Source organism: Phalacrocorax carbo, chromosome Z (assembly GCF_963921805.1).
Source record: "Phalacrocorax carbo chromosome Z, bPhaCar2.1, whole genome shotgun sequence".
Classification (NCBI taxonomy): Eukaryota; Metazoa; Chordata; class Aves; order Suliformes; family Phalacrocoracidae; genus Phalacrocorax; species Phalacrocorax carbo.
Window position 1 is genome coordinate 54,703,390 of NC_087548.1, and position 115,278 is coordinate 54,818,667.

Here is a 115,278-nt window from a genome sequence, read left to right on the forward strand (position 1 = left end):
GCAGAGAAACAGGAACCTGGGGGAGAGGGGAGATGGCAAACAGTGCTCAGTTACTTGTACACGCGGTAACCTGCCAGGGAGCTCCCCAACTTTTTCCTTCTCTGTGCACTGCAAGGTAAATTCAGGGATGCCTCTGTCCTATGGCTACCTCTCTGGTTTTCAAAGGCAGTGCTACTTTGTTCAGTGTTTTCTCCATGGCTTTATCTAACTTAATCATCAGATAGGGTTTGATCAAAGGAGCTGTTAGGCTATTTTTTTCTGCTTGATATATCTTCCTTCTTATAAAAACTTCTGCTTTTAAACTCTCCTGCAAGTTCTGAGGCTGTCTTATAAGGGCACCAATCTTGTTCCTTCTGCCTTTCTTATTTGTGAGACTTCACAAGTCTTTTTCACTCTTTTCTGTGGCTTTGCCAGCAGCTGAGAATCAACACATCCAGCTGCCAAAACCTGCTTTACCACCTCTCTGCTATACCTTCTTGGAGCATTAGGGCCCTTGGACTTCATGTGAGGTATGGGCTGTGAAACAGCACCGGTTTCCTACAAGGGAGTTCACACGCAGCCACGGACATTGTGCCCGTGGGGTGTGTTGTTGCCTATGTGTGTGTGGGGAATTATACTCAGACCCAAAGCAATGTATTCCAGCATTAAGACAAAGCTGTTTTTGATTCTGCATGTTTTAGAATTGTGGCTTTCAAATTAAATTCTCTGTGAACTTTCTAAAGGGAAAGTGAAAGAGCTGGGAGCTGGGGTCTCTGCAGAGACTCTTATGTGTCAGGAGATTGGACCACTGAGGATGTGGGTAGTGAAGGGAGAGAAATATGTTCTTTCTCTTCCTTTGTTTGCGAATGCAATGCCTGTGCGGCAAGTTTGGGCATGCAATCCAGTTTTCTAGGACAGATCCCAGATTCTGTCCCCCATTTGCTGTGGTGGAGCTATGGTTAGCCCTGGCATGAGAATAAACCCTGGAGCAAACAGAAGGGGCACTTGTGGTTCCCAGTTGGTAACAGCAGACCTTAAAGGCTTGTGACAAAGTGACAAGACATAGGATGTCCTCAGAGGCTGCTATAAACTGTATTGACAGCTGCATGAGCCCATCCCTGGCTGTGGTGCAGAGCAGGTGGAAAGGAGTGTGAAAGCTCCCTCTGACCAGCTGGCCTCCACCTCCCCAGGGTTTGGTAACCCCACCACAACTGCACGCCCAGCAACAGAAGACCAGCACAGCTTGTGCTAGAGCACCTGACAGTAAAGTAATTGTTACCCTGTGAGTGGCAATCATTAGGCTTCAGAGTTTACAGCTTCTCGAAGAGGAATGGGCATTTGCTGTGGCTGGAAGTGGGGGATGACAGTGCTGCTTGGACCTTGTGCTATCCTGAGAGAATCCAGACTGCATTAAGGAACGATTTTGTCCAATACGAAGCACTGGCATGGGAGCAGCTTTTTACTTCAGGTTGTCCTTCAGCTATGCTGCTTCCTGCCAGGTCTTCCCCTGCCCACAGCCTCAAATAGACCCCAAGGAGGGAGAGGTGACTGCATGGCCTGTCTCACCCAGGAGATGGGCAGCAGCTTCTGGGTGAAGAGGACACAGACTCCTGTCCCCTGGTCTGTGCTCACACCTCCTCCTCCATGCACGTAGCAGAGAATTACCATCTGCCTCCAGTTTTCTCTCTGGAGGGGTTGCTGGGCTTGGATGCCCTTCCGTCTCTCCCCATAGCACAGGGACCCTGCCGGGGACTGCCTTACCTCTGATGCTTGCTGCACATCGTGTATGAGCCCCTCAGCTGAGCCTGCCGGCCAGGACTCTCACAATGCCCCGTCCTTGCACTGTCCCTGAGCCACGACCCTCTGCCTGCAGACCCTTCCTGCACCTAATGGCTGGCAATCCAGGCACAGGTGTCCTGCTCACACTGGGGCTGGCAGGGCATGGGTGGTGAGGGGACAATGTGGGCCCTGGGCAGCACCCTGTGAGGTTCCCTTTGACTGCTGGCAGAGCACTATTGGCTGTGGCTCCCATGGCAGAGGACAGATTAGCACAAGCTCCTTTTTCCTCCGTGGTGCCTTTGAAGAGAGGTGAAATCCTTGTCATTCTTGGGTGCTGTGTGTTTGCACAAGGGAAGAGGTGGAGGTCGTGTCAGGACCTCAGCGTTACGGAGAATGGGGCTGGCATTTTGGAGAGGATGGAAAGTCTGAACTGCCCTTCCCCTTTCATGGTAGCAGAGGGAAGGGGGAGCATGATGGCAGGTACCTGGAGAGTCCCAAGTCTTGCTGGTACTGACCATGATGATCCATGCTTGGTTGTTGGGAGACCTGGCTCTGGCTACATCATCCAGCTTGTCCTGCTGCCAGATGAGCTCCTTTTGCTTTTTGCTCTGCCAATGATATTGCTCACTCCACCCACCCCCCAAGTGGGAGAACTGAGCTTTCTCAACTGTTTGCTGCTATCCCCTGATTAACCCCAGAAGGAGGATTAATTTCCAGGTGCTGCATGAAGCTTCCTCAGGTCTGGCTTACAGGCCCTGTATGTTCTAGCGAGGAAATCCCACCACCCTGATCCTTGTGCAGAGCAGCATCCAACTCAGAGAGGCCGTAGAAACCAGGTGCAAGTGAAAACCCTGGGCCCTGAAATGCCCACAGTGTATTGCTGCTGTTTCTAGCTGCAAGCTAGCGAGGCAGGGGTTGCCCCACAATGACCAGATTTCCCCTGTGGCCCCACCTCGCTGTGGTGCACCACAGGTATCTGAAAAACCAGAACAGTTTCTCAGGGTGGCATTTATCAGGCTGGATATTTATCACTCAAGAGTGAAAGACAGCACCTGATGCTCTGAGCCTGCAGATCTTCTAAAGAATAATAAAAAAGAAGGAATGGGCAAGAATGTTGACTAAAGACAAAAAGGCCACAGAAAACAAAAACCTAATTCAAAGTCATCACTGCTCTGATCTGATGATTTTTTTTACTGATCTGGGCTTGGGCTGCCTTGCCTTCACCTCCTCTCACCCTGACTCTGCTGAGAGTCTGTGCATCTGAATTACTACAGATTTTACTGACAAAAGCTGCCCAGAGGCAAATCTGTCTCCAATCATCACTCTGCCTCACTTCTTCAGGTCACACTGTTCTCCACGTCTGGTTTCCGGCACACTCCCACGCTCTGTTGCTCTCTTCCAGATGTGGCTGCCTTCAGTTCAATTGCTGAAAATGAGGACGCACTCCTCAAGCACTTATTTCAGGGCTATCAGAAATGGGTCCGCCCAGTGGAAAACTCCAATGACACCATCAAAGTCCTTTTTGGATTAAAGATATCACAGCTTGTGGATGTGGTAAGCGTTGTGTTGGTCTTGGTAAAACATCCCTTCTTTTATAGACTGTTGTGCATCCACCTGGCAGGGCTAGAGGTTCTGTTGGCTTTTGCCTCCTGACACATGAAATGCAAAGTGATGGTCAGGCAATGAAACACTGAGTGTGATGTGGTGCTGGTGATATGACTTCCTGCACCATGCACACCATGGGCTGTAAGACTCATTTGTTTTGCAGCAAACCTGAAGGTCTTTTTTCCCCTGCTGTTGTCAGGGAATAAGGCCTTGTTGCATGAGTTGTTAATCAAACAGCCCATGCCAGATGGTCCCTGGTGCTTACATATGTAATTTAATGACAAGGCAGCTGCAGGATGGGGGTGAGGAAGGGTAAACTTTTTTGGATATTGCTCGCTCTAAGCAAGCCTGTAACTAGACCAAAATTTCCTTCCCTTTCCCCTCCGTCACTGCAATGCACAGTGGAATTTGCACAGGGCCCAGAGGTGCCCACACAACAGTGTGCTCCTCACATCCCCTGGCCCCTGGCAGTGTCCCCTTGTGCTGTGGAAGGCAGACTCTAATTTTGTGCTTTATTTACATAGTCAGTACAATATTTCAGCTTGTATCTTCCCAAACTCACTCCAGGCTGAGCAGTGGTCAACATGAGCCACCCTGTGAGCCCACACCATGTTTGTCCTGACCTCACTTGATGGCTGAGCCCTGCTGCCTCCTTGCTCTTTTGCTTCAGATTCCTTTGGGCTGCTGTGAAATGCCAGGCCTCCATTTTCCAGCCTCAGGAGCTCCCAGCAAGAATGAGGACAGCACCTAGAAAGTCTGTTCACTTCCCCTAACAGTGACTGAAGATCGCAGGCCCATGGGAAAACAGGACCATAGGGATCTCCCCTGCTTGGCACAGGGTTGGACTTAGCAGGGACAGGGGCTGTTTCTGCTGGCTGTTTTGGTATTGTAATCCTCTCTACCTTGTGTCACCCTAGGATGAGAAGAATCAGCTGATGACAACCAATGTGTGGCTGAAGCAGGTAAATTATAGCAAATCAGACCTCTCCTTTCAGTGTGGGGCTTCTGAGCTGAGTGGCCATCCCAGCCTGCTGCCCACCACGCCATCCATCCCCTTCCATCACACAGAGTGGACAGACAAAAGCAGCACCATGTTACCTTGCCTGATTTTTTTACTTTATTCCTCTTACTTCAGCAAATTTGTAAAGGGACAGAAACACAGGCAGCTGGGCTTTTAGGAAATAGGATACCCTCTTCTCCTGGCCTGCACCGCAGCTGTGCACTCAAGCCAACTGTATTTCAGGGAAACAACAGTTCCTGATACTGCAGTGGCTGTCCCTAGGATGCTGTGTGTGCTCTGAGGGACTATCCTGTCTCAGACTTAGAGGTCACTCAAGCACTGTCTCTCTTGCCTGAGCTAAGAGTGGTGCCTCAGATAGATTTCTTCTTTAGCATAAGTAAAGATAAAGGCCAGCATGTTATTCCTGCCATCCCCCTCCAATTAAAATCTATGGCAAATTAATCAGATCTCTCTAGCATAATTGCTTCCAGAAGTGAGAATAATTTATACAAATGGGGGAAAGGTGCAAGTTGAACTGTTAGGTGTCCTTCACTCCTGAAGAACACTGCATTTGCTTTAGATTCCATTGCACCAGTTTATTGATATTGTGACAATTATTTTAAATCTTTCAGCCACATGAGTGTCTATAAATGTGTCAGCTGATCCTAGGCAGAGGACATAAACCCAAGCCATACTAGAAATGATGCCATGGGAAGTGGTTCCCAGGGGTTGCTGGGCTGGTGGAGGAGAAATGCAGCTCAGTTTTTTGTTCTGAGTCTGGTGCCTGTAGTGCTGTAGTGAGTGTGAGCTTCTGGGTGGAACAGGATCCCTAAAGGCTGTATATAGCAAAGATGGTCTCTCCCTTTAAGAGGGAGAAGCTTAGACTTCCCCTCGCTGCAGGGAGGACAGGAATTTCCCCTTTTGCTGGACAAATTTGCTGCTGATCTGAATTCAGCTGCCCAGAGCCTGACCTCTCCCCACCTTCAGCTGCAGTTGCAGAGCTCCTCATGTGCGCAGGGCCAGATCTGGGCTTCCTTATTCTGTTTGAGTAGCCACCTGGGCAGACAGGAAAGCCCTCCTGCAAAGGTAACCCTTTGCCCCCATCTGTCTTCTTCCCATTCCCACTCTCTCTCCTTGCAGGCTGTAGCCCCCACCTCCCTCTGCAGGTCCAAGGCCTGCAGTCTACAGGTATGAAATCAACCCACTTCACCTTCCTCATTCCCTCTGTTCCTGCAACTGTCTTCAGAAAGATTTTACAGCCCTTTGCAGCCTTTGACAGAATATTCCTGGGTCTGTCTGTCTCCTTCTTCTTAGGGAAGACTTGGCTGCTTGCTCCATCCAGGACAGCAAAATCTCTATGCCCTGGGGCAGACTTCAGCCCTCTGGCTTGGTGTCATCTTCGCTCAGGTTATGGTGACTGCAGAAGAGAGGGACCTGAAGTGTGACTTACATTAGCAGGCCAAATGCAAGTCCAGGCTGCCCAAGGGCATTAGGCCTGAGATGCTAATGCAGACAGACACCTACCAATCCTTTCTCCATTGCTGCATGAACCTGTGTGGGGACATTTCAGGTTAGCCCATCCACGCTGCACACCCTGTTTGTATTGCAGCATTGACCTCCCCAGAGTCATAGCCTGGAGCCTGTGTCACCACTCTTGCTGTGGGAAATCAGGTTCTGCTGCAGGTTACTCCGAACATGCTGCAGGAGGTAGGACATGCCGCCATCTCCTCATTGCCTCTCTGGTGTGGGAGGGGATGAGGATGAGGGGGAAGCCACTTTATCTGATCCTTATGCCTCATGCTGAGGCTAAAAGAAGGACCTACCCAGGAGTTTGCACTGTAGACATGCTGATTTCTCTGCAGGCCATTGGAGGCTGCGCTCAGATTTTAGCCAGGGCTGCTCCGTAGGATAACTCAGCATTGTGATTTTCAGAATTGATGAGCTGGGGTCTCAGTAGTTGTTACTAACACCCCTTCTCCACCTGAGGGACTAAGAACATCAAGGCCCAAATGAAATGCAAAGGCAGCAGAAAATGAGACACAGGCTCTGATTTTCACACATGCAGATGCCCCCAGGAGATCAGGATGAGCACTAAGTACCTGTGGCCTGACCCAGGTGTCCTGCTTTGGGAGTCACGCGTTCCTGTAGGCTTAATGTGAACAATGTGTGATCCAGTGCGTGGGGGAATATTAGAATGCATAAGCACAACAGCTAGGAAAAGGTCCATAAATCTAAGCAAAATCATAGTAATTTTTTCTTTTGGGTAGAAAAGTGAAAAACACTAAACAAACCAGAACCCTCTAATGACAGAGACCCTGTCCTTCTGCAGGAGCTGGGGAGGTCAGGGAAGTCTGGTGCTCACCCTGGGTGTGTGAGGTTGAGGGGGAATCACAGTCACTTCTCTGCAAGAGTCTGGCTTTTCTTAGGTGAGCACTGCTTAAGTCCGAGGGTTTTGTTTTTTTTTTTTCTTTTTTTAACCTCAAACATCCAGATGCTCAAGACAGTGGGATTTGATGATGTACATGCAGGCAGACATACAAGGTGCAAAGGAGCTTTTAGTGTTTGCTGAGAAAGTACCTGGGTTCAGGCAAGCTATGGAGCCTACTAGCAAGGGTCAATAATCTGGGTCTGGTGTTTTTTGGTCTGCTTGCTCTGGGTTAAGCACCTGAGTGACCCCCCAGGGATGGGAATTTGGCAGAACTGGAGGAAGGGGAGAGCAACAGACTGGAGCAATGGTCTAGAGCAGCTTGGAAGAAAAGGAGAAGAAAGGAAAGGGCCCCTTCACATCTGCTGCTACAGTTCGTGTCAGCATAGCCCATAGGGAGATTTCCATTTTAAACTGCTCATCTTCAAAGTCTGCACACAGTCCATTTTCTGCTCTAGTAAGAAGACACACAACTATTTGCCTTGCAGACATGAAAGAGCACTTTAGCTGGAAGAGAAATCAATGCAGGGCAGGGGGGAGGGAGGAGTATTGCAAATACAGCAAATAACCCAGGCCAAGGGGCTGCTCCAATTCCTCTCCAGAGGGGTGATTTTATCTCCAGGTGGCTCACAGGGTATTTGCTTCTGTTATGTTAGTGCAGGCTATGAGCTGACTGTGTGGTGTGGGCTGTTGCTGCCAGCCCTGACTATCCCCTTGCATAGCAGGTATGTTTCCAGCGTAGGCCTCCTTGCACCTATTACAGGACGTGTCCAGGACACATGTGAGTCTGTGCCTACCTAACAGCCCAGGCTGTAGAAACGTCTGGTAGATACCCATTCACAGAGAAGAGAGCATGCTAAAAGAGGTGTGCTCTGTCCCTGCCACTGAGGCTAAGAGCTGCTAAGAGCAGCAATGACCCTGCTTCTGTTTCCACACCTGGACAGCTCCCATCCCTCCTTCAGCAGCAGGAGGAGCCAGGGATGGAGGGCTGTGCCTGATAGCTGACACCAGCCATCTGGGCAGTTCAGAGCGTGTGCCCATGTCTCGTCTGATGCAGGTAATGAGGCCACTAATCCTGCCATGGTACCACCCTGGGCAACAGCCTTCTTTGCTTGTGCCTTGGGCCAGATTTTAGCAGTGGTCTACTAGCCACCTACCCATGACCTTGGGCTCCATCCCTTCCCTGCACCTGGAGGAGGAAGACACTTGTTCTCACTGTCTGTGTTTAGGTCTCTGCTGAGGCTCTGTCACACGGTAAAGGACTGCAATAATGAGTGTCTGTAGGTATAGCTGTGAAAAGCATGTGGAATCAAAGAAGTAAGAGGGGAAAAATATGGTGGGAGAAGAAACAGAGAATATCGCTTTTCAGCTCGTCCGTAAGTCATGGAGGAAATTTCCCAGAGAAGGCTGAGGCCCCCACATCCCTGGGGAGCTCTTAGTGCTGGAGCTTAATGGAAAGTGGTTCATCTTCTAACTTCCTGGTATTGACTACATTCTACAGCTCTTGCTTCCTCTTGCTGCTATTCCCATGGGCAAGTGAAAACCCCTGTCAATAATGAACAGGGATCAGAGAGCTGCTTTTCCACTGCATCTCTGTGGAAATCTCCAGGTTGCTAGAGCCACTTAGCTAAGATCTCCCCATGTAAAAAACAAAAAGAGGAGAGAAAAATTATTCTGGAGTTCAGCATGATAAAAATGGACAGGAGTCCCCATGCTTTTGCTTTTTTAGTGTTATCTCTTCAGGATTGTAGCCAAATGCTTTACAGTAGTGTATTATTTTCCCTGCAATAGCATGCACGTATTTCTGATGAAAGAACAATGATTTGGTGGGCAAGGACAGTGTACAGATATTATGTGTTGTATTCTGCTCGCTGAAAAAAGCCAGATCTCCACTGAAAAGTAAGTAAAGGCCACCTCTCTGTCACTTGGGTGGTAGTAGCCATGCCAGCTGGCTGTTCTGTGGGATCAGTGCCAGACAAAACCACCACGGGCTGGTTCTCAGAGGGAAGAAGAGGTGCCATACCCAAAGGAAGTGGCTCCTTCCTTCTGGACTACCCTTAGGTGGGCTGGGCAGGGTGGTGAGTGAAGTGAGAGTCAAGTGCTCTCTGGGAGCACGTGAGGTAGCCTGCAAAGGGATGGGTTGCTGGGGCCCACTTGCACCTGGAGAGGCAGTGTTTTTGGGGATTAACATCTCCCAGCCATGCCTGCCTTGCATCCTCTCTGCAGCTAAGCAGTCTTACACCAAACTGTGCCCGTTGTGCTGTACAATGCAGTCTGTCTGAGGCAGGTGGTGGGAGGAAAAATGAGGCTGTTGTGTGTGAGTGGGCAGCGGACTTTGCTGGCTTGTTACAGGAATGGATCGACCACAAGCTCTCCTGGAATCCAGAGGAATATGGTGGGATCACCTCCATCCGTGTCCCCTCTGAGTCCCTATGGCTTCCTGACATTGTTCTGTTTGAAAAGTGAGTAATGTCTCCTTGCTCCAGGCTCAGACCAGGGCTTGGGCAAGGCATATCAGCCACCATGAAGCTTGCATGTGCTGTCAGAAGGCTGCTTCTTTAGGCAGTGTGAATGTTGGCTTCCCTTGTGCTCGAGGTGATGGGTAGAAAGCAGAGCTATGAGGGGGTAGGACTGGGGAAACATAGTCCTGAACTTGGTACTATTTCTTCCTGTCCAACTCCCAGTGCTGATGGACGTTTTGAAGGATCTCTGATGACCAAAGTCATAGTGAAGTACAATGGAGTGGTGACCTGGACGCCACCGGCCAGTTATAAGAGCTCCTGCACAATGGATGTGACCTTCTTCCCTTTCGACAGGCAGAACTGCTCCATGAAGTTTGGTTCGTGGACATATGACGGCAGTATGGTGGATTTGATTTTAGTGGATGAAAATGTAGACAGGAAAGACTTCTTTGATAATGGGGAGTGGGAGATCTTAAACGCCAAAGGTATGAAAGGCAACAGGAAGGATGGGCTGTACTCTTACCCATTTGTCACTTACTCCTTTGTGTTGAGACGCCTTCCACTGTTCTACACTCTTTTCTTAATAATCCCTTGCCTGGGATTGTCTTTTCTAACTGTCCTGGTGTTCTACCTGCCTTCAGATGAAGGAGAAAAACTTTCATTGTCTACATCAGTTCTAGTCTCCCTCACTGTTTTCCTTTTAGTGATTGAGGAAATAATCCCTTCTTCTTCTAAAGTCATCCCTCTGATCGGTGAGTATCTGCTGTTCATCATGATTTTTGTGACCCTCTCTATCATTGTGACTGTGTTTGTTATCAATGTCCACCACCGCTCCTCAGCAACTTACCATCCCATGGCTCCCTGGGTTAAAAGACTCTTCCTCCAGAAGTTGCCTCGGCTGCTTTGCATGAAGGGCCATGTAGATCGTTACTCCTTCTCAGAGACTGAAGAAAAGGAAACCACCTTGAAATCAAAGCTCACGGGGAAGCAGAAACATAAACCAGCAAAAGATGGAGAGAAAATTGTTATTGCCTTTCTGGAAAAGGCAGCCGACTCCATTCGATACATTTCCAGGCATGTTAAAAAGGAGCATTTCATCAGACAGGTAGGTGAAGGGAGGGCAAGGAGGGATCACAGTTTCCTTGACAGCAATGGCTTCCAAGCTCTTACCTTCTCTGCATGCCTTTCCCTTTGCCTCTTCCTCCTGCTCTCATCTGAGATATGTCCTGGGTGCTTCCCCTGCATGATAAATAATATGGGTTTTGGGAAGACGCATTGCTTCGAGGAGAACTGTATTGTGCTGTGAGAGTCCCTCCTCTTCACTGATGCAAGAGGCCACAGCAGCCTCTCCAGGAGGAATTCCTGGTTTGGGATTATTTTTTCCTGCTTAAGTTGGGGATAGACATGAATCTGGAAAACCTCTGAACTGTCACATGCTCTGGAAGTTCACAACACTTATAGACAGGCTCTACAGCAGTTGCTAGGTCTCAGTCCTGGCTTCCCAGCAGCTATACACAGTGTAGCTACCCTGTTTTGAGTGGAGGTCTTCTAGATTTTTGCTAACATCAGTTCAGATTAGTCCTTAACGATCATCTTTCTCCTCCTCCCAACAAGCCATGTGGCTATTAAAATGACAAATTACTGTGCGCATAAACAATGCATCTGATAGGAAGGTGGGACAGCAGAGCAATGCACCTAGAGGCATATGGAAAAAGAAAAACTTCTGTCGGCACCCTCCTAGCAGAAGTCAGGGTTTTGTTCACGCTGTGCTGAGAGGACTTCAGCAGAAAGATGAACAGTAAATCAAACATGCAGTATGTGAGCTTATAGTGTCCATGACTGAAGCCTTCTGTTTGAAGCTGAAATAGTTTTTAATAAAAAAAGTCCCTTGAATTGCTTTTATAAATAGCTCTTTTGTGTGTGCAGCATTGTGCTTGTACTCACAATGTAAAATCCCCCTCCTGAATGGATGCAATCTGAGCCAAGAGAGCACTTAAGCAAACACAAGCCAATGGGACCACTTGTGCTAGAGCCACGTCCTGGCACTTCAAGGGAAATGCAGTTCTGTGAAAAGAAACTGAGTTCATTATAAAGCCATCTTCAATCTTGAGCCTGCAAACTTTTACATATGCACTTAACTAAAAGCTTTCACACAGGCTGAAGGAAGTCTGATTACCATGTGCATAAAACTGTGGAATTATTTTAGGGTTTTGAGTGACTCACAGTGATGGGTGCTGAAAAGGTGATCCATGTAAATTTAGGATACGGCACACTACAAAATTCTAATTTTAAAAACAGATTTTTGGAGCTGGAATACATGTAGCAGTATCAAAAAAGTACTTGCCTTATTACTGTTTCAATTTGTTTTCCCTCTCTCCTTCCCAGGTTGTCCAAGACTGGAAATTTGTAGCTCAAGTCCTGGATCGGATCTTCCTGTGGTTATTTCTGGTGGTGTCAGTGACAGGTTCAGTCCTCATCTTTACCCCTGCGTTACAGATGTGGCTGAACAGCACTTCGTAGAAAATGCTCTCACAGTAGCATACAGCAAATACAGTGCCAAGGGATGATGGCACCTTTGAGCTTGGTCTCTTGTAAAGGATGGGAAGCAACAGCAAGAATGAGGGAAGATGATGGTAACAGCAGGGATTTACTACTGCTTTGTATCTTCATATAACTCTACCACTTACAGATTTGGCTGAGATCAGAGAAGGGCTTGGTGCACAGCTGAGTTCAAAGTGAATTGGGGTGGCACAGTTGGGTTAGAAGTATTTTACTAGTAGCTTGGTTGTATTTCAATAAAAGCCAAGATTATTAGTTAAAATTGGAAATGGTACTTCTGGCACAATGACTCTACTTCAAAGACAGATCTGTCAGTTAAAATGCTACTTTATAATAGAAGTTATAGTAGGAACACAAATCAGTACTCAGTTTATCCACATTTCCAAGTAAAAACCATAAAACCTCTAGAGATCACTTTGTGCATGTGTCAGAACTAGCAATTGCACAGCATGTGCATCAGAAAAAGTAGGGATGTTTAAAACCTTGACTCTGTGGCCTCACCTTGCTGCAGGATCAGCTCAACAGTGGCAGAACTTACCACTCTGCCTACGTGCTACCAGTCTTATTGGCATGCACGCCTCGTCTGTCCTGGCCATCAGGATGCTACTGTTACCCTCATTTCAGTGTTATTTTCAGTTTTGCCTGCTGCTCTGTAATGTACCAAAAGGCCAAACAGAAAGGATTTTCCCCATGCTTTGCATTTAGAAACTATGATTCCTGCACTTGCTTGTTCACAGGACAAGTGGAAGTGGAATATCACTTGAAGCGTATCACATGGAGAAAGATGGCTATTCTACTCCATAAGGCAAAAGTGATCTTTGTAAACACTTCAGCTGGAGGAAAGCTGCAGACATAATTTTCAGCAAATGAGACTTGTGGTTGGTGCAGAAGTGGAGTTTCTCCTGAGAGCTGTGGGGTGGGGTGGCTACTGGGAAAATACATCTTTGGGTGTTGCCTTGTTCACGTTGCCCAGGCAATTAATTCAATTTCATTCCTTTGATTCACTTAAATGGGATCATTCTGCATGATCAGAAACAGCTCTTAAAAGTGTAAACAAGACCCTACAGAAAACACACAGGTGAAGCTCTCAACACTCTTTCTGGAGCAGTGTTTTGCTAACATGGAGCACTTTAGAAAATCCCATTCAGAACTTGCAGATATTTTCAAGGCTATCAAGGGATTTGGAGATCCAATTTTCAACATTTCTAAATGTGAATCTGATGTTAAACCTTTAGCTAGCCTTGAAACTTTCTCCTTAGGGGTGAAGGTTAGAAGGTGTTAAAAATACATGGAAGTATTCTTGTGCTTGGATTATGCATGCACACCAGACCTCTGTGTGTTAATATCATCCTATCCTGTGTCACTGCAGAAAGTTCTGTTCACTGTGCAACCATAATTAATAAAGATATATTTAGTAAATGATTCCTAGGGTGGAAGAGCTCATGTGTTGTTTTGTTGTTTTTTGTTGTCAACAAAGTCTAGATTGTAGCCCACTTTAAAAGCCTTGTCTCTAATCTATTCAAACAGAGGGGTCGTCACTGTCTTGGAAAGTCCTCGTAGCATTTTAGCTATGTATGGGAGTTTGAGGAGGGAACATTCAGATCTGGGTATTATATTGCAGGAACCTAGAACAGAACCATTTAGTTTAGCACACACAGACAGATATCTTAACATTAGTGTAAAGCCCTTACACATTGACCTTACTGCCAGCTGCTCCTCTCTTCTTGCATTGTTTAAGTCTGTTTGCTCCCCTGGCCAGTACTGTGAAATATCCACAGGAAAACAGCCAGGAAGCTCTTCTTTCCAGCGTCTACAGACTCTTGAAATCAATTACTGATAGATTTTCCCTCTGACCATTGCTGCCAGGAGGCTGCCTGTTAGCCCTGGCAGATGACAAAATCCTCTCCTGGGCAAGTCCTTCAGGTGTTCAGCTGGCAGATGATCCTGTCCTCACCTGGTGACATTTTGGTTGCCCACCTGCAGGCAACACGTGGCTGTGTCTCACATGGCTGTGTCTGATGCCAAGCTGCTTTTTCTGGCTTATGCTGGTAAAGGTCAGCAGGGCTCAGGTCATCGGAGTGGGAGATGTATGAACACAAATATGGCTTTTGGCCTTTGGTCTTCCTAGCATTGCAACTGGGACTGCTACACCTGTAGTCTCACTGCTCATTATTTCCTTGCACTGACTCTTTCTGAGCTTCCCTGCATCTCTTTGCTGCTGGTCCACAAATGCATTCAGCATGTCCCAGAGCCTGGCCTGCCACTCAAAAATGTGAGGGAGGACATTTGGGTAGAGAGTCCTTCCTTCTGCTCCATGTGGCCTGCCTGTGGATGACAACACTGCAAATTGCAAATCTTAAAAAAATACAGCAACCCTTTGCCTTACTACTGCTTCAATGTGTGGTGTCTTGATTTCTGGGCACCGGTTTGCCAGGGTCCTGGCACTACTTGGCAGGACCATGTATATCATCCATGCACCAAAAGACAAATACAACAAACTCCTCTGGGACTTTTAGTGGGGGAAAATGCAAATATGGTCTCCCTTGGGAAGAAAATGTAATGAGCTGGTTGAGCTGTTGGATTTCTTCTGTCCTTTTAAAATTAATTCATAGATGCCATCATTCTCAAGGAAAGGAGATTTCTTGCAGCCAGTGCTACACATTACTGGGATATATAATACGGGGTGTTGCTCATGTGGCTTTGGAGCTGATGGGGTGAGAATAGACATGCCACCCTGTGTGCCCCGCAATGAACATGGGTACTTTTCCTGTGACTGGGTGCGGTATGTAACCCAACTCAGTGTCTGGGATGGCACCAGCTCTGATTGAAACTTTTCTTGGTATTTCAGTTAGAAGGTAACCCAAGAAGAGTTGGGGCAAGCAAAAATGTCACTCTTGTGTAGCTTCTTCCATGTCTGCTCAAAGGTGGGCCCCTACTGCAGCTTTCTCCAAGGTGAGATGCTTATCGTGTCCCCCAACCCCACTCTCTCTAGTCAGCCAACTACTTTCACAAAGCTAACAGGAGTACGCAATGCTTCCAGTCTTGAATGTGCCAAACAGCTGAAAATTGCAACAGAAGGACCCAAAAGTTGCTGGGTGGGGGAAGGAAGGGGAAACAGTACACTCTGAAGGAGACAGGACATGGGTTTGTAAATCTTACTTTCTTAGGATACCAGGCCGATGAGCTAAACTGTCCAAACCATCTGTTTGAGCTCCAGAGGCAAGACAGAGAGATGCGTAGTACTGTAAATGACACAGACAGAGGGCTGGTGCTGGGGCACGGAGGCCTCTTACTAGAGATAAGGTACTGTACAATTGTGAATGCTTTGACAAAAAGCCAGGGACTTTGTTAAAGTCAGCTTACGGGCTGTGGAGCAGTAGCTGTCATGCTGAAGACACCAATGAAGTACACCTTCAGCCACAATATTTTTATTGTTTGCATGGTCATAGACTGCAACAGTGAATGCTGGCAGTCAGATGTCTTTCCTATATAAATGAAGCTTTCGGGCTCATAATGCAGCTCTCCTCTTCAAATTCCCTTTCTTTTCCCTCCCCTCCTTTCTGATAAAAAAAGCCAGCAGAGCAAATGTCATTTAGTGGCATCTCTAAACATATTGTACAGAAGGGAGTTTTTTAAAAAATACAAATTCTTCAAGAAAGTGTATCCCAGGAGTGATATTTAATCGACAGGCTGACAAAACAAACGATGCTTGTTCATACGTCTTTCTGTCAGTCGCTACATAATTATGCAACATTCAGGGGGACTGCAGAAAATATGATTTTCTTCTAGAAAATCATGACTATATATTTCAACTACTGGATTAAGACAGTTATATTCTTGTCATTCCACCTTTATCTCTGACATATACATTTATTCAGTCCTATTCTCTTTATTATGGAGCATCAAAAGAGTAAAAGGCCAGTCAGGGACTTCAGAAACAGCAAGTCATACTTTCCAAGATTGGTCATATTAAAAGCAGAGACTGATACATGGTAGATGTTGAAAACACTGCACTGAAACCATACGGTTAAATTTAGAGCCTCCTATAAGAAAGAAAGGCTTTCTACTCTTGAAGCCATTGGCTTTGATTGGAACAGTGCCTTTTAGAGAAGAATCCTTCATCACAAAACCAACAGGAATCTAAACAAAGAAGGGACCCGAGGGTAAATTGTCCATATAGTATAGAAACCACATGAGGTGCACATCTACAAAGTGTTTCAGGATTAAGCGCACTAGGATTGGGAGCGTGGTTACATAGCAACAACTTCAGCCCCAAAGGAAGTGTCCCTGCAGTAACAGGTTTGCACACACAGCACTGATCCACGAGGAGCCAGCAGATGGAAAATTGCTGCAGAGTTGTTCAGACCAAGGTGCCCAGCTTTGCACAGCATACATGATAGCCAGCCTTCTCCTGATGGGATGTGTGTAATCCAAGTTGGTCTTGGGTTTTAAAAACACAGGAAAACTCAGCTCTATCCAATGCTGTCAAGCCAATTCTGTCTGTGATGAGTAGCTATTCAGGGACAAACCCTTCCTTGTTGGGCTTATGTCTGAGATTGAACAAGCAAGAGTTTTCAGAGCAGAATGTGTGGATATGGACCACTGTCAACTTGATGAGAGAAATGTGGCTTAGAAATCCAGCTGGAGCTCACCCAGGTCTTGGTATTCAGTGGTAGGAAGTACAGGGGACTTTGGTCACATACAAAATTAAGTGGTAGACGCACCAGTCTTTAAAGGTCTTAGAAGCACGTAGATTTCAAATGTAGATACCTTACATGGTAACCACAGATAGTTCAGGCCTTTTCTGGTTTTCTATAATGCATCCAGGTTATTCCTCTTTGGTGACTCTATGATGCTTCAAACAATGTCAGAAAGGCTACATGCAGTGCAAAATATTAAGTCAGTTTGTCTTCAACTATGACTAGGTGCTTAAGACCTGTCTGACTTCAAACATAGACATAAACATGTCCTTTGTTGATCTGGGATCCTCATTTGTGTGCATATATTTCAGAAGATGGGGACCCATTCTTTTAGATCGTATTGAAAATGTTACAGGGTCAAGGGATTTGTTTGATTGTACTTTTATTTTTGTTACTGGCTGCCCTGACACAAGAACACAATGAAGAGCATTGGTCCAGTCAGTAGGATTGCGGTACCTCATCTAAGTGCCATATCAAAGACTAGCTGTTGTACAAGGAGATAAATAGAGGGAAAATGTAAATTAACTCAAAGATAAGGAAAAGTTATGATCAGGAGAGAAAAATGAAGCCAGGTAAAGACCTCATTGGGCAATGCACTCAGAAGTCTAATAGCCCCCTGTACTAAAACCAAGGGAAAAGCTCAATAACTTCAATCTGCTCCTGTGATCCTCAGCGCAACTGTTACTGCTGACCTTGCTGAGGGAAAGACAGGCAGGCACCCTAAGAATGCCAGGCATTCCGCCGTAGAAAGACCACATGCTCATCTCACATTTTTAGCCCTCCTCTTGTTCTGTTTGTTTGCTTTCCCAGAGGACCCTTCCCTCTCCTTCTTCTTTCCTCTGTGGCTGGGTGCTGAGGAGGCGATGATCAGAGGGGTTATGTAAGAGGAGAGAAATATAGGGGAGAGTTCCAAACTGAAAATGAAACAAGAACAAAAGTGGATAAAAAGCAGTGGCTCAAGCTATGTATCTGCTATTAGTGGCTGGATAAAGAGCCCTGCAGTCCCAAACACACACAGGATTATAAATACCCAGAGAAATACTCTGTCTATCACCATAGCTACGTATTTCCAATCATCTTCCACCTGCAAAAGAAAAAAAAATTAAAAGGGTTAACTACAGGTTATGTAACATGCAACTGCCAGTTTACGTTATGAGTAGAAATGCCCCTTTGTGCTTTTGAATGTGAGGAAGAACATGCATGCAGTCAAAAATGTTGCTTGCCATGCTTATAGTTGCTGGAGTTTTCAAGTACCTTTATAGAAGGCTGATTTTCTAACAGTGTTTACGACTTTTGGCTGAGAACATTCAACGCTAGTCTGCTGAATTTTTCTAAATGTTCAAGTCTGTTGGCAAGCTATGCCTGTGACGTTGACATTAACAAACAAGACCTGATCATGTGGTGGGTGCAGAGTGTGGTGGTTTAGCAGCCAGCAGAATCACCGTAGCTGCACATTACTAGACCCCGTCAAAGGATTTATCCTGACAGTCCACACAAGAGACAGTTTGCCCTTCTGGCCTGATTTGCCACACTGTCACTCCAGTCAAGCCCCACTGATTTCAGCAAACTGGACAGCTGGACACACGGACTGTAGTAATGCAAGGTCCCTGACTGGGCAGTGTCATGGGCTAAGTAGGCCAGAGTGGATTTTCTATGTCTGAGAGATATACCTTAGAACTACATTCAATTAAGTTGCTGCCCTTAAAACTGGACCTACATATAAGGACCACTGCATCTGGAGAACATTCACTCATACAAAACTAGTGACTGGTAAAGAGCAATCTGCTGAGGGATCTTCCACGTGTTTTCTCAGTTTCTTGATGTTTTCCTCCAAGAGGCTGCTGCTGTACTTCTTGTGAAAGAAAATGCAGCAAGAACTCCAGCTGCTGTAAATGTGGCCGCAATTTTTAAAGAACTTTTATTTATACAGTCCATGATATCATCCATATGGCTTTGTATGTCTGGCTGAAGCAGAAGCAGCCTGCAGAATCATTTCCTCAGTGCTTGCCTGAGGAAACTTTTTTTTTCCCCGAAGAGGAGACTTTCTCAACCGAAAAATCCTGTGTCCCATCCCTAGCATGTTTTGAAAGGTAAGATACTGAGCTGCTGATGCACACACCAGTCTAAGAATACAATTTCATGTGGCAGGAGCGATTTGGAAAATGCAAATCAGCAAAACTGGCAATGGAAGACTTATCATGAGCTGTATAATCAAGGCAGCATGTTATTCAAACTGCTTCATGCAAAGCTTCTTTTTCAGAGTATTTGGAGAAATCAGCTGAATATGGTTCATGGATATGTTTTATGCAGCTGGTGTGGCAGCAAGAGCATGGCTAAAATGTTAGAGTCAAGCAAAACAGTCAAGCAAACAAGCATTGCTACTAAGCGGGGCGAGGCTCAGTCCCCAACCTCCTCTGTGCTGATAGATTCCTGTCTTTTGTTTTGGGCTGGCATGTATTATCCGCTCATTGTATGAATTAATTCACCAGGCCTTAACTGTAGCCCTTTATTCAGAAAGTTATGGACTTTGTTTTCAGATGAAACTTCTTTTGCAGGACATAAAAAGGGGAAAAAAAGGTGATTTTTGGGTTGCACAGAAGTTGCATGCATTTGTGCTAATTTCAACAAAATATTGTGATAGAAAGAACACCTTTCAACCTCTTCTTCACGAAGTATTTGAATTTTCAGTAGAAATAGAGTGGTATTCAATTTTGAAATGGATTTTGCTGTAATACAGTATCTAAAAAACCATGACAGATCAAAGCTAAATGTTTCATTAGGTTCTAAACACTTGCTTGAAACATCTTGAAGTGTCAGAGATTCCTATTCCTTGTGAGGCCTGGGTGTGGGGGTACGACAGATAATCTTTTTGGAGCTCCTTTTAGTTGCTTGTGTTTACACCTGAGGATGTGGCCCCCAAATTCTCTAAATTCCAATGTGCATCATTTTCTATGACAGTAATCCCAGTTAGCATGAAAGATTTATAACCTCACAGAAGCAAATCCATTACTTTGAATGCCAAGTCTCATATTTAAACCACCCTGTCTCTTCATTTTAATCTTTCTTTATTAATCTGCTGTCTGTTTTTATTCAGCTGTCTTCCCCCAGAACCCAACTTTTATTTCAAAATATGTTTGTCATGGCTGAAAATACTGTATTGCTGAAGCCACAATTAGACAAATCACTGTAAAATATCAGAACACACCAGACTAAAAAAAAGTACAGACAAGAGCATTCTGAAAGGAATATCTTTACCAGATTTATCACTGGCTGAGAACAGTTCTTCTCCAGATCAACTACTGCACTGCTAGACAAGCCCCATTCTTTAAAAAGCAGTTCCCAAATTTGCTTGTTCCATTACTAACACAGAGAAGCATCCTGCTTGGCAAATAACACTCTTAGTATTGAGATGTCACTGCTTACCAGCGCTGAGCAGTTGGTGAGCTGTGGAAGAGGGTTGCTTCTGAGAATCTACAGAAGTCGGGTAAAGAGACCTTGAAAGGTCCTGTCTAGTCTACCCCCTGCCCCATGGCAGGATCAACTCTGCCTCTGCCACGGCTGATCAAAGTTCATTCCTCATGGCCACAACAGACTGATGCTCCTCTTCTTTTCCTTTGAAGGGTGAGCCTCATGACTCATCTAAAACTGTCTTGCTACTTAAATAATCCACTGGGGATAGACAAAGAACAGATGAGATCACTTTTCTTTTTCCATCCTCAATAGATGATTTATTTCCTCTCTTTCTGTAGGAAACTTTGGCCGATTCACAGGTCTCAAAATTTCCTTCTCTATACCCAACAACTCCAGTTCCTCTGGGATGCCCACCTAGATCATGCTTTCACTTGCTGGAAGTGTGGCCCCGTGCCCAGCCGGGAGGTTACCTCCCTTACCTCTTTGGTTTCATTTTGAGACCTCATGTTCTCTGCGATGAACTGAACACTGCTAATGACATCCTTCACTTCTGGGGAGTACTCCATGTTCTCTGCCATCCATTTCAGTGACTGATGGCTCAGTCGTCTTCTTTTGGCGGTAGTGAGTTCGGTTGCCTTATCACAGTGACTGCATCGCTGCTCCTTGTGTAATTTGGTATCTCTGTGTTTGCTGTTCTTCGACTTGCCTGACCCCTTCCTGTTTTTTCTGGAGATGTTTTTTTTCTCCTGTTCTAGTGGCCTCTGCATCAACAGGACTTTGGGGAGCAGGCTAAGAAAGATGGTTTTTACCCATTTGGGCATTGTGTGTGTGGTTGGAGTCCTGTAATGTATATTCAGGACAAACACCGTGATGACAATTGAGAGAGTCACAAATATCATAGTGAAGAGTAAATATTCACCTACGAGGGGGATTACTAAAGAGGTGGATGGGATTGTTTCTGTGATCACCAGTAAAAATACAGTCAAAGAAAGGAGCACAGAGATGCAGAGAGTCACTTTCTCACCACAGTCAGATGGCAGGTAAAAGACTAACACAGTCAGGAATGAGATGAAGAGACAGGGAATGATCAGATTTATGGTGTAAAACATTGGCAACCTTCGAATATAAAAGGAATACGTTATGTCTGTGTAGATCTCTTCACAGCAGTTATATTTGATGTCATGTTTGTAGCCAGAAGCATCAACTATTTCCCATTCACTATTTTCCCAAAAGTCATTCATATCTACCTTGGATCCAATGATCAGGAGATCAATTTTGGCTTTGTCATAGGTCCATGAGCCAAATTTCAGTGAACAGTTCTGATGATCAAATGGGAAAAAGGTAATATCCATAGGACAGGAGCTTTTAAAAATAGCTGGTGGGGTCCAGGTGATCGTTCCATCATAGCGAAGGAGGGCTTTGGTCTTGCCTTCAACTTGAAAATCTCCCACAGCACTACAAAGTTAAATGAAGCAAAGGAAAAAAAATTACCATGAAAGCAAAATGTCTTTCATGGACACTGCAGGACGATACTTTTCAGGGAAAGGGTAAAATGGAAAAGTGTTCATCATACTTATTGTACAAGACAATATCTGGTTTCCAAATTTTGTCTGCTGGTACCCGAACAAATTCAATGCCATCGTATTCTCTGGGATCCCATTGCAATTTGTAGTCATTCCAAATCTGAAAGAAGAAAGGAAAGGGATTTAAAAACCTTTTATTATCAGCAAATATCTGCTTCTCAGATCCTTCTGATCCTCCTGACAAGCTATAATAAAGACTGAAAGTGCAGCACATGTACAAGAGGAAAATGGTCTAAAAGACAACAAGGGTATGACCTGGAGAAACACTGAACACATATGACTACCGCTCACATTGATTTGCTACTCCCTCCTCTATGAGGGGATGGGATGCCAATTGTTATCCATTGCTGACATACTGAGATCTCTCCTCTGTCTTGCTACCTCAGCATAGACCGTTGCCTGTGCAAGGTCACCTCCCCACTGCAGAGAGGAAATGCAGGCCTTGCTGCTGCTGTCGTGACAGTGCACCCTGCAGGTTAAAGGAGACCAGCATCCTAATGAGAAAGGAGGTACATACGCACACTAATAGGCAGTTACTGCCCGGGGACGTTATTGGTTCCACAGGGGTAGTGAATCACCAAGACAGAGGCAGTGAGGGATGCCCCGCAGCTTTCTTGCATTGTTGCCTAGTGCCCTATCATTGGGCTATGCTCCATGCTCTTGCAGCCTACCCTGAAGATCCTGATCACAAGCACAGTATCTTTTACAGAAAGGTTTGTGTGTACCACAATTGGTGCCTGAAGCAAACTGGTTTTCACAGAATCACAGAATCACAGAATGGCAGGGGTTGGAAGGGACCTCTGGAGATCATCTTGTCCAACCCCCCTGCTTGAGCAGGCACACCTAGAGCGGGGGGCACAGGACCCTGTCCAGGTGGGTTTTGAATGTCTCCAGGGAAGGAGACTCCACAACCTCCCTGGGCAGCCTGTTCCACTGCTCTGTCACCCTCATAGGAAAGAAGTTTTTTCCCATGTTTAGCTGGAACTTCCTGTGTTCCAGCTTGTGCCCATTGACCCTTGTCCTGTCATTGGGCACTATTGAAGACACTAGTCCCATGATTCTGACACCCACCCTTCAGATATTTATAAGTATTGATATGATTCCCCCTTACTCTTCTCCAGATTGAACAAATCTTTTGGTGGAAGTTGCCTTGTTTTTCTCAGCAGCTTAGGTCCTCTGAGGATCTTTGTCTATGTATAAATGCTAAAAGCATTGGGAAAAATGGAAGCATGTTCCTTTTGCTAATAAATGTTTTGGTTGGAATCTTCAATATGGAGATTACCTAGGTCTGCAGAGCTGCATATTTTTTCACTGTTTAGTGCGTAAATCCAGCTAGATTTACCAGATAAATGAATGATCATGAAGTTGGAGGAGAATATACCACACAGGAAAGATGGGAGATGTAAGTTCTTGGAAATAAGAATAAAGAAATTACTTTTTCAAATGTGGCTTTGGTTAATGAAGCTTCTCCTTATTCCTACCTTTAAAAATCCTTGTTACAAAACAAGCACTTATTCTATAGATGTACCTTACAAGGTAACACACATTTCATCATATCAATACAAAATTAATGAGAAATGCAACACAGTCACTTACATGTCTTAGCCACAAATTTGTTTCCATAATCTGGTTGACTTCATCCTAGGAAGAAAGATAGGCATACACACTGTCATTCCTTATATTAGTTATAGTATCCTGCCATGGCCACAAACTTACTCTGATAAAAATGGAAACTAGAATTCCACATTAACTGATACCAGACTTTTTCTGGCTATTTTGAGGGGTCTTACTTATTGTGCATAGTCACGTGCAGCTCTACTGAAAAATTTTTAAAGCTCTACCGAAAAATTATGCCCCACAAATATCAGTATACAAAGAACTGCATTCTTTGCCAAGGCCTGAGTACCTGGAGAACAGAAAACTTAGTTTTTCTGACCAGTACCAGAGCAATAAGGTTCTGCCGGTGGCTATGTGTTTTGTTGGATTCCGTGTTTAAAAAGCTCTGTTTACACAGTACAGTACTGGTCAAGATTCAAGGAAAATGGCATCTGTACCACAGTATTCTTGCATTTCTGTGCAAACCTCTACAGCAGGTGCACTCAATCAGCACTAAATTAGGTCACTGTTGTACCGAGACCTTCTTTTTACAATCAATCATTGCTATTGCCAACCAGTGACAAACCAGGAAGGTGCTGCAAGTGACACAAAAATAAAAGATTTGATCCTGCTCTGAAGAGCCTTCAGTCTAAAAGCTTTCAGAAAGACTTATACTACATATATTTATGAATGCAGGCTGATATTCACAATCAAAATATCTGCAAGAATAATAATTTAGGTAGTTCTTAGTTTTTAAGCATGTGGACTCAAAAATTTTAAGGTATTTACAAGCCAAAGGTAGAAAATGTTGTAGATGAATGTTCAACGTTTTGTACTGAAGATTAAGCACACAGATAATTTTGAAAGGGTCCTGTCTATTGGTTAAACTATCTAAGTCCTTGAAAAAATCATGGATCTTTCTTGAGAAAATCCAGCTGATTTACTTATGGTGTTCCTTTTTTTCTCCAAAGACAGCACTGGGAGCCAGGGGCTACAATGTGAGACAGAACTGCTGAAACCTGCCAAGCTACCTGTAACATGGAAACAAAATACTTTGACAAAGGAACTCCAAAAGGTGACAACTGCCTTCACCATGAGGACTTAGAATGCCTTCATTTATACTCAGATAACTTAGCTCCCTGGCTGCTATTGAGTGTTTCTCCTTGCTGTTTGTCTGTCACTTCATTATGGACCCAGCCAGGTACTTCAGAATCAAAACAACCTCTGTCCTGTGGATAATTTTCTTCACAGAGCAGACTTCAGCAAGGGTTAAGTTCAGCTTTTGGTTTTCCCACTGCCCCACTGTTCCCCCTGCCTGGGAACATCAGGTCTACCACCTCAGACACACACCCTTTTATACAGTACACCCCACAACACACAACATTCATCCTCAGCTCCACGCTTCAAAACGCCACTCCGCAGGCTGCATGTCTGTTATGTTATTTTGAAATAAACAGACTGAAAAAGCATGCAAAAAAAAAAAAAGATATTATTTTATCTCTCAGGACCACTGGAAAATGACGCTGGGCGCTCAGGAGAACTACACCACATGCTCTGCAGCATTGACACAACCAGCTGTCTCTGGAGTGGGCTAGCCCTACGGAGAGTGGACTTGAACGTTTGGTGCTGCTGCTCTGAGTGCCAGAGGCTGCTGCCCAGAGCAGAGGGATTTTTTGCTACAGAATAAGCAAATGAATCTGTGTAGTTCGAACCGCTCATTTGAGCAACTGGAGCAACTTGGCTGGTAGAAAAAACAGCAAAGGTCTCAGCATGTACACATATGCACACATGACAATGTCAGATATGAGAGTTGTAGGTGCAACCATCATAATCACATTGCTGCGTTAGCAATTTGTGTGTGTTCGCAACCATCCCTAAATCTGAGCAGTATTCTGCAATGAATCTTACCACATTTGTAAGCTGGGTAATGGCCACTTCAAAATACACTGTGACAGGATCAGACACATTTTCCACTGGCCTGATGAACTGGTTGTACTGGGAGAAGAGTTTGTGAAATAACCGTTCCTCTGATTCACATGCTGTGGAATCTGTATTGGCAAAGACAAAGAACAGTTATGTCAGAGTTAAGAAAGAGGAAAAGAGGTGCTGGATAACAAACTAGTCTATGCCATATTTCTGGATCTGGTGCTTGCGACCATGTATCAAGACACAAGAGCACAGAGAGAAGAGGGCTGCCCATATGCTGTCAGCTGAAAGCATTCTCCTGCAGGACATTGCCCACTGCTCCCTGTCTCCTCAAAGTGTAAGGTAATGGCCTGAATGGAAATGTGTCCTAAGCTGGATCTTGCCTATGGGCCTCCATTTGGCCCACCCTGATATCAGACCAAAGTAGAATAAGGTGGTATGAAGTAGAAAAAGTAGAAATGTGGTGGATTTAATCTTCGGGAGTTTTTATGGTAAAACAGAGAGTTTATGAAAAGCATCACTACTTGCTCAGAAAAGAAAAGCTTGAGTGAATCAAAATCTATGTCAGGGACCCTGATTTGGTGATAATAATGATGCCTCATAGTCTTAAAAACTAAGACTACAATTTATCCTCATGTTTGATATTTCAGCTGTTTAAATAGCACAATTTTTCCTCTGAATGAAGTTCATTTATTAAGTTCTATGAGCAAAGAAAGTGGAAATATTAACATTTATTATAGAATAGCATGCATCTTTGTAATACAGAGCCATTCTTTGGGAACAAGCAGATCATAGCTGTAACTCTCAGTCAATGCAGAAGAGACCGGATGGCTTAGTGGGAATAAGGTATATGACAGGCACTAAGCTCTCTCACTGCAGAGTCAAGAAGAATGGTCTTAATCCGTTACATACAGCCCAAACCTGAAATACTTATTTTCACAGTGCTAAAGGCTACAGACTTTGATTTCAAAAGGAAATATTAAATCATATGACCTTTGGTGACACCAGCTGAGAAAAATACTTTTCTTGAATAACTTTGCTATTTCAATGCACTACTATAATTCAGCACTTAAATTCAAAATACTTTAAAAGGCAAAGGTTTAGAGCTAACTCCTCATATTGAGCACAGCTATGTTATCAAAGCTAAATGATGATGCCAAAGTTATTAACAACTGAGGAAAAATTAGTTTTCCAGACACATGGTCAGAAGTTTTTACATTAGTCCCAGACTACACTAGAAAGCAATCATGATAAGCCTTTATGATTGCAAATATTAAACATAAAAGGGGTTTGTGTCAGGCAGCATGGTGTCTGGCACAGCATAGGACATAAATTTGCAATTTACAGTTCCTTCAGTGAATGCAAGGGCCTGTGGTTGCACAGATGTCCTACAGGGAGATGCTTAGTCTCAGCATACTTCACTATTTTCATGCTTAGGCCATCCTTCCTGTTTTTGAAAAAACAAAAAAAAAAAAAGCCATTTCTGCCTCTAAGATGATACAAAGCATGTTCAGATCCAGTTGATTATCACAATTAAAAGCTGAAATGTTGGTTACTGGTGACTTACATGTATGGAAATAAAATTCTAGTAAAACTTCTATGATTTGATGCTTTGTTTCATCCTTTTAGCATCATCCAGAGAAGACAAATTAATGCCTCTAAAGTTTGAATATTTGTATATCATGTATTGTGCCATCCAAAAGGAAACTGCAATTTTCTTTTCAGATTTTATTATCATCATCCATTGCACTGTGACCAGAAGTACCCTACTGTGGGAACATGAGTTTCGTATGAAAGTCTCATGACTAAAGCCAGTGAGTGTAAAATCATGTTTCATTTCAAATTTTCCTACTGGCTTCTTAACAGACACATGCTTTAAAATAAAGGATCAGAAACAGACAAGTATTTAGGCCTTTCATTTTTATACTTCAGTTACAGATTCTCATCCTAGTGGTGCTGCTTTAAGACAATGCCCTATGCCTTACTGACATAAGCATTGTAATTCATACATGTCTTGGTCATCAGCAAAAATAAGACTTTCAAAAATGATGTAGTGTCTTAAAAGCAAAAACCTGCTAAGCCTCAGTGAGACTTGTGCACAGAAATCACTCCAGCATATTTAACCACAGATCACAAACAACAGTGAACAAAAATATATCAGGTTCCCACTTTTGAAGGTGTGAGTACCAAACGTGCACATCTTTAGCCTGCATTATTTAAGCAATTGCAAAATTCAAGAACCAAATGAAATTACTAGAACTTCTATTTAATTTTCATTCTTTGCAGGAAACAGTTCCTCAATTAGTTATCAAACCAAAATGAAGAGTTTTATGTGTGAAAACTAGTATTGCTTTAGCTTTCTTAAAATACTGTTGAAATGTTACAGATTTCAGGTTAGCAATAGCTGGTAGAAGCTTTACATTGAATTAATTCCAGGAAAACAGAAGCAGAGACAGTGACTAGAAAATATTTTAGAGTTAAGCATCAAAGAGAGCCTACCTTTAATCAAGGATGTGAATACGAATGCCCACACACAGAAAGCAGGGTAACACCAACATAGCCCCATCTCAGGATGCATTGTTAGCAGTAGAATAGAGCTTCCTTTTGAGAAGAGAGGCTTGGGGAAAGAAACAAGAAGGCAAGAAGACATACAAACCCCCTGGACGGTAAGTAGGCAGTACAAGGATGGATTTCAGTTTTGCCTTTGCAGCAAACTCTGCAGCATGCTGAGCAGAGCAAAGCCTTGCAGAGATGCTTCCACTATAACCAGGCAAGGAGAGCTTACGCTGTGCAGAGAGAACGGAGACGGGCAGCATCCTATCAGGTGACTTTTCACATTTCCAGTCACCCGCACCCTTGCCTCTGGGGTAATGTATAAGAGTTCAGGAGAGAGAGGGAAGGCAAGACACAGGGCAGCCAGTGTGGAGCCGGGGGAGAAATTCACAATTCACTCAGTCTTCCACTCACTGGTTAAAGAACACTCATCCAAAAGCAGATGCTTTAGCTATTGCCTGGTGCTCACCTGAGTGAGTCCATCAGAATATGCAGAGAGAAAACAACTTCAGTTTCTTGGCTGAGGACTAATTCTGCAGCAGGAGAAATGGATGCTCCATGGTTTTAACATCCTTACCAGAAACCATCTGAACCTTGAAATAAGCATAGCATTGGGTGATAGAATTGCTTGTCAGTGTTCTGAATGAATAAATGTAAGGCAAGTAAATTTATTATTGCCATCTGACAGGAACAACTAAGCATGCTAAGCTCTTTCCTGACAGACAAGTCAGCTTACAACATCAATTTTTATACTTTTTTTGGTGTGTGTAGTGATTCCTGTGCCAGTGTCCTGCTAGTGTGGAAATGGAGCAGTAGAATAAAGGAAAAATATCAGGTGCTGTTACAGAAGTACCTAACAGGCAAGTTCACTGGGATAGAGCGTTACTCTTAATCACAGAAGTTAAAAAACTGGAGATTATGATCCTAGAGAGATTAATGCGTGTTCACTTATTGAGCATTCAGTATTTACGCCCTTGCAACAGGAATGCCTGAAAAGAACCTGTAGGCAAAGGGTCTGAGAAACCAAGTGCCCTGTTTAACTGCAGAGGGGTGAAAGGCACCACAGGTTATTTGGTGCTGTCCAGCCCCCCAGAAGCAGCTATGACAGGGAATCTCCTTCATGTGTGCTCAATCCATCATGAACAAGTCTGAGTGACTGGATGATCTCATGACTTGATTTGATCAAAACAGAAATGCTGCTGATTTCCAGGCAGTTACATTGTGTAAGTCTGGAGAGAAGGGAAAAGCCATGAACAGAAAAAGGATGACCTTCATACTGTAGAGCACAGAGGCAATGCTGCAGCTCAGCATGAGAAAGCAATTTATCTTCTACACAAATTGTTAAAATATGGGTAGAAGGGAAGACTTAGTAATGAGTTGCCTGCATAGAGAAGATACCTGAAGTGGAAAAAGTTGCCCATGGCAAATTTTGAGGGAAGAAAAGGCAGTCTTGGAGGATTACTAACAGAAGCCCTAATCCAGAGCTCACTGGAGTCAGGGAGCATTGAGCAAAGAGATGAGAAAACAAAAATTCAAACCACAAGAGTGGGGGGCTGGGAGTCATCTTGTGCTCTCAAAAGCAGCACTAAATATGGTTGTAAGTGTAGACCAAAAGGCATAGCTATGAGGCATCTCCAAGGTGATGTTAGATATAAATTCTCCTTACAAATTATTTTAAGATGAAAATGTAGGCTTCGGCATAGTGATTTTTCGTGTAAATTCCCATTTTGCCAATATTTTCCGTGGAAAAAAAAGTGAAAACCACAAAAAACCTTTGTGTCTGGTGTCTGGTTTTCCCAAGTTGCAATGTTTGTTAGAATGATGTTAACAGTCCAGGTCCATAACCTTGCAGTTCCCTCACCTTATCCAAGGAGGCTCATACTTCCTCCTTGAATATATGCTGCCCATGGTGCACTGTGGCTAATAGAATTACGCAGCCATGCAGCATCACAGGATGCCTCTGGCTGGCTGTAGTCATGGCATATGCACTCCTGTTAAAGTCCAATGCTTGTAGAAAGATGACATGGTGTGGAGTAAGTGAATGCGGCCTCCTGTGACAGCACCGGAGATCCCATCGCCCTTGTTGGATGCAAGCTGCGGGATAGAAAAACAACCCACAAAAACACAGAACTGAGGCCGTGATATGCGGGACAGAAGGTCAGGGCACAGCTGGAGCACTGAAGCAGGACAGCGTGCTTATCTATGTTTATACCATACGTGGAGCTAGTGCGATAGAACACATTCAGAGGCGGAGAGAAGGGAAAAATACTAGCTCAGGAGGCAGACTATATTAAGGCTGCTCTTTTGTTAATAAACAGCTTCGGCTTTGCTTGTGCATGAATATGGAGTCCCTGTCGTGAATCATCACAATGTGGTAACATAGTCAGATGCAATTTGAAAACAAAACAACCCCAAATTAAAATGTTTTGACACCTTCAAAGTTTTTATTCTTCAAAAAATCTGACAGGCCAAGGAATTCGTTGTGAGAAGTTAACGTACCTGCAAGCATGTACTGGGTAAAACTGAAAGGTGAGACAGAGGTGAGGGTAATGAATGCATTTCCCCTCCAGAGAGAAGGAGAGCAACAGCAGGCCAGCTGGCAAGGTGATCCTTACTGCCACACTTGAGGTAAAGAGCTGGTTTCTTCTGGGAAGGAAGGTACTGGGGAAGCGGGCTGAGTTAGGAGGCAATACCAATCATGCAGTGAGTAGGTGGCAGGGGGGGCTAAGCCACACCTGCCCTGCTGGTAGGACCCTGATGGAGCAGGTGTTGCATTTGGGAAAGGCCGAAGAGGAAGGCAGAGTTCAAACTGAGCCATGACAAGTGGCTGATGAGGCATCCAGGTGGACAATCCAGAGAGACCAGCTGAGGTACTGCCTCAGTGACAAGGAAGTCAGCTAGAAGTGGAGCAAAACGTTTGTGAATCACTGCCACTAGGCAAGGTACCTAACTGAATCTAACATGAACTGGCCAAGGAAGGTTCAAACAGCAAGCATGTACTGACAGGATTCCACTCCTCCTTTGCCCTCCATGTGTGGAAGAAGAGGCTGATTTAGTCCTTTTGCATTTGCCTTTACTCTCCAAGAACATACTGACTCAGACCAAAACGCCCCACCTCCTTTCTTCAGGTGAGGTGGCTCAGGCAACAGAGGACAAGCAGCTTGCAGGGATGCACAAAATCTGCCCGTTATGAAGGTTTCTAGCACATGGATGCACTTCACCACTGGAGCTTGACATTGTAAAAGCTGCATGATGTTGACCATGGAAAAAACATCAGGACCCATTTAGAGGGTTGCCTTTGCGCCCTGTAACCCTGGCTGAAAGCACTTGCCCTGGTGCTACTGGAAATGCTAATGACAGATCCTGACTTTCGGAGTTAGGCTTAGGTTAGAATGGCTGATTTTTCCCTCTAGAGCCAAGTAGTCCACTGATGGAGAACCATATCTGAATTGTTTGTAGGCTTTGACAAAGCAATGGGTTCATCTGTAGTGGGGCTGTGCAAACACCTTTTCCACGGTGAGCCACTCGTGCCCTGACTGCCTGCTGAAAAGCCACTGAACCCAGCATGGGAGTTCATTTCCCAGCCCTGTTGACTGTTTGCTAACTAGCGCTAGGTAAGTGAGTTTGCACCTGGGGGCACCTGTTCCCCTTTCCATTGCTGGTCTAGAAGCACTGTGGGGGGGATGAGCTGCTTCGCACTGTTTTCTTCCTCAAGGCTACCTGTACATGTGCTTGTTATGGCTGAGCTGAAATAGCTGTGAAGATGGCTGGGAACTCCCACTCCTATCTGGGTATTCACACACTGCTTCCCTGGGCACAGGACACCTACTACTAATGAAAATTATGCCAGAGGAAGGAAACTGTAATGGGATAATGAAAGTGTCAGTCAAATCTCACCATCTTATTGACAGTTCTGTAGTCAACCTTGGATTGTATCAGCTAAGTTAAGGTAAAGAGGGAACTTGATAAAGCTCACAGACAGAGGGGAGATTTCTGAGAGTGGGAGATGCTTTAATTGAGCAGGCAAATGAAGGACAAGATCTAAAGGCTGGGATGTGAAGCTGCAGTGCAGGCTCTGAGTGATGAAGGAATAGTTTAGCTTGCAGAGGTCGTTGGGACTAGTGCTTTTTCTGTGCCTATGCTGCATGGACAGCTCAGCTGTTTGTGAACACTGACATTTTAATGTCAGTTCTGATTCACTGCTGTTGGACACTGTCACCTTCCAGGTCTTTCAAGCTAAGCTGCCATCCCTTGTCAAGCATAACTCCAGCTGAGTAGAAATAAAGTAGGCTTTTTAACCATTCAAGGCACTGCAAACCTTTGGCAGGGAGGCAGAGGCCATCTCTGGGACTACCCTCTGAGAGCAGTGCTCTACCTCAGCAAGCACTGAGCTTAAAGTGGAAATCACAGAGACATTTTTCACATAAGTAGTTGAGTAAGTGGTCACAAAGTTTTATACCTTTTGGAGGCAAAACTTCAGAATCTATTAATTGTGTTGTCAGAGTTATCTTTCACTAACGAGTTTTCATCTGTTACTAAGGTAGAGTGAATCATTGCTCCCTACCTTATCCCTTCTAAGATCATCCAGGGGGTGTTTCATCTCAGCTGTTTTTCTTGGTTATTCCTGCTCTTTGTTTCTGAGCTGCATTCCCCCAGCCCTAATCCCTTTCCTCCAATTTAGTAGGTAAATGCTTGTCTGACGGGCTTTAGGTCTCTGTTCCACATCTCACCTTCCCCAGCTTGAAGTCCTTTTAGTGGTCTTCTTCTCATGCTATCCTTCTGTCGCTTCATCATGCCACTGTCCTAATCTCCTATGTCACCCCTCAGTGACCGAGCCTCTGCCTGCCCCCTTGCACCCACTTTTCTTCACTCTCTCCTTCCCCTTGCATCTGCCCATGTTGAAAACACTCCAGTTACCACGGAGCCTTCCACTCCCAACCTGCTGCTCTCCTCCAAACCTGTTTCCTTCTGTCTTTTTTTCTCCACTCTCATTTTTTTTCTCCTTGCTTCTCTACCTCCCCATCTTCCTGCCTCTTTTCCTCTGGTGGATGAAACATCAAGAGATGATGAGAAAGACAGGGAAGGGAGAGAAGAGTGGTAAATTTTCTCCCCCTCCTCTTATTGTTTTTTGTTCTTGTTACATGTTCTCACTCTTTTTCCTGCCTTTATGCCTGCTACAACCTCTGTCTTTCTAGTCCTCCCTCCTTTTCCTCTTTACCCCAATATCTGAGGTCCCTTTGTCGCTCTCTTTCTGTGCTCCCCCTTCTTTTCCTCCATTAACGTTTTGTCCTCTGAATCCTGCTCCGCCTCATAGCTTAGTGTTCCAACACTGAAACGCACATCACAATGCACAAACATGTATTGCCTTCCGCACATGCCAAAGCAGTGCCTCCCATGTTCACACTGAGAGGTGCACAAACACCCTCACTCAGACAACACTGAGTATGCTATGTTGTACTCTCTCCTGTATGTGCATACATGTGCAGAGCCATGCACTTCCACCTGTGTGAAATCTGGCGTATCTCCTCCATAAATGCTTGACTTGGAAATCCAGCTGGCAACACCAGCCTCCCAAACCCTGAATTCTTTAGAGACCCAGTATAAGTTCCTGCATCTGCATAGGAGCAATACCAACAGCAGCACCTCTCCATTCCGTTTTTTATTCTTCTTCTGTAGAGCGACAGCCATAGGGAAGCGGAGAAACACAACTCTTCCCGGGGCACAGAAGGACAAAGCATTATCTCACTGTTCACTCTGACCTTTCACATGCTGTACCTGCCCTGGCTGTGCCAATTACGGTCTCATCAGTGCAGAAGTTTTCTACTAACCTCTGTTAGCACTGAGTGCAGTAGGGACCCCCTGTTTTGTTCAACTCCTGTCCTGGATATCACTACAATAAACAAGGCTAATAAAGCATTTATAAGAATATTAGGAATCCAGTTTCCACTGCCTTGTTGGCAAACATTCAGCTATCATAGAAGCACTTCCAGGTCATTACCCTTTGCTTAAGTGTTAGTACAATCCAGCTTGTCAAGTCTCACACCCTGAGCAGTACATTCACTCAGCTGGTTCATCTCCTGCACTCCCTGCAGCAAAGCCTGGATCTCACCCATGTGTAAGCCCTCTCTCCTGCTCTGGGACTCCATGTGCCAACAGTGTTTTCTCTCTGATCCACTAGGCACTGACCAGTGGCTTCTAGTGTGAAGGAGATATGAAGCGTGAGTGAAGATGGAACTTCAACGGCTACTGTGTACAGCTGTGCACAGTAATGTGGTCATGCTTCAGGATCATTTATATTAAAGCATTTTTTTGTTAGTCAGATTTTAAATGATGGGTGGGAAGAGGCCTTGTAGCTTGCATTGATTAGGGCATTTTCACATACTGAACATAGAATTTTTTTCAGTTCAGTAGCTTCCTCTGTAATACAGTCCTTTCTTCCTTTTTCTTTTGGTTTAATGAGCTTGAACCACAATAGCCCTCTCAGACTCACCCTGCTGCCCCAGCCAGGAAAGTCTGGTAAGTCAGGCAGTCATTACACACTGAGTAGCCCAGTACATTAATGGGGATGCCTGTTCCCATGATGCTGCCTGCTAAACAGCTGCAGTACCCAGAGTAAAACACAAAGATCCATCTTTTATAACCTAAAGCATCAACGATGGCAACATCCTCAAAGCATTTTCCATTGTACATATGGGGTCAAATAGCATCACTTTTTTTAGTTTCATTGATCTTGGACTTGGCTTGGACCAACTTTCTTGTAACTTGATAGAGACTTGCATACACTGATAAAACCTGATCCATTTCAAGGAACTAAAACCTAAACCAGTCATCTCTGGCTTTTTCAGCATTCTTACTAATGGAACAAGCTCCAGGAGTATGTTTTCAACATGCAAAATACATGTTTCCACACTTCACTAATGTAAATACCTTTCTTTGGTGCAAACATACTTTTATACTGTAGGAAGGGATGGATTGGATGTTTCTGTACCTTCTTTTGACCTCTTTGCCGTAGATGCCATTTCTCCTTAATTCCAAAATTAAAATCAAGACATATTTTGAAGCAACTCTGAAGGGGTACAGAGGGTGAGGGTGACAGAGCAGTGGAACAGGCTGCCCAGAGAGGTTGTGGAAGGTCGCTCCCTGGAGACATTCAAAACCCACCTGGACAGGGTCCTGTGCCCCCTGCTCGAGGTGTACTTGCTCAAGCAGGGGGGTTGGACAAGATGATCTCAAGAGGTGCCTTCCCACCCCTACCATTCTGTGAGTCTGTGATATAATGGAGGCAGACCAGCAGGCAAACTCTTTGTTTATGCACAAAGTTGTGGTAAGATAAATAATGGAAAGACCACGATAGCTTGACTTAAGATCTCTTGGAAGCCACGTAATTCTACATTGGCATCTGCAGTGCCTCCAGGGATGCTAGTATAGCCACCATTTTACTTCTAAGAAATTTAACATCTTGGAAGTAGGGAGAAAACCAAATCAAGCATGAGTGTAAACAGAAATGCTTAAAGGGATGCTATGACATAATATTCTGAAATGAGGGACGGTTGGATTCAGTGAGTGCAGGGGGCTCTCCTACTTCCCGTATTGAGGATAATGGGAATAGTAGTTATATAGTTAGGGAAAAAATGATAGCAATGAGTATGATGACTGGAAAGGGTAGACAACTTGGAATGAAAGGTACAGGGTCAGAGTGAGCAAGAGAGTGATGGGAGTAGGACTGCAGTAAAGAGTCCTAGACTGAAGGTCTGAAATTTCCTAGCCTAAAAGGATGAAGGAAAAGAAGAATATGAGAAGATTTAGCGCAACAGGGAATGTTGTTTGGAAATGGGGTGGAGTATGATGGCCCTAGAAAAGAATTATTGGGGGGACAATGTGGCTTTGTATAGGCATCAAGCCATATCTCCTCTTTGTTGGAAGAATGAACTGAAGTTTAGGCTGCTAAAAATGACAATGCAAATACCCAGTTTTAGCCCTTACAACTTATTAAATAATAGAGCATTGCAAAAAGCAGGTAACTCAAGAACCATGTGAACAGAGTCATGCAGACAAGGCACACTAAACAGTGCTCTTGCCGATCTGACAATTTATAAATACACTCCTATGCTGGCTCAATAACTTCTCTGAGGCCATATTCTCATGGAATTGAAAAAAGATTTCAAGCTTAACAAGTGTTTTTGCAAATTCATGGGTGTGTTATAAAGAAATAATAAAATCCATGGGGAACTTCGTGGCTGGAAACTGGAAAATAAAAGGTCCTTAAACTAATTAGTGTGGAAAAGAATACCAGTAATTAAAAAAAAAAAAAAAAGATCATAGTTATCATGAAGGAAAATGGGTAGTCAGTGAGCTGGAGCACTAATGAAATCTTATTTCTTGCGCATGCATCTTTTGTCTCTAAAATTCCCATATCTCAACAGCTTTAACCATTCCTCCTGGTCCCTTTTAGATCCCTAAGGGGTACAAAGCAGCATGTGTAGAAGCTAGGCAGGAGCTGTGTGTATGCTGATTAGTGGACTAATGTATATGTGCTGACTGGCCACGTGGCTCATTCCAAATGAGATATAGTCTGTCTGTTGCTCCTTCAGATTGGGCAAAGTGGAAATCTCATTTGGATTCTTCCCTTTGTGCAGTTTTTGATTCACACCAAATTTACAGAAACTTAATTATTTTTAAAACGTATTATAAATTGGCCTTTGGATGGGTCAATGAGTAGACAGAAAAAAAATACATGATGACATAAATATTGTTTGAACAGGATGCTGTGCTGAAATAAAGAACAATTTTTCTATTCCTGCTTTAATTATTAGCAACATATATAGAAAACAAAACCCTTGGACAGGCAATAAGTAAAATACAGTCCCTCTCCCAATTTTTTTATCCCCAAATCTGGAGTAGGGAGAACATCACACACTCAGACAACCAGAAGAGAGAGATGCAGGATAAATCTTCTCAACATAGGTATATGTCCTGGAGTTTCTTGCCCACCGTATGTCCAAGTGCAACACAGGTAACAAACACTTGACTACATAGCGATAAACACTGTATCCATTCACGTCTCATTAAATGTCAGATTCCACCTGGAATAGAAATGCACCACATCTAGAGTGGGCAGCCTGACATTCCTCTGTCACTAATTTTCTGTCAGAGGACAGAAACTGAAGAGAAGCTAAGTGAGGGAAAAGCTTTTGTCAGGTTGAACATCTAAGTGAACCCTTCCCTTGCACCTTGCTGATGTTGGAGGAAAGCCAGAACAACGCACTGGGTACTCAAAGGCTGGCTCCCAGCTGGCACCCCAGCCAATACCAAAAAAAAAGCCATTTGAGAGAACATGTAAATGCACGAGTTGAAAAATCCATTTCAGCAGGAATTCTGACATTCAATTCTCAGATTTCCCCTCTAATAAAACTAAACCAATGACCCTTTAAAAATACCTATGGTGTCTCTGCCTGAAATATGAAACACTTTCCCAGGTGATGAAAATTTTGAAGGACACAGCTTCTCCATGGATCATAAAGAGGCCATAAACTTTGTGTGAAAACTGTCAAGACCTCAGTCCTTACTCCTTATTCTAGAACGCTGGAATGATTTATAAATGTTTCTCTTACAGATTCTTCATTCTAGCCCCCCAGCATCTCCCAGGGCATTACAACATTGTTATAGACACTGCCAGGGTGTTTGCACATGGTAAAGGGGACTCTTGAAGACAGAGGAGGATAACCTTCTGGAAGCAAGATAGGCGCTACAGTATTTTGTAAGGGCTCAATATATTTAAGACATGCCTCTAAAAGTTTGTGTGGCAATTTGCCATATTCAGTGCAAATGAATGGAAAACAGCTGAGTAAAAGTATATAAAAATTATGAACTACATTCTCTCATCTTTGTTAAAACCAGCCAGGGAGCTGGGAAGGTTAAGTAATCCTGTTTGTTCCAGAGTCTGTGAGATGCTCTCATCCTTAGTGTCCTGTGGCTTTTGAAGAAACTATCTGGTTTGGGATTATATTTGTTTGATTTGTGAGTAGTTGTGATCCCTTCTGATTACTAAGTATTAATGCTATTTTTTTAACCTGGCTTATTCCCTTTCTGCTCCTAAAGACCATATTCTCACTCTGAAGTAACAAAAGTAGTTATAAAAATGTTTGGGTCTGAGATAACCCAGTATTTTTCTCTCCAACCATTTTCCCAACTTATCACTAAACATTGCTGGAGTTTCTCAAAGCCAGCGCGCACTGAAGATGCAGTCCTGTAATGCAGGGGCAGCCAAACAGTCCAGTGTCAAAAATATTTACTTTGCATGAGCTCTGCACAAACACACTGAGAGACAGCCCATCTTCAAAGGATGGGCTTAATATCTAAACTGGCATAGGAGACAAGGCATGGAGGAAAAAAAATCTCAGTGGTCACATGAAGACCTGGAACAGCCAAAGCACTGAGCAGTCATGGGAGTCAACAAAAATGAACAGGAAAATGTAGACTTCAGGGCACTAGTTGCAACGGGATACTTCCCGGACAATCAGGCTTATTCACAATCATAATTTCATCTGAAACTAAGCACCTATTTCTGCTTTTCAACAGATTTCCCTGGAAATTGGTCAGCAGGAGCCCTTCTGGTAAAAACTAATTACAGAAAATCTTGAGAAATTTTGGAGCAAAATTAATGATGAAAACAGGCAGGAATTTAGTCAGTCAGACCTCAATAGCCCTGTTAAAATTCCATGTGGAACTGAGAAATTGTGTGAATGTTTTTCTTTTGACTCCATAAAAACCTATCAAAGTATGCAGGTTTAGAGCAGCACTGATGTCAGATCCTAAATATGCAATAAAACACACTGAGTGCACTTGGATTTCCCACCAGCTGAGAACTTTGGTAATTCTTCTTCTCAGGGGGCATTTTTAGTTCTCCAGAAGGAACTGGTGCAAGTCTCTAGAGTATTTTGTCCTCTTTGAAAGACAAAATTGCTATCTCAGTGCTAAAACTGAGATATGTATGTGCCACAGAACTTGTACTCAGATTGTGCCAACATGTCTTAGCAGTGTTGTTTCAAATAGCCCAAGGCAATTTTTCTGAGCCACTTCTACAGTTTGTCAGAAAATCATGCACATTTTCACAAGGCATTTTATCTTCCTTTTAGGTAGAAGATTAAAAATGAGGAAAAGAAGTATTTGGCCAAACCTAAACTCCCTGAGAGAGCTCCTGGTGAGGAGAGGAGCATGCTATGACTGTAGTGATGTACGGCAGCCTCAGAAGAGCAAGCAGCCAAGTGACATCTCCCATGAAATCTCATCACAATATGCCTCCTACATGAAGTATTTCCATTTTCAGTTGATTTATATGAAGGGCAAGGAGAAGACTCTTTTACCCTTAGAAAATGGCGCCATCCTTCTGCAAACAGAACGAACCACCTAGCCAAAAATCCAGACTTCAGCTGAAAATAATTTTAATCCACTTTATTCATCACTTAATTGCTGCCTCTCAGGCAAAGTTTACTGAGAAAGAGAGCTGTGGGACTGACAGAATTTAAATCAATAACCATCTGCAGAGGTGCAAAGAACAAAGACACTGAAGCGTAAGTGACCAAAGCTCCAGTGGTCCTGAAACATGTTACTTTGGCATGCCTAAGTTATGATTTTTTAACCTTTTGGGGCTGGCCTAAGTTTGCATCTGGAAGGTCAGCACCTCAAGGCTGGCAAAGAAGACTAGCTCCATTTAAATGGATGACAAATTAAGATCCAAATCTTCTCATAATTTAGAAAGAAATTTTAAAAAAAATCTATCCTCTGCTAGGTAAGGAGCAATCCCACTAAGAAAACAGTAACACTGTAACTGAAAGCACAAATGGGTGCATTGAGGTTAACAAGAGCCAAGTGGCAGGATCTTTTGGTAGGTTGGTGGATTTGTTCGTCTCTCCTATGGACACCTTCGTATTAGTGAGGGAAGCATGGAGGCCATCAGCAAAGCTGACTGACTTTCTTCTTTACGAGGCTATGCTTTATTTCTGTTAAATGACTGTCTGACAGCTACAGAGATCTGTACACTTCATTTAATGCACGGTTTTGTGAACCTTACGAGTTCAGACATTTCTAGGACAGCCTGAGCCATCAATATATCTTGTGCCTCTGGCCAAAAAGTGTAAGGAGAAAGCCTGACGTCATTATGGTCAGAAATCATCTTTTCTGTTGTGCTCTGAAAGAGCATTTGGAAGGAAGAAAGGAGAATAACAGCAACCTCATAATGGGCATTGTGTTTGGGAGAGGGAGGAAGTGGAAAAATTAATGAAAAACAGCATCTGCTTTAGTTACACAATATTGCGACTGACTATTAATTATGAGCAAGGCAATGTCTGAGCAGTACAGGCTTCAAGTTTTATGCATAGGTTTGGGATTAGACAGGAGTGTTTGGTGATCAGTTGCCATCCCACAGTCTTTGTGATGCAGTCTTAGGTTTAGGCAGAGCTGAGATATTCCTATCTTTGCTTCAGGCAGAAGTAGATAATCTGCTTAATGAGGGATTAATTCCATCTAATTCTAGCTATCCAGAAATGAGGTGTCCATTTCAAAGCTCTCTCTATTATCAGTGGAAGAAGATTTGCTGCTGCAGAGCTTGACGTAGATCAGGGGCACCTCAGAGCCTGTTCTGCAGGGACTAGCTAACTCTCTTTTCTGGGTAGTTTAGGTTAGGCCAAACAGACCCCACCCTTTTTCCTCCACTGGTTTGATTTGGCACAACAGGATAACAATGCCTCACCTCTTAGGTCTGCTCTAGACTATGAGACTGGCATAGGCTCTCCATTTGCTGTATACTTGCACCACCTGACACCCCATACAATTTGAAAAGTAGGCAGTAACAAGGAAGATATTCAGATGGGTAATAATTAGGGCAGACTTACACGAACAATGAGAAGAATTTTCTTCTTTAAGGAGAAAAATAGGTGACAGAAGTGAGGAAAAACCTGACAATTCCTTTGCAGGCTTCCAGAGGCTGCGCAGCAGGTCCTATATTAGCTTTCTGTGCTACATGCCTTAAGGCATTGTAACTATAATATTGTACATATATTGTATTTGAGCTCATGATTCATCTATATGAATATCTAATGAAACAAAAATTGGTGCAAAACATATGATAGTAATCAGCAATACAGTTGGGGAGCAGAGTGCTGTAACTAGCTATTGGGATTTGCTTTTTGACAAAGCATCCATGAGCTCATTATTAAAAGCATCTTAAATCAGCCTGCATTACCTGCATAAGGAGGAATGTAAATATGCCGTCACAATCAAAGCTGAAGCACGCGTTGAGCTGGAATGTGCAGAGTGGGCCAGGCAGATTTCAACTGTCATTCATACATACTACAAAAGATGCAGCAGTTTTGAATCAAGAATGGTGAAGAAGGTAGATATAAATTGGTAGGACACCTCTTGGCTGCAGGGGTGCAAATTCAGCTGTAAAGTTCCAGGGCCACAAATGCAAACATTAAGGGAAAACATGATGAAGAGCAAGGAGTGACATAAAGTGGCAACTGTGATCCGCTGGACATCACAGCAAGTTGGTGCCATGTCAAACATCAGCACTAAGACAGGCAAGAGCATGTCAGTGCTTGTCTAACATATTTACATTGTCAATGAGCTGTGGCTTGACAAGGAAGAGCAAAGGGTGAAATTCTCTGAGTAGACCCATGAAGAGTGAGCAGCAGTGACAGCTAACATCTGCTGGAACTAAAACGTTGCTGGCTTAGCCAACAGGACCCCTAGTTTAGAGATGGCTAGAAGCCTTGAAATTCAGACATTAAAGTTTGAAAGAAGGAAAAAATGGAAAAAAGAGACACATATTTTGCAAAGACACTCAATTTTCCTTGGCCACCTCTATGGCCACCAGAAATCTTTCAAGTACCCTAATTTGTGTTTTTCAAGGTGATTTCTCTTGAAAGAAAAATGATTAATTTTGGGAGGGGAGAACAATTAAAATTTAAAGCCAGTTGAACAAACATCTCTAGATTTTACTGCCTTGGTAGCCTGTACCTACAGTATACTTTGTTACTATACTACTAATAGCTATTACATAATAAGCTATCAAAGATATTACTGAGTCCTATTTTGTTTCTATCATTTCTATAGTATGTTTCACCTTTCTCCAATGGCTCTGAAGAAATTCTTACCAGTATAGCTGAAGTTTGCAAAATACAAGCCAAACAAGAAGATACGGTTTGGAAAGTAGAGATTTCAGTGCTATTCCTTTGCACCTTGTTTTCCCCCCAAAAATCATCCTTTCTCACTCATTTGGTCAGATAGAAAGTGTGTGGAGTAACATGGAAATCTGGGAGCAGCAAAATATGCCCCATGAAGGAAAATGAAGCCACCATGTAGAAAAATGATAGTAGACGATGTCATCACTCCAAGGAGACCTGTTTGCAAACAGCAACCTCTGATTGACAAGAAATTGAGAGTTAACTCCCCTGATAAGGAGAACATGTGTGTATATGTCTGTGTGTGTGCACGCATATAAATTTTACCTACCAGATTGATAGGTTGGGAAGGCCCTAAGAATACAAGGCATACTTCAAACTGATGCACTGTGCTAATCTAAACCCTCTGATGATACTGTCCTGTCCAGATTAGGCTGCATCACAGTGTCTAATGGTACAGAAGCATATGTGCCTTAAATCCCAAATGAGCTTGCAGCACTCATGTGTGTTGAGCTGCTAAAGCCGCTTTAGGCTTTGGAGGAAAGCAGTTGCACTCTGGTTCAAGGAGTTTACTTTATTTTCAGAAAGTGGTAAAACTGAGAAGTCCATCTGTGCAAAAGAATTTACAAGGTCTATTTAGGAAGCATCTGCAAACCCCTGAAGTTGGATGACCTTGCATTATGTTTTAATATATTGTTTGAACATCAAAAATTGCCAGTTTTAACATGTATTATTTTAAGAGCTGTGCTCCTTCGAAACGAGTACGCAGTTAGCAGCACTATGCAAATGGGAAAAACCTTGCCTGAGAAGTTTTGCCATGAAATATCTACCCACAAGAATAACCTACACCTTCTCCTTGGACTGAAACCTGTGGGAAAGCATAGCAACAATCTTTGAAGCAACCCACAAAGTCCATCTTTCTTTGGCCTGGGTACCACTATGAGCACATAATTTTTTGGCTTGCTTCTCTCACGCTGTATCAGGCTAAGCATGAATACAAGTCTGAGGTGCAAACCCCAAGATCTTCTTTTCACATGAGTGCACCTTCTATTTTAGCAGGCTCCTCCTGCCATTACCAAAAGCCTCTAGAAAGCAATTTATAAAATGGTGGAGCAGCTGGCAAGAGGCTGTTGCCCTGGGACTGGTCATTGCTCTTTTAGAAGAAGGATGGGCTTCCTTGGGAAGCTGGATGAAATGCTGGCATGAATATCCCGCACTATCCTTTGGAATGGCAATGAAATGGGAAGGTTATCACAAACAAGCTGTCACCATTTATTTATGACTTGTGTATAACTGGACCACAGGTAAAGATACAAGGTGTGTTATGAGTCTGAGTCAGGTAGTGCAGGGGAGGGGATATGGCTTAGAATTGTATGCAAGTACCTAAAGAGACCTTTGTGGAGCACAGAGGAGAGGCACAGCCATTTCACAGACAGCTAGATATTGTCCCACTCTGGAGGGGTAAGGGCACAGACTTATTCCGCTTTTGCGAGGCAATGTGCCTGCAGACCTGCCCAACAGCTGAAGTTGTTGACATCTCTTCCCTTCTCTCCTGCTGTTCCCCTACCAGATGATGCCCAAACACCTGGAGAGTGGAAAACGCTTTTACCAGCCTTCCACAGTGCACTGTCAAGCCTGGGCTAAGACAGCACAGGTGTTTGTCATCCCCTATGCAGCTCCAGAGGAGTGACAGTTAGTGGTAGTACTTGATGGGGAGAACCATGTAAACCCATGACACAAAAATATTGCAAGTCCTGCACTGCTGAGGAGATGCCTCTGAAGCACAGCTCCTCTTCTAATGCACTAGCATTAAGCCTTTGCAAAAAGAAGTAAAACAAATTAATAAACCATTACACAAAGTATTTCCAGTGGCTTTTCTGAACTTTATTCCTTCCGTTTCCAAGTACCACTTAGTGGCCTGTTACTCTGCTCTGTTCTGCAGTTCGTGACTAAAATAGAACGGCTGCAAAGCTGAGGGGAAGATACTGATGGACAGCTCTGCAAATTGTTCCAACTGAACCATAAAACTGTCAAACAAATGATACATGTTAGTTGTGATGGCCCTATGCCTCCCAGAAATAAAGTGAATCCCTAATGGAAGGCTCTGGTAAGGAATTAAACATTAATTAGGGCTTATACAAGCTGGATATAAAAGGGATTAGAGACAAACCATAGGTTTGCTCTAGCAATGGTAGAATGAAACCAGAGACTTTATTTCTTAACTTTCGTTTCTTGACTGATTATGAGCAATACAGACCTACAGCTGAGAAGACCATATGGCAGAGGAAAACATCTTTATTCCTTGTTTTGGAAGGGGTAGTGGCCCAATGCCCTTAGTTTTCTTTACCTGCTTCACAAGCACAGTACTGGGAGAGTACTTACATTCTCAATTACTGACATGGTTCCTAACTGGAAGAGCTTCTAATGGGTTGCCTCATGAGCCCATGTGATGGCCACAGGAGGTCTAATATGTATATTGAGGCCACACTTGATGTTAGAGTGGCAAATAATTTTGTAACAGAGATACAGTTTTAATGAGTATGGTTGGGTTGACTTGTTTAGACAAAATGAGCCAATGAAAGCTTTTCAAAGACTCAGAGAGCCACCATTCTGACTTTTCTAGAGGACTTAATGATTTGTTGTTATTTTTGCCTCTGCCTCTCCACAGGCCCCACAAAACATCAGTTACAATCCATGTTCTGTGGAACAACCAAGTAAGAATGTGTAAATCCTGTGCCTTTCCATTGTTGGGGGAGGCTTCCAAACCAGTATTAATTAATATGTTGACAGGCATCTAAACTGAACTTAAAGTTCAAACCATGAGCCATCATTGATATCAACGCAGCCAGCATCACAGATTTCCAAAACCTGCTGTCAGACCAAATACAGACAATTTTAATTCTAATTCACACACACACAAAAATTGTCTGTTGGATTCTGTTTACCAAGCATTATGATGAATTGTAAGTTAACTGACCCATTAAGAACAGGTATATGAATAATAAATATTTCCTCCTGGATCAACTGCAAAACTGAAGTTGACATAAGTCTTGTAGCAAGTGGGAGCACCTGGAATCTGTGACCACAGCTCAGGGATTTGCTCTTGCCCAGCTACAAGTGACTGGACCCAACCCCCATTTGTTCAGCAACGTGAGTGCTAAATCACCAGCCCAAGGGTGATTAAAATAGACTTCAGGGCCTTGGGACGGTCAGTGAGGGGATCTGGGGCACAGGTTATCTTTTCCTCCCTCCTTCCAGTTCTGGGCAGTGATGTTGAAAGGAACAGATGGACCCAATCTATCAGCACATGGCTCCATGGCTGGTGTCACCAATATAACTTTGGGTTTTTTGACAGTAGGATGGCCTACATGGCACCAGGATTGCTGGTATCAAATGGGAGTCACCCTTCTCAAAGGTGAAAGAGGGTCTTTGCTCAGGAGCTTGCAGGCCTCGTTGACAGGGCTTTAAACTAGAGGAGAAGTGGGAGGGGGAACATAGCAGGCATGCCTGTGACAAGCTGTGGGGCGATACACAATGGTTAGAGGGAAGGGCTGCTAGTATGAGCCATCAACCTGTTGCCCAGAGGTGTGCTGGGAACACTGCAGCACAGCTGAAGTCTTGTGGAGATTAGCTGGGGGCTCCTGAGGTAGTAGGAGTCAGCAAGGAAACTCCTGTGAAACACCTCAAGGGAATCAGGGGGTGTTCCACTAAGAAGGAGACACAGCCCACAGCCTGGATGAAATGCCTCCACACTAAGGCATGCAGCATGGGAAACAAACAGGAGGAGCTGGAAACCACCGTGCTGCTAGAAAGCTATGATCTGATTGCCATTACTGAAGCTGGTGGGACAAATTCCATGACTGGAGTGTGACTATCAATGGCTACAGGCTGTTTAGAAAGGGCAGGCAAGGAAGGAGGGGCGGAGGCGTTGCTCTCTACATCAAGAAATCAATACAGTGTGAAGAGCTGTCCTGAAAAATAACCACAAGCAGGTTGAAAGCTTATGGGTAAGAACCAGAGACAGAGCCAAAACAAGGGGAACCTTGTGGTTGGTGTCTACTACAGGCCGCCTGATCAAGGGGAGAATACTGAGAAAGCCTTCTTCCTCCAGCTCCAGGAGCCCCTCCCACTGTAAGGGAAGATCAGGTTCGTGACCACCCGAGGAACCTGGATACACACAAGTCTATGGGTCTTGACGAGATGCATCCGAGAGTCCTGAGGGAATTGGCCGATGTAGTTGCTAAGCCACTCTCCATGATATTTGAAGAGTCATGGCAGTCAGGTGAAGCCCCTGGGGACTAGAAGAAGGGAAACATTGTGCCCATCTTTAAAAAGGGTGGAAAGGAGGACCCGGGGAACTACCAGCCTCACCTCTGTGCCTGGGAATATCATGGAACAGATCCTCCTAGAAGCTATGCTAAGGCACATGGAGCGCAGGGAGGTCATCTGAGGCAGCCAGTGTGGCTGCACCAAGGGCAAGTCCTCCCTGACCAACCTGGTGGCCTTCTATGATGGGGTGACTACTACATCAGTGGACAATGGAAGAGCAATGGATGTCGTCTATCTGGGCTTCTGTAAGACCTTTGACATGGTTCCCCATAGCATCCTTCTCTCTAAACTGGGGAGATATGGATTTGGTGGGTGGATTGTTCAGTGGATAAGGAATTGGTTGGATGGTCACATCCAGAGAGTAGTGGTCAATGGCTCGATGTCCAGATGGAGACTGGTGACAAGTGGCATCCTCAAGGGTCCGTACTGGGACCAGTACTGTTTAACATCTTCATCAGTGACACAGACAGTGGGATTGAGTGCACCCTCAGCAAGTTTGCAGATGACACCAAGCTGAGTGGTGCAGCTGACATGCCAGAAGGACGGGATGTCATCCAAAGAGACCTGGACAAGCTGGAGAGGTGGGCCTGTGAGAATCTCATGAGGTTCAATAAGACCAAGCGCAGGGTTCTGCACCTGGGTCAGGGCAGCCCCTGATACCAATACAGACTGGGGGATGAAGGCACTGAGAGCAGCCCTGCAGAGAAGGATTTGGGGGTGCTGGTGGATGATAAACTGGACATGAGCCAACAATGTGCACTTGTGATCCAGAAAGCCAACTGTACCCTGGGCTGCATCAAAAGAGGCATAGCTGGCAGGTCGAGGGAGGTGATTCTGCCCCTCTACTCTGCTCTGGTGAGACCCCACTGCATCCAGCTCTGAAGCCCTCAACAAAAGAAGGATATGGACCTGTTGGACTGGGTCCAGAGGAGGGCCACAAAAATGATTCAAGGACTGGGGCACCTTTCCTATGAGGACAGGCTGAGACAGTTGGGGTTGTACAGCCTGGAGAAGAGAAGGCTGTGAGGGGCCTTATTGCATCCTTCTAGTACTTAAAGGGGGACGATAGGAAGATGGGGCAATCTGTTTAGCAAGGCCTGTTGTGACAAGACAAGGGGTAATGGTTTTAAACTAAAGAAGGGTAGACTTAGACTGGATACAAGGAAAAACTCTTTTACAACGAGTGTGGTGAAACAACTGGAACAGGTTACCCACAGAGGTTGTGGAGGTCCATCCCTGGAAACATTCAAGGTCAGGTTGGACAGGGCTCTGAGCAACCTGATCTAGTTGAAGATGTCCCTGCTCACTGCAGGACGGTTGAACTAGATGACCTCTAAAGGTCCCTTCCATCCTAAACCATTCTACGATTCTATGATTCTATGAAGTGCAATTCAATGCTGTGAAAAGTCCACTGGTTAATGTTCTTTCAACGGTAGCACATAGTACTACCTCTGTTGGACCATAGAATTTGAAAGCTTCTCTTCTGGTCTCTAGTTATTCCCACTCATGCAGAAAAGGTGCTGACAGAGGATAAAATGGATTCACCACCCTTTCCTGTTCCACCCCAGTCCACATAGGGAATGAGAGAGTTGCAGATAGTGTGGTTTCATGCCATCACTAGACCCAAAACTTATGATGGGCACTTCTGCATGGCACTTCTGAGGTCGTGCAGCTTCTGCTCCTGCTGCACTGTTACCAAAATTACCTTGTTTTAGCACAAGGTCTCCAATGAAATCTAACTCACCAGGGTTCTGCCTGGTCCTTACATAGGCATGAATCCTTTCTCTTCCATCAGTGGGCACATTTTCCTCCCCATATTCAGAATTCAGCTCCTGACAGTTGTGCTCTTCTGAAGCCATATGGCCCTCTATCTTCTTTTAGACATCCACATTTTTGTCCAACCAAAGGCATGGGTGATGGCAAGAAAGAGTTGTGTTTTTCCCCTTCTAACTTCAAGGTTACTCTGCCTGAACAGTACAAAGGCTTTTTTGATATGTACAGAGTAAGCTTTGCTAGGCAGAGCAGAAAAGTGAAGTAGAAAGCATAGGCCAGAGCCCTGCTTTCAGCTGCATCTTTGAGACACCCAGCAGAGACAGTTTCAAAAAAGACCATGCTGCCCAGAAGGCTTCACAGGAAATTGTCATGTCTGACATGGGAGGGAACCATCTACACATGTTCACAAGCTGCCTGAGATGTGATAGACCATCAAAAACTTGAGGAAAAGGCTTGTAGCTGGTCCCAGTCAAGGAGAACATGAGTAAGAAACAGGAGCTGACATTGAATGTGCTCTTCTAAGGAAGCCCTGTATATAGAGATTGTGACAAAAGGTAAATTGTTTACCTCTGCACAAGACTTGGAGAAGTTCACTAAATACTCCTCCAACCTTTCAACTCTTTTGGTATGGTCTTGGCAGAACAAGCTGTGGAAATCAGCTCCCCACCCCCTGTCCACCCTGTGGGCTGATGCCAGTTCTAGGAGCAATGATAGTACCAAAGATGGTCTGAGGCTGAGGGATAAATCTGTTCTTTCCTCCACACTCAGCCTCTCTTCCTCAAAGCAAGAGGTGGAACATGGTCTGATCATAGGTAAATACACGCAAACCCTCATTCCACCAGAGGACCTAAAGGAGTTGAAAGAGAACTGACCATGTCGGGTGCCACACAAATAAATGATAATTTTTGCCCTGAGGAGCTGAGGCAGCCAAAGAGGAAACTGAGGAGATAAGGCGGCTTGTGAGAAGGATGCAAGGCGGTGTATTGTCCTCAGCTAGCCAACATACTGCTGTCTCTCTTATACATGACCACAGTCATAATAGATGTATAGAAAGTGTCTCCTATGTTACATCAATGCAATCTTTCTAGTACCTGTACAACACTCTCCCTACATTATAGACCAAATTTTACTATGGGCAAAAGCGAACACAGATTATGCGCAGAGCTCAGAATTTATCGTTAGTCTAATTAAGGTCTTCGCAGTCTAACTAAAATAGAGGAGATTGCTATTATTAGTTCAGTTACAGCAATACAAACATCCTGAAAATAAGATTAAGACTAATACACATTAAATTCCTAGTATCTATCCCTTTCCTCTACCCTTAGGTTTAGCCTGCCATTGTCCTTCTGACTCCTAAGAATCAGGGAGGATGTAAGCTCTCCCTAAGCAGAAAGTGGATATTACACTGAGTCCTTGGCATGCCGGTTTCTTCACCAAAGGTAAGCTAGTGGTGGTTGTAGGGTGGTTGCCTGAGCCCTGTTTGGGGCTATTTTTGTATGTTTTTTTAATAAAGTCTGCTTTGTTTTCATTAGTTCCTAGGTAAACTTTGACACTTGGACTCAGGTGTCGTGGTTTAACCCCAGCCAGTGGAATGGGGGAGAGAATCAGAAAAGTAGAAGTGAGAAAATTTGTGGATTAAGACAGTTTAATAAGGAAAGCAAAAGCCGCACATGCAAGTGAATGAAAATGAGGAATTCATTCACTACTTCTCATCAGCAGGTGTTCAGCCACCTCCAGGAAAACAGGGCCCCATCATGTATAACAGTTACTTCAGAAGACAAATACCATCACTTCTAATGTCACCCCTTCCTTCATCTTCCCCCAGCTTTATATGCTGAGCATGGTGTCATATGGTATGGAATATCCCTTTGGTCATGTAGGGTCAGCTGTCCCAGTCATGTCCCATCCCAGCTCCTGCGCATCCCTCACCTTGACTCTGTGTAAGCACTACTCCACAGTAACTAAAACATCCCTGTATTATCAACACTGTTTCTGGCACAAATCCAAAGCACAGTCCCATACTAGCTAATACAAAGAAAATTAAACTCTATCCCTCCCAAGTTAAGTGCAGAGGGAGCATACTCTAGCATCAAACCAAGCACCACAATACTCCTGAGGAAGAAGCACATAACCCAGCATAGGGGGAATATTGCACCTTCACAGTAGTCCTCTCCATCAACAAAACATAAGTGTTGCTACTGTTTGCAACACAACCTTCCCCAGCTTCAGTTAACACAAGGAACTATGCAATGACTGTCTGTATCGACACATGTTTATTCAGGGCCTGAGTGCACTACCAGGCCTCAATGGCCCTGACCAGCTGACCTGAGGCCCCCACCTACAGGCTCTGCCCATGGGCCAGGAGCCCCATTTCAGCTCAGCCTGGGGTCTTCAACCCCTACCCCAACTATCTTGTAGAAGTGCTGATCTCAGCACTGTCTACATCTGGCGAGGGACCTTGTTATCTGGACCCCAATCTGCAGGCTGACTTCCCAGCTTTACCTCAGATCTGTCCTGTCACCATGAATTGCCTGGTCCAGATTTGATGACCTGGACTCTGGACTGACCACATCTGCCACTTCAGTGCCAGCCATGCTCCTTGATTCAGAGGCAGTTGATAGGGCTGCTGAGGTCCCTGCCAGCCCTGTTAGCCCCCTTGGCTCCCTCTGCCTCAGGAGCAGCTGGCCCTTGCTGCACCCTGAAACATTTTACCCTCAATGGTATTCACTGAGCTAAGCTGAAAAAATCTAAATGTCACCTGACCACCAAACAATAATTACCACAACTAAAACAAGCACAGGCCAAGACAAGCCTTGAGACAACACACTGATGTAAAGCCCTTGGCCTAATGCACCAGGTTATATCTGAAGACAAAAATAGTACACAGTGCTGAATTGCAACAAAGCAACCCCCTTGAGTCATGTTGAATCTAGGTGGGTTAGGAGGTGACATCTGGATGATAAGGTCCATGTCCCTGGAAAAAAGGGAAAGCATTTACTGAGCAACCCTAGGCTATACGCACTGGGGTGAAAGACAGGGTAGAACGACAGGTATCACCAGTGCAGGGAGATGTCAAATCCTGTCCTTGAATGTATTCAGCTTTGGTATATTAGAGATATGCACATGGATGGTGTCTAGAATTGCAAGCATCCTCATAATACTTGTTAAATTTATATTCTGCAGAGGTGATAACAAGACCTCCTGATCACATCTTAGGTAAACTAAGTAATGAGAAGAAAAACACTTGTGAAGGGCTGAGAAGTATTTTCATCACTCTGACTCTGGCTGTTTGCATCTACTCAGACTATGTTATATACCAGCAATTGACCTCCTCAGAGTGCAGAGGACCTGCACCATAGCTATGAAGTCCAGAAAGTCCACTGCAAAAGCCATAAAATGCTTCTAAAACTTAACAGAATTGTATCCCTAGACCAAAAGTGGGAGTTTGAAAAAAAAATTATGGTGTGGCACCAGCAAAGAAGCAGACACTGAAAAATCTGAAACCCCTGGGAGGAAACGGCACATCCCACCCTTCATAGGTCTGTAAAGCACCCTGTTTTCTCCTACCCAGCTGATCAACCCTTGCTGATCCCAAAGCAGTGTCTTTGCAACTTTAGGATGATATATCCCGGGCATCTTCAAGCTTTTAAGTGCCTCTTAGGAGAGCAACAGTGTACCTGTACCACATCCCACTTCTAGCTGGGGTGGATCACTGCTGATTTGGAGAAAAGGAAGGACCAGCAAAGGCAATCACCACCAGGAAGCAGATATTAAGTCTGTCTTCAATCTGCACAGCCTGTTGGCAGAAACCTAGTGCTAGAGGTACTGCAGGTCTTGAAGCAGCATAAGACTGTCCCATTGAGGGGAAAGGCAACAGAGAGCTGCAGGCCACCTCAGTTCAAGTACTTATCCCAAGCGCTGGGGACGGATCAATGCAGAGGAGGAAGGGAATCCCAGGGCTCATAAAGCCCACCAGGTCCTGGGGAAAAAGCTGAGCTTTAAAACCAAGTCCTCCATAAGAAGTGCAGCACTAAGATCCATGCTGCATTGCTGATAAGACTCCCAATGTGAGATATATATGCCTGATCAACAGATACATTAGCATGTTGCAGGCAATTATGAGCACAGCAGAAAGTAGGTGGTGGAGATGGGCGTATACAGCTTGCTGGGCTCCTGTAAGCAACAGGATCACATCAGAATTAGTTTTTTACAGTTTTTTAGCTTTTTTTTACAAGGGCTGCCCATGCTATGGAAGCTATAGAGATACAAAAGTCAGAGCATGATTTTATACTGTGCCTTCTCCAGCCTAACAGCTGGCAGTTGAGTCAAGGCTGGTCTTATTCTCTCCCACCCCTGTCCTTGTGTGTCCCCCACCTCAGCTGTGGACTACAAGGTGTCAGAGCCACTTGGTGCTATGTCTCTGCAGCCTAATGGTCCACAGAAAACAAACTGCCCCAAAAAAGGAGTTGCTTCCCACCCAGTCAGCCAGCTGAATTATCCTCCCTTCAGCTGCCTTGCTCTCAGACCTGACACATGGAAAACAGCAGAAGCAGGCAAGCAGTGGCAGGGAAGAAGAGCAGGACCAGCCCTTTTGGTGAAAGCCCTGGTTAGACTGGATTAGATGTGACACAAAACTCAAGACTGTTCAGCTGAGTCCATCTGCCCAAAGATCAGCTGCTACTATGTCGCAATGTGAAGTTATCCAAGAAGCAAGGCTCTCTTAAGCCCTGGGATGCCTCACCATTACTAGTGCTTAGTTATTGCAAAAAAACCCACATACCTGTCCATCATTTTCTCCCAAGGCCAAGAGCAGAACTCATGTTCTGGATGATTTTCTAGGCTTTAGATTCCATATGTTATAGCAAAATTTTTGTTCCTGCCATGTAGCATCAGTAGATGGCTATGTGACAAAGAAACCTTGGCATTTTCAGGGGTGCTCTTTGAGGCTAAGTTTATAATTCTTTAAGTGCTGAAGGAACTGGAGGCATCTCAATGGAAAAGTCCCCTCTCTGAAATTTGCTGTGCACTGGTTTTCTCCGTATTGTGCAGGTACCTCCTGACAGTGAAAGAAAACGCAGCAGGAAGAGCTACCTGCTCCCTGATATACCTGAAGGAGTCTGATACACCTCTGTTCCCAAAACATCTGCAAGGATGCTGCTGGCAGAGCAGCTGGGGACAAATGCTTTGCACAGCCTTTCTGTGAGGAGTGACTCAATTCAGAAGTAATAGGTTTTACATCTCTCATCTGCCCAGCTTGAGACACTGGAGGATTTTAAGTTGGCCAGGTAACCGGGAAGGGTCAGCCTCAGCATATTGGAATGGATCAGTGCACAGTGTTGCTTTCCTGCTACTTTCCTTCCACTCTCTCACCATTTCCTGTGCCCATGTGCCTCCTCAGGAATGCCTCAGGACACGAAGAGCCCTGGGTCTGTGCAGGGAGACAGGAGGAGGCTGATGTAAAACGCCATGTCCTTTGGCAGGGAGTGCCAGCTGTGGGAAACCTCCCTCGTAAAACGCTCCACAGAAAATCCCCTACTGGCCACTTCCCAGCCCTTGGATGAGCAGAAAGTCAAAGGCAATAGGGGAGCTTCCCCTTGGCTCGGGTCTTTATCAGGGCTCTGCCTGACTGTCTCTAGAACTATGCTAAAAGCAAGCTGGACATAGGTGCTTAGCTCTGAATCAAAATTTTTACACCTGGGAAACTGCTTGCTGGAGGTCATCTGTGGTAACCCTGGCATTTGCCATGCCCCTGGGAGAAAAGGCTTGGGAAAGTTGCAGAACAGGCCACTGCATTTCACGAGTGTAGCCTAGCATTTGGCCTGCATATGCTTCCAGGAACATGTTGGTCCAGTTAGCTACCTTGGTTGGGAAACAACAAAGCATTTGGCCCCAGCTGATCTCCCTGCAGCATCCCTGCAGATATTTTGGAAACAGAGGCATATCAGGCTCCTTCACCCTGTGAAGAGAAGAGAAGGTAGCTCTTTCTGCTGCATTTTCTTTCTCTGGCAGGAGGCACCAGGGCAGCTGTGGTGAGCAGGAAAGATCTTCTGCTGGGAATTGCAGTTCCTCAGAAGTACCACCTTGAAAAATCTAGTTAGCTGCTTTCTCAGACATGGGAAGAGAAACCTGGGGGTGATTCAGAGATGCCTCCAGTTCTCTGTCTATCCTCTAGCAGGGGTTTTGTCTTACCTTCTGTCTTCCAGCTTCTGGTCTAATGTGGTTGATGTGCTAGATGTAGCACTTCCCCATGCCTTGGGGGAAGTTGTAGGTAACAAGGGAGACATTCTCTTTAGCCACTACCCCAACCTCTGAGAAGGACCTTCATGGAAATGTTCTGGAGGTCATGCTCTTGCCAGACTCCTGGGGAAGACTCTTTCCCTGAGCTCTGACAGACACTTCTTTAAAATGCCAACACAGTGCTTTCTGCATCCATGGCTGTGTTGTGTTTCAGGACTTTCTACAACATGCCTGATATCAAGCCTGAGAAGGGCCAAGGCTTCCCGGCCAAATGAACGTAGTTTTGGTTTGACACTTTGTCTTCCAGATATGACTTTAAAATCAGCCAAGCTGAAATGCAACAGCTCTGTGTTCTGGCAGTCTCTGAGGGAAAGTCAGGGCAGTCTCCAGGGCTGATGGCTTCCTGATACCAACAGGGACTGTCTGTAGGAGAAAACCATGGGCTTCATGGGGTTTCTCCCTTGTAAGTATCTTTTTGCTGAAGTTTTCTGGTAGGTCTTTGGTTGGGGGCATGGCTTTTGGCTTATCTGCAGGGGATACCTTCCACGCTCATTGCAGCTAAGTGCTGGAGGTGTTGGTATCTGTGCCTGCACTGCAATGAACCCTCCACATTTAAACACAGCAAGGCACAGTGCTGCTGTTAATAAGCTACAAACAACAGTATGACATTTGGTAGTCAGGTGTTCATCCCCTCCAGCCTATCCCTCTGGAGGGGAAGCCAACAAAAGAGGCAATGTATGTGAGGTCCTTTCCCCCATGCACCATCCTTTCCAGCTGGCAAAATGCCTGCAGCCCTCACTGAAGCCCAGGCAGCAGCACTCACCCCAAAGGCAGTGGTTGCCGCAGCTCAGGGTGCTGCTAGCAGCGAAGGGCTGACTTCCCTGCCTATTGGCCCCCAGGTCATCAGATTCTACTTGAGTTCATACTTCCACTGCCTGTTTAACCCCTTCCTCGGGTCTACTCAGAAAACAGAGAGTTTGGAGGAAACAAGTATCCCCTTGCAGAAGCCATGGCTGCCAAACTGGCATTTCCTGTAAGGATAAAGGCAATTTCTTAAGTATCCTGGACGGAAACCTCACTAAACCTCAGCTTGGGCCTTGCCACTCTTCTGAGGCATTGGAGAACTGGAGCTGAGCCACAGCATGAGCAGCCCTGGGGAATTTAGTGAAATCCCCCTTGCCAGAGTCAAGTTGTGATAATTAACTTAGCCTTAAACGGAATTTCAATTAAAGTTTACAATTTATTGAATAGAGACAAGCAAGCAGCGCTGGATGCACGGGGGATTCTTCCGCCTAACGTGCATCCCGTCATACAAAATTACAGGGTTTATATTCAGTTACTTAATTAATAACAATTAGTAAAAAACACGCCTAAGTTTACACTCATTGGTCAGTGATAGGCATCCCACTTGCCGTTGGTCAGCCGTAGTTAAAGTAGCCACGCTTGCCATGTAGATTAGCCCGCATGCTCTTTACGGGGGGGGGGGGGGCAAGTCTTTTTGGTCCTGAATTGGGTCGGCGGTCGCAATCTCCCCCTGACGGAATTACCTTTTCCCTAGTTTCCATGCTTCAGCGCCTTCTGAGCCAAGAAGTTCCCTGTTATCACTGCTGGCTGATTTGTGGCCTTCCCTTATCTTGGCACTCTCCTTTGTAGCAGGATGTTTCCACTGTTAGTCCTTGACGCTCTACTGAATTGTATCCTTTTAGGAGGCTTCTTGTCAATGAAGCATTCATTGCTAACGCCCTCTTGTCTGGCCTAAGCGTTATTTATTATCTTGTTAAAATTCTCAGGTGTTAGTTTCTACTCCTAACTAAAATTCTTTCTTAACAATTAACTTAACAAATCGCCAATCAACATCCCAACCATTACGACAGTTAACAAGTCAATCGAGCGGCCCTCGGTTACACAAGCACAAACAGAACGGTCAAATGTTAGAGGGTCACACTTCACCGTGTGGCCCTAGCATTGTTCCATACTGACACGAATCAGATGAACACGTTTTACAAAGTCACAATGCCAGATCATCATTTCTATCTAAGCCTCTGGGATGTAATGCTGTTGCCTGAATTTTGGCTGTTAGCCTTGTAAGCCCAAAAGCCTCACAGGGGCTGAAGGTGTCAAGAGGCAGATGAAGCTGCAAACAGAGGAATAACATATCAGCAATCAGAGCGAAGCCGCTTTGCAATTTCTTAGAGATGGGTCCCAGTTTGCTAGTCCTTTGGGACAGGGAGCCTCCTAGCTCAAGCAGGATTACACATTACATAAACTTACTTGTGCAGAACCTTTTCCCACTTGCAATATTCTTGAGCTGAGGAGTAAATGTCTGTCTGACTCCCCTTCTGGCACAACTGCTTCAGGGAGAGCTTTGGTGAAAGGGGCGGAAATACCAGAGCTTTTGAGGTGGCAAATTTTGGTTGCTCCAGTGGGACTGATCGCCTTATTTCCATGAACACAGGTGTCACTCTTCTTTCTTTGGAGATTATCTGCAGCCCAGTTCTTTGCCTGGAGGCTCTCTGCAGTTTCCCCGGTGTGGGCACTGTTAAATGCAAAGCTTCTATTGGGAATCAGACTGGAGTACCCCATCCACCCAATTAATCAGAACTAATGAACACAAAATGAGCTGCTACCACGGTACCGCACGCACTACTTCGTAACACGCCTTCCTACAGAGCACGGGGACGTAACAATAGCATAAGCGCATACTTCCCTCATGTGGTATGTCAGAGAAATGCAACAGCAATAAGAGCACACCGTGCGGCAACTTCGGGGAAGCAACTCCCGGTCACTAGAGCGCCAGAACAACCATCACCACCACAACAACAAAAGAACGAGTCGACTGGGCTTCAGGCGGAAACGTTAGTACCCGAATTAGCTAAGCTGCGCTTCTTGAAGCGAGGTACATACGCTCACCCGGTGCCGGCGGGAGCCCTCGGGGGCGGGAGCCGGCCCCCCCGCCGCCCCGTGGGCGGGCGCCTGGCGTCGCGTCCCTGCTGCGTCGGTAGCGGGCGCCGGCGCGACTCGGCTGGGCTGGGTTCCTCCTGCCGCCATGGGGCTGCTGCTGTGGCTGGCGCTGCAACTGGGCGCCGGCTCCGCGGCGTGCGTGGTGTCCGTGGATGTCCGCCGCGCCGAGCGGCCCCTGGAGCACTTTTGGAGGAGCACTGGCTTCTGGTAAGCGGCCGCAGCGGCGCGGCCGGCAGCAGGCCGCGCACGGCAGGCGGGAGGCAGCCGGGGCGGGAGGCGGCCGCCCCTCGCCCTGCTCGAGCTCGGGATCGGGAGCCTTTCCGGCCTCTCCGGGCCTGCTGCCGCGGGATCAGAGCGCCCCGGCGCAGCCTTCGCTGCGACCCGCTGCTTAGCCCGGTGCGTGCTGCCTGCCTGGGGGTGGTCGTGGGACGTGGCCGGTTAATGTAAACAAAGCGGATCACACGGCAAGGCCAGCTTCTTTTCTGTGTGCCAGTTGCAGGCAGCTGGGCAAATGCATAGCTGTGGATCAGCAGTTGGGAGACTGCAAGGCTGGGTGTTCTCTTGGACGGGCACTTTGAACAGGGAAGGACAGATACTGATATTACCACTGACAAAACCCACTGTTCTGCCAGCTTTCTTTTGTATCTCGTCATGGTTTCTGCTGGATTTCTTTCTATCAGAGCATGAATTTCGGAGTGTTTATTCAGCAAGGACTAAGCAAAAATTACGTGAGTGCTTTATGCCTTGACTTCCATCTTTGCCGCTGCTTGAACTGAAGCGTGTTTGAATCTCAGAGTCGTAGTAAAGCACTCCTTCAAAAACCCATAGTTAACATTGTCCTATTCCACTGGAACAATTAAAAAGACCCAAATGGCCAATATGTGTTTAGAAAGAGTGGAATCTGTAACTTCTCAGTCTCATTTGTTTGACTTGAAGCAATCTCAGGGAGGTGATTTTTAAGTGCCCTTGTATGCTGGTGGAGTTGCACAGAGGAGCTCACATGTGCTAGATGATTCGGATGAAGTATTACAGGTTTGTAATCTGTGTCAAGACTTGCACTTCCAGATAAGGATGCAGGAGGTCACTAATAGATAGGCAAGTGTCTTAGGACAAAGTTGTGTCAAGTTCTTGTCCGGGTGGGGTCAGGCTTTTCCTGCTTTGTGCACAGATGGTTATATAGTAGCAGGTTCATTCAGTGGGGTCCTCGGAGGTGAGATGAATATGTGGAGGGGGACAGAGGAAGACAGCGTGACAGTGTGACTCTTCCAGTCAGCACAGAGCTGATCCACCCATCAGAGGAGACAGAATACAGTAGGCAAAGCAGAAACTAGATTAGTTTTTCACTTACACAGTTATTGTACAGTCTGTAGTTAGAGAACAAGTCATCTCTCTTTGCAATGTGAATTCACTTGGAAATATTTTACCGAACTTTGGGAACAATGTTGTTTTATCTTTCTTGTAATACAAATGCTTTAACACTTAGAATTTGCGCATTACCAAGAGGCTTAATGTGCAGGATGTTAAACTCAGTGAACTGGGCAGTGTTCTAAGTTTCTGACTTGTGGAGGGTGGGCATGAGATGTCCCTCCATCTTGCAGCTATTTATCTGTGGAGACAGAGGCAGCAGAAATTTGCCAGTGTTACGTTGATTTCAGTGGAATAGGTAGACACCGAAGTCATGTTAACATGATCATTGCTCTGTAGCCGTGAGCAGGTTAAACTGCTTGCATCAAGCATAGAAACCTCAAGCTGCGTACTCCTGTCCTTCCTTATGCTTAGAGGTGAGTTGAACACTGCTGAAGAATGTGGAGGCTCTGAGCATCTAATTCTGCCCCTAACAAGTGTAGCTTCCACAGCAAAGCAAGAGTGGATGTCATTGCATGGACTTCAGCAGGAAGATCAAGCCCATATTTGTCTTACTACAGACCTCAGCAAGTGTGACTTCCACTCCAAAGCCTAAAAGACACTGAGCTCCCTTAGCATTATTTACTCAGAGGCAAGATGACTGCCATTGTACGGCTTCTCCAGGGCACCGCTGCCTGAGGTTGCTATCTGTGCAGCAATGATTGCTTGTAATGCTTCGCTTTGAGTGTGGCAGTGAGATGCACCCGAACCGTGTTCTGCTTTGCTAGACTACATGTGTAGTCAGCCCCAAATAACTTGCAACTCCATTTTGCTTTCATCTCATGTTAGACCATGCTTCTCATGTCGGGAAGGATCTTGCAGGTGGTATAGGGACTTGGCATAGGGATCTTTTGATACCCACTGGAGCTGCTAGTTAATGTCATTTCTTTTCTGTCCCTCCTTTCCTGAAGCCCTCCTTTACCTCACAGCCGTGCTGACCTGTTTGACCTGAGCAAAGACCAAGAGATGAACCTTGCCTACATTTCTTCTGTTCCACATGGCGGCATTGAACAAGTTCGAATTCACTGGTTACTGGAATTAGTTGCTCTTAGGTAAGCAGACACCTAAAGTCAAAATCTGGGAAGATGTGACACATTAAAATGTCTAACAGTTGTTCGCTTTGATATTTGTCTGAGTATAATTGCAAGCTGGGCATATCTTTGCTTCCCTGGAAGTCAGGTAAGTGCCAATGGAGGGGAGTCAGTTTGGGGGTGTATGACACTAAGAAAGAGAGAGCTTGTATTGAGAAAGATGGGGCCAACCTGTATGCATTACATCCTAACAACAGGTTAAGGAGCAGTTTAATGTTTCCTTTCGTCTGAAGAGTCTTGTGGGTGTGCTCGTCAAGTTTTACCAAGATCGTCTCAGGTCATATGCTACAGTTATTCCACATCTCCTCTGCTGCCATGTCCAGGCCTCAGCTTCTTGATTCCCAGTTGTACCATGACCTCCAGAGAGGCCTCAGGCTAGCAGAAATGGGTTTCGTGGACAATTGCATTACAAGGTTCTAGTGCAGCCATTTTTAACTGGGTACATCCTTTCTAAAGTACTGCTTGGCACAACCTTGAGAAGAGAGATCTAGAGGAATCTCCAATGGTTCCTTAAGCAAGGAATAGCGGTGCTTTGCTGACAGGGTATCTATGCCCAGCTTTATGGAGAAAGCTCTCAGCTGGATTCCAGGCAACAGTCACTCCGACTGTTTTCAAGTCTCACTGAGTGTTATTGCTGCCATTCCTTCAAGTTCAGCAAAGTTTGGTCTTAGTGCAGTAACACTAGCAACTACTCTGTACTGAGAAGAACTGCAGGGAGAAGCCAGACTTTGAGTTCAGTTGCTGTCCCCATCCTGGCTGTACACATGTGTACTTAGAGCTCCCCCTGGTGTAGGTCTGCTTTTAATATTCAGGTCGCAGTGGTTTGCTTCCTTTCCAGGTTAGATGAGTCTTTGGCAAAAGCTAGGAATGGGTTCAAATAGGATGATAGGTGTAAATTCAGTTCATTCCTTACCAAAGCATTTCAGGTGTCAATACTGTCCAAAGCAAAGACTTCTTATCCATCCTGTTATGTGCTTTGTTAACCATTAGCCATTCTAAGAACAATGCTGAAGAACTAGAAAGATGGCTTACTTTTGTATCCTTTAATTTAGGAGACATGATCCAGCAAAAAAAGCCCCTTGAAGGTGAAAACAAGCCTGACTTATTGAGAGGTCCCAAAGAAAGCTGCCTCTATTTTATTACTACTTTCATCTTCCTTCCATTTAGCTTGGGAGTTTCTTTTTGCATCCTGAACCCACCAGTGTGCTGCATCAAGTGACAGACAGCGACAACTAAAACAGGGTGACTTTAGTTAATACCAGTTAATACATTCTTCCAAATGGATTCATATACATAATAGCATTTCTAGTTCTAGGGAAATACATGTCAAACTTTAGGAGGATGTTGTTGGAATTCCTTGCCTTTTAAGTCCCATTTAACTCAGCTTAAGCATTCATACCAATATGCCCAGCAGAAAGAACCAAATATAGATGCCTAGAACTGGAGTGATTGGTCTGGGAAGAGAGACAAACCATAAGAACCCCATCAAAAATCAGAATAGCTCTTAAAGTTCTGCCTGGCTCAGGCTGTTGCTGAGCTGAGCGTATTTAGAATCCACATCATTACTGCATCTGCTGTCCCAGACACTGGAGGATGGGAATTTACCAGTTTTAAGTGTGGGGAAGCAACAAGGGGAAGGAGAGCTCAGACTCTGGAAATGGGATATAAGCAGAGGAGTAGTGAGTTTCAGAGGGTACATTAGGAACAGGAGAAGTTTTCTTGCTAGGTATTAGGGTGTGCTTGTGTAGGTGGCTTTGTTTAGGAAGATGTTCAGAGGTCCTGCACACAGGTTAATACTGCATCTGTACCCCAGAGCTGCCTCTATAAGTTAGTCCATCTGTGAATATAGCAGGTAACACAGCTCCTCCCTCCCATCTTTCCCTCTGGAAGTTTCCCAGTAAACACCCTCTCCTGTGCTGTGTCTCCCTCTTTTACTGGGCAGTGGGTTTTGTACTCCCTCTTGCAGTGACCCAGTTTCGGCAGGGGCAAGGACAACTGTCACTGCTCACCACCGCTGGAGTCCTTGTCTTGGATCTCGGAGGTTTCTCTTGAGAGATGGCTTGGATCTTTCAGGTTTCTGTAACCAACCGACTTACAGAAAAATCAGTGAGTACCTTTGAAAAGAAAGTAGACACTTTTTAGAGGCCAGAATCCCGCCCTGGCAGCCTGTCTCAGCTGTGCCATGTGTTGGATTGGGCCTTCCAAATGATTGAAGGAAAGGAATGTGTCTGTTGTGGATTCTGTTCAGCGTTTGTAGGGAGTGAGGCACTGAGTTCTTCGAAGTGTGACACAGTCCTTGACACAATCAAAATTCTAGGACCATGGGAACTTATCAGTCAAGCAAGAAGCCCCACAAAAGCTGTAGTGCCTCAAGGATAGGACTGTAACCCACTAGCCTCAATATTTAGCCCAGCTTTGACATGTAGAAATTAGAAATTTCGCCACTGGTTAGAGCCAAGCTAAAACTGCTCATTTTGCAAAAATGTGCATTTGTCAAAGACAAGAAGACATTTAAGTTGTGGAAGGACAACCAGTGGACTGAGTGGTTTGGAAAGGGAAAGAGCGTGGAGCCTGCAGACAGCCACTGGGATTGAAAGAAGCAACAGGGGCAAGAATGCAAGCTGAAACAGGACGATTTCAGTGCTGATGCTGAATTCTGTGCATGTGTGATTCTCTTCCTGAACCAGTGATTTCCAGAAGGAAGTAAAGAGGTTTTGAGTGAAAACCTGTAACAGCAAAACTGTTTTTTGTCATGGGACTGGTGAGTAGAGAAGACTTCTAAGAAGGTGATGGTAGGTACTTGGCTGAAGAAGGGCACTTACAGAAAACAGAGGACTAGGAGATACCACCACTGTGGAAGACTAACAGATGCAGGCATTGCTTTTCCTCACACTTGTGCCATAAATCTTTCTCCCAAGAAGCAGATGTGCTCAAATAAAAGACTGCCACTTTCCCCTTCTCACTTCTGTAATGGTTTTGCTCATTTTGTTTTCTAATCCCCCAATGCCAAGTGCATCCCTGCATTTTAACCCTTTTTCTAGGACAGCAAACCCGCCTTTTATCTTTTTCTCTATTCCAAGTCATCCTGTTATTTCATCACTGGTGAAAGGATACCACAAGGCAAACTGTTTTAAAAGAACTGCTAGTTTTATTTTCCAACCAAAAAGCACACGTTTTTCTCTGGGTATGACACAGGAATATTCATGGATACAGGGGAATCCAAGGTGTCTTTCATGGACTGGACAGTTCTCTGGTTGTTAGTTACCAGTGCCAATAAATACAGACATTTTGACACATAGACCACACAGGAGAGTTTGAGGTGAAGATTCCCAACTCTTTGCCCAGCTCCATGGGACCCACACAATCCACAAGTCAAGAACCCTTTCCTGTTCTTATGTAGCAGTACTAAAGTTTGTTGGATACATGATTTATACAAAGCACCACAGTGAACAAAAATATAGTCAATCTACATGATGGATATAACACTTCTTAAAAGGCATATAATAATTTTATTTTAACATTAACCTAGTTGGAATTACAAGCCCATCCCCAGCCACTCTCCAAGTCACAGTACCTAATTCCTGGTAGAACAGGAGAGAAGAGAATCAGCCGTTTTTAACACTTCCAATCTTCATACCCTTAATCTTGGTATAATGCAGTATTGCAAATATAAACATGCCAGAAAAAAGGCTTGTCTTTTCAGTTACCTTTTATGTACTCCTTAGAAATAATTTACAGTCTCCCAGTATCCCCTACATCATAGCACTGAAAGCTGCTTCCCTGCTGTGTTTGACCTTGTCCAGCACCACAACTTCATCGTGAGCCAGCTCTGCCAGTGAAACTGAAACAGAAAATTGTTCTCGTGGTTTCTTCTAGTCAATAGTTTCTTCCTAGTAAAAATCTTAAAGCTTATTCCCACTCTCAACGCATAGCCAAGTTTCTTTGTTTAGGTGCGCTTTGATGCCATTCTTACATTAAATATAATGAAAAAGACACTTCTGACTCTTAATTTCTCGGCCTGCTGGATAAGCGAAGGGCATCATCTCTTAATTTTTCTCCAGAGACTGGTGCAAGGATACATTTCTCATTGTAATCTCTTTTTTTTTTTTTCCCTTTTAAAATGAGATTCATCTAGAGTTAGAGGTATTTTTTGCATTTTTTTCTTTTATGTTCTAGGCTGGTAGCTTGACCAATAAAAGCAAAAGAAGTCTAGATTGTTAGGATATGTGTCCTTTTGTACTGAAACAATTTTATTTGACTTCCAATGGCAGCTTGCTTCGGCACAACAGCCTAAGAGTGTCTATATTGATATTGTCTGGCAGTAACTCCTGTAAACCCACTTCCTCATGGTAAGCCATGGTGGGACCTTAAAAGAGATATTCCCTGATCAAAGAATGGTTACAAACAAAAGCAGACAAAAAGCAATACTTTATCCTTGGGCTCTGCCCATTTGCTTTTATGACAGAAAGAAGCTAGTCATACCAAATCAGCAATTTAAAGAATATTGTAATTAAATTTTTTTATGCAGGAGAATGCTGCCAATGGTCAATCCTTTAATCTCTTGACAGACATTTCTGTCTGGTTTTACTGCTCTGACAGTACTAAGAGCGTGCAGCTGATATGCTTTTTTGAAATTAGTGCATGAAAATGTCAGTGTTATATTACTTACCTAATATTGTCCTACTCTCAATCCCTGTGAAGACATTTATTATTTTGTCTTTTGGGAATGCACTGCTTTTCCTTTAAAAAAGTATTTGTTCTTGAGAGCCAGACAGGCTCTGGGGTACCTGGAGAACCTCAGTTTGAGTGTTCTTTCATTCAATGACCTGAAAAGTTGAAATAGGCAAGTCATATAATGTGTTGATCTGACTTTTTTTTTTTTTGAAATGGCACAGCAGAGAAATGGCTTCTGCATACATGGAACGTATTTCCAGAGTCTGCTAATTGTAAGAGGCACAGCTGTGATAGGATTTCCTTCCGTGCTTGGTGCTGTGTGTGAAACAGCCATGAACAAGGAGAGAAAGATAAGGCAGCTGTCCTACCTTTTGTGCAGGTAATTATAAGCTTGAGTATGAAAGATGATATTCTGCCAATTCCATGGGCCAGAACACTGAGTACTGAATGTGTTACAATCAAAATTTAAATCTGTGCTTATTTTTAAAGAACATGCATATATAACAACACAACTGTCTCTGTGGGTGTTGTCTGACGCAAAGCAGAATGAGCAGCAGTTAACGCAGATTATTACAGAAAGTAACCCAGGCCTGGAGAATATGGTTTAGTGGACCTCAAATCAAAGAATAATACAACAGGAGAAAAAAATACCCCAAAATGTCGGTAGTATGTACGAACAGTGGTGGAATTTTTCCAGCATATGGGGATATATAGCTCACAAAGCTGTGGTCCCTTTACTTGGCCTGGGTATGCTACTGTAAAGTTTCATTAGCATTGCATCAGAGAAGACCAGCCAGGCAGTTCTGACTGACCCATCACTCCCCCTCTAGGCAGATCACACATTTGCCTTCCCACCCTACCCTCTTTTCTCCTGTTTCTCTTTGCACCCAGGCAGACAGCTGTAGGAAGAATATGCTGTGCTGCTTCACAGTTCTGAGGTTTTATGTTTGATGGTCCTTATGTGTCCCTGAATTGGAATTGCATCTGCCCACCACGGGGTAGTAAAACTACCCATATATCTGTGTCACTGCCGGTTAAAGCCATTAATTTTTCTTAATCCTGTTTATCCTCTTACTAGTTACAAAATTATGCGTCGGAGTCATATTTCTTCCAGCATCATATCACAACCTTCAGTAACTAATTGCCACAGTTTGAAGCCAATAACACAGGTGACTCTAGCAGTAATTTTTGGAAATGATGGTTTTGAGAGGAACCTGTGATGGACCTGTTTCTTCTCCTGTGGCAGGTTGTGTCATTAAGGCTATGTAACCACGGTGGAGAGACATGCTACATTCTACAATATTTTATACATTTTATTTGTATGCAGACAGGGGAATATATGATTTGTATGCAAACCTAGAATGATGGAAGGAGCAGGGCTTGCAAGCCACAGTTTAAATCATTATGTGTCCAAGATGCTAGATTGATTGCATTTTCATGGTGATGGCTTAGCCCTGTTAACACAAACCAGCCATTAAGCCGCTGGCAGGGTCATCTGACACAGGACAGACCTTCCAGCACAAGGGTCTCGTGATGTATATGTTGGGTCACACATGATCATGGCACAAGGGGGAATTCAATCCCAAACTACCCTTTTGCATATCACCTGCATTTTAAAGTGAAGATGCAGGTAATAATCCAACCTGTTTTATCCTGGTCCTGGACTTCATCCCCAGTGGCTCTTCTATGTGGCATCTGACAAACAGCAGAGCTCTTCATGGGAGAATGACTTGTAGGTCCATTGCTGTACACAGCCAACAGTGCGTCTGATAATTTAATTATTGCAAACTGCCCCCCCTGCATGTCACTTCAGTGAATCATCAAGGAAGACACAGGATTAAACCGAGCAATCTGCTGGAAGCTTTTGGTCTTTTGCAAACTGCACAGCATTATGTATGCTGTAGAACAGCATTTCCTGCATATTTCCAAAATCTTTCCCAAAGTAACCTCCTCTTTTCAGAGAGTCTATCACTGAGGGATTGCAGCAAGCCAGGAGTACAGAAATGTTTAAGTCCTTGTAGTCTTTCAGGATTTCCTTTAGAGTATTAACTCCAGTGGTGTCCAAAAATGAGATGGAAGAGCAATCTACAACAAGGGCTTGGAAATCAATTTGCTTAGGAACTAGTTGCAGAGTGGTTTCTCTGATGCCCAGTCCATTAGTTGTGTGATCCCCCTTTTTCAGATGCTGCTTTTCCTTCTTCTCATATTTCTTCCTTCTAGCAGCTTCTAGGTTCGGATCTAAGTTAGTCAATCTGTACAGAGACTTTAGGAAGTAGTTTCTATTTGCATAGTAAAGTGGGGCCTCAAAACGGAATATTTTGACCCTTGGAACCAAAGAGAGATTTTCATATTCTAAGTCATCCTCATAAAAGCTGGTGTCTTGGATCTGACCAAGCAGGGCTGTCCGTGGCCGCTGTGTCCGAACAATGATGCATAACATGGAGAAAACAATGCCAACCAATAGCCCTATCTCTGTGCTGATTAAGGCAGAGGCAGACATGGTAACAACCCAAACAAGCGTGTCCACCTTATTCACATGGTACCGTGCTGGCACATCTCGGAACTTCCTCAGGGCTCCTCGGAGGCTGACAATGATGATACAAGCCAAAACACACTTCTGCAAGGAGTAGAAGAGAGGTGCCAAGAAAAGCAGCACCAGCAGAACCACCATTGCACTAATTACTCCAGAGACTTGAGTCTGGCAGCCTGTAGATGTTTTGACGAGTGTTTTTGCCAGAGCTGCACTGGTTGCAAAAGAGTGGAAGAAAGAAGGAATGATGTTGCAGAACCCCACAGCAAACATTTCCTGATTGGCTCGGATGGTGTAAGCATATTTCTTTGCACACATCTCAGAAAGGGATACAGTGAAGACAAAGCTGACTATGGCAAGAGGCAAAGCATCTACAGCGACTTGGAGCATTAAGTTGAAATGTGGTACCTTGGGGGGAATAAATCCTGTTGGAATAGCTCCAGAAACACTGGATGCATACACTTCATTTAACTTCCCGTAGTGTGACACCAGTGTTGCCACAACAATAACTACAAGCTCTGTAGGAAGAGGAAATTTCAGCTTATGCTTATACCGATCTCCCAGTTCCTTAGCAGTGACCAGCACCACGATACAAATGGCACTTGTGATGACATCACAAAGGTTAGCCTGAGAAATGTTCCGGAAAATATTAATCCAGGTAATAACAAGCATCCCATGCCCTTGACTACGTGGGATTTTTATCCCAATCAGATACTTCACTTGAGCTGTTAAAATTGTTAAGGAAGCACCAGTTGCAAAGCCATCTAGTACAGACTCAGATAGGTACATAGATACGAAACCCAGACGAAAGATTCCCATTAGAACCTGAGGAGACACAAAAAAAAAAAAAAAGATGAGCCTTAAATGGTGCTGCAAATGATTAAGTACAGATGGGAGAGAACTAGGTGGAGGCAGATAGCATTTGACTATTTGAATCTTAAAATAGGAACTATCCTTTGATATTTCCAGTCTGCTTTAAAACATATGATTCCTTTTACTGTGTGGGTTAGTACAAACCCAAGATGTGAATGAGGAGTTTGAGACAGGCCAATCAAATATTGGTCTGAAGTGACTCCACTGAAGTGGCTTGTCTGAATTTTACTTCCCATGCAAAAGAGCAGTGGATCGAAAACTGCTTCTGTTATACCAAAGCCCATTTTCTTTTTTTCTGTCTTAAAGTGAATAGAGTTAAAACTTAAGGCTATTGCTTTGTAAACAGAACTCGAATGACAGCAGCTAAGATCCCTACTATAGTGGCACTGTTATATTAAACAGCTTTTAATTTTAGCCCTCTGAACAGAAGGGAAAGTGGAGCACAGACAGTCTTTGTGGCATGCCTAAGATCAGAAGTCGCAGAAGAGCACATAAACTTTCCCAGATCCCAGGATACTGTCTTTAACTAGTTACTTCTCCTTCCATTGATGGCTTTGGAAAATATAGCTTCACAAGGGCATTTTGTTATTCATAAATGGGACCTGAAATTTCTTAGTTAAGAGGAAGATAGCTAGCGCTTTCTTTATATATATAATAAATGTATATATATGTACACACACACACACACATTAATAGGTAAGTATGTTCATTGTGCTTCCTTCTGTGTTCTCTTGATATCCTTGTGATGGGCAGCATATTGGTAAGTTTCAAAGAGTCCAGCACGGCCGTTGTGTAAAAAGTAGCTCAGTTGATCTGTTTCCCCTCTTTTCCTTTCTGTTTCTGAACTATCTTTGAACAGCAGTTTGGTAGAACATAGTACCCTCTAGCAAAACACCGAGCAGCGCATTCTGAACTATTCTACTTCTATTCCGAGCTGTATACTGAACTGTTCTGAGTAGAATTAACAGAATACGGGGATCTGTACTGGATCCAGTCCTGTTCAATATATTCATCAATGACCTGGATGAAGGGACAGAGTGCACCCTCAGCAAGTTCGCTGATGATACCAAGCTGGGAGGAGTGGCTGATACACCAGAAGGCTGTGCTGCGATTCAGGAAGACGTGGACAGGCTGGAGAGCTGGGCTGAGGGGAACCTGATGAAATTCAACAAGAGCAAGTGCAAGATCCTGCACCTGGGGAGGAACAACCCCATGCACCAGGACAGGCTGGGGGCTGACATGCTGGAAAGCAGCTCTGTTGAGAAGGATCTGGGAGTGCTGGTGGACAACAAGTTGACCATGAGCCAAGAAGGCCAACAGTAGCCTGGGATGCATTAAAGGAGTATGGCCAACAGGTCAAGGGAGGTTATCCTCCCCCTCTACTCTGCCCTAGTGAGGCCACATCTGGAGTACTGTGTCCAGTTCAGGGCTCCCCAGTTTAAGAACGACAGGGAACTACTGGAGAGAGTCTAGTGGAGACCTACAAAGATCGTCAGGGGACTGGAGCATCTTTCTGATGAGGAGAGGCTGAGAGACCTGGGTTTGTTTAGTTTGGAGAAGACTGAGGGGGGATCTTATCAATACTTATAAATATTTGAACGGTGGGTGTCAAGAGGATGTGAAAAGACTCTTTTCATTAGTGCCCAATGACAGGCCAAGGGGCAATGGGCACAACTTGGAATACGGGAAGTTCCGCTTAAATGTGAGAAAAAAATTATTTCCTGTGAGGGTGACAGAGCGGTGGAACAGGCTGCCCAGGGAGGTTGTGGAGTCTCCTTTCCTGGAGACATTCAAAACCCGCCTGGACGTGGTCCTGTGCCCCCTGCTGTAGCTGTGTAGGGGGGTTGGATGAGATGATCTCCAGAGGTCCCTTCCAACCCCTACCCTCTGTGATCCTGTGAACTATTTCTTCATTGTTCAAGTACACAGCTACCTGGGCATTTCCCTCATGGTAAGATCTGTATTGGATTCATGGTCCCCTGAAAGCAGCAAGGCCAAGAGGCAGTAGAGTATCACAGCAATGTTAATGGTCTTGCAGAATTCTTGTTTTACCTATACATGCCTCTAGCTAAGAAAACTGCCGACCTCATGCTTCCTCTGAGTTGCCTGCAGTTAGGCTTCCTGGAGAAAACAGTCCAAAGCCATTCAAGTGAACTGATGCTGTATCTCTCATTGAAACTGAGTCAAACCAAAGCTTAGGTCATGCAAAGAAGCTTTAGGAACTTCATACCTTGCCTCTGGATGTCAGCAACCACTTACCTGATACACTCCGGCCACAAATGTCAAGGCTGTAGCAACGCCAATAGCATAGCATTCTTTCCCACACTCAGCATTCATCCCTGCAATTGTAAGGTTGAAGGCAGTTGTGTTGGACTGACTGTCATTCTGCAGAGAGCCATCACCCAAGGCTGGTGGGGCATCATCATTCAAGTCAAACCCAGCCAAGAGAAGTTCTCGGTCCACAACTTGTCCTACCATTAAGCTTATCAAGCTGAAAATACCAACTGAGACATGACGGGATGTGCCCATTAAGAAATAGATGATGTTGGCAAAGAATGATGTGTAAAGACTATAAATGGGCTTCAGACCTGCCAGCAGTGAGTATGCAATTGCTTGAGGCACCAAAATGATCCCAATTACTAACCCAGACATAACATCCCCCCAAATGTACTCTTTACACTGGTACTTGGGAAGCCATCGTAAAACAGGAAGGAAGTCCATGACAAAGTTCTTGAGCTTCTTTGGGGTGCAGGAGCAGCTCTTCCTCAGCTTAGCTAGCATGATTTCTTTCCTATTAATCTTGACACGAGTCTTTCTTTCCATAAGAAAGCAGGAAGAGGTGCTGTTTTCCATCCTGGTCGCTTCAAGTGGTCTTTCCATCATCGTAGTGTTTACTTCATGTATGTGTTCCTGCAATATGAAGAAAATGGCTGTTAAGCTGCAGTTCATGAAGTTTTTCTTAGCACAAATGCTTAACACTAGAAGTTTGTCACCTGATTGTGCTTTTAAGGAGGCATTGTCCCAACCATAACACCACCACAGGGCTCCAGTGACACATAACACTATGAAATAAATCTGTAGGTTGAGCTCTTTCTTACAGACATTTAAGAGTACATTTGATTGAATCCAGTTCATTTTACTAAGGAAGAATGGAGTTAAATTGGTCATTTCTTTGTACAACATGTATTTCCATCAGCTCTTCCACATGCTCCACCACAGAGGTCTCTCTGATCAGAGGCAGCCCATGATGGTGTGAAATACATGTATACTAGTCAGGTAGGCTATAGTCTTTCTAATAGTGCATCTTGTAGTCACTGATGTGGAACTCGCATGTAGTATAGTGATCTGTCACTGCAGGTGTCCCAAATGCACAGGAGAAAAATTTTGCTAGTAGAATCTGTAAAGCACAGTTTTCTGGAGAGCAACAATTTAGTCTTATGCAAAAATTTGTACACAAACCATTGGTGGACTCTTAGAAGCTGCTACATAACACAAACCTGTTGAATTGTAGATTGTTTTGATGTGCAGCTTCCATTAATTAATAAACATCTCCTCACAAATATCACTTTGGCAACATATGGACCATGCACCATGATGGAATTTGTTACCATCTCAAAACAGTGCTACATGTTAGTATTTTCAGGTTTGAAACAATAGTTACCCTAGTTTTGTTCTTCAGCGAATAAGATACAAGAAATAATGGTGGGCAGCAGAACAAACACAGCTGTGTTTTCTATGGTTTTCATGCATGTCAGTTTTCTGATACATAAAGACTGGGAAAATTTGTATTCTCCAGACAGAGGTGCTTTTAGTGTCTCTTGCCTCTGTGAACACAACTGTTTTCACCAAATTCAATCTCTGCATTTTTTCTCAATTGTCGAATTAAGTTGACATTTAGTTTAATGCATTCATAAATCCTTTGGGGGTAGGTGGGGACATGACTGGGAGGCAAAGTAGTATAGCATGCAAGTGCCCTACCTTAAACAGTTTAAAAATAAAAATAGGAACAGAAGGGTGGAAAATGTCAAACAGACTATGCCAACTGGCGAATCTTGTGTTCTGATTTGCGGTGGAAAGAAAGAAGAGATTTCCAAGAGTGGATGCCTGTATATAAGTAGAAGATAAGGGAGATAAGGAATGGCTCATATTGACCTAGAAGAAGAGAGTATGTGCTCGTACAACAGTATGCAGAATCTCTAGGAAAGAAGAGCTTCTCAAGCCCAACTTCTCCCAGTGCCATAAACAGCCAAGATCAACAAAGCATTTTGATGCCAGGTGTGACATTGCAATATAATGTCAAAGTTGTCTTCACTTAAAAGTAAAAGCTGTTTCTTTCCTCTTTCAGTATCTAGAGACAGAAGCCATACCCATCAGTTTCCTAAAACTTCAAGTACACTCACTGGCACAGTATTCTGTTGATATATCTTAATTATTTTAACAGTTAATATTGAGTTTAGACTCTAGTGACAGAAGTCATTATTCTCTCTGTAAGTTTTTTTTTTGTAAAGAAGAGTATTAGAGTATTTTGATTTGTTAATCTTTGGTGACACCTAGTTAAAATGTAGAATTACAAGCTGGGGAAAAAAATGGGTGTATGGGTCCAACTGGAAGAATAACTGATAAGCAAATGAACAGCCTGTGAACTTTCTATTGTAGGACTTCAAATAGAGAGTGGCTATCCTGCTTGGAAATTTTTTTCAAGGTTTTAACAAATACCTTTTGCCAGGAAATTGGAAACAATGAGAAGATACGTATCTGTAGTTCGTACAAAAGTCCTAAACAAGTTCCCAGGTATTATTTTAAATGACACAGTGTGATTTCTAAGGCCATGCAAAGTTCAACCACAACTTGAAACAGGATGTTTAAGTGTTACAGGTATGTAATTCACAATTTGGTAGAAGGCAGAAAAGAAATTCATATTAGACATGTGTGGACTGATTGTCCAAGTTGAAAATGACCTGCATAGTAGTCTAAATAGGTTTTAGCTCCCTCTGTATAAGTTTCTTTATGTTTGTAAGTAAAGTTTATTTCCATCATAAGGGAAAACTAATTACAATTTAATGTAATTATTGAGAAAGATTGATGGCTTTTTTTTATCAGTAATGCCAAAATTATTTTAGACTCTAACGTACTGCATGGTTATGCTAGGCAAGATCCGCTAGGACAGGAAATTGGTTGGACCTAGTCTTTGTTAGAATGCAGAGGTGAGAGAAAAGATAAAAGAAGTTGCAACACCAAGAGAATTACTTAAGAGCATATGATTAAAGTTTACCAACACAGAATGCTAGCAACTGTAATAAACTCTTTTTTAAGATGCAAAAATACAACACTTCCTGTCTTACCTAAATTAGCTTGAAGAATGAGAGGCTTGTGCATGAGGACAGCAAGTTCTGTTCAAATGCCACCCACTTCTTACAGCCAAGTGAATTCAGACAGCCAAGAAATAAATACGGTGTCCTTGTTCTAAATACTTAAAAGCTAGTGGGCAGTTCCGTATCCAGCGACTGATTTTGATAGGCTACATAAAAAAGATTGCATCGGCTTCTGTACACTAGGCCAATATATTTAAGTGTACAGTTGCTGTCTGCCTCTCTCTATACTCACACAATTTAGTTGCAAGTAATTTGTATTTGCAAAAAACCCCTCCATTAAAATTCACACATATGCATTGTTTTTGCAGCTTCCTGAGGGATGATACATAGGATTATTGGAATATAATTTCTCTGGAAATCTGTTAAGAGATCTTATGTACAAATTATAATTTAGTAATATATCCCAGCTGCACTGCCTTACTGGATAATCGGAACAGTAGCTTTTTGTAAAAGCCAACAACAACAACAACAACAAAAAAGCTGACATGATGTGGCATATATCTTTTCAGAAGTTTTGAAGCATTTTAGACAAAGGTCAAAAAAACCTTCCTGGTGGAATAAATACATTCAAGCTAAAACACAGCCAGATGCTGATAGGAGATATTTTCTTCAGTTCTTTTTCCTCTTGAAAATAAGAGTTTCCTTTCTGTAAATAACAATTTATTCTGCTAAATGTATTTTCAGAATCCATGTCAAATGAACATGCTAGCTGTAAAACACTCAGCTCTGAAATGAGATGTTATTGGTTTCCAAAAACTGTTAATGTTTAATGTTTAGAGTTTAAATGTTACTTTTAGAACATAGTAAAGCCACATGAAATAATGGAGGGGATGTTGATGCCAGCAAAACACTTTTCAGCTGTGTAACCCAAGAATTCTCAGGCTGTGATGCCTGTAGCTCAGTAATAACTGAGCTGCCTCACCTGAAGAAAATGAGATTCTGCCATGGCTGGGTGCTATGCCACGCACATTTGTGCAGCTTAGCAGAGAGATGGGAGCTTCCAAAGCTCTTGCCATCTCCAAAGACAGGAGGCTGGAGAGCAGATCTATCTACCCTTGTGCACATGAGATGACTCCAGCCTTCTCGTTCTGGCACTGAGATACAATACCATCCTTCCATGCTGGTAGTATTCGAGGAATATTCAGAAGCCCTAGGGGTGTCAGTAAATAGATTCCTCTACTGGTTTTCTGAACTGGATCATTTTCAGCTCAGCCCATACTAAGTGGTTTATAAGAAAAGGGACAACCTCTATTTCAGGCTCCCCCTCACTCCCCAGAGCTTCACAGAACATAACGTTTACATTTTATTGATGTGAAGGCTTCCCGTCACTTGCTGAAAGAGCTTTCTTAGCAGGGATGCACAGGTGAAGCAGCGTATAGCATAGGACATGTCTATCCACTGCACTGGACTTTGGTATTGGAACATTCTCAACTGTTCAACACAAGTGAAAGTTACTTGTGTGCACATTCATATAGGTATGTATAATCCATATCATTACAACAAAAAGTGGACTTGGTTATTTTTAATTGTATTTTGGTGTTTGGGATCTTCACAGTTAAGTTTTTTCAGGTTGCCCATGACCATATGAGCAGAAGCGAAAAGCTTCATTTTTCTTTTTTTCCCCTGCTTAAGCAGAAACACTGTCTGAACGACTCATTCTTTCAGATTAAATGCAGTGACTCAGTTTATCTTGTGAAAAAGAGAAACAAAGCAAAGAATTACTCAAGCCAAACAAGCTGCTGACTTTCCAACTGGCCTTAGTCCCACCTTTCTGCCTGTCTTTTTACCGTGCCACTGACCTGACAAATTCTCTCTGCAGGGGAGGAAACATTCATCACAACATGTTCAGTGGCATTTCTTTGTGCAGATTCCTTGGCAAGGAGCTTCTGCTGGTACATGTATAACCATTCTGGATTGATGAGTTGTTCTTTGTAAAACAGCACAACCCAAAAAACTCTGATGCTTCCTTTTGTCTCCCCATCCTGATCGTCCACCAGAAAAGCTGAAGCTGTATCTCTAGAAAGCCCGAGAGGGGGTAGGCAGGGTGAGCCTTGAGCCTACCTTTCTATGCTAAGGAGATCTCTTAAATGCTGTATTTGGGACAGAAGTCAGACAGTGTACCACAACTATATACTAAAATCACTTTTGCTGAAATAGTGGTTGCAAGCGTAAGTTAGGATAGAGCCCTTTGTATGGTTTGAGCCAGGTGATGCTTGCAGTTTTCTCTATGTTTAAATGGTGAAAAATCAGCTAAAAACTAATGAGGGTAAAGCAGGTTTTGTATTTATCTTCTGAAGTTTCATTATATTTTTGTTGCATAAATCACAGAAAAACATGAGAGACATCAGCTTAACTAAGCATTTGATTTAAAACACTTGGAGTTAAACTGTTCATGTTACTCATCTTTCATATCAGCAACCTTTTCTGCCTGTAAGAAACCTCTCTTGTTCTCTAATGACTGTAACTACATTACTATTCTGGTTTTGAGTATTAACATGGTTTTGAAAAAAAATCCCTGGTTAGCCTCATTCATGGTGCATAGAGGCATGTTATGCTTGCAAACCGGACTTTTTTCAGAGGAAAGCACCCAGAAGCTCTGTCCCAGTGCATTCTGACCCTTTATGGTGGCATAAAAACCCTAGCCAGGAACTGGTTCTTTCTTCATGTGAAACTTGATGGGCTATTAGTTTTTTACTATATCTAGGCAAAATGTTGTGGCTTCAAAACATTTTCAGTTTGAGTTTCAATGTTAAGCTAATCCAAATGTGAATGAGGAAAAAATATTACAGTTCATTGGTCTCTACCAGGAAAGTCAACACATTAATCTAAGTCCTTTACAGATTAACACTGCTATATTAAGGAGTCAAGCAATCTTTTAGATTTGTGTATTTCTAATTAAAACCTCCAACCCAGAACTTCTACTTCCAGCTATAAATTGATCTAGGATTTCCAAGGCAAGTTAGGCTCTTTCTCAAGAATGCCTGCATTCACCAGCAGCTGAGATTCAATTCATATTTTCCCAAGGATTCTCAGTCCAGTGTCACAGTGAGTAAGATGACAGCCACTGTCATGCAACAATCCTGGAGGTGATGAGCAGGCTATAATAGAACTCACACAGTCAGCCAGCAGCTGTGGTTAAGGCTGGCCCATCAGATCACCTTTGGGAATGATCAGACCTTGGAAATAAATGATAAAATAGTTTCACTGGTTCTCTGGGGACTGGTTTTGTTCAGGGGTTCCAGAACGTGCTGGTCAAAATATTGGAATGCAGTTAAAGGCTGTTATTATTCTGGAGAGTCCTAGCACATGACCACTAAAAAGACATTTTCTCTGGGGTCAAAGAATATTCATAAAAATCAGACTTCTTGCTTTTGGAAAGGTACCTGATCCAAGTGAAAGTCTGTTTTTTAAAAAAATCTTTCAAGACAGCTTTCCAAGACCTTAGTCATGAGTCACAAAGCTAAACGCTAAGCTCTGTTTTCTGCTGTGTGGTTTTGCTGGACTTTGTTTAGTCACATTAAGCTGTTGTAGAGCAAAACAAATTGATAACACATTCTAATGTGTTTTGCTCTTGTCTTCCCTGGTATCTTGATTTTACTACATGCAATAAGGACAATATTTTGGAGAATTTTGGAAATTTTTCATATTTAATCACTAACAAAATGCTCAGTTTTAATAATAATTTAATAATTTGAGAACCAGATAAGCTTCATATAGGCAACTTTTCTTAGTTACAAACAAAAACTAGCCAAATGGCCAGTCTTGAACTCTAATGACCAGGGTTTGCAGGAAAGATTGCTTCCATACCAATTGCAGCTAACTGCATGTTTTATAAACCTTTGCACAGTATCTACAATATTTATGAAGAACAGAAGAGTGACAAGACTTAAAAAGCAACACCACTGTGAAAAATAATGGAAAAGAGGCGGTTTTGCACCTTTGAAAACAGGCAAAGAAGAAACAAAACCTGAGTTCAGAGGTGTAGGAGGGGAAGCATATCTCTTACCTGGATAGATTTTTGACAGGAATGTTCAGCTCTGTTTCTGCGCGTTGGAATGAATGAAAAGTCTTCAGTCAGGCATTGCTCTGTTTGCATAAAGGATAATTATTAGCTAAATATTCCTCAAGGGAAGAACGGGTAGTTACGGAATCTTGAGCTTGCTGCTTGGTAGTGTGTTGTCACTTGTACTGCTCTGAAACTTGGATATATATGCAGCACTCGCTGAGGATTTGAGTTTAAATAATGCATAAGATTATTAATTAACTAATGCTGATCCAAAAATTATGCTGAGTTCAGGCTAGCACATTTCTGACCTTTGAAGCTGTTTCTCGTCCGAGAATTGATCTGGTTTATGCGTCCTCATATAGCATTAGCTTTTGATTTTACATACTCGAACTGTAAGAACAGAACTGCAGTCTTGCCTGAGATCTGTGCACTTTGCAGGCTGGAATAAGTACTGTTCTGCTCAATGCATAGGATGGGACTGCTGGAGGTCAGAGTTCCATTCCTACACGTCAGGACATTCAGATCACAAGATCTCTCTTGCTTCTGTGTAAACCAAAGACTGTAAAATGTAGGCAGATCAGCAGGACAAAGACTGACTTTCTGTTCATTCTTTGTGAAGTATATAAATGACCAAGTCCCCTCTCTATTACCTTAGCTCTTTGGATAGGAGCAGACCTATCCAAATGACAAATAGTCATCCATCTCCTCCTCTCAGCAAAGGTGATAGGTAATGTTTAATGGATACTAAGCAGTGTAGATTAACAGATTGGGCACACGGCCAGGACTCACAGGAATTGCATTCAGTTGGCCTACAAGCTAAGGGATGAAGGGATGTGTATGTTTCTCAACCAAGGTAGAACATGAACAGAGGTGCAATAAGAATCTGAGAGTGGGAGGTGTGAGGCCTGAAAAACTGCCTGTGTTGCCAGATAGACAAAGATGGCTCCTCCTTCCCTGCCAGCAGGAGAGTTTGCAGGGGGGTTCAGTGCACAAGCATGTCTACAGGGGGCCAGGTTCCAGCACTGCCTTTTATCCCAGCGCAAAAAGTTGTTTGCTGCTCATTAAAAATAAAAAGGAAACATTAAAATTATGGAAATGAAAAGTCAAAACAGCATGAGGAAAGAACAGAAAGGGAAACACATCTCACCTGTGTGATGCTAAACTAGTCATGGATTCTTAAAACTACTGGCTGTTTCCAAGAACTCAAACTTGGTGACAGTAGTTGTGACATTCTAATCCCAAAAGCTTAAGAAGGTCATTTAAGTCTTAGTAAAATCCTCCTTCTTGACCCTTTTCTGTACAAAGTCTTGTCAAGCATTCCTGTCCCTTTGCCATTCCCAAGGTAGCTCTTAGAATAAAAGGGAAGCAGTAGTGCATTAATCTCCATAATGAAATTTGCACACTGGTGGCAGTGAGATAGTGTCTGTTTGGTCTTGTGCACCACAGAATAGAAGATGGCTTTATTGCTTCTGTTAATTTCTTTTCAGGCCTGAGGTGTTTCTTTCTTAAAGATAAAGTGACTTAAACTCAGTCTATCAAATTTGTCCTTTTACCCATTTTGCTACCTAATTCTTAGAACAAAGAGTCATCTTCTCTAATGACCTCTTAAAATGTGTATGTCTTCTGCTTTAGGACCAAAGTAAGCTTGCCTACTCTGTTATCCCTTACAACATGTTTCCAGTATTTGGAAACTGTAGCTTCAGGTATTTGCAATCCTGGAACTTGCAGAATAATTGGGTTTTGCCCCACACAACATTTTTTTGAAAGAGACCTCTCTGCATTTCTCTCCAAAAGCACTTTTCCCTATACCAGGCTCCTAAGACTATTAAAGGATGTTCAGGTTATCCCTTGACCCCTACGACATAGAATTGGTCTAACTTTGTTTTGCCTCAAGCTAGCCTTAAAATAACACTTCCTGAAATTTTAAAAGAAAGAAATTTCAAATTGTGATTTTTAGATATGTGAGCACTATCTAGGCACGGCACCATTCAAGTAAGGCTAAATATCTCTGGACAGGACAATTCCATGTGGGGAAAACCAGTGACAAAATGAAGCAGTCTCTTATTCTGTCTCTAGCAGTTGTGAAAATAATCTAGTTTTGATGAAACTACATTTTGTGATGAACAAGCTTTAGTCAATGTGCAGAAGTTCCGACAGCAGAAGGTTCATCAGTGCTTTAATTATGGAGATGCTAGTTTACACTCCTTAGCATGAAACCATTCATCAAGGCTTCAGTCCAAAATAATTTCTGAGTGCACAGCTCCTGGCCTCCTGGTTGAGTTCCACCGACACTAACAAAGCAGGACTAAGTTCTAAAAAGATTGTCTTTCCATGTCAAATGCTCAAGTGTGTATTTAAGAAACACTGGCCGAAATAACTGAAAGACATGCTACAATGGAACACCTATCTTTAAGAATAGAAACTACATTAAAAAAAGATGACCATTGACCAGTAATGGAGAGTTTACATATGATTTTCCTTTGTGTGACTTACTATTTATCCTTATGAACAGATGCCTAACATTAACCGGATTAAGAACTGCAAAAGGTTAAAAGCAAATCTGTCTGAGGGTGTTTATAAAGTAAATGCTGTAAAGAGATAAAACGTATTTGACTTTGTTGACACATTTACTTGAGGATTTCAGAAGATTTCAGAACAATTCATGGCACTACTACATACAATTCATATCTGTTAACTTAATTATAAACTTAAAAAATAATGCTAAATTAGTCATACAGGGTAGGTTAAAAGTATTTGTTTACTGGACTACAATCAATAACAAAATCTTCAAAAGTACATAGTACAAATGTAATAGCCTTGTTCTTCCTTCTGTGCAGGTGTTCATAAATTCTTCTGTGCAAGTTCATAAATTCAGTGAATTATAAAAAAGACTTAAGACTAATGTCTTCATTATTTAAAATGCCCTGAAACCTCAATTAGCCCTACAATTTACCTTTATACCATAGTGACCAGGTGATGTGCCTAAAAAGCACGCATTTGGTTGCTCTTAAATGGGAAAGATGGGAGCACTAAAAATAAACATCCACTGTTTTAAAAGCCCCTGTGTGCCACACCTAACATTCCTTCTCTCGCTATGGCAAGTGCCCAGTGCAGCTAAAAATGTTGTGTATATGGGAGGGGAAAGACAAGTTATTGATTAGCTTTTTTTTTTCTTTTAAAAATATCTTCTGTAGTCCCTGCTGCAGGAGAAATTCAGTTCTTCAAAGTTCAGTGCAAATATATGTATTCAAAACTGAGTAAGACCATCCTTTACTATGCATCCCTCCTTCTGTTTCCCACTACAAACACAGAACCAATTGATTAGCACTTACCGAAGGCACAGTGTCGCTGCAGTAGTTCCACAACAGATTTCTTATCAGCACACAGTAGCACAGTTCCTCAGGAGCACAGCTTTCTACAAGGGTAGATTAGAAATTCTGTTGTGATATGGGTTGGGTCTGTCCAATGGTATTACTCCAATGGTGTTTACAGTCAGATAACATAAATAAATAGTAGCACTGGAAAAAATCTTTGTCCTGTAAAGTGTAATCACAGGTAGAAGATAAGCTTAAAATCATTACATTACAGGTGCTGGTAATCTCTGCCTTCTTACTCACCCCTGCTATTTTGTTTTAATAGAGCCAGTTGCACTATGTGGAGATCAAACAGAAATGCAGTCCTGACTTAGCTTCAGGGGTTTTGTGTACTTACTTCAATTAGACAAAAAATATGTTAAGTGGGATTAGGATAGGCAGTGTGTGGACCTGTCCTTACCCACAGTGTTGAGCTGTCTGTGGTCATTAATGGACCTGTGTCTTTTGAAAAAGGATTTATATTAACGTACATCATGGAGGGGTCTTGGCTAATAAATCTTAAGTCTAGGAAGACTTTACATACCTTCAGCTTGTATTGAGTGTAAAATGTCTGATCTTGTCTGCCAAGTAAACAAAACTGTCTGTTGTTTCATCCCTAAACAGCCAGAACTGTGGAACCAAAGCCTGTTTATTGATTGGTTTAGGATGAACGTTACTACTGACATCTGTAAATCTGAGAGGGAAATTTACTGTAGGAAGGATAGTCTCTCAGGAATACTGAAGCTTCTTCACCCATTCCTTGCATTCATGTGTAATCTTAACTGGATATTCAAAACCCATTTCTGTGTGCAAAGGAAACAGAGGATTTCTTACTGCATTGTGAGGTGAATTTTCAGGTTTCATAAGCACAGCATATAACATACCTTTATACTGAAAAGGGAGGTATTTTTCATATTAGTGGAAGTTGTTTGGGATGGGGGAAGAAAGAAGTAAAAAGGGATATAAATGAACATAAAGACCATGTTTAGTGATGGCAGAGCTATCGCTGCCATATTTAATACATCGCTAACCTAAATTGTAATGCCAAAACCAGGTTCAGAATAGAATTATCAGCTCTCAGTTTGGAGAGGTGCGTAGGTTTGCATCTCACTGAAAACTGTCTATAAATGCAATTGGTTAGTTTTACCTCCTCAATTGTAAGAGGGTTTGATATATTTTACGTTCAAGAGCCAAAAGCTGACACTGAGATGCCATTTAAAGAGCTGCTCTTTCAGATTGGGTTACAGCGCTCATTTTTCAGTTCTAAAGTTTCAGAAACCCTTGTCATGAAAATTCTGCGAGATGAAAAGCAAGACAGTGGATGACATATTCATTGTGCCTTTTCACCATCATAAGCTATTAAACATCAGTAAATTAGGAAAATAACTCAGCATCATTTAGTGAAGACCTCTTCCATTTTTCATTTTGCAAATAAGTGATATATTCAAGTCAGACATAGACTTGCCTGTGGGCAGGCAAGGACTGGTATAGAAAGACACACCTGCCATGCAAATAGATCCAGCAGCAGCTGGACTTTGTTGACACCGTGTGCTATGTGTACCTTAGGCATTAGAGAAGTACATCATCTGAGAAGTCTAGCTGTAAATCTTCACACCTTCAGTATTTATGTTTTTCTTTTCTTAGGCTGTTTGTTAGTTGTCCCATTACATGCTCCTCAAAATGGATCTCACCAAGTGGAAACGGATTTTGAGAACCATAAGTTGGAAAAAGTTAAACATCTGATAAAAGTAGCACACTCTGCATTAATGTAAAATTTCAGGTCCAGTTACAGCATCTGAGTGGAACTATGAGCAACCTGAGTGCTTGCAAGATGTACAGAGCAGACTAAGTAGAGCATTGTTGAAGTCGGTTCTTTTTGCATATTTGGCAGCAGGGAGGGCAATCATTCCAGCTCCTTATTGTGATATTACACAACAGTAAATAATCTGTCCTGTGCTAGAGTTGGATTCACATACTTTTAGACTATATTTCCACATACAGCTAACAGGCAAAAGAATAGAAGGAGCATAAACAGAAAATGATGTGAAAATGAAGGAGTGACACTAACAGTACTGTGAAATGAAACCAGTAAGTGAAATATGTACCATGGAGACTCATTACTGAAGGTGTAGTATTAGGCTGGGTGCTTGAATTAGAATGCTGGATGCATACAGAGAACAGTTCTGCTGCTGCTTGGGAAGAAAAGCTCAGTGACAGCTTTCCCAGGCAGTGCCAAAAGGAGTTATGTCCTTGAAGCAAGCTAGTTTTAGCACTTGGTCATCATTCCTCTTCCTTGTGCATCTGAAAAGTAACCCTTTAATCTTCATTATGGATTTAGTCTGCCTATCCCTTTTCCAAAACTTTACTTACAGATTTTATTATTTGGAGTTCCGTAATCAAGAGCAGCATAAAACCACAACGAATATTTTACTTGTAGCCGTGTCTCATGCAGGAGGAAATTACTCCCATACATCAAACTCAATCAGAAAGAAAGGTGTCCTCTAGCAGCCCAGCTTACATATAGTGGCTGAGCCTACCTTTCCGTCACTGACTGAGCCTTTAAATTGGTAGTGAAGAATCAGACAAAAAGCGTTTCCTGCTACTGGATTCACCTTATCATTATTTGATTACTTCCCTTCATAAATAAATGTAGACACAACTGATCTCAACAAGGGATCACAACAAGATCTCACAACAGTCTAAATTATCCATGCCTAGATGATCTGATTGAAGATGTTTGCATGTCTGAAGAGACCAGATACAAAAATACCTTATGCCTTTGCCTAAATTGCTATGCTTTCATAGCCTGTTTCCCTTTTTACATCTTGAATTTGTTTTAAAAGGGGAGGAAGTGGGGGGTAAAGAGACACAACAGTCGAACAATATTTTCCTAGCAAGCTAACTCACCTCGGCACAGGAAGCTGTTGATGCTTTGTCTGCCTCTCTCTCTCTTCCCCCCACACACAGCACGCTCATTGCTGAAAGAAGGACTGAGGCTGTGCTCACAAAAGCAGGCTGAGTAAGAAATAGAAAATCATAGGCCGTGGTTTGCATCAGCTTGAAAGCGTTCATTGTTTGCTTGCACTTCTGTGCGTGTAAGTTTTAGCCAGATCACAACAAGAATTTTCTGAGTTGCTTTGCAAGGTAAAGGTCAAATAAAGCCAATTTCAAAGCGGAAAGAAGCTAATTATGATGCTGTATAAATCAAAGACAATTCTATTTTTATGTATTTTTAAAAAGATTCAGCTCAATGCACAGCCTCCTGGCTGGCTTATAGAAGAGACAGTGATGTCCAATAAATAACAGATACTGTATTTTGCATTTTTGAAGCCAGTTTCTTCCTAAACCACAAAGATTTGTCTTTTTTGCGCATGTATCATGCTGGTTGGTTGTGTGGATGGATTAACTGTGACAAGCTGTGACATCAGCAAAGGCTGGATGCTGCCTGGCTCTGTCGTTTTGTAATGCATCCTCCCATTATTGCTGGGCTGACTCATTCACACTGTAGGGTGAGTGAATTATGCATATTCTGAGCCCAGCACGGACTGGAGTCTTCGGCATTGTGCCTCTGCAGAAGCTGTGTCATAATTATAAAGCAAGCAGATTTTCAGTCCCCACTTACACAAATGATATAGCTGAGAATCAAAAGCAGACGATTATTCATGCTAATAAATAAACCCGGAAGCAATAAAATATGCCAGCTCTTAGTGTGGGTGTAGCAGCCTTTGGCCTTGCAACTTTGAAAAAGCCTCTGAATGAGGTTTTTGGTCTGCAGATCATGTGTGAAAAGCACAGGCTGTGTTTTGCCTGAGGATTGTCAGGGAGAAAGAATCAGTGTTCATGAACCTGCAAAAGGTCAAGTGATCGTGGGTATTTTGGGATATGGCAATTTCATGGAAGAGAGACGATTTACTGTACCTGTAATGACCATACATGTAATGATCTCCATTTGCAAGAGCAAGTGGAGCAAGAACATGGTAGAATTAGCTCTGGTGTGAATGAGTACTCTATTGTCATCTCGCACCGAATTCAGAAGGGGGAAATGTTGTTTATTAATAACGCAGGAGCCGGCTGATTTCGTAGTTATTCATTAATGATCTTGTGCTTAAACCTGAAATACCAATCTAGTAGGGTTTTTTTTGGTTGACATTGAGGAAACCTGCAGCAATAACTGTTGCAAAGGCAGCCTCTGGAAAGATGAATGCTAATGAAGGCCATTCTGCCCTTCATATAATCTGAGGTGTCATTTCCAGAGTGCTTACAGTCCCTTAGGACCTGCTTTTAAGGTCTGGAGTATTTTAAAATACTCAGCAGGACAGGAAGCTTATGTAGACGATGGTTTTCGAGCAAACAAGGTCTTCATAACAGCCTGAACTTTAAACTGGCTTCATTTCCTCATAGCTGCAAAAGTAAGTAAAAAACAAGGAGGTAGGATCCTTTTTTGTTGCAAGAGGGACTTGGAGGGCAGCAAGTTGCAGTCTTGGAAAAGATAAACTTGCTGACATTTGCTATCCAGAGCTTTTGACCTTCATCTTGAAGATGCTGTGCTCACAACTTACATGCTTCAATGTTACCTCAACAGCCTGCTTTCCTGGCTAAAGAAATTAAACAGTTACTTCTGAAGACAGTTGCTTCTGGAGGACCTAGTAGCAGCAAGAGTTTGAACTGGCATAGCTTATCAGTGTTTGTTCCTACATCTTTCAAGGGAACATCTTGGCTTGGACGCTGAGCTGCTCTGCAGATTAGACAGGCACTTGTATCTGTTCTAGAGTTTTATGATCCCTAAAATGGCATCACAGACTCTGGAAAGGTGGTAGGCAATTCCTTGGGACACTATCTAAGGATGCTCCTGATAGTAGTCACCTACTGGAACAACTGTTTACTCTTGATTTACTCGAGAGGGGGAATTTTAATTATCATGCATATTTACACTCATCAGAACTACTGTGACTGTGTTACCATTGGTCCACAATCTGGCACCATGGCCAAGGGATTTTATGTTTGCAGGAAACTGATTACCAGGCTGGACAAAGACGGTCTGGCACACAGCTAAGCATCTCTATCGAATGTATAGCAGTATGTAATATGATCGTTATCTCACCAGACACCATAGCAGGCTGGTATCTTAAACCACACTTTCGCTTCTCTCTAAGGCTGTAACACAGGAAGCCTCCTGTGGAGCAGGGTCTTTTTAGGTGGCTCCTTCATGGAGTGCACCTTTGAAGTCTGAGGGCAACCAATACCCTGCTGAAAAGTTTTGTTTAGTGTTAAAATGTCGTTTGCATCTCTCCCTAGGCCAGACAATGTTCTCTTCAGTAGAAAAGCTCTGTTACCTTTGAGTCCCTAAACGGGTTGTAACCTTCTGACAGGGGTCAGCCACAAGGCTTCCTATCCCAGGAATTTTTTTTGTACATTACAATAAAGTTTGAAAAAGTTAGCTTGATGTGTTATCAGACATTCAATACTTGACTGAAGATTACCTGGAATGGAAACACTCCCTGCCTGTGTTTTTCTTGCTCTCCTCTCTGTAGATAAGATACTTGGTCCAATGTCTGTGTGCACTTGCTTTCCAGGGTGTGCAACTATATCCCTGGACAGGATCAACCCAGGACAGAAGAAAAGCAGCAGATTCTGGGCACAGGGTGAAAGCTGTAGCTGTACGCTAAGGAGCAGTATCCACAGCTGTGCTAACTGGAGTAGATCTGACTGTGATGCAGGGTGTTGACAGCCAAAGCTAGCTTACCCCTGCCCTCCCAAGAGGCTAAGTTTGTGAATGGGAGTAGGCTGAAAGTGGCATGGATAAGAAGCACAACATGATTGTCTTACAATGCTTTGGGAAGCTATCCTGTAGCTGCCTATGCACCTGAAAATAATTTCCTACCGTACTGGAAAAACCTTACTCCAGTAAATTGGGGCAGTGGAAAGCTGTTAACATGGGCCTGTAACCTTTGACTCAACAAAGGATGGCCCACAAAGCAAGCCTTTTCAAGGAAGAGAGCAACAAGATTTTGTGACAGCCAGCAGATTCCTGTCAGTACTCATGGCTGCTCTTCAACGTTCACTGCACGGCTGTTGCTCTCAACAGGCAGCACATACAAATGGGTATCAAACAGACCATGACAAAGACTGGAAAGACATCTCACCAGCAGGCAGCAGTCTCTGGACTATAGCAGCCTCAGGCCTGGGGCTTATAAGGGCATTGGTGCCAGGACGTTTGTAAATAACACGAGCTTGTGAAGTTCCTGCTGTGCATCATGTGCGGCAGTCAGCATAGCTTCCAGACACCACATGGCATGCAACCATGCAACCCAAAATGTAGTGTACCTGTATAGGTTATAAAAAATCACCAATTTTACATCAGAAAAGTAGTATGGCTAGGGATAAGATCAAGATCTGAGAAAACGGCAATCCTATCAGTCAAGTAATTATTAATGGGACCATGCTCCCTAATCCAGTTGCAAGCAAGGAAAGATTCTCAGAAAATGACAGATCAGCCAGAGGACATAAGTCCCTCTACACACATAATGCAGGACCTCATGTACCGTCACTTCAGTCATGGCTAGCAATGGCATTCTGTTTTAAATGCTACTTAATTGATACAGAAGAAAAAATGTAGATGTGCTGGGATCTTAAGTGTACATGCATCAGACAGAAGGCCTTATTTACCCCGTAAGTTTTCACATAGTACTGTGTAGACCTTAGACTGGAGTCAGGAAGACACTATTTACTGTTATCTAAATGACATTATAAAGTGTTTACAAGACAGTAGAGTTAATCATTCTTATGCTCACTGACTGTAAGTGTGCATGTAAGCAAATATTTCAGTAGAACACAGGGTACAACTGGAAATAGTTAATGCATCTGAGGGAGCAGAGCTACCTTTTGCAGCAAAATATTTGTCTTTGAACTTTGGAATAGTACTGTCAGACTTTTTTTTAACCTCTGTCTAAGCTAAAACCATCCCCCCCAGTTCCAAATTGCCATCATCTAGTTCAACAGTAACTTCTAAAATGCTCTTATGGATACCAAAGTAAATAAGTATCTTTCTGCTATTTGGTTCTTTCACAGCTGCACCACTTGGCTCTGGCAGGAACTGCAAGCCCATCAGTGGCTGCAGACATGACAATTTCTGTCATGGTGGTAGGACATACTTTGAAAAAGAAAAGCCAGCTTCAGGTCTTCGGTAAAAGAGTGTGACCATACCGGGGCTAAGACTCTGTGCTTGGTTACATCACAGGTGGAGCTGGTACAGTGGATATGGCTTGCATTACATTTCTTTTCCCTGACCTGTTTTCCTCTTCTAGATCATAGTCAGAGATGCTGATGCCAATTTGTCCTCTTCAGGTGGCACAGTTCCTTTCTTTATTCACTAAGCAATTCTGTCAGCTCTTCATCGTTCTCTGAGAACTTTGGGATTGCTATTACAGGTTCTTCACTGAAACCTTCCCTTGGCAAGAAAGCACAGAGGAAGCACCTCAGCCTAAGAGGCTCAGAAACACATGGGAAGGCACAGAAAGAAACAGGTTGTGAATCTCAGCACAGAGCCTAGCACTGATTTAAGAGATCAGCTGACTGTCCCATTCTCACTTTTTATCTGGTGTGCCTAGCATGTCTTACTAGCATTGATCACTTACAGGAATGCTCCATCATACCTTGGACATTGCACCTGCAGTTCACTTGTACGGCATTCCACCCAGGCAGAGGCAAGGTGCCTAGGAAAGAGTGGGCAAGACAGCTGAGGCAAAGCTCAGGCTGCACTGTACCAGAGCAATCAGGTGTAGTTTTCTGGCAAGGCTGGAGAAATCAGGTTTGAGAGATGCTGGCAAGACCTTTATCAGCTCTCCTATATGACCAGGGCTGAACTGACCTTAAGGGTGCTTACAAAGCCTTTTGCTCAGGGCATACTGAGGTCAGAATTTGGCACCAGGCCAAGGCTGTGCCTTGGGCCAGGTGTCAGTAGGTCACGCTGCCAGAATATTGTCAACAGACATTCATTTTTAATTCCTGTATGACACTTCATACTGGAAAAACTTCTCCTGCCCTGTCAGATTTCAGTTAAATCAAGCCACATGTTCAGAAGTTATGGGAAACCATACACTGATCCACATATAAGTTATATTTGTTTTCACTGGATACCGGACAAGAAAAGCATTTTGGGAATTTAAAGCATATCTCCAAATTTATCATAGATAAGTTGCACATACCAGTTTTCATTCCCTGGGTAAAAGAACTCCGCGTCCAGATTTTACTACCTGTGCTCTGGCAAGATTCACTGACAAATAGGGATGCATCATGGAACTACTCCTAAATCTTTGAACATATGTGTTCAAAGCTCAGTAGAAGGATTGCAGCCTGAGATCCTGGGAGTTCAGGAGAAGTAGTAAGCAATGATAACAACAGAGTAAAAATTACAGACATTGTGTGCATAAATTCAGCATTCTTTGAAAGGTACAAAGTTATTTCTCATCTGGACCTAAACCCATAAGAAGTGCTACTAAGAAAGCTATATTATATATTGCAAATTAAGAGAACATTAAGAAAGACTGCATATGAGACAAGGTGGAAACCAGCTGGCCTAGCAGTAGGTAATCAAATGGAAACCGAAGAAAACAGCTTAGCCAAAAAAGGTCTAGGTAAATTTCACTTCAGCAAAGGGTTAGAAATCTTAATATTCTGTTAAAAAGTAAAAATTCAGCAAGCAAGCTCATTATATTGCTTTGCTTGCTGCTGCTGAAATAGGAAGAGGGCATGAATTGGACAGGAAACATGACTTGCTTATGGTGAACACCTGTTACTTTAGAGGAAGGAAGTTTGTGTGCAGTTCCAAGAACCCAAGTTACATGTAAATTTTGAGAGCCAAAAGAGGGCAGCCATTTGACCCATTATCTGCAACCAAGTGCCACCTTTGGTATAATATTTACATTTGTACTTTTTATTACCTGTATTCTTCAGCGTGATGAATGGGAAACTTCACTACAATTTTACTGCCTTGGATAACCTTATGGATCGTCTGTGGGAAAATAAGTTAATTCCAGGTAAGGGCAGCTCCCTGCCTCCACAACTTGCTGCATCTGTTTGCCCATATTTTGCAGTCATCAGAAGGTTGTTAGAGAGGTTTGCCAAAGTTGATTTTGGTAAAAATTCAATTTTTTCCTAATTGCCTTTACCTCATGTAAACAGTGTGAGCAAAACACTGTTATGGCAATTAAGAAAATCACAAATAGTTTTACATTGCTTTCAACAGCAGTTTGAGATGTATGAATTGGGAAATGAGGTCTCTTGAAGAAGAGAAAGCTTACTACCCGTTAACATGTACCTAAAAGCGTCAGAGAAGCAGATATTCAAGGCACAGCTTCCCTTGAATTTCTGCAAAAATCCACTGTTTGAAGTTTCCTCTGAGCCTTTAGTTTATGATGTTAAGTGTTAGTATTGATTACTATAATTGACGAGGAACAAGCATGAGCAACCTCAAATCTGAAATATTCCTGGTGGGGACATGTAGTAACAGGAAAGAAAGCCCATTTAATGGTGCCTCTTCATTAACAAGTTTGTTTCAGGTAACGCAATAACCCCTTCATTAATCAAGGGACATAGCATTCACAAAAAAAGCAGACTGATCTTTTGTGTCATTTTTAGGATTTGAACTGATGGGGAATCCGTCAGGCTATTTTTCTGATTTTGAAGATAAAGAACAGGTAGTAAGATGGAGAAACTTAATTACACTTCTGGCCAGCAGATACATAGGTAAGTTGCAAAAAAAAAAAAACACAACAAAAACACCAAAAAGGAAGAAAAAAAAAAAGAAGAAAAAAGCCCTGATATTTATCCTGTTCTAATCCCTTCTAACTACCTGAAAAAATTTCTGTGCATTGTGATCAATTGCAAGACCCTGGATTTCAGCTCAGAACAGGAAAAATCCCATGCCAGAACAGACAATGGGATAATAGCCCCATTTTTTGCTGATCCGTGACCAACATTCTGAGTGAGTAGTGTGTCCTGCATAGCACATTTGGCATGCCTCTGAGGACTGACTTTTAACTTTGTTATGTTGTTGTGGTTGTAAATCACCAGCTTGCAATAAGACATGATAACCTGATTACTTCCCACATGCGAGCTTCAAATATCTCTAATGAGACAGAAGCCTCAACCTGAATTAAGGCTGGGTGAGTTTCCTAACCACAAGGCTGTAATTCACATCACCTCCCTCTCACCTTTCATATTTTTCAAATATTGCTGCATTTAATAAAAAATGAGAGATAATTTTGAAACTACCAAAATCACATTTCCCTTATTATTAAATACAGGTAATATTTATATCCTGTTCTAGCTTTGGGTGCTGAACCTTACCTGCAGCCCTAATTGATAGGATTGTCTGGATCAGTGACTAATTGATAGGATTGTCTGAGTATGCAGCTCACTAGTAAATGAGGCCTCTCCTACAGATAGGTATGGATTGGAGCATGTTGCTAAATGGAATTTTGAAACGTGGAATGAACCAGACCACCACGACTTTGACAATGTGTCTATGTCGGTGAAAGGTAAGCATGTTTTGGAGTACTAGTAAGCGCTCCAAGTGAGACAGGTGTGTGGGGTGGGTGGAGGGGTGACAGTGAGAAAGGAGAGATGCTGGCGAAGAAATAAGGTAGATGGGAGGGATAAGGAACGTGAAAAGTATACCTAGTCAATTTTGCTAAGGTCATGTTATTGACTACGCTTTGTTCCCTGCTTAGACATCAGTATAAGTACAAGGATAGTAGAACAGGGAAGACAGAACAGGATTTAACACTAAGAAGACACAGTTCATTGTTTGGATATAAAGTAAGTTTATTGGGGGCAAGGGGCTGAAGGGTGGAGCAAGAGGAAAACTGTTCATTGACAGATGCATGCTTTGGCAACCTGTCCTCACAAGACCTCTGGAAGAACCTTGTGAATGCAGCTGAAGTTTGTCAACTTGATGTTGTCAGTGCATAGGAAAAAGAGCCCCAGTTCGTGAGGTCCTGCCAATAAGTGCAATAATAGAGTTATAACATCTTCCTGTATTTTTCGATCAAGATTCTATTTTGAGTTATCATCTTTGATATATGCATCTGCTTGGACTTCAGGGTTTCTCAACTATTATGACGCTTGTTCAGAAGGATTAAGAGCAGCCAGTCCTCTACTAAAATTTGGAGGGCCTGGGGATTCCTTCCACCCCTTGCCCAGGTCACCCATATGCTGGAGTCTTCTGTGTCATTGCTACAATGGAACCAACTTCTTCACAGGGGAGACTGGTGTACGCCTGGACTACATCTCTCTCCATAAGAAGGTCAGTTCAAGATTTCAGTTTAATGCTATTTTTTTAAACACTTCAAGTCACATTTTATTTTGATTTATGAAGTTGATTTCCAGATGACTGTCCAGTCTATAGCAGGAAGCACAGCTACCTATTCTAATGAAACTTTGAAGATGTTCAGTTGAAAGACTTCAACTCAAAGAAAATTTGCCTTTGCCTAACCCCTAGGGGGAAATGACTCTTCTACCTCTTTTCCATTTTATATTCCAGGAGGAGCTCATGCAAACAGCACATGCTGTAATGGATTAGGAAAAAATACCAATACTGTCTGGCCCACAGCTCCTCAGGGACTCCAGGAACATGTTTTCGGAATATGTTTATGTCTGCATGTTGTGACTGTGTGTTTACTACTGGTTGCTCATTTTCGCTAAGCAGATATGAAATATTGTTGCAGGGAGGTGGGAGTTCTCTCTACATCTTGCAACAAGAAGTAGAAGCAGTTGAACAAATTCAGAAGCTGTTTCCAAGTTTTGCTTCTGTTGCCATATACAATGATGAAGCAGACCCAATGGTTGGATGGTCCATTCCACAACTGTGGCGAGCTGATGTGACTTATGCAGCTATGGTTGTAAAGGTAACCCAATTCATTGACAGTCTTGTCGCAGTAGGGTCTTCTGATACAGTAATGCAGTTGTAAAAGTAGACTTACAGTGAATTTTTAAGCAGCTACTCAGAATTAACAGATCCACCAAAAGGAGAGCTCTGTTGATATGGCTGGGGTTTCCCTAAATAGTCTGTTTTCAGTAGCTTTACTTAGTTTGTATTACTTTTCTTCATCCTCCCTTTAACAAAAAAAACAAACTGAGAACTAGCCTTCCATGTGTCAGAGAATGTGTCAGATACTGTATGCAGTCCCCCAGTTAAATCCACCTGATAAGACTATATCCACACATCCTCTCTTCATGTAATAGTGCTGTTATCATCTCTACTGGTAGCTATTGCCTCACTTATGTGAGACATTATTTCCCAGCTCCTTCATAACTTTATCTCATTGAGAAACATCAGGTATAATGAAGAATTTGTTTGAGCTCTCGGCATAAGCCCATTCTTTGGTTTTGGATAATGATTGTACACGTGGCTGTATTAATTAGTGCTAGTAATTACTGCTATTGATCAGAAAAGCAGAAAGAGGACAATGCTCAAGATTCCTGCCGCTGCATAAGTTGTAGCCTGACCCCAGCGCAAGCTCAGCTCTTGCCCCTGCATAGCAATAGTTCCCACTGCAGGCCTGTTGCTTTGTGAGCCACTACCTCATACAGCATCCAGAGTCCACGTCCTCCTGTGCAAAGTAGTGATTCCAAAACCTGGGAGCATGTATGTCACCTGGAAACAAGATTTATCTTATCAGCTACTCCTGTGGAGACAAAGGATCCCAGCTCCTTTAGGCTGCATATGGAAACAGTCTTCTCCAAAGCAGCAAGCTGCTGACTGCATTGCAGGGAGTTTGTGAGAGTAAACAATAGTGTTTAAAATGACGTGGTGATATGAAGGGAGAAAAAAAAGGCACATCAAATGGAAAATTAACACGTGGGTGGGTAGGAGCTGGAGCCCTGTCCTCCTTCAGGGACACAATTATGAGACCTTTTCAGTTGCCCACCTTCTGATGTTCTGTTTGATTCTGATACTTAGGCACAGTCTGGTAAATGGAGAGTTTGGGAGTTATGACGTTTTGCAAGAAAACAGCACAGCAACCAGTGAAATACTGGGAGAACTAACGCCATGTTAGCACCAAGTGGGTAAAAGGACTCACTGAGGAACAGAATCCAGGAACAGCTCCCAGAAGCTTGTGTAATGGGTACAAAGTAACTCCAGAATTGGAGAACCATTTAGATTTAATTCAGATGGTAAATCCAGATTACTAATTTAATATTCAGGACAAAGGAATATGATTTGTAGTGCATCAGCCAAGATAATATATTTATGATTTATGCAGAGTACTAGTAATAATTATTTCAGAGACTTTTCACTAGCAAAACTATCCAGTGGTTAATGTATCACATAAAGAATGGCTTCTCCAGGAGTTGTGAGGAACAGTTTAGTTCTTCAAACTTTTCTAAATGGCTGAGTGACAGCTCTTGTCAGTATGCTGTAAAGATGTAAAAAAAACCCAATACAGACAGTGTGTGTTTGTTGGATTTTCTCCAGGGTGAAGTTCCATCTTTTCTGTGACTTTGCAGGTAATCATCCAGCATCAAAACCTGCTCATTTCCAAAGCCAACAACACCATCAACTACACACTGCTGAGTAATGACAATGCCTTCTTGAGCTACTACCCCCATTACTTCACACAGCGGACTCTGACAGCACGTTTTCAGATGAACAATACAAAGCCACCTCATGTCCAGATGGTGCGGAAACCCGTGCTGACTGTCATGGGCTTGCTGGCACTGCTAGGTATAGTAACTACTGATTAAAGAGCACATCAATAACCTCTTCTACCTAGAAGTTTCCTGCCTAAGAGACATTATTCCAGCCATTTCATCACTGATAAAAGCAGGATTTATTCTACCCTCTGTTTACCGTCTGTGTTAAGAAAATGAAACTTCATTTCCTTTGAGAAATTAGCAGCTCAGGAGATGTTCCTGGCAGTCTGTTACCCATTTGACTTAATTTACTGCTTTCTTTATGCCCTCTGTATGCCAACCATTCTTTTTTTTTTGTTGACCTGTACTTCCATCTTGTGCCATCATATCAGCTGCAAATGTCTTTAAGAAATCCCCACACCTGGAAGACCAATGCAGCATACTAAAAGAAGATCTTAATTCACTGTTACATGCTTAGATGTTGCTAGCTGAACTGCTAAGCGTAAGAACTCTGTAGTATGTGCATGCTCTGCTGTTGTAAAATAAGCCTGACTGAATGCTATACCTGGTAAAATAAGCTAGAACATATCTCAACCTATAGGTCCTCGTATTTTGACTGTTCAGCTGTATCAGCTCCTGATACAGGACTGACTAGCAGTGATGCTTACAGAGTTGTCACATTTTTTAAAGGAGAAAAGCAGACTTTTGCAGAAGTGCACAGCAGTGAAGGTGAAAGCACTCAAAACAGCACAATTGGTGTCCTGGCATCTGTGCACACCCCAAGTGAGATGCAGCCCTCAGACAGTTGGCAAGCTACTCTACTGATGTATTCAAGTGAGGATAACAGGACTTCGTCCAACATCAGCACTGTCACAGTGAATGCCACCCACTTCCCCAAACTTAGAGGTAAACAAGCATCATGTAGGCAGCTCGTATAATTGATCTTTAGGGTAGACCATCTGCTGAAACACTTCTGCTGAGTTGCCTTTCACTGCAAGACTGAGTTTCATTTGCTAACTTTGCCTCTCATCTTTTGGGCACTCCCAGGTTTTCTGAGATATGATGGTGCTCTTCTAGAAAAGGTTCTTTCCTAATGCCTGCATTTTCATCCTGCCTTTAGTGGCAGCTGCAAGTGCTACCTTTTTGGAAAGCTATTAATCTCCAGTGTCCTTGCCTAGATATTGCCAGCCAACCAATTCCCTTACTGGGATGACTCCAAGACAGCCAACATGACCACATGACTGCACAGTTGATGCAGTTGTCCGACAAATGTGTGCAGCACCTGTGCAAAAAATGAGAGGGTTTCAATTGTGGTCATGGAAGGAATAGCTTGAAATTTAAACCTGGCAAATATAAATTGTAGAGCCTTGTAATAGTGCTGAAGTCACTATTGAGAAGGTAGACTTAAACACCTTCTGCTAAATTTATTTGTGTTAATCTTTAAATCCAAGTAAAGAGTTTACTCTCTTTCATTTTATTCCTAAAGAGCTGGTATATGTGACGTATTACCTGGATAACAACCAAACCAATCCCTACCTGAAGTGGAAAAAGCTGGGAAGCCCTGACTTTCCTTCCCCAGAACAGTTCCAGCAAATAAGGGATGCTGAGGTATGACCATGTGTTTGCTTGAAGTGTTGTAGGGGTAAAGTGCTTGTGAATTGGTTAACTACAGCTAAAGAGACAAGAAATCAGCTCAGGTAGTCAAACCTTCATTAGCCCATAGTCACGCGCATCTTGTATACACAGGAGAACACACTTGTGGTCAGGCAGAGAAATGTAGCTGATGATACACAACTGATACCTTTGCATTTATGTTATATATGAGACTAAATGTAGATGACCAGCTTCTTTGCTACTGGTCTACCCTTAACTGAGGAGGCAGAGCTCAATGCGCTTTGAGATCTTTTCTGCTCTGTGTCCCCAGGTAAGTCACATGGCCCTGTGTACATCATGGAAGGGCCAAATTGTTACCTAGAGAGTTGAAATAAGCCCCCCCCTCAGTTACAGAAAACAAACAGCTCCCTCAGGTGGAAACTACCCAGTGCGGCTTCGGAAGACACTTGGCATCCCTCAGGATCTTACAGGGAGGCCTGCAGATCCCCTCATCTCTGAATGCACCCCAGAGGGGACTGAGGAGTAAGGTCTCTCTGAGACCTTTCTGCTTTCTCCTTTCTGCTGAGAAAAGCCATGCCCAGATTACTTAACGTATGTGAGCAGCATGTCACTTTAGCTCCCTCTCCCATATTTTCCCTATCCATTCAGACCCATAGGTTAAAATAAAGGAGGCCACCTTTATCCCCTTTGGGGCCCAGGGACAGTAATTGCCGTCTGACTTTGGTGGACAGTACTATGTCTTCTTTTCTTAGTCACCATGACCCACTGTTGCTAAGGCCTGTGGGATACCGTAGGAGCCATCAGACCTTTCTTCAACAGGCTGCAGCAAGGTTTTGGATGCTCTTGGCCATCTGGTGAAACCTTATCCTCAGAGACCAGCTGAATGGCTGTTGTAGCTAGCAATAGCTTTCATTGCACACTGGGGAATCCATAGCTAAGAGATGGGTGTGGTTTGTAAAGACCACTTGCCTGAAAGTCACCTGTGGGAGGTTACTAAAAGTGATAGATTGTACCTAAAGGGCAAATCAGTTGGTGAGATGGATAAACCTTCTGATACCTGAAAAGCTGGAAAACAAGCAAGATAGAAGAGCCCCCAGCTTGAAGAACTTTGATGGCTGTAAGCCGCTTATCAGCACCAACTCTACTGGAAATTTACAATCCCAAAGTAAATATGCAGTCACTTTACACTGATGTAACAGTTGGGCTTTAGGTGCTGTAATGAAAGATTATAAACAACACTTCTCTTTGACCCCACAGGACCCGGTGGCAACAGGCCCATTCCCATTTCCTGAAGGTGGCATCCTGACACTGAAGCAAGACCTTCCTGTTCCCTCAGTCTTTCTTATCCACATCTGTGCAAGACCCAGATCTGTTCCTGATCAAGTATGTGTTACATTCTACTGTCAGACTCACCAAATTAGAAAGAAACTGCTTCCTGCTTTAAGACTCCCTAGGAAGAGCTGGGCTAGCATTTGGGCCTATCGTTTGTTAAAAGTACCGTGTAAGACCTAGTAAATAAACAATTCTTCTCTCCTTTGATGAGTCAGCTCTCCAAGGCATAATTCAAGGTAAAGCATTCCGCAGTAAGTGATAGGAGCCATCACTGAGATAAATGCAAGTTTATCCATGGTGGGAAAATAATAATGCAGTATTGGAAAGTGCAGTATCTGTTTTAAAGTCACGTCATGTGCTACCAGGCTTGACAACAGCTCTCCAGTTAATAACTGATAGCTAAAAATAAAATAATGGCTGTAGTAGATTAGGCATCTGTATCTGCTCATTCAGCCCCACCCATATACATAGTGGTGCCCAGAGCCTCTGAAGGTCCTCTGCAAGGTTGACAGGTTGGAGACATAGGCTACAAAGCCACAGAGCCAGGAATTTTGATTTTCCCCCTGGCCTCAATGGAAAGAATTAAAGCAAATCATTAGTAAAGATGAACACAGCAATCTGACCTGTCTGATTGGTTTGTACAGTTTTCTTATTTGGGCATGTGTTTTTGGACAGGTGACTGGTGTTCGTTTGATCCCTCTCACAAAGGGGCAGGTCATTGTGTTGTGGGACGATGGCTGTGTAAATTCAAAGTAAGTAGCTTTTAAAATAAAATGGATATAACTGAGTTACAAGCACATTACTCCCTAAGTCGCCACCAGTCCTACAAAGTGAAACAAATTCGCAAATTAATGACTGCTTGCTCTTTGAGAGATGCTACAGTACATTTGTCTGACAAAATGAACTGTAGGACGTGCATGCAGTGACTATGAGGAGCAACCTTGACTTATTTACAGTCTGAGCAAGGAAATCTGCCTGTTGCTCACGAGCATCCAGTGGCATTTTTGAGGGACTTGCCTTAAGCATAACAGACAGGAAGATCCATAATAGAAGTTATATTAGCAGCAGGTACTGAGGTGGGATCTTGCACATCCCTGTAAGGAATGTGAACTGGAAGAGAAAACCTCCAGCAAGCTGTACTAGACTGGAAACCCTCTGTAAGTGAACTCTTAGACGTGATCCATTGTATATCCACACTCCCTCAGGACGCACTGACTTAGCTCCTTTTCGAGCCAGTCTCCCTAGACTCTTCAGCCTTGGTAACTCTGGTTTGGGAGTAAAAGATGCTTAACAGTTGGTGATGCTGCAGGTACCCGAGTCAGCAAGTCAGTCTGGGTGTTCTTATGTGGGCTGTTGGAACGATGGTTCTTCCTAATACTGACAATTCATGCCATCCCACATTTAATAGGAATGAGTCAACTCAATATTTCCTATTTTTGGCTTTCTTTGTTGAATGGCCCTAAGACTAGGATTTGATTGCTTACCATATTATCAGTTGTATTTATAGAGCTGTCTGGTTTTGTCTTCTAGATGTATAAAGACATTTGAAGTGGAGTTCTCACCAGATGGAAAAGCATACCGGCGGATTAATCCCAAAGACACAATATTCACTCTCTGGGTCTACAGTCCAGGTAAGGCAAGAATGTGCGTATTATATAATCTGTCATGGTAGTAGTGCCACTCATGGGTATGTAAAACATCATTTAGTAACTACTGAGGCTTGCTAGTGACGTGTACTTCCATCACAAATAAGAGGATGTTCCTTCCTTTAGGATCACGTTCTCAGTGAAAGTCTTATTCTCATGGACAAACACTAACTGACAAATACACAGAAATTAAAGTCACCCAGCTGTGGGTCTGACAAGCTCCCCGAGAGGCAAACCAGCGCTTTTGTCTTTACTTGTAGATGGTGTAGAAGCATGCAGAAATAAGAACAAAAAATATTGCTCCACATGACTGGAGCTTGCTGTTGTGCTCTTGGTAGTAGACTCACAGCACAGCAAGTCAGCAGTTTGGGCTCAGTCCCACAGGTAATGGCCATGCCTCTGCCTAAATTTGTACAGTGTACTTGGGGTAGGGCAGTAGGAGCAAACTGCCTTGGTAACAGTTGTGTTGTACCACTAAGTCTTGACTTGTTAGACTGCCTAAGGATATGGCATCAAAACACAAAATAAGCGGAAGGTCACGTCCATCTTTCATGGAAGGGTTGGTTGTCTTGCATTTATCACATTCTGAGCTGCTCCAGGGGAAGGTCACAATTCTGCTTTCATTGTGGTCACTTGTACCTGTTCCCATACCCTTTACTGGCTGGCCAGTCTCAAGCTATTAAGGTGTCCCTTTGTAAGAATAGAAGAGGTCCTCCTGTAGGACAGTTTGTCCTGGCTATCTGAACACCTAGCCAAGGAGAGACCCCTCTCTTTGCTGTTGCCTAGAGCTTGCTCTTCTGCCCTGACTAGCTGCCTAAGTTTTAGATGTTTCATGTTATAAAGCAGTGAGTTTCATCTTTGTCAACAGGCAAAGCTTCTCCCACACCCTGTAGTCATTTCTCCTCAAGTACAGCCTAGATGCAACAGAAACTTACCCAGATGAAAAATGCTGAAAGAAGGTAGTCATGTTTTCTTTGGGAATTTTTTTTGTTGGTTTTTTTGGGGGCTTTTTTAACCAAGTGTGGTCTAATCCATGATGTGACTGTCCAACAAGCATTGCTAAGAAGCACTGATCAGAGCTGTGTGAAACACAAACAGACCTTGCCTCAAAGTGATACTAATAACGAGCAATTCAGAGAGGTTTTTGCCAGAAATACAAGCTCATCTTAGCCTCAGAAAGGCTTAGCATGAGCAGGGGGTGCATAATAAAGTTCAGAGCTATTATTGCAGTGTAAAGGCTACACAGGTAAGCAAAGACTGTAAATCATGGCTAAGGTAAACCTCTGAAATTAGGATTCATTATCATCTGGAGCTGCACATCTGGGGAACCTACCAGATTTAATTGTTTGTTTCAAAAACAAAAAAGAAAAAACTGCTTGAAAGATTCTTACATCTTAGCAGCCTTTATTGCTAGGTACTTCCTTCTCACTCATTATTTCTGGCATTCTTTTCCTTTCAGGAAAAAAACCCAAATACTAAAGCACACATAAAAATCAAGTAAATAGATGAGAAAAAAACATTTATATTGCTTGTGAGGTTAAAGACACTGCTAGTGAAGGCTGTGTTCTTTGAACTGGATCAAGGATGAAAACCAGCAGAGCTACAGAACATCAACTAACATACCTCTACAGCAAGTGGTGCTTCCTGAGTTGAGCAGAGAGTTTTCAGTCAGCCTCCATGCTTCTTGTTCTGCTTCTTTGGTGATCCTGTTCCCACATAACCTGTTCCAAAGGCACAATTCAGGCAGAAAAGTAAGTCAGAAAAAATGAAAATGACTAGTTGTGGGTTGCAAAAGATGTCATAGCCTTCTTCCAAAGGGACTGTTGGGACAGCAGTGCTGTAGCTGTACTTGCAAATCCTCATGAGGAGGGAGGAGGTCCTTGGTGCAACAAAGAAAGAGCCAGTACTTGGCCATGAGGAAGTTATAATCATTTCTAGTTAGTCACAGGCACACTTACATAGGGTGCAGAACTGATTTCACCACTTCCCCAGCCCATTCCACAAACCTATGTTTTACAGGAGTAGTCCCTGCTCCACATCCTCCAAGCAACACAGGTGTCAGCCTTTCACAGTGACCATCTCTAACCTTTTCATTTGCAGGAAGCTCAGTCTCCGGCTTTTACAGAGTGCACGCCATTGACTACTGGGGGAAGGCAGGCCTGTCCTCTCTTCCTGTGGAGTATGTTGAAGCTTTCGAGTGATTCTGAAGAGTGGTGCCTGGCTTGGTGACTGAGTGGTGTATGCTCCTTGCAAATGACAACTCCCTAGAAGAATAAACTCCTCCCAAGCTGAGGAGGGAGTATCGAAAGGACATGATGAAGCAAGTTAGAAGCAGAAGCCCCTTTTAACTCTTCAGAGCTCAAAAGGCAGCATTATTCAACAGCAATGACTGACATCCCAACTGTTACAATTGTAAAAGGCTGCTGTAGGACTGGGATTCGTCGTGGTAGCGAAGAATTATGGGAATAAATATTTATTATTCCCCATTTTACACTGAGCTAATGGCCAGGACAACCAAAGATAGAGGTCACAAACTGCAGCAGTAACAGGACCATCGCTTCACTGTATGAGTGAGGATGGCAGCAAAAGCACAAGGAGGACCTGTCTGAGAGAGAACTGCCTGCCTCAGCGGCCAGGCTGTCTTGACATAATGGTTTGATGGAAAAGCGCACAGCAACCAGATGCGTCCAGAGCATGAAGTGAAGGATGCCTGCTTCCCTGCCGGATACTCACACATGCTCCAGTGGGTTATTTCAGAGCAGTTGCATGTCTTCAGACATATAAGGTTCTTCACCTAACAGAGTGGGTTCGTCCCAGCACTCTCAGCATTTGTGGCTGTTACTAGGATGCCAGAGCTATTCCCCTGACACAGGCCTAGGAAGGTGTAGCAGCTCACCCTCAAAGGGGAAGAAGGCACACGAGGCTTTAGCCTCCAGACTTCCATGCCATTTCTGCTTTTGCCCAAGTCACCTGTTCGCGTTGTGGCTGTCAGACACTGTCTTTTTGTGGTGGAGGAGCTACCCCTGAAAGCCCAAGCCCCTCTTTCTCTCCATTGCTGTCACCTAGCCTGGCCTTGTACAGCCCTTACAGCTAATGTCTCTCCCTAGCACCTCTCCCCTCTCAGACTGTAAGTGACCTGAGGCTTGGCTTTGAGTGGCCAGGAGAAAGCTGAAATGCTAGTTAGAGCCTCTTGTGTTTTCATATCACAGGAGCACACTCTTGAATGTAACAGGGCTGCTACAGACAACCAGTTAGGAAATTAACCAAGAACAGTTCGAGCTTCTGTACTTTGCAAAGCATGTGAACGAATGTGCTATAGCCCCAGATCATGGGCTACAGAACACCTCCGGCTGTCCGTGCAGCTGCCAAACACTTTATGTAACAGCAAAGTTCCCTGAAATTGCAGGGGTGTTTTTTAATCTCCCCTTTTCACAGCTGCCACAGTTTGAACTGTGCCTTTAAAATGCTTGTAGAGGGAAGGATAATGCCAGTGAAAACAGCCGGAGTGTTTTCCATAAGAGGAGCAGCTTTGTCGCACAAACAAATCCCCTACTGCTCTCTTTGCTGACATCAGCCACCTCACCAACATAACAACAAAGACTGCATATTTGATGAAACATTCAGGTCCCAGACAATAAAAAACAAGTTTGCACAGGAGGAGAGAGCTGAACTACCTCAAATGGCCTCATTTGTACACAGAAAAGAAGCCTATACGAAAAGTCAGTATGTATGAGACGAAGCCTTGTATCTCCTTACCTTCTGGTTACTTGTTCATGTGCTTATGCTGAAAGTTAGCCTTAAAAGATTCATTTTGTTGCAGAATTCAGATAAAATATTTCTTGCCTCATTGAAGTTTGAGTAAGGAGCACTTGTCACATCCAAATCTGCCAATTCCTTGCCCATAAAGGCCTGTGCAGAACCGAAAAGGGCCATTGCAGCTTACTTAATTGACAACTTTCTCAGTTTCGAAAAAGATAGTGAGAATTTCTACTTGGATGGAGATAGGAAAAATACATTTCAAAGTAGTTGTAGTTGCCCCTAAGTGAAGAATCAGACTATGCTGTTAAATAAAACCTGGCAGTTAAGACATATTGTTTTGCCAGTATGAAATGGAACCACAGAAAAAATGACTTTTAGAAATATTCAAGTATAGGTCCTTGAGAGATTTCAGTGGGTGTGAAGCAGGGGAAGATGCAGGAGCTTGAGAGGACAGTTTACCGTGTTAAGATGCCCTATTTGAGTAGCCTTCTGCTTTAAAATTTTCCCATACTGGCAATCAGAATATAGCAGTCTTTATCAAACCAAGGACCATGGACTTGCTACAGGTGTTTGAAAAAAAACCCAAAACATAGCTGTTGTGAAGAGTATTGATTCTGCTATGCAGGAATGTAGCAGAAAATGTATGGGTGCAAATCATGAAAAATAGAAGATCAAAAATCACTGCCCTCCTTTATTTAGCAGACAAGCTTAAATTAGACCTCACGTAAGTGAGGTCAGTAATGGCGTATATGAGGCAGATGATGCAGAGCTGATGAGTCCTGGTGGAATGTTTGGCTTTTGCAAAGGTGTAGAACAGAGAATGCTGATTCTCTTGCTCTTTCACTGTATCGAAGTCTGCCACTAATGCAAGTGATTTCCTTTAGGGCAAGTTGTCATCTTTTAGAAGATTTTAGGCTGGGAGTTCTGCTGGCCCAGGATTTCTGCTTCTCAGCAGTGACAGACGTGAGGCTTGCAGCTTCCTCTTTGAAATGATTTGTGATTCTCATGCTTACTTTTTTTGTCTTGTTAAACTGCAAAGTAAGAACGCTGTTTTCTCTAAAGTTTCAAGGTAAAATTTCATACATTATTGTATTGCTTATTGAAGCCACAAAAAACCAGAATTTTTTTGCAGGGGCAGAGCTTAACATGTTGTAGATGCAAATAAAATCCAGTTTCTAAGGGTCAAGTCCAGCCACTTTGAAAATCTGTCACTAGGTCCCTCCTTTAGGGCTTTTATGTTAAACATTGTCCAAAGCATGGAAGGCATAGTGCTTTTTCAGGTATTTTCCTGGCAGTGGCATATATTCATGGAAAGCAGAGCTGATCAAAAATAGTGCACTGTCTGTTCAGGAACAACTTTTGAATATTCAGCAAGGCTTGTTTTCTTTCTTCTTCGCTGCTTTTGTATAAACTTATTCCTTTAGGCAATAAGTAAATCTAAACAATTGCAGCAGAGAAGAGAATTTGGTATTTCCAGGAATAAATTTTGGGCTGCCAATGTCTTTTTTTATAATTTGATGTCTACAGACAAATGCTATTTAATACATGAAATTTGAGTTTTTGTAACCATCTGTCACTGACTCTATCTGATAGGGCTTCCGAAATTGCATGTTAAACTCTACAACCTCCTCCGGGCAGTGATTAGCCTCCCCTCACAGATTCAGTTTTCAGACGTGCCAGATGTGCAGGGGCTAAGTGGGAGTAGCAAGTGCTTAGTGGGTCTGTAGCATCAGAACCAAAGCAAGACTGCAGAGCACTCAGGTTTATCTCTTGCTGGCCATAAATCCAAGTAGGAAAATCTAACAGCAACTGCAAGATGAGATTGTTTGCCTGCTCTTCAAGCAAAAGCTTCTGAGGCTATGTAGCAGTTTTGCAACTGTTTGTTAAAATGATGCTAGGGAAAAACCTTTCAAAGGAGTGTTTTATATTGTCTAATTGTGTATATACTGCATTTGTTACCATCTTTTGTGCTACCCAATAAAACCGGTTTTTAGTCTTTCACATGAACCCTGTAAAAACAGGTTCTGATCACTGTGTTCTGGAAACTGCTCAGAACTCTTGTGTCTACGACTTATCTTGGGAAGTAAAGCCTGTTCTCCAGGTGTAAAAGATAGCTTGATTGGTGCAAGTTCCATCATTACATAAAAATGAAGTGTGGAGGGAGTGTGACCGTAAGAAATTTCAAGACTGAAGTAGGAAGTTAAATGCATAGATTGCCTCAGTTACCACAGCCCAGGGAAAACTGGTCTAACTCAACATGATACCACAGTGTCAGGTCTCTGAACTTGCAGTGTCCTTGCTGGGATGAGGTTCATGGCATGTGAAGGACAATAGCCTTGCAGGGTTCCTCCTGCTATTGCACAGTTGTAGCCTTTGTGCCAGCACTAAAGGACATTCTGAGGACAAAACAACAGTCTTTTTCATTTGTAAACAGCTTTTTCTTTTCTCTTGTTAGTGGAAAGTTTGTGCAGGACATAAATTATTACTTGGGACGTACACGCACTTAAAACCAGGAATAATAGACTGGTTCTCATCGGCCGGCTCTAAGAGCAGGCAGAAGTGTGTCTGCCTCTAGACATACCCTATGTCTTGTGTTGAACAAAATGAAGTAACAAGAGAAGTGTACATCATTTCAGAATATCCTTGTAGCTCCCTGCCCTACCCTACCTCATCTTTCATGTTTCCTGAAGTCAGTAGAGAGAAATGGATATGCACTAACTCCCATCTGTTTATTAACTCACCAGATCATATGATGAGGGCCTGCATGTGGTCCTGATGGGAACATGTTCCCACAGTTTCTCCAAGAACAAAATAGGCTGCTGGGGCATGTATAATTCTATGGTGTATTCTCCCAGAGGGGAGGGATTTCACTGCCTAACTCATCTGGACAGACTATACCAAGCACAATAAGGATGCACTTCATCTTGCATATATATTCTTCTTGCTAGAACTCCCATCTGCTCTGGTTATAGTTATTATAACTGTAGACATTAAAAAATCCCACTTCTCTAGGCCTGGTACTATTGGTCTGAATGTCCTGGCCAAAGGTCGGGCTCCTTCAGCTAAGGGTTAGCGTTGTCTAATCACTTGTGACACAAGTCCTAAGTTCACAGATCTCCGCCCCAATATTTCCTTATGGGAGAGGGGGGCAAGTGGTGAATATTCAATCAGTGCACTGACCTTGCACTTAGTCCAGCAGAAAAGGCTGATATTTTTTCAACGTTCAATAGTCTCTTATCTATGTGGGGTTTTTGTTTGCATTGCCTGCTGCTGCTCTTCTGTTTCTGTCCTTAGCTTTAGATGGTAGTTCGCCACCTTGTTTCCCAGCAAGGTAGCTTCCTCTAGTCCAGAAGAGCAAGTACCACCTTTATCTGATGCTGGCTGAGAGTCTTAGGAGTCCCACCTGGAAATACTGGGAAACTTAGGAGGAGTCCTGGCAACCTTGAGAGACTTCTCTGCATCCGGGGGATAATGTCTCTGGCCTTGGAGAAAAGCCATTTGTCAGTGGTTTTTATGCTCCTTCCAACAGATGCAGTAGATAATCATTGGATACTGTAGATAAGACTATGCAGGCATCCTACAGAAGCTGTTTTATAGTGTAGTGCTCGGAAGGTCTTCGCTCAGTATCAGCCTTGTGCCATATACCTTTTGAAAGCCTCAGGAGCAGGAGCTGTTCAGCTTGTTCCTCCCTCTATGCTTGGTAATCACGACTTGGAAAAATTTGTGTTGCTGACAAACAGTTCAGGTGTTTGGGGGTGCAGGGTGCTGGGGGTGTTCCAGACTTTTATTTGTAGGAATTCTGGAGTTTTATTCATAGGAAACAAAGTGAACGTGATTTTACTAAAAGCAGTGGGAAACACATGTTAAAAATGCAGACTTAAGTTACCCTTTTCCTACATGGAGTTGTCTAGATAGCATTCTTTTAGTTCCCTCTATCTATGAAATTCCTGGCCATAAAACCTCTCTATTCTGTATCTTTCAGTTCTATACCTCTCAGGTACCAGAGGCTGGATTTTGAAGGCACTGGGGAGTAAATTACTGCTTATGCCATTAGAAAGGCAAGTAAATGCTTATTTAAAACAATGTCCCAGTGTTATTGAAAGGACCATTGTCTTTATTGCATTTGTGATTCAGGGGCTAGTAGAAGTAGTCTGTGCAGGCTTTTGAATATTCAGATGTACCAGAAAAAAAACCTAAGATATTACCAGACAACAAGGATCACACTATCAGCCTCATCTCAGAGTTGTTGTTCAAGAGGCTTTCTTAGCTTCAGAATTAAAACAGAAATGTTGCTGGGAGAGGTGTGTTGTGTATGCCAGGGCCCTGCAGGCACCCACAAGTCTTCATTGCTTTGTGCAGCCTCACCTGGGACCTCCACCCACATACCTCTTGCCCGTGGTCCACAAATCCTCTTCAGCTCAGCCCAGGCTCCTGCCCCCTTGAGAGCCTTTCTGCAAGTAGTTGTGTCTCTGACCCACTCTCGAGTCCTGTTTCTGGCTGGAGCCACCTTGCAGGCATGCCTGTGCCCTGCCCTGCTGCCCTTGCTCACAGGCTGGACTTCCCAGGTGAACCCCAGACCTGCCTTGTCACTGTGCATTTGTCTGACAGTTAGCACTGTCAGGGGACCTATCCCTGTCACCACCCCTGCTCTGCTCCCCCGATAGGTGCTGGGGGGCACACTGCCCCAGCTGTCTCACCTCTCCTCAGTGAGCAGCCCCGCTCTCTCTGCTCCCAGGCAGGAGAGCAGGTAAGAAAAAGCAATTCCAGAAATGGGTTTTTAAAAAACCTTTATTGACAAATGCCACTTCAGGTAGTCCCTTGAAAATTCAAATACTAGTACTGTATTGCACACAGTTTACAAAATCCCCAACATTTTCATGTGTTTTTCAGCAAAAACACACTAGTCCATATTATGATTTAAATTTTTTTATTAGCTGAGTGGCAGCTTCAAGACCAAGAGGCCTGGTTCCTGTGCTTAAGGATAGGATGAGAATTGTACTTTTAGCAGGCCCCTGGAAAGAAAGAAAAGTAAACGTTAGTCCTTGTAAGTAGATCTGAAGTACTTTAACAGCCTTTTAGTCTTCAGTGAATCTGTAGCTACAACCTTCCTAGGGTACTTCTGAATCATGGTACAAGACTAGGATGCAGAGGTGCAAAAGTTGCTTTTTGCATTGCTCTGTTGGCATAGCACTTGTGCAGCCTTTGCTAGTCCCAGCTAGCCATGAGCTTTCAGCTTACGTGAGCACCTAGCCATGAGCCCACAAACCAACTACCCTCCCTCTGCTACAGTAAGCAATATGGAGGGGCATGGGGCAGGGATGCCCATACCGGTCCCGTAACCTTGGACGATGCCAGCACCTGCTCTGTAGCAGAGGACTGGCTCACACAACAATGTGTCATTCAGAAGGTTTTAGCTGCTATTTCTTGTCCGGCAGTGCAGAACACGTTTGTTACTGTGACAATCCCCCAGTCCAGGTCCTCAGGCCTGACTTGGTAAAGGGCCAATCTCCAGGCAAGGGAGTGTGCGTGTGAAGGGTTTGGGCACTCAGCTGCCAACAAAGAGGAATTTCTGCCTGCAGCATAGCCCTAAAAAATTATCTGCCTATCTCATGGACAGCATATGAGCTAGAAGATCAGCTCCCATGCCTCCAGAAAAAAAGTTCTCTTAAAACGGGCTTTAGACATGCTATGTTTGCTTGTATGTGGCGCAACTGCTGTTTCCTACTGCCAGCAGACACAGTCAGAAGCACTGCTCAGAGCCCCTCGTCTCTGCTACTCAGACCACCCAGGACACAAATGGTGGAGCTAAGAGTGAGGGTCCTCCTTCCTAGGGGAAGCTTCTCCTCCTTTCCAGGAGGACAGTGCACAGACCTATGCTAAGATGCTGTTATCCAGGTGGCCAAGACAAGCATTTTCAAGTGCAGAAACACCAGGTTGTTACACTCATCCCTATCCTATCTATTAGAGTAATAAAGCTGATCTTCTTTTGGTAGCACGCCAGTTTCAGCACACAAGATACCCGTAAGGGCAAACTTAAGACTGCAGAACCACCCTGTAACAGTCTCTCACCCTTACATGGGACTCCCTTTGCAGCTATTTTCTTATTAGATATAACATTAAAAAACGTTGCTAAAAGAGTACAACTCAGTTTGCTACGGTTCTGTTGCATTTACAGCAAATGCTGTCACCTACTCTACCATCTGCCAGCACAGCCATTTCAGTGAGTTTGCTGATCAGCCCAAAGTACCTGACTGAAGCACGGGCTGGAACTGGCCAGACATGCAGATTTCTTCCTGCTTCTGACGCACAATGCGCTGGATGGCTGGGGGGAGGCCACGGGGGTTGCGTGAGAAGATCAGGGAGTAGCCATCATCACAGGAGCCGTCCTCCTTTAGACTGCGGCAGGCATAGGTAATGGCATAGTTATCATAGTCGGTGTCAATCACCCAGTAGTTGTCCCCTGAAACATTAGAACACATGGTTGTCACAGTGGGCAAAACAGAGCAGAGGTGGACCTAGCCATCCCACAGGGAGATGCCTCACTTCAGCACATGGCAGGGATAGCTTCCCAAAGGATCTCAAGTCACCTCCCACATCCAGCTTATCTCCACACTGTGAAGTGAAGAACTGGGACAAGTATGGGGCATCTTGAAGCCTTGTTCCTTATGATGCTCGGTGCATTTTCACCTTTGGTTTCTTAGGCTAGAAGTATTAGGAAGATTAGAACTTTCCAGGTCAAAAAATGGCTTTACGTTTCTTGCTCAAGCATGATGGAGCAGGGCATACAGATTAAATTTTGGCCATACAGATTACATTTCCTACACAAGAAGCCTCAGCAAAACATGTCTTCTGTTTTTCAGCCTTGCTCAACTAAGTGCATTTTGGTGTGGCTTATCTGCCATTACTAAGTGAAGGTACTTCTTTCTTATATATTAGCAAGCCAGGTCCTGCCCAACTTCCACAGCTGGAGAGAGACTCAGGCACAAGGTATGGGGTGTGCAGGGTGCATAAGAGGTTCAGCACGAGCAGTTTCTGCAAGGGGGACTTCAGTTAAAGCTCCATTTTGTTGAGTCCAGCTGTGCCTTGCTGCTGGAGTGCAGATGTAGGTCCACATGTTGCCTCTGATTAGCTATGAGGAGCACAAGGACAACTGACCCTCAGCAGCTTTATAATGCCCACTGCGGGGCCCAGGAAATATTGCCTCCCTAGGTTCAGCACCCCACTTGGCTGTACAAAACCTATGTGTGTGACCCATTGCCTCTAAGCTGCGTCCTCCCTGTTAATAAAAATGGTGTATAGGTGGGGGTCTCTGGGGAGTCTCTGGATCCTACTCCTTCTGTGGAGATAAAAAGCACTGCTTGCATAAAGTGTGTCGTGTCCCCCCCCCAAAAAAAAGGATGCTTTGTCTCTAGTTGGAGCAATCTGAGCTCCAATCTGTTCTTCCTGCTCATATACTGAAACATACAAATCTGAGCAGCTGTGGGCTATCAACCAGCACTGGGCAGCTGGGGAAGTTCACTCACCACCACTGGAGAGGTAGCTGGCCAGGCCTTGGTAGGTCATGTACATTTTTGCTGGAGTGGTTGGGTCAGGTACCGTATACTGAGCAGCCATGTCAGCACAGATCACCCAGAACCTGCAATGAGATCCATGAGACTCTACTCTGCCCTAGTGAGGCCACATCTGGAGTACTGTGTCCAGTTCAGGGCTCCCCAGTTCAAGAAAGACAGGGAACTACTGGAGAGAGGCCAGCAGAGAGCTGCCAAGATTGTCAGGGGACTGGAGCATCTCTCTTATGAGGAAAGGCTGAGAGACCTGGGTTTGTTCAGCCCGGAGAAGAGAAGATTCAGGGGGGATCGTTATCAATGCTTATAAATAGTTAAAGGGTGGGTGTCAAGAGGATGTGACTGGACTCTTTTCAGTGGTGCCCAACAACAGGCCAAGGGGAAATGGGCACAAATGGAACACAGGAAGTTCCACCTGAATATGTGGAAAAATTTCTTTCCTGTGAGGGTGACAGAGCAGTGGAACAGGCTGCCCAGGGAGGTTGTGGCATCTTCCCTGGAGACATTCAAAACCTGCCTGGATGCATTCCTGTGCCCCCTGCTCTGGGTGTCCCTGCTCAAGCAGGGGGGTTGGACAAGATGATCTCCAGAGGCCCCTTCCAACCCCTCCCATTCTGTGATTCTGTGAAGGTAAAAACTTGCAGCCTGTGAGCTGCAAATGGCTGTCCCTCAATCAGTACTTGGGCTAGAACCAAGGCTGCAGTTCATCACAGCTGTCACAGGCACGAGCGTGGCCTTTCTTAATACGAAGTCACTGTTTGTCATTAAGTAATCCAAATCTGTGACACCCCCACATCACTGACAGTGCATTGCTGCTGTCTGATCCACACACACCTCCCCTTTTGTGCAAGTATGCTACAGCTGGGGCAGTGCCCTGACCCTCCAGCTCAGCAGGCTTTTTACCACCCATTTCTGTACAAGCAGTAAGCCACCAAGCAAAATGATGGACAGTGTTTCTTGGCTTCCTGATAGCAGTTTGCAGGGTGAGGTGACCTGCATTTGGGCTCATTTAAGCTCATTTGCTCTGTCTCTGGGCAGGGGCGAGGAGTTGGCTCACTCTCTGACCCTTCCTTGCTCTATTGGCACAGACACATCTGTTACAAGCACATAAATAATTACAGCTACTCTCCTGTCCAAGCTAGTTAAAGGCCTCCAACACAGGCTGTGGGAACCCTGTGGGTTCCTGAACATCCCATCTTTACTGTCTATTTCTTCTAATGCCCATCTCTGATCAGCATCTGTTTGCTTTGAATACCACCTGTGCCTTAGCAAAGTTTGTCAAGTGTTACCTGGATTTGTGAAACAGTGAAAGCATCTTCATTCCTTTCCTTCCCACACTTCCCCTTTATACTGCCATTGCAGAAATAAATTCCCAGCAGCCTTGAGAGCCCCCTTGGCCTCTGAAAGTCCTTTCAGGAATCTTCCCACCCGCACTGCGTGGCATGCCTCCAAAGCTTCATTTGCCCCATCTCAAAATATCATGGGGTGATGTGCTGTTAAGGCTTAGAAGGTTCAGAGCCACCTGCTCTACTCTGTTATTCATGCAGTTAAACAGTTTTTGGTAGTTAATGCACAGCAGAGCTAGTGCTAGCCTACTGTAAGACCCAGATTTTCTTTTCTACACCCAGAAAGTTATTTAATCCCTTTACATGCTATAATTCCTTATAGTAACCATGGCCAACAGGCAAAACTCTTAAGCTTCCTTCCATCTATCTATTCAGGCATTGCAATGGCATCCAAGAGTTAATCACATGTTTTCCCTGGAAGTCTATCCAACACTGTTGAACGATCTGTGAAAGTAATGCTCACTTACACTCCTCCTCTCCTCTTGAATCTCTCAGTGAAATGAAAACTGTCATGCCCTTGCAGCCCCACAAGCTTCACTAGGTCCTCTCACTTGGTTGCAATTCATTTACCTAACCACTCCATCATTCAAGAGTTGACTTTATAATTGACTTTATGCAGTAGTTTTGTGATCGATCCAGGCCAGAGCCAGGCTGAGAAGTAACTCAGGACTCAAAAAGTGTCTAACCTTTGGCTTCTAATATATTACCTTGACTCAGCTTCCCTTTTTGATGAAGACAAACCTGTTTTTGTTGTGTGCTCAGGATAGACCACCATCTATGTCCCCCTCCTGTAGTACCTCACAGTAGCAGCTAGAGCTGAAAGTCAAGAGAACTTACCCAAAAAGCTTCACTCGGCCTTTGGAAGATGCTGTCATTGTGCCATCTTCCTCCACTGTGTATTCAGCAGAGATGTTGTCCTGAAGGAAAAGGCCCTCTGGATCCTTCTTGGCTAGGGCATACCATTTCCCTGCATACTAACATGAAAGGTTATTAATATCTGGATTAATCACCTTGGCAAGATTTGCACAAAAGCATTTTTGTAAATGTAGTCCCTTTCTAACTACCCACTGCCCGGCCATTGGAGAAAGTCTGAGTTTGGGTGGATGTGTAGCACACAGGTCCCGCTATGCTATCTGATGAACCCTTGCCTCTGTGCTGGAAAGAGTGGGTCTAGCAGCTCTGCACTTCTGTGTGCATGTACTCGTTGTCACGTAAGACATTCCTCTCACAGTGAAAGATTCTCCTATCCCAAGATGCCTGCTGGAAGTCAGGCCATTCTTCCCTGTTCCTAATCAGGCCTTGGTTTTCCATGGAAGATGCCATCAATGATAACAAATTGCAGCCACAGAGACCTTAGCAAGCTGGCTAGAGATACTCTCGTGGCTACCAGGGGCCACAGCTGATCTCAGATGGTGAAAAGGGTCTACCGAGCGAAGGAGAAAGCGATGACTCTGCACAGTGAAGAGGAGAGGATGTGCTGGGGAGACTAGCAGCAGGGGGAAATTAAATGAGATTAAGGGGAAGAAAATTTCTAGGAAAAAATGGGTCCCTGAAAATGCACGAGCAGTATTTAGTAAAATGAAAAAAAGATCTAAACAGGTGACTGAGACAGGAAGGCCCTCAAAAGTTAAAATTATTAGTAGAAATATTGAGGAAAGCAGAACTTTGCTGTGTTAAATTTTATTCTTCAGTGAAGCTAATGAGGTCTGTTTGGCAAGTTACATGCTTAAGCCTGAAACAGAATCCATAATTCCCAAATACAGGAGCCTGAGAAAAACTTTTACTTTTTAAAACTGGCATTTCCCAAGTCTCTCCCCAGCTTTGTTTCCAGCAAAGCCAATGCTGTATAGAGACAGTGCTGGCCCCAGCTGCAGCTGGAAGTGATGTTTGCTGAGGGACAGTCAAAATACCTGTCTGGACCTTTCCAATGCCAAGTTAGCCCTGTTTTCCTCCTCGGAGGCATGCAGATTTACTGCAGTGTTTAAACAAGAGTCAGTTTGTGTTCAGGATACCCGGCTAGACAGCAAATAGCTATCAGTTTGCTATGACGCCCAAGAATGGCTGGTGGTGGACACAAGTCCCCAAGGGCATGTGTTTGAGCCTTCTTTCTGATGGGGATCTAAATTGTTTCATTCATGGGCCTGCTCAAAGCTAAGCTCTGTACCAAGATTCAAGCTAACAGAAGATGACGTCTAACAGAATAACATCCCTGACTTTCAAGGCTGGTTCTACCATAATGCTCAGAAAGTTAAGCAGTAGTTAGAAAAACAAACTACAAGGACAGCATCAGAGACAGCATACAAAAGAAGTTAACTTCTTGGTGAGGAACCCCTTTAGATTAACACAACCCATAACCTGGAAAAACAGTCTATGTATGAAGCTTGTTCACATATCCAATTGAAGTAATAATAATTACCCTTTTTGGATCAAAATTGTCTTTCACAGAGAACGATTCCACTGCACAGGTCTGAGCTAGGCTATATTCAACAGTGGAGAGGATCGAGGCCAGGAAAACATACCGTGCGTATTTCATTCTGCAAGACAAAAGAAAATGTGGAGTTTTGTTTCATGCAATAGATGTGGGTAGCTAGTGCTGTGCCTACAGATGCATTCCCCTCTTTTTAGAACTAGTTTCTTTCCATGCTGACTGGACTACCAACTCCTCCACTGAGAAACCAGTGGGTCATTTCAGTGCCTAAATCTAGTCAAAACTGCGCATCAATGGCAATTACTTTGCAAGAGTATTGTGCTTGCCAGTAGTAATATTGCAGTTCATTATACATTACATTATAAATTAAGCCAGACTCTAGGTAAGGTTGGTAAGAATTTATAAAAATTTGAAATTTAAAAAATTTTTGCTTTCACAAGAAGAATAATCTGATGAGCTCTGGTAAAGCACTATAGGTTGTAAGGATGTTGTTTCTAATTATTTCATGGTAAGTGTCCGCTTTGCTTTCAAGGCAGCAAAGCTGTTTTCTTTATGGCCAGTCATCATTACCTGAGCAGGCTCTTCCTAGCTGCCTTCCCTAATAGCAAAATGCATCTTGGTATTGTCTGCCCTCAGACCATTCCCTCTACAAACATGACAAATAATATTAAATTTTTAGAGGCTTGCAGCACAGCTGCAAGGTGGCCATGGCTTTATTTGTTTCCTTGGGTATCCCAGCTCATCTGTGTCCCAACATATTTGTTTCTCACACTTCTGGAAGAGAGCACCTGCATATACATTCTTGCAGAGTATTTGACCCTGAATACCTGTTCTGATGCCAAGATAAAACACAGTTGCCTGAAACTTGCCTGAAGCATCTAAGCTGAGCCACCAACCCAGGACTTCCAAACACCTGAGCAGCTACTCTGTTCCCAGCTGCTGCCGTGCAAGCTGCACTTCCCTGCTGCAAGAGGTGCCAATCTGGCCTGCCTCTGCTGAGGAGAGACCTACCTGTTGGGGTAGAGATGTCGGAGATCCCTGAGACTACTCTGCTTCAGTCTTTGGGCTGCAGTCAGCAGGAGTGTTTTGTGTCAATTGCCCTCCAGCTGCCTTTAAATAATCAATCTGCAAAGTCACTAATTGGTTATTTTTGCTCGTGTGCCTGAATAAAACGCTTAATCTTGGATAATCCATTATGTAAAAACCAACTGTAATCCTCACACTGGTGTGTCTGACTGCTATACTAATACAAACACAGCTTTTACATAATGGAAAAAGCTGCCCAGAAAGCTAATAAGTCTGCTGATGTGATTGTACCACACCTTTGTCTCATTGAAGTCTTTCTGCTTCTAACACGTGTTAGGAGAATAAGCATAGAGCATTAACCAGAGAAACTCATGGACTGTACATACTCATCTGCATAGGCATGTGTTCATATTTGACAACTTGCATGGGGTAGGAATATAATTAGCTCTTCCAATATCTGCATCATCAAATTAAGGTGACCCTTGCAAGAGTAGAAAGATGTTATGCATTATCTACTGGGGGAAAAAAAATTTGCAGAAATAAAGATTTTGCTTTCATGTTCACAT

At 43.5% G+C, this 115,278-nt stretch overlaps 5 protein-coding genes across 8 annotated transcripts; 2 read left to right on the top strand and 3 right to left on the bottom strand.

Annotated features, from left to right (window-relative positions):
- Positions 1-3,157: 3,157 nt before the first annotated feature.
- CHRNB3 (cholinergic receptor nicotinic beta 3 subunit) lies at positions 3,158-13,191 on the top strand. The gene is made up of 5 exons (XM_009512247.2): positions 3,158-3,312; positions 4,281-4,325; positions 9,141-9,250; positions 9,473-10,355; positions 11,636-13,191. Exons 2-5 carry the CDS (start codon positions 4,299-4,301, stop codon positions 11,768-11,770), a joined length of 1,155 nt encoding a protein of 384 aa, XP_009510542.2. The 5' UTR covers positions 3,158-3,312; positions 4,281-4,298; the 3' UTR covers positions 11,771-13,191.
- Positions 13,192-15,486: 2,295 nt separating this feature from the next.
- On the bottom strand, positions 15,487-25,142 carry CHRNA6 (cholinergic receptor nicotinic alpha 6 subunit). The gene is made up of 5 exons (XM_009512246.2): positions 25,008-25,142; positions 23,100-23,144; positions 21,494-21,603; positions 20,400-21,375; positions 15,487-17,593 (listed from the first exon to the last, which is right to left on the bottom strand). Exons 2-5 carry the CDS (start codon positions 23,124-23,126, stop codon positions 17,471-17,473), a joined length of 1,236 nt encoding a protein of 411 aa, XP_009510541.2. The 5' UTR covers positions 23,127-23,144; positions 25,008-25,142; the 3' UTR covers positions 15,487-17,470.
- Positions 25,143-56,920: 31,778 nt separating this feature from the next.
- Positions 56,921-104,348, top strand: IDUA (alpha-L-iduronidase). Of its 4 annotated transcripts, none has more exons than XM_064439313.1 (14): positions 56,921-56,993; positions 59,374-59,514; positions 89,314-89,396; positions 89,998-90,105; positions 90,804-90,899; positions 91,464-91,666; positions 92,088-92,267; positions 93,871-94,087; positions 94,687-94,902; positions 95,483-95,604; positions 96,868-96,993; positions 97,618-97,694; positions 98,473-98,573; positions 100,689-104,348. In XM_064439313.1, exons 2-14 carry the CDS (start codon positions 59,429-59,431, stop codon positions 100,787-100,789), a joined length of 1,716 nt encoding a protein of 571 aa, XP_064295383.1. In that variant the 5' UTR covers positions 56,921-56,993; positions 59,374-59,428; the 3' UTR covers positions 100,790-104,348. The 4 variants fall into 4 exon arrangements, 3 of the variants coding, with proteins under 3 accessions (XP_064295383.1, XP_064295382.1, XP_064295385.1); XM_064439312.1 differs by lacking the exon at positions 56,921-56,993 and adding an exon at positions 57,114-57,265; XM_064439315.1 differs by lacking the exon at positions 56,921-56,993 and adding an exon at positions 64,449-64,606 and having other exon boundaries at positions 59,409-59,514.
- SLC26A1 (solute carrier family 26 member 1) lies at positions 64,583-77,179 on the bottom strand. The gene is made up of 3 exons (XM_064439311.1): positions 77,009-77,179; positions 69,890-70,540; positions 64,583-67,582 (listed from the first exon to the last, which is right to left on the bottom strand). The coding sequence occupies exons 1-3, from the start codon at positions 77,096-77,098 to the stop codon at positions 66,065-66,067; spliced, it is 2,259 nt and encodes a 752-aa protein (XP_064295381.1). The 5' UTR covers positions 77,099-77,179; the 3' UTR covers positions 64,583-66,064.
- Positions 104,349-107,283: 2,935 nt separating the features above from the next.
- On the bottom strand, positions 107,284-114,728 carry LOC104047422 (purpurin). The gene is made up of 6 exons (XM_009507729.2): positions 114,698-114,728; positions 113,675-113,792; positions 112,096-112,232; positions 109,871-109,983; positions 108,595-108,807; positions 107,284-107,359 (listed from the first exon to the last, which is right to left on the bottom strand). The coding sequence occupies exons 2-6, from the start codon at positions 113,789-113,791 to the stop codon at positions 107,349-107,351; spliced, it is 591 nt and encodes a 196-aa protein (XP_009506024.1). The 5' UTR covers position 113,792; positions 114,698-114,728; the 3' UTR covers positions 107,284-107,348.
- Between the last annotated feature and the right edge of the window lie 550 nt (positions 114,729-115,278).

What these genes read in the sequence shown, in the direction of transcription:
- CHRNB3 (XM_009512247.2), top strand. Translation starts at nt 4,299, where the DNA reads ATGACAACCAATGTGTGGCTGAAGCAG. An exon ending in CCAATGTGTGGCTGAAGCAG is followed by an intron (nt 4,326 to 9,140) that starts GTAAATTATAGC and finishes GGCTTGTTACAG; the next exon opens with GAATGGATCGACCACAAGCT. An exon ending in AGGAGCATTTCATCAGACAG is followed by an intron (nt 10,356 to 11,635) that starts GTAGGTGAAGGG and finishes TCTCCTTCCCAG; the next exon opens with GTTGTCCAAGACTGGAAATT.
- CHRNA6 (XM_009512246.2), bottom strand. Translation starts at nt 23,126, where the DNA reads ATGGAAACAAATTTGTGGCTAAGACAT. An exon ending in GATATTGTCTTGTACAATAA is followed by an intron (nt 21,376 to 21,493) that starts GTATGATGAACA and finishes TTAACTTTGTAG; the next exon opens with TGCTGTGGGAGATTTTCAAG. An exon ending in CTCAAAATGAAACCAAAGAG is followed by an intron (nt 17,594 to 20,399) that starts GTAAGGGAGGTA and finishes TTTCTTTTGCAG; the next exon opens with GTGGAAGATGATTGGAAATA.
- IDUA (XM_064439312.1), top strand. Translation starts at nt 57,144, where the DNA reads ATGGGGCTGCTGCTGTGGCTGGCGCTGCAACTGGGCGCCGGCTCCGCG. An exon ending in TGTGTCTATGTCGGTGAAAG is followed by an intron (nt 90,900 to 91,463) that starts GTAAGCATGTTT and finishes CTTGGACTTCAG; the next exon opens with GGTTTCTCAACTATTATGAC. An exon ending in TCTCTGGGTCTACAGTCCAG is followed by an intron (nt 98,574 to 100,688) that starts GTAAGGCAAGAA and finishes TTTCATTTGCAG; the next exon opens with GAAGCTCAGTCTCCGGCTTT.
- SLC26A1 (XM_064439311.1), bottom strand. Translation starts at nt 77,098, where the DNA reads ATGCAAACAGAGCAATGCCTGACTGAAGACTTTTCATTCATTCCAACG. An exon ending in CCTGTCAAAAATCTATCCAG is followed by an intron (nt 70,541 to 77,008) that starts GTAAGAGATATG and finishes TTCATATTGCAG; the next exon opens with GAACACATACATGAAGTAAA. An exon ending in TTGTGGCCGGAGTGTATCAG is followed by an intron (nt 67,583 to 69,889) that starts GTAAGTGGTTGC and finishes GTGTCTCCTCAG; the next exon opens with GTTCTAATGGGAATCTTTCG.
- LOC104047422 (XM_009507729.2), bottom strand. Translation starts at nt 113,791, where the DNA reads ATGAAATACGCACGGTATGTTTTCCTGGCCTCGATCCTCTCCACTGTT. An exon ending in GGCCGAGTGAAGCTTTTTGG is followed by an intron (nt 109,984 to 112,095) that starts GTAAGTTCTCTT and finishes ATCTCATTGCAG; the next exon opens with GTTCTGGGTGATCTGTGCTG. An exon ending in CAGCTACCTCTCCAGTGGTG is followed by an intron (nt 108,808 to 109,870) that starts GTGAGTGAACTT and finishes CTAATGTTTCAG; the next exon opens with GGGACAACTACTGGGTGATT.